General features: G+C 37.2%; 3 protein-coding genes and 2 long non-coding RNA genes across 25 annotated transcripts; 2 read left to right on the top strand and 3 right to left on the bottom strand.

Moving 5' to 3' along the window:
* Positions 1-6,649: 6,649 nt before the first annotated feature.
* Positions 6,650-79,783, bottom strand: LOC128862339 (chromosomal serine/threonine-protein kinase JIL-1). 7 transcript variants are annotated; one of them, XM_054100901.1, is made up of 11 exons: positions 79,092-79,783; positions 78,763-79,004; positions 73,186-74,727; positions 49,145-49,213; positions 47,179-47,312; positions 13,317-13,401; positions 12,964-13,236; positions 12,654-12,893; positions 12,247-12,548; positions 11,731-12,176; positions 6,650-11,626 (listed from the first exon to the last, which is right to left on the bottom strand). In XM_054100901.1, the coding sequence occupies exons 3-11, from the start codon at positions 74,162-74,164 to the stop codon at positions 9,487-9,489; spliced, it is 4,668 nt and encodes a 1,555-aa protein (XP_053956876.1). In that variant the 5' UTR covers positions 74,165-74,727; positions 78,763-79,004; positions 79,092-79,783; the 3' UTR covers positions 6,650-9,486. The 7 variants fall into 7 exon arrangements, with proteins under 7 accessions (XP_053956876.1, XP_053956877.1, XP_053956878.1 ...); XM_054100902.1 differs by having other exon boundaries at positions 78,763-78,982; XM_054100903.1 differs by having other exon boundaries at positions 79,153-79,783.
* Positions 79,784-80,658: 875 nt separating this feature from the next.
* Positions 80,659-83,219, top strand: LOC128862337 (uncharacterized). Of its 4 annotated transcripts, none has more exons than XR_008454470.1 (5): positions 80,659-81,144; positions 81,211-81,318; positions 81,515-82,136; positions 82,193-82,945; positions 83,132-83,219. It is a non-coding gene; the product is annotated as an uncharacterized LOC128862337 (long non-coding RNA). The 4 variants fall into 4 exon arrangements; XR_008454469.1 differs by having other exon boundaries at positions 83,078-83,165; XR_008454468.1 differs by lacking the exon at positions 83,132-83,219 and having other exon boundaries at positions 80,894-81,144; positions 81,481-82,136; positions 82,193-82,475.
* A 2,071-nt stretch (positions 83,220-85,290) lies between these two features.
* LOC128862333 (uncharacterized) lies at positions 85,291-86,914 on the bottom strand. Its single transcript, XM_054100897.1, has 3 exons — positions 86,702-86,914; positions 86,262-86,644; positions 85,291-86,173 (listed from the first exon to the last, which is right to left on the bottom strand). Exons 2-3 carry the CDS (start codon positions 86,622-86,624, stop codon positions 85,820-85,822), a joined length of 717 nt encoding a protein of 238 aa, XP_053956872.1. The 5' UTR covers positions 86,625-86,644; positions 86,702-86,914; the 3' UTR covers positions 85,291-85,819.
* A 1,849-nt stretch (positions 86,915-88,763) lies between these two features.
* On the top strand, positions 88,764-92,338 carry LOC128862336 (uncharacterized). Of its 11 annotated transcripts, XR_008454460.1 has the most exons (5): positions 88,764-88,919; positions 89,083-89,155; positions 89,337-89,518; positions 89,583-90,094; positions 91,397-92,338. It is a non-coding gene; the product is annotated as an uncharacterized LOC128862336 (long non-coding RNA). The 11 variants fall into 11 exon arrangements; XR_008454465.1 differs by lacking the exon at positions 89,083-89,155 and having other exon boundaries at positions 89,340-89,518; XR_008454461.1 differs by lacking the exon at positions 89,083-89,155.
* On the bottom strand, positions 90,640-94,849 carry LOC128862335 (CCAAT/enhancer-binding protein gamma). 2 transcript variants are annotated; one of them, XM_054100898.1, is made up of 3 exons: positions 94,212-94,301; positions 91,299-91,447; positions 90,640-91,232 (listed from the first exon to the last, which is right to left on the bottom strand). In XM_054100898.1, the coding sequence occupies exons 2-3, from the start codon at positions 91,413-91,415 to the stop codon at positions 90,993-90,995; spliced, it is 357 nt and encodes a 118-aa protein (XP_053956873.1). In that variant the 5' UTR covers positions 91,416-91,447; positions 94,212-94,301; the 3' UTR covers positions 90,640-90,992. The 2 variants fall into 2 exon arrangements, 1 of the variants encoding a protein (XP_053956873.1); XR_008454456.1 differs by lacking the exon at positions 90,640-91,232 and adding an exon at positions 94,574-94,849 and having other exon boundaries at positions 91,396-91,447; positions 94,212-94,507.
* Positions 94,850-123,737: the final 28,888 nt, after the last annotated feature.

Here is a 123,737-nt window from a genome sequence, read left to right as displayed (position 1 = left end):
TGCTACTCAAAACTTTAAACGCGTTTTTCTTGGAACCGTCAAGCAAATTTGACCGAAATTTTAATTTTTTTGGAAAAATGTCTGCAAAAATTCCAATTTTTACTTTTTTTCTTTCCTTCGTTCACGAGTTTATGGTCTTAACTAAAGCAATTATTTTTGTTTTTTCATTTTTGATGATCCTGTCGGGAGTTATGCTGACAACGCGGACGCACCTTTTTTTCGAGGGATCACCAGAAATGACGTCACAATGGAGGAGTTTTAATTTTTTTTTAGAAAATTTCAGAAATTTTTCTTTAAATATGTATCTATATGACAGAAAAAAGTTTGAATTAAATAAACTATTTTTTACATAAAAAAAAAAAATAGATTGAAAATAGGCCTTTTTTTACCCGACGAAACCCACGTAACCCCTTAAGGTTCAGCTAGAGTTATTTCGTTCGTTCAGTTTCATTCACTTATCTCAATATTTGTGAGCCCCGCAAAAATAAAATATACCAATAAATAACTATTGTATTCTTAGCCTAGATGCAAACCGACAAATAACTGTGAGCAACATAGAATGAAAATGTAAGCATGTATGTACGTATGTATGCATGTAAAGTATCACTTATTTATTTAATTCTTTTTTACACAAACTCTTGCAATACTACATGAATGCTTTATTATTGCATTTCTGATAATTGTATCCAAATAAACTTATCTACGAGTACTTGTGGGTTTTGCGGTTTACGATTTACCAAACCGATTTTTTGTTTGTCTCTTATATATAAGGCAACTTTTTAAAGGCATCATTATTTATTACATATTTTCTTTACCTTTCTTAACTTCAACATATGTATGTATGTACTTGTATATGTATGTATTTACAAACTTGTTAATTTTAATATATATTTTTAAGTTCGAAGTTGCTTTTGCCGTGATTTGAATTTTTACTTCGATATGCATTTGTATATTCTTTAAAAAAAGAAAGAAAAAAATGCTTAATATTAATTTTAATGTACACTGATACTTAATACTCCTTTTCTTATTTTCATATACACATACGAATGCACACAAAACTAGAAACCTTAAAGGGAATTCAAGTATCTGTTTTACAAATGAGTTTCCGTTAGCTTAATACTATCCTAAAACATTTGTACATATTTATGCATTAAATAATCAAATGTGCTTCAGTTTATAGATGTATGAAATTACTTTTTGCAAAAATATCTACACACATTTTTTACACTAATTTTGATTGCTGCCATTTATATAAATTTTGATATTTTCATTATTTTTATACCAATTGAACTTGATATCTTCAGTGATAAATAATATAGAAGTATATTTCTGTATGTACATATGCTTATTTGTGGTTTTTTTATCTTTTTATGTAGGCTTGCATATATAATTTTCCTAATGGCTTTACAAATTTTTAGCAGCAATCCAACGCACAGATGTTTTTATAAATTTTGATGAACGTCTTAAAAATCTTATCTATTTGCGATATACGAAACAAAATTAAATAACTTATATGCATTTAATTTTTGTATATAAGTATAAATTATCCTTTATGAATATATATTTTGCTAAGAGCGGATTACCCAATTGAAGCATAAAGGGTTTCGAATCTATTCAAATTTAAAAATATATTTCTGAAATACCTTGAAGTCCAAAGAAGCAAATAATATTCGCGTAAATTCATATAGCGTTAGTAGGTTTGAATTATGTGCGTTTTTTACAATACGTAAAATTGAAATACAATCAGTCTGTTCATGCAGCAAATAGTTTATAGCAGATATTAAAAATGATCACGTTTTTTTGTTCATCTACCCAAAAAACTTGCAAAGTAGGGGAAAATGAGAGAACAAAATGACATTTAATTTTGAGGGGAAGTTGCAAGTTAGAAAAACAGCTGATCGCAAAGTAAAAATAAACACGAAATAAACTTTGCGAATTGAAATTGCAATGGAATATTCTTCATCTAATTGCGATGATAAAAGGGAACAAATTATTGTAGAAAATGTAAAATCATGTGATGCTAAGATCGTTATTTTGCATTTTATTTGCTTTTTTGAAGAGAAACTTCTTAGGCGTCGATGGGCTAGCGAGAATGGAGAGTAAAATTTCAAGGTTATGCAACGTTTTGAGCATTTTCGTTCCGCGAGAGAGAAACAAGATATAACGTAGAGGAAAAGGAGAGAGAGAGAGCTATATCTTATATATATCTTAGATACGCTTTAGGCTATTTTTCCCTAGTTTTTCCTTGTGGTTGCTAATTTCTATTGAGAAATAACACTGCCTACTTTTTGGCGCTTATTTCCGTTTCCTGGCTAGTGCTTGTGCGTACTATAAAGTGCTATCGATTTCGGTGTCGGATTTATTGGTATTGCCTTGCGGTAATTTGTACCGTTGCTGCGGTCTTGGAATCGCTACTTTTGCGCGGGTGATAAACGCTCGGAGTAGTGCGCGTTGTTGCTACGGTTTGTGTCCGGCGTTTACCTACGACGGTCGATCCTTCTCCGTTGCTTGTTTTGTCGATTTGTGTTCTCTGCAAATGTTGTGAATTTATTTAGATATATATTCTTTCTCTCTCTCTCTCTCATTCTCTTTCGGGTCCCTCCCTCTTTATTTGTCAAGATTCACAATTTGTCCACCAAGACAATGCGCCGGCTCATTTCGCATTGTTCATCCAGAAGTTTTTAGTTAAATTATTCACCGGACTTGAGCGGTGCGATTTCTATTAGTTCCACGTGCCTCGAAAGCGCTGACACACACTGGCACTGCAACTGCTTCGAACACTGGCAGGTTCGTGTGGTGCGTAGTACGTGGAGATAGAGGGAAGGGGTGTAAATTGCAGTCATTATGCTTGTACCATTATCCTTGTTGGGGGAAAATAAACCTATTATTTTTGCGTAAAATTTTTGCGCAAATGGTTTAAAACTGTTTTATGCTCGATTTTAGGTCCTAGACGCTGCTACGATTACTAATACGCCAGTCTACTTCGATTATTTCTGTAATTTTATTGACATTTTCTTTAACATCACAAGTGCCTAAACGAAATCGATGAAAACAAAATTTCACTTAATTAGCTGTTACAGTATCAGTCTGGGTTGTACTTTCGCCTTCTCTTTGTTGTCTTACATTGTTAACAAACTGTAAATCACAACTGAATATACATATATACAAGGTGAAGTCCAAAATAAAAACGATTTTGATGGCGTCATATTTTTAATGCCTTTCCCTAGCTGACTTCCAGTGAAAGCTTGGTGACATTTGGTTCAGTGGAAGCGAAGTTATTGCGTCTAAAGTTTCAGTATGTTTGTGTCATCGGTACAAAAATGAGTTTCGAAGAAAGAGCTAAGATCAAATTTTGTTTTTAACTTGGTAAAACGCTTACCGAAACATTTGAATTGATGAAAAAAGTTTACGGCGATGATTGTCTATCTCGTGCCCAAGTTCATCAGTGGTCTACACGTTTCAGAGATGGTTGTGAGGATATAAATGACAATGAACATACGGGCCGCCCAAAATCAGTAATCACCGAAAGCTCCATCGAAATTGTTCGTAAATTTATCAAAAATGAACCGAAACCATTGTTCAAATTCATGGAATCGCAGCTGAATATCTCCATAACATCGATTTATCGCATTTTAACTGATCATTTGAACCTACCAAAGGTCTGTGCACGTTTAGTTCCGCAAGTTAACTGAGGACCAAAAATTGCTCAGAATTCCATATTCGAAAGGCCTCATTAAAGAGGCGAGAAAAGGCAAGAACTTCCTTTACAACATTGATGATACATGGTGTTTCCAACATGAACCTGAAAGTAAGTGTCAAAGTGCCGAATGGAAGACCCCAGATGGGCCACCACCCAAAAAATCGCGTTCGGAGAAATCAAAAATCAAGCCGATGCTGATTTCTTTTTACGATTCCAAGGGAATTGTCCACAAGGAGTTCGTGTCAACGTGCCAAACCGTCAATACAGTTTTCTATCTTGACGTTTTGAAGCGTTTGTTGTATCGCATTCGTCGGATTCGCCCTGAACACCGCGAAGGAGGAAGCGTGCGCTTATTGCATGGTAATGCACCATCTCATCGATCCACTCTTGTGACTGATTTTTTGACTAGAAATCGCAATTTAACCATCAATCACTCACTGTATTCGCCTGACATGGCTCCCTGCGACTTCGACCTATTCGAGAAATTGCATTTGGCCATGAAAGGAAAACGTTTTGCGTCCGTAGATGCCATCCAAAAGGCTTGTACCGAAATCCTGAAAGACATTCCGCATTCCCGTCAATGACCTGAAACACTCTTTCGAAAAGCTTGCAGATCTCGTAAAACTATGTATCGAGGCTACTACTTTGAATAAATAAACTCGAAGTTATCATAATAAAGCTCCTGCCGTTTCTACTTTAGTTCACTCCTGTTTATTTTGGACTTCACCTGGTATATATACACACATATATATATATAATATATATATATATATATATATATATATATATAATTGGCGCTTACACCCTTTTTTGGCAGATTTTTCATGGCAGAAATACACTCGGAGATTCCCCAGTTCCTGCCGAGAGACGACCGCTATTAGAAAAAACTTTTTCTTCATTTTGGCGTTTCACTGAGACTCGAAACTACGTATTCCGAATTCCGAAGGGACAGCCATCTACCGAGAACATAATGGATTTTGTTTTGCCCAAACTAATATATTATTTTTTGTTTTTGAAGTAACAGCACAATTCTCCAAAACACGGATCAGTCTCGTTGTCCAATGCGGCAAAATATCCATTTGATATTTGTTTACTATTTAGCTGTATATATGTATGTGTATATAGTGTTCTTTTTTTAACAAATCACAAATTACAAAATATAAAAAAGAAATAAACACAAAATTAAAATTTCTCAAAAACAAAATTTATTATTCAGTAATGCGATTCATTATTTCGCACTTTTAGTATATTAAAGTCAAGTAGACGTTGTTGATTTTTTTTGTTTGCTTTTTGCTTTTAACATTATTCCGTAGTTGGGTAAAATAATAATTGGCGTTAAAAGTATTATTTATTGTAATTAAATGTGTTACGCAGTGCCAACATACTTAAAAATACATTTGCAATCGTAAAAGAAAGACTACAACAATAAAATATTTATTTAAGCTAAAAGCGAAAAATAGAGCTAAATTTAACTTAAACACAAATCAAAATGTATTAACTGAATAATAGCAGCAATAAGTAAATTGTAACAGAAAAAAAGATACCCAAAGTAATTCAGAGGCCGGATATGCTTACTTATGTAGGTGCGTGTAGTGGTAAATTTTTAACATTTCACTAATATTTATACTTAGATACAATTTAAAAAAAAAAAAAAATTTAACTAGACTAAACCAATTTACGTGATTTGCGCTAGGAAATATTTTTTATATTTTTCGCCAAAAGACACTGGCTTTGTTAATAATAAGTATGTATGTATGTATGAGTGTTTGTATTTTTGCTTCCTTCAAATCGGGCAATTGACGAAATCCAATATTTCGAATTTACACACACTTACTTACTAGTACTTGTGTTGAAAAAACTGTTGCATATTTTTCCAATTATTGACTTAAGACAATATAGAAACCATGCCTGTACACATACATATTTTCATATAATAGTGCTACTATTTTTTTTTTTATTAAAAAAGTAACTTATTCATTAAATACGCTAAAATATATGTATATTTGGGGTTTGGCGTTCGTATTTCCTTTTTTTGTGTTTTTTGTAAAATGCACTCACGCACCTGACGATTCCACTGCTTGACAAAATTTTCAGAGATTACTCAACATGCGGCATATGCAATAGAAAACAATTAAAACTAAGCAAAATGTACTTAATTCTTACATAACATTTTTCGCTTTGGACTATGCTTGCAGTTATTACTTATTTTCTTCCCAATAGTGGTTGCAGTACCATAAAAAGTACGTTCATTCACACATCTTTTGACATAGATAAAGTGAGATGCCTCAAAGGGCCATGTTTTCAGTGCTAGTTCAATTATGCTTTCCAGTTAAACTAAGTTTAAGCGCACAATTAAACCAACACTGGAAGACTGGTCCAAAATGGTACCCTCTGCAATTTTTATTATTATTATTATTGCTAAATCGCATAATCTTTACAAAGCCACTTTTTTGGCAAAAGTTCAAATTACATTACAGTGTGCAATATATTTTAAATTCATGTGAGAATTTCTTTTTATGTGCATATATTAAACCTACATGATTGTGGAATTTTTATTGAAAAACTATTAAACTATTTGTCTATAGGATTTTTTAATTTTAAATAAATAGATCATTACGCGCATAAACCAACTTCATATTTCGATTCTACATGATCGCTGCCCAAACCGCAGTGGCATTTTTTGAAATTATTAATCCCTCAAGTCGATCTGTGTTGTGTGATCGAGTGTTCGCAAACGTGTGGCTATGAGCACCTCAACAAAATGGGAACATAAATTATATTATGCCGGAATAGTCTATATACAAGGAGTAACTGAATCTGAATCTGAAGAAACTTAATATTTTTTACATTCAACTTTTTTATATTCTTTATAAGAAAAAGTAACAACCAAATGTAAGTAAGTTTTAACTGCATAACGGAAACGAATTGAACGAAAAATATGAGTAATGAAAGCGAAGAAACGGAAACATTTCATAAAAGAAATTACGGAAGAATAAAAATATACTGTTATAAAGGCATGAATAACAGTTTTCCATGAGTTTCGCTTGAAAAAAAAAGTTCTACTTTAAAATTTCTAAATCGCTATCTAACTGCGTCGCCGTGCTCATTTACATAACAACGCAAGTAATCGGTAATTCTGTTTTTTACGGCATCACCAAGGCGAATCTATTAAAGGTGGTATAGCTAAATCAGCTGGTTATTTTTTCGCAGTGTCCATGTGGCTGCGAATTAATTCTTTGTTTTCTACTTTGCTTTGACAATCAAAAGTACAAAACATTGTTGTTGGTCAGTGCCACCCACCACCTTTAACGAATGCGCCTTGATCGCAATCTAATTGCGTCGCCATGCTTATTGACATTAAAACGCAAGCAATCGGTACTTTTGTTATGATAGCTTCTACGCTCATTTTAAAGTTAAGCAATAGCAAATTTTCAGAATCACATATAACGATGAGTTGAGAATTTAAATTCGGGTCGTGTTTGAAAATTTTGTAAATGCCTAATTTAAAGAAAAAAAAATCCGCCATTCCTTAAAATAATCAATTTGCTACGCGACTTCCTTTTTAGCGGTTACAAAAATTACTGTTTAATGTTAACTAAAGTTACCGTTTCTCATACCAATCAGCTTCATACCATTTCACTATAAGACATGTCTAAAATAAGACTGCCTGCTGTTATTAGTCAGTACATAGTTGTTGACCTAAAATACATTTTATTTCCAAATTATTCGTATATTAAAATTTAATATATTTAAGAATAATAACACAGGTCAACAACGTTTTGTTCTAGCAAAGTGTTGGGTCATTTTCGAAGTAATTTTTTGCGTAGAATCCGAATCCGGGGTTTAAATTGCTCTATCAAGTCACGATTTTGAGATATCCTAACCTAAAAGTGCAAAAACGCTGTTTATGCCCATTTTTGAGGTTATGTAGCTACGCAGATTTTGCTCTTCATAAAAAAGTAAACATAGTATTTTAAAGTATAAGTCTTCCTCTTTAAAATACCGTTGAGTTTGCTTAAATATCTTTATTTTTCACTGAGATATCGCATTTTGAAGTTTCCATGTTTGTGAATTTTTCGATATTCGAAAATCCATTGAGATAACATGAGACGTGACACTGTCGATTACATAGTCGCACAAAAAAAAAATAAAAAAAACTTCAAAATGCAACGGCATTTAAAAGAGGAAGACTTATAATTTAAAATACCACGTCCACTTTTTTATGAAGAGCGAAATCTTCGTAGCTACATAACCTCAAAAATGGGCAAAAACAGCGTTTTTTGCACTTTTAGGTTAGGATATCTCAAAGTCCTGACGTGATAGAGCAATTTAAACCCCGAATTCGGATTCTACGCAAAAAATTACTTCGGAAATGACACTACACTTTTATAGAACATTCCGAACCCATTTTTTTGCAGACCCGTGTAATATTTTTTAATTTTAAGTCTATTATTACGCGTACTCGTACATTTTATTTCCTATGCTGACTGTTGCTTAGTTTTGTTGTTTCAATAGACAATTAAAATTGTTTTGGTCTTCTTAAAACATTATGTTTTTTAATTTTATATTTATCTAATATATACTAATATTAGTTGCAAATTGTACAAATTCGCTATATTAATAATTAATGGAAATTATTGTATACACGCATTATTTTGTCTGGTTGCTGGCCATAATTCTGCCACTAATGTTTTTTGGCGATTTTCCCCCAAATTCAATTGTTTCTAGTGGTCTGTTTTTATTTTCCTATAACTTTATTCATTCACATGTTTTCAACTTGCTTTTTTTGGTTTCGTACAAATATTATTACTAAGAAAGAAAACACTGAGTTTTTCCTTATTTGCTTAACAGCAGTTATTATCATAACTTTTGCTTTCAAGTTTCTTCGGTATATTTAGATATTTATTTGCTTTTATGTATTATTGCTCACATCTTTGAATTCTGTTCAAATTGAATTTTATGTACAATAAGCTTTTCCCGTGCTGCATTCATCACATTAAATACTAATATCTGTTTTAGTACTTGTAATAACATACAATTAATTTATAAATAAAAAAAAAATATGTTGAATGTGCGCAGAAGAAGGGTAATTAAATGCGATTTAGTAAAACTGATTATAAAAGGAAGAGGAAGAGGAAGAGAAAAAAAAAGGAAAGTAGGAAGAAATCGCTAGTCGAGATTGGTGCAGCCTTTTGTGGTTTTATATTTATATACCTGAGTTACTTCATCAATCACTGCATCCGGCTGTTCTAAATGTATATTTATATTTTTGTTTGTTTTTTCATTAGATAGAAAAGCTTGGCTGTATTTTAACTTAGAGTCCATATTATAATATGAAATATAAAATCAAGTCAACGGTTGAAGCCCGTTTGTTAGAAATTATTTATTTTAGCAACCCGACTATTCTTAAAATTAACTTCTATATAAACTATTTCTTTATAATACACCACATCATCAAAACAAAAATCTTTCGAATTCTACTGGTTTTTAAGACATTTAAAGCAATGCTTGCAATCGTCATTTTAAATGTTATTTACATTATGGAAAAGTTCATAGAAACACTAAAACAGTTTTTTCGCATTTAATCCCCTTTGCGCTTTTGTTCAACGCAGGACCGTTATAACAGCCTGTTATTTCCGTTGGATTTAAATCAGCGCATAACTGAATATATAATAATAACTTATAAAAATGTCAAAATTTAATATGTGATATTTATCTGCAATCTGGCCACATCTATAGCCCACTATGAATTCTAGATCCACCATGATTAACAATGAATGCGCCAATCATTTGTATACGTGACGTTGACGTAACGAACGCAGCGTGCCTGCCGGTAGCAGGTGCAAGGTCGCTGGAGGCACAACATCGTTGCTGCTGCTGCTACTTGCATGTGTGGCTTGCTGACTGCGGCTTGCTCCGCGACTGTTTGCATGTGTTTGCCGTTTTTCGTGCGCTGCGTTGGTTGTCATCGCTTTGAAAGTTCCCTTTGATGTGGTTGAAAAAACTTCGTCAGCTATTTGCTTGTGAAGCGGTTTCTTTGTGTTTTTAATGTTATTTTCTTGCTTATCACATCCTTCGATTTTATGCTGTTGCAGTTCCGTTACTACTTCCTTATTAATTGCCATTGCCGTGTCCTGTTCTTGCGCATTGTCGTATTCGTAGTAACGACGCTCGATTTTAAAGTAACGTAATGCATTCTGCGTACTGAACAGCAGCAGCGTGAATACCCGGAAACGTGCTTTGAAACGTTGTGCATACTTCGCTCGTAGCTGCGTTGGTAGGCCTAACCAGTTATTTTCATCATCATGCGTAGGTACACGTATACTACGCCGCATACGACGCGACTGTATTGTTTTGGACTGCGCTGCCAATGATAGTTCGGTTTTGTTTTTATTTTCGTAGTTTTCCTCCAAAACATCTACGACTGCTCCGCCGACCTCTTTCTTTGGCTTCATGTCTTTTCCAATCGCAATTTTTTCTACTTCTTCGTGTATGTTTTCCTTTGACTCCTCCATTTTCGGTAGTGGTACGCCTCCTTTTCTTCTTGCGCCAGTCTTACATTTCCTAACACTCAATGGCCTATTCGCGCGCACTTGTGTTACATTTCGTTGCCGTTTTTTGTTCGATCGCAAATCTTCCGACTGCTCATTCGGTTCCATAGATCTCACCGATGTATTTACCTTATTGGCTTGGGCATTCGTATCATTAAAGGTTGTCTTAACCTTAGTACCATCGTTTTCATTAATTGCACTTATAGCTTCATTTGTCTCTTCAACGACTGGTTCAGTCTTTGTTAGCGCTGCTACATTGTCGATTTCATTATTATCAACTTCAATTGTGGCAGCTTTATTCTGTTCAATCTGTGTTAAAAGTATATCAATGTAATTAACTTTACGTTCCACAATTTCTTCCTCATCAAAGCCAGTAAATCCTTGTTCATCCACCTCCTCCTCTAGCATACTATCATTCAACTCGTCTGCGCTTACAGTCTTTTCACTAATAACATAGTCCAGTTTTGTGAGTTCTCCGGCCTCAATTTGTTCTCCACTTGCTTCCAGCCCTTTCAAACTATTTACGCTTAAAGTCTGTCGTTCGATCAACATGTGGTCAGAGGACTTACTGCGGCCCAGACCGCTAGTTGTGTCACCTTCTGATTCGAGTCCTTCGTGTGTCGACTGTGTATCCGATTCTTGTGTTGCGCACAAAGCTGATGCGGTGGCTTGCCATTCTGTATAATTGACAGATTCATCAACTGCGGCCATCACTGCTGGCTGTTGCTCTTGCGAAATTTCCTCTATCTCTTCAGCAATGAACGTTTCATTTAGTTCAGCAACCGCAGCCAAACCTTCCACCTCTCCATAGGCAACATCAGCATTCTCATGCTGCTCTTCACTCGTGCACGAAATATTTTCTTCTATTAGTGCGTCTTCATTTTTCACTTCCACTTTCTCAGATAATGCATCTGTTTCAGTTGCAATCACCTCTTCAACATCAGAATTCTCTGTATCATCCGATTGTTGACGGTTCAAACGCCGTAGTACCTTTTGCAGTTCATCGAATTTAGCACAAAGGAATTGATGACCTAGTAACCCTTCAATGGACGTTCGCTTAGCTGGTTCACTTTGCAAACAGAAGTCCACAATTAGCTGTTTCATTGCTGGTTTAGCATTCTTCCAACGTGAGGACTTATTTTGTATATCACCGTCTAAAATGCGCTGCTTCACTATACGATCATGGATTTGCTCGATTTGGTTGCGTCTGAACGGCGGATGACCCATATACATTGCATAGAGAGTTGCGCCGAGGCACCAAATGTCGTAGGCTTTCGAGTACGTTGAGCATTGTGCGTTTGCTAAACTTTCGGGTGGTGCATAGTCCAGCGTGTAACGGGGCACATCCTGCCAAGTTGCGGCGCTCGAATTGTAGCTGTATAAGAATAACGAATAGATGATTTTGAAAGTAAAAAGTTATATTTCATAATAACATAGCGAATGCTTTCACATACCACTATTCCATGCTTATACACTCACCTGGCTGAACCGAAATCCACCAATTTTATACGTTTCATTTGCGTGTCGGCAAACAGTATATTTTCCGGTTTCAAATCACCATGTATGAAATTCTTTGAGTGCAAATATTGCACAGCATCACAAATTTGTAGGAAAATATCACAGCTCTGAGATTCAGAGAGACCTCCAGATGCATGTATGAACTGTTGCAGTTCACCGCCAGCAACATACTCCATCACAATCCAAATGTTTGAGCCGTTGCGGTACGTATTCACATATTTACAGATATTTCTATGACTGCACGATCTCAGAGCGTCCACTTCAGCGGGCCGATACAGTTTTTCGGATATAACTTTCGCAACGTGATTCAAATGCCTTTCGCTGTCGTTGAGGATGTAGCAACTGCCGAAGCTGCCGTTACTCAAAAGGCTTTTTAATTGTAGAGTGGGTGGACAAGGCGAGGGAGTCTAAAATAAATATGCACACACATATCATACACCATGAATTGTTGTACAACAATGGGTGCCTGCTTCTTACCATAACTGGGTTTTTGCAATACTCAACGTCGTATACGTTTTGCGTCGCTCTAAGTGACTTTAAGTGTTGCGGTGCCACGTACGAGTAGCCACGAAACAGTCTATGTGTATTGACAGGAACCGGTGCTGGTGAATCGATCACTGGCTGTTTAGTGAATTCTTCGCTAAAGTTTTGGGTATCATCCTCGCTATCCAATTTCGGTTTGAATGGAGCTTTTCGCCTTTTACTCTTCAGCTCATCCCAGTCGATTCCTTTGAAGAAGGGATGCTTTTTGATTTCGGCAGCGTTTTTGCTGTTTCCACCTAAAATAAAATGTATTATTTGCATTATTTATTAAAACTGTGAAACTAATATGAACTATGAAGACATTTAGGTGGCATGCCAAAATATTCCAATACATTACTCACCTAAACGCTTTTTGGGATCCTTATGAAGCATTTTCAATATAAAGTCCTTAACTGTATCATTAAGAGTCGATGGTAGTACCGGATCGACTTTTTGTATGCGACGAGATATGTCTACTTGAGAGTTTTGTTGTTCGACAACGGTGAAAGGCGAGGCGCCAGTGAGCAATTCATAGGTGAGCACGCCCACAGACCACCAATCGGCAGCGAGATCATGTCCCGTCGGGCCAGCCCGTATAATTTCTACAATCAATGTTATTTTAGAGATGTGATTATCCTCTTCAAGAAAAAATATCATTTCATTACTATTTACCTGGCGCCATATATTCTAGTGTACCACAGAAACTATGCGCACGATGATCTGAATCAGGTTCGAATATTTTTGATAGCCCAAAATCGGCCAATACTATGTGACCCTGACCATCTAGTAAGATATTTTCAAGTTTTATATCGCGATATATGATACCCAGTTTATGCAGATGCTCCAAAGCCAGCACCACTTCGGCAATGTAAATGCGTACCGTTGCCACCGAGAAATATTCGGCTGTATAGAGATGTGTAAATAATTCACCACCACTGACATAATCTATAAAAATAACAAATAAAAAAAAAAATGGAAATCATAAATTAAAAAAAGTGTAAAAGGGAAGTAGTGAAACTTCTTACCCAAAATCAAATACAATTTCGAATCCGTTTGGAATGCATAATGCATGCCAACCAGGAATGGACTTTGTTGTATAGCCTCAAGAACCTGAAAAGTAGCAAGTGTTAAAATAATTCAAAAATTATAAATTATTTTTTTTTCATATTTATCAAGAGACCATCTAACCATGCCAATTGTTTTTAGAACTCCCATTATGTAGGGTTTATTTCGCTTTAAGGCGCCCTCTAAAAGAAAATACTGATGCATGCGAATTGTTTATGCAATTATTATTTCCAATTTCTTTCTCTAAACTGATTTGATTTCTGCATTTCGACGTCGTCATTAGAATTGTGAGTTTTACACAAGTGCGCCGTAGCTAAGGATACTAAAATAATATTCAGAGCTACGAGGGCGGTTTAATAAGCACCCGGGTTTGATGACAGAGGGCGTTTCTGAGGGAAGTTGGTGTTCGCATCGTGTGCTGCCATCTATCAAACGACGACACAAGAAATTTCAGATTGATATATAGATTAGTTTGGATTTGCCAGCTATTCGATTAAGACGTGTTTCGTGAGTAGAGTCGTTCGGTAATTCGCTTTTTGTTTTTGGGTGGAAAAATGCAAGGAGATAAAAGCAAGGTTGGACACTGTCTATAGGGACGCTTTGCCACTTATGACCACAGTTAGTTATTTGTTCAACGAATTTACACGTGGGCGAACATCCCTTTTTGATGAGGAGCGACCAGGACGCCCGGCAGACGTGGCTACCGAGGAATTCATTCAAAAAGCCCAGGACATGATTCTCGCTGATGGAGGGTTTTGCCAAGAAAAGTAAGTAGTTAAAAAATTTTACTTCATTTAAGAACAAATATTAGTATTGTTAAGCGTCCTAATATTTAAGTCGCTTACTGTTTATTGTATCAGCTTATTCTCCAATTCTCTTTCGATCTACGCTTTCAGTTATTTTCTTACCTTCCAAGAATGTTTCTCTTTACTATATAAGAAGTACTGCAGTACCTAACTACATTTGTACAGGGTGGGCCATATAGCGTTTGCTTTTTGAACGACCTATTTTTTTGAGAATGGTAACACAAATTACATGTCAAATGTGTTCATAATTTACTTAAAGGGTTGAAATTTACGAAATGGGACGCTATACGCTTGAACAATATTGGGAAATATTGAAAACCTATTTCCAAAGTGGTGAATCTTCTTCTTCTTTTCTGATGAAGCTCATTTTCACATCGGTGGCTACGTCAATAAGCAAAATTGTCGGATTTGGGGCTCAGAAAATCCACACGCTACTGTAGAGAAGCAAATGCATCCACAACGAGTCACTGTTTGGTGCGGTTTTTGGTCTGGCGGCATCATCGGGCCATTTTTTTTCGAAAATGAGCGAGGAGCCGCGGTTACGGTAAATGGCGAGCGTTACCGTGACATGCTCAACGAGTTTTTGTTTCCAAAAATTGAAGAGGATGACATGGACGACATTTGGTTTCAACAGGACGGTACAACTTGTCACACTGCCAAAGTTACACTCGAACTTTTGGCTACCGTTTTTGAAAACCGAATAATCAGCCGAAATTCCGATATCAATTTGCCGCCTCGGAGCTGTGATTTAAGCCCGTTGGACTATTTTTTGTGAGGAGCTGTTACGGACAAATGCAATGCGAACCATCCAAAGACGATTGATGCTTTAAAACATGAAATCGAAGTTGCCGAAAATGTGCATAAAAATTGGGTTGATCGAATGGCCTACTGTAAAGCCAGTCGTGGCAGTTATTTGAACGATATTATTTTTCATTCATAAATGACAATGTTCAATCTTCAAAATAAAAAAAAAAGTTTGAAAAAATGTTGATTAGTTTTTTTTTTATAGCCGATTCAAAAAGCAAATTTTACATTTCCGTTACTCATGAATATTGCTTATTCATGTTCAATAAACCCACTCTCTATTTTACTTCATCGAGATCGGTATTTTATTCTGCGCATTTCTACAAGTATTTATGTACAAAGCGCTGTAAAACAACTGAGTTATTGATCAGGGAAATGGAGAGAAATCCTGACCTGGCCAGGGGTGTAGCCGTGCTTGGATAGAATCGAAGAAATGTAGAGAAGAGGTGGGAGGAAATCATGAGGAAATTTAATTCTCATTATTCATCGGTATCGGAAATTTAGGCAAAATGTTGCTCATTTAAAATAAACTGTTGAAATAAACTAAAAACATTAGAAATCTAAGAAAAAGTCTTCAAAAATGCATCAAAAACTCATCCGGCAACATTATTCCAATCGGATTCTCCGTAATCGAGATTACTGCAACTTGATCAACATCAATGCTAGGCGAAGACGACCGATAGAGTTATAAGGTTGTAAACAGAGACGATAACGCCATATGACAGATGAATAGCTTATGCAGCCTATCATGCGAGATAGATGATTAGGCTGATAATCACCCTTTCACCGTTTGCTCATATAAAAGGATGATAGATCAACAGGTTTGACCAATCTGCTATGGAGTAAAAAAAAATTGTGTGAGTAAGTTCGGCCTCCACATCCCCGAGGACTAGGCAACAGAATTCTGCCCGCACATTTCATATGCATTCATACACTCGTCTAATTAACCAGACGGCAACGAAGCAACACGAGCAAATACATAATTTCTTGATTTTTTCGTATATCACCAGCACAAACAAACCGCTGTTATAGCCTCGGCGACGTTAACCAATCAGTTGATTCTTTGAAATTAGCTAGGAGACGGATAACGGTCTGACCTTTGGCTACACCCTCTCAAATTTTTTATACCATGGGTTTTGTAGAAAAGAGAAGGAACGTGCTAAATTTAAAATTTTAAATTAGCGGCGAACCAGTTCGAACTAGTAGTGGGTTTCCTTACAGGGCATACTTGTGCTTTTATCTCTCAGCTGTGAGAATAAATATCAAGAGAGCAGGCAGTATTTCAATTTGTATTTGTATTGGCTCAGCAAAATGCACTGCATCTACTGCTTGAAAGCTCGTATTTTCGTAGAAGTTATCACTCATTCTTCTGTTATGTATTTGGAAATGTTTTGAATGCATGCGTGAGCAGTGTACGTGCATTTAGCTGCGTATGATAAACTGTGGCTACGAAAAAAAAAAACAATATCATTATTTACATAGAAATACCAGCATAGCTACAGCAACGAGAAATAAAGAAAAAAAAATATTTTCAAAATATCTAATATAAAAAAAGTTAACGCATCGAAATTTAGAAAAAAATTAAATTTCGTCATACGTCACATTGTAGGGACGCTAAAATTATACACCGAGATCGATTTTAAGTTTGCAATGTCTCTCAAGCGCTTTACCGATTATTTTTGAATGAAAGAAGTCGCAGTCACTGGGGAAAAATGGTTTGCAAATAAATAATCAAAACTTTGCAATATGTCGCGTTGCTATTATTGCGAACCATGTTTGTTTTTATTTATTTTATTAAGCCAGTTCACATTGCAATCAACTAAAACCCAAAAACCATTAAACATTTTGCAAATAAACAAAAAAATAAAATAAAATAAAAAAATTGAAATTGAAATTACTTTGGTGTGTGTATTTTTATGTCCACAACTGTATGCGTGCTACTTATTTTCCATTTGCAGCCACAACACGTGGAATGATGTGAATTGTTAATTCGTTCTGCTTTCAATTTTTTATATAGCCTCTTTACTTTCACTTCCATGCCTACTTTTACATATTTTTCATGCATTCTATTTTCGTTTTGTGATTTTTGTTCACTTAATTTTATTTTATTTTTGTTATGAATTTTTCAAATTTTTTCTTTGTTTTAGTTTCTATTTTTGGTACTGAATTTCTTAAACGTGTTCATACTTTCGTCAGGTGTAGCGTACACAGTGGTAAATATTAGTTTAAACGCACTTGACTTATTTCACAATTTATTATATTAAAAATAAAATCTTTTGCGTTTGGTAGCTTTCATCACGGTGCCTATTTACAATTAGGGAGGGAAAAAAATTATTATTCCTTAAATTTTAACAACAAAAAAAAACACCTTTATCTTTTAAAAGTAGTAAAACACTTTTAACGATAGTCACATATTTGTTTTCGTACGCCCTACCTAATCTATGGATAATGATTTGCATTTTTCGAGTTTTAAAAATTATAAATAATAATTAAAATTTGAATCTGCTTTTTTGCTCAAAAGTAATTATTCAGATTCAATTTATTATTCGTTATTTTTTCACTTAATAGGAATGTTTGCCACTTGATTCTTTTTTCTTTCACAACAGAAAACTCAAAATCTTTTACATATTACCTAGACTCCATGAGCTATTGAATTGAAAATATGAGTAACGTCGCTTCATATGCATATAACAGGGATATTATGTTTTGTTTTTGTTTAACATTACGTCCGTTACGTGCACAAAACTTTATTACCCTTAGCAGAAGTGCTCTCTGCGCAATTGAAATGCAGGAGGAAAAGTAAATATGGTATGTAATAATAATTATGTATGTCATGTTCGATATAGTTTATTTATAGTTTTTATCGAATAATTAAGCTGGACCCAGGCGTCGATAGGCCTTTAGAGGTTGGTTTTGATTTGAAAAAGAAATTTGTTCTTTCAAACTACCGCGCAAAATAAGAAAAAATAAAGAACATTTCTAAACATGTTCGCACATTATTTCATTTCCATTTTCGTACTTCTCTCTAACTCTTTCAAATATATTATAGCAATATTGCGACAGATTATCAGCTGAGTAGCAAGCAAGCAACAGGGTTTTACTACGAGTATTACGTGCCCCGAACACGCCGCTGATTGCATCGACTCGTAATGTGACTAGTGTGAATTTGCAAGTGTTATTGCCACTGCTACTACTACTACTACTACTAAGGTGGCAGATATTTTGGCGTTATTGCTGCACACTTGAATTATTTTTAGCTTCAATGTAAATTCAATATTTACAAGGACTTGCGTATGTACATACATTTATGTACGTAGCGCAGCTTTGGCGCAAAAATGTGCATACACGCACACACATGCATAAGTACATACATGCGCGCTGTTTGCAAGAAGTATATAAATATAAAAACTATCCTACATACATACATACATATCTATAACTAAACGACACGAAATAGTAATTTTACTAGATATCGAGAATTTTTGTGTTTAATGGAAATGGATAAGCTTGGTTTAGGTAATTTATGACAGATTTAATCGTTTGTAGTTTTCGATGAAAAACTGCAAAAGAAAGCTGGAGATTTGGAGAGATCTTGAATAATAGACAAGTATTTGTAAATGCATCTAGGAGTTTTCGATCGGCTCATCAACATCATAGTGGAATCCTCAACAGCGTGAAATGAACAACTGGATGTTTAAAATAGCCAATGCGTCTGCTGCTAGTTGCCCTTATTGTGTAATATAATCATGTAATTACAATATTTCACGTAAATAAATACAACATCAGCACGAAATATAAGGCATCTTCTTTTCGTCAAGCGTTAGCAAGTGGCGAACAGATGAAGCAACGCAAGAAGAGAGCTACATTAAATTACACATGTTGGTAAGGCGGTGCGTCTAGTGAGCTATAGCCATACTCGCTAGCGGCGATTCTTACTCGAAAACTTTGTTGTTGCTTTCGCATGCAAATTTTGCGTAAAGTTAATCGATCATAGAGATAGCAAGCGGAGAAATGGTGAATAGAAGTGAACTATAGTTTCCATATTCGCTTCGTTCATAACTTTCCTCTAAACTTTATATTTGTTGCATCCGTTTGCTATCGAGTGACACAAGAACGGCGCAACGGCGTTTAGAATTGATTATGGCCTTTACGGATTATGGGAGCGTTCTCGAAATTGTTTATCGGCTATTTCGAATAGAATAAAATTTAAATAGGAATGCATTTAACTACAGCAATTAAATGTGTTGTTTACTGTCCATTATATTAATCAGCAAATGAGATAGGATTGCAAATTTATTTCCACTTTTCAAGAGCAAGAAGCAAAAGAATTCTTAGATGGCTTAATTATTTTAATAAATATATTATAAATAAGTTATTATTTTGTCCTTTTTATGGCAATTAGTAAAAAAACCCTGCACTTTAGATACCGTGTAATTTGAGAGAATGTCGCATTCTTTTTCCATGTAACTCGAAAACCGTGCAGTTCAAGTACCGTGTATCTCGAGGGATACCTGTATTTTACATAAATACATGTGTCATGTAAATTTTCTTTTTTTTTCCTTGTTCCCTCCTCTCTGGAGTATGGGACCTCGATAAGACATTTGTCTTGCGTTGGTTACGTTAAAGTATGTGTTAACGTATTTGATTTCTGACAGGGTAGGTGATTAGCCTGCTGCTATGTTACCATTATTGATTTATTTTTAACGACATGCTGAATTTGTGGAAAGGTAAAAATTTAGGGAAATCATGAGAGGATCGGCCCTATAAACTGTTTTACTATTAAGAGGCATAATCTTCCGCGCACTCAATTCTTTTGTTACGCAAAGTCAAAGTAATGCTCTTTTTCATTTCGGTCATTTTTCATGTTTCAATTGGGTGAATGCTACATTTCCTTGCCCTTAAAAACTGCTCGTTACTAAAGTTATTAAAAATTCACATACTTCACGTACTTACAGAAAAATTGTGCTTTTTCTGCTAAATTCTACAACTGGCGCCTTAAATGCAAACCGACGGATGACTTGCCAAGATTTCAATGATATTTGCTGTAGTAAGCTAATCTTACCGGGTCTGATAAATTTATTGCAATTTATTAACAAATGAATTCATATTTGCAAAAATGTATCTTTTTATGAGTCTAGGTCTATGCTATACTTTCTCCAAGTAATAAAAAAAAGCAACTATGTATACCCAACAATGAAAATCGAAAGTTCATGCAGAGATACAAATGAGACATAAAAAGTAGGAGAAACGAAGTACTTTACATACATACACATTAAAATTTCTAAAAATTTTGCTGAACTCATTTTGGACTGTTATCGACCATGAAGTAGGTCAAAACAAAAACAACAAATTTAAAAGAGAGCGGCATATTCATGTACCTACTATTTACGCAAGCATACGTACGTTTGAATATCGTCGCCGTTGTGGTAACAGGTGTTAAAATTTTAGTAAAATTTAGTAAAATTTTACAGTGGAGCGAAAAAACATCATTCAGTAATAACTACGCACTAAATTTTAAAACACCCTTTTTTGCATCTTCTCTATCGTCTATTTATTGGCCATGCAAAACATAAGCTTTTCGTTATAAATGAAAAGGGCTATTTCGATTGAAAAGTGGAGTTAGCAACTCTTACAGGCGCGGCGACGACATGAAAAGCTTGAGTTATTGTATAAAATCAGCACAGAAACAAAATTATCATCAACACTACATACATCTAGTTACAACTTCAAACAACAACAGCAACAAAAACACAAGTCATGCTTGCTTGGCCAGCAACAAAACTATGTACGAGTATAAGCATCTAACGATCAACCGCGTTGCCAACTCCAGCCATCGCACGAGTGCAAATTCACCGGCCAGTGAGTGAAGGTAGATATATAAATATGTATGTATATGTATGTAGGTATAAATATATGCATATACTTGTAATATGAGGACCGCGAAGGCAAAGCCGTCAACCAAGTGAAAGTGAAGTTTTGTATGAACAAGAGTATCTGGTCACAAAGCAATGCCTTCTTTGATTTTATTTCTATTCAGATTTTCGTTTCGTGCGTTCGCCATTTCACTTTTACTTATGTGGAAGTATGAGTGTATGCATTTCTCGTTTAAGATTTCCATGTATTCGTTTAACCGCAAGCACAATCGAAAACTTCGATAGGAATCTAGTAAATGAACATCGAACCAATAGCTCTTTTTGCATAGGTAGGTAGGTATGCACCTAAAGAATATGTAAATATTCTGCAATTAAAAAAATATTTTACTAAAAAAGTGTCAATTTAGAACGAAATTATTTATAGATCTTTAGATGAACGAACGTTGTAAATGACAGCGTAAATGTTGCAAATACCACCTTGATCAAAAAGTTCCCGGAACAAACACTAGGCGACGCTCTAACCCAACTGATTTGTGTTCTGTTTTTTTGTTTTTTTTTGGAGGTTGCCACTTCTGTGATTAACATTTCTACCATAATTTTATCGCCATTGCTTGATATTTGTAAAAGGTACGCCGTTTTGAATAAATCCACCTCCGCATTTGTATTCGATTTTTTATAGTTTCAAAAATGGATTGGATTTCCAACAACGTGTTTGTGTTAAATTTTCCGTTAAAAAGTGTTGCAATGGAACATTCGAAATATTGGGATAAAATATATTAATAAAAATATTTCGGAGTGATATTCTAAAAAACAGCCGTTTACGAGTGGCATGCACGCTTCAGCAGAAATCGTGAGCCCATTGTGGATGACGACAGAATGGTAGGCCATCGACATCGAAAACTGATAAAAACTTCAATAAAGTGAAGGAAAAGTTGATCCCTAACAGCAAACTATTAGAGAGCTGGCAACGGACTTAAACATTGCTTAAGGATCCTTTCTGGATATTTTAGTTAATGGTTTGGGTTTGCGCCGTGTTGCTGCAAAATTTCTCCCATGAATTTTATGCAAAAAATAGTCATTAAACGCATAACGCGACCGCCGTAGCCAAATGGGTTAATGCGTGACTACCATTCGGAATTCAGAGAGAACGTAAGTTCGAATCTCGGTGAAACACCAAAATGAAGAAAAAGTTTTTCCTAATAGCGGTCGCTCCTCTTCAGGCAATGGTAAACCTCCGAGTGTATTTCTGCCATGAAAGACATGGAAAATTGCCGAAATCATTGCGATCGCAAAGAGCAATAAAGACGACACGTTTGCATCGTCGTACCGACCAATAAGTCGGCTGCCGACAATATCAAAAATATTTGAGAAGCTACTCTTTGATCGCATAGAGCCCATTATAACAAAAATTAATTTAATTCCCCAACATCAGTTCGGATTTAGGCGAAAACATTCGACAATCCAACAAGTGCACAGAGTCACTTCACAAAATTAATAAAGACTTCAACAATAAACAAGTATGCGTGGCTGTATATCTCGACGTAGCTAAAGCCTTTGACAAAGTATGGCACCCTGGATTGCTGCACAAACTCCATTCTTGGTTTCCATATGACTACTTTCTAATGCTAAAAAGTTACATCCAAGATAGAAAATTTTATATTAAATATAACGACGCATGTTCATACATTGAACCTATGAACGCAGGAATTCCCCAATGCAGTGTATTAGGGCCCACTCTGTATTTTATCTACACCGCAGATTTACTGGAACCGTCTTCAGGAAATAGCATAATTGCGACGTTTGCAGAGGATACTGTACTAATGACATCACATAGAGACCCGAAAATAGCACAAACAAATTTACAAAACGACCTAAACAAAACACTGGACTGGTTCAAAAAATGGAATATAGAAATTAATGGCGACAAAAAAATTCAAGTCAATTACATTAATAGAATGGTAACCCTAGACTCATTAAAGATTGGAAACTCTGATGCGAAAACTGATACGAAAGCTAAATACTTAGGCATTACAATTGACTCAAAATTAAACTGGAAGAACCATATAATAAAAAAGAAATGAAATTAAAAATCGTTTTCGACAACTGTACTGGCTGATAGGACTTCAGTCAAAGCTCTCGCTGCAAAACAAGACTTTAATTTACAAAACGACAATTGCACGATACTTAGGACAATAACAAATGCACCATGGTATATACCAAATGCTGACATTCACCACGATTTAAACATCGACACAGTTGACGAAGCCATGAAAAAGGCACATGCAGAAGGCACATAAGCAAACTTCTGACGCACCCAAATCCGACGATGAGGAAGTATCCTGCTGAAGAAAAATTAAAAAAGAAGAGACTGAAATGAAAACACCAACTGATCTTTTGTAATATAATAATAAGAATTATATTTATGTTCTTATCTAAATTGTCATAGTAAATATTTTACAAATGAATTATATATTCCTAAATGATCCTGAAGAGCAACGTTCTTACAGTTTCACTTATAGATCCAAATATCTTTAAAACAAATTACTTATTGTTAATATAAACAGGTGTAATACTTTTTGGAAGCAATAAAAAACAAAAGAAAAAATAACGCACCCTCGCCCAGTGTCGCCTTATCCGTGAATTTTTGACCAAGAACGAAACGAATATCATCCAAAAGCCATCAAATTCACGTGATCTGGTTCACTACGATTTTTTTTTTCGAGTCACAAAATCAATAATAAGATCGTGTTTTAACAACCGAACGCAGGTAATGGAACAATCGAGGGCTGTCTCGAACTGCTGCCTAGGTGGTACTATTGAGATACAAATCTTTAGTTCTATTGACATTGATTTTAAGTCCAGTCGAACGATGCGGACGTTCGAAAGTCAGAAAGTTTGGCTGACAGTAAGCAGATGTCATGGGCATAGACCAAGTGTCTCAACATTGTGGTATCAAGCTTCCATTGAATGCCATGTCGATCACCAACAGGAAAAGTAGAGGTCATGATATCTTTGATAACCAAAAGAAAAATAATTGGGGAGAGCATTCACCATTGCCGCACACCACTCTCAGGCTCTGACAACGCACCTTTGTGGAGCACCCGGCAATTTGCGCCGCGATCACTTTCCTTAATAAGGGCTACCTCTTCTCCGCAGAGCTGTCCATATGCATTCGCACTCGACGCTGTCAAAGGCCTTTTCAAAATCAATAAACAAAAGGTGCCAATGTAAAAGGTGACTTAAATTCAACTGATTGTTCAATGATGATGCGCAATGTGCGGAAGTCTGCCTGACAAAAGCTGATAGTAGTTGCTTCAAGGTGATCTTTAAGACGATTCAGTATAATTCTGGCTAGAAAAGTTAGTTTCGAAAAGGCAGAACTTATAATAAATTGTGCCTGATCGAGTAAGTTTTGCGTCTCCCATAATCTTTTCTGGCATCAGGTTCAAGAAGTCACACGACAGTGAGTCCCCCTGTCTGAAGAAACCTCGTTTTGTATCAAATGGCTCGCAGAGATCGTTCGCAATTCTGCTGCTGGTATTGCTCAACGTCAGCTATCAATATATTAAATTCGGAACATATACTCTTCGAAGTCACTTCACATTTCCCCGCCGGCAATTTGGGAATAGCATACACACTTACGCCTCCTATGCATTTGTATAAACATATACATATACACTTTACACCTACATATGTATGTATGTTGTTATAATTAAAGCATAAATTCATGTCTGAGAAGCGGTTGAAAAGAAAGAAAGAACAAATACTTGCATTGCAAAAGTACATAGAATCGAATTCGAGATAAATGTCGGTGTTAGTTAAGTATGTATATGCACTCATTATTCACACATATCTGCATACAAGTATGTATGTATATACAAAACATATATGTGTGAATGTATATGCAGTTGTATTTATGCCAGAAGCTTCAAGTAAAAAATTGTAGTGTGGGAGGCTTTTCGAAAAGCCATCAGCCATATGCTGTTAAATGGTATGTACTCGTATATGTATGTATGTACGAAAAAAATCTCAGCAAATTGCCGGTGTGCAAGTCAACAGTAAATCTAGGTTAATGTGCAAGTGGAACACGAATGAATGTCGGGAGAAGTTCAAAACGAACGCAAGATATTTACATAAGTGTCTGTGCATATAAAATCCCAAAAATTGAAAGCGGAAAGTTGTATTAAATCATTAACTCATTTAGGAATGATTATAAAATTTACAAGGGTTCATGAAAATTATAAAATTTTGGTTTTATAAAGATATCAGGTTAGTCCATAAGTTCGTGCGTTTTTTAAAGGTGGTTTAAAAATTAATAAAAACGATGTTTAAAGTATTTATTAATCAATAATATGTTTTCCTGCGTTATTTACAATGCCTTCCCAACGTTTAGGCAAATTTTTAATTCCCTGCTCAAAAAATTGTTTGTCCTTGGAGCCAAAATACGCTTCGACATCCCTTTTTATAGCAACTTTTGAGGAGTAGTTCTTGTTACTCATACGGGATTGAAGTCCACGGAAAAGGTGATAATCACAAGGTGCAAAATCCGGAGAGTATGGAGGATGCGGCAATAGCTCCCATCCGAGCTCGTTCAGCTTGCCTAATGTTTGCCTTGCGGTATGAGGTCTTGCGTTGCCGTGGTGAAACAAAACTTTGCGTGTATTCACTAGGTTAGGTTAGGTTGAAGCGGTTGTCCCGTGGGACACACTCAGGCTCATAGCCCATTGCGATGCCGCGTGGGGAGCTTGTCCCTATCTCTCCTAAAACCAGTGTGTGCTTTTCAAAAATCTTAAAATATCTCTGATTTCTGTAGAACTGAGATCTTCTAACTCATTAAAAAATTGTCTACCCAGAATAGTAAACCTGCGTCTGGATAGAGCATGGCAGTGGCACAGTAGGTGCGAGATTGTCTCTTCCTCGTCCTCATCTAGACAACTTCTACAGAAGTTATGTGTTTGCACACCCATCGTTTGGGCGTGTCTACCTATTAGGCAGTGCCCCGTTATGACTGAGATCAATGTGCTAAGACTGTGTTTATTTTAGCTTAGCAGAGATTCTGTGCGTTTAGTATTTAGAGTCGGCCACAGTTGACGGGCGATTTTGCAGGTCTCTTCATTACGCCCTCTTTCGTTTGCTTTCTTTACAATTTTTTCAAGGATGAGTAGCTTACATGTTTATAAGGGTATCCCTATGTCATTATCTATGTACTCATCAGACAATTTAGTGCCGAGTCTCGCTAGTTCATCGGCTCTACAGTTACCCTCAATGTCGCGATGGCCAGGAACCCATGTTACCTTTATATGAAATGACTCAGCCATCTCGTTAAGAGATGTGCGGCATTTCATGGCTACCTTGGAGGTTGTCGACTGTTTTGTGAGGGATTTTATCGCCGCTTGGCTATCAGTGAAAATGTAGATATCATTTCCGGATATCGCATCACACTGTATCAGTGTCGCGGCTTTTATTATTGCCATCAGTTCAGCCTGAAAGGCACTACAGTAGTCGGGGAGCCGAAAACTGAACGAGATACCCAGATGTTCGGAATATACACCTCCGCCCACCCTGCCCTCTATTCACTAAAGACGGTCGATTTTTTTTATGTGCGTCATTTAGGTTTGATAGCTGATGGAAATATTAATCAGCAGTTATCGTTTGGTTTGGTTCCAGAAGTTTATAATAAACAATACCGGCCATATCCCACCAAATAGACAGGAGAATCTTCTTGGGGTGAAGACCATCTCTAGGGATCGGTTCTGGTGTTTCATCTTTATCTAACCATTGGCGTTTGCGAACAGGATTATTGTAAAGGGCCCATTTTTCATCACCAGTAACGATAAGGTTAAAAAAACTTTCATTTTCAAGCCGTTGCAGCAGCTGAGAACACACATTGACACTCTGCTGAAAGTTGGCGACGGAAAGTCTATGCGGAACTCATTTTCCGCAGCTTTGAAACCTTTCGTAACTGAACCAGGTGCCTGTGAACTGTTCCATGCGATGAATTTAACCTCTGAGCTATCATAGCGTCTGTCAAATTTGGTTCATCTTCCACGAGTTCGAGCAAGGCGTCGGAGTTAAAGACTTCAGGACGACCAGCGCGCGGGGCATCCTCCACGTCTCAGTTACCACTTCGGAATTTTGAAAACCACTTTTGCGCAGACCTTACACTCACGGTATCCTCTCCGTGAACAGTGTTTATTTCTGCAGCAGCAGTGGTTGCATTTTTACCACTTTTATAAAAAAAAAATACAAAATATGCCTCTTATACGCGTTCGAATATGTCATTTTATTTTTTAACAACACGTGCTTCTATCCGCGATTAAAATCACTTGTTGAATGCACAATATATCAAAGAAAATATAAATAGTTCCGTTATATTCCACGAATAATTTTTTGTATGCAAAAATCGTGCAAAAGTGAAATTATGGGTAAAATGCGCACGAACTTATGGACTGACCTGATAATTGTAGGAAAAGATATATGCACTTGTATTAGTATTGCCTTTGATTTAAATAAAATAGTATCAGATTGTTAGGTGCGCTAATATTGTATTGTATTACAATAGTCCAAGGGGCGCATGCTACAAGCGTACTATGAATAATTTAATGGAAAATGCATCAATTTCGATTTCGACCGGTTAACATTTTATTTGTAAATTACGGTAAACGATATCGCAAAAATGGTCACCATTTTCATTTGACACATATTTGGACATAATTTCTGTCATAAAATTTCTCGGTTTGTACCAACGATTTATTCGCGAATATTAGCCTTCAGAAAGTCGAGTGTTTGAGGTTGATTAGCGTACATCTTTAATAGTTTAGTGTGGGTTTAATAGTGTAGTTACTCTAGACATAAACCTTACTTAAATTGCGTAAAAACTTACAGCCGTTGAAAAATACTTCAGAACGATGCGTCGGCAACCATATACGCGCGCCTTTCATCGAGTACGAGGTCGTAACGGTACTTATTGCGTTTGAATATATTTTCTGTTATCACATGCAATGAAATGCGTTCATTTATCAATTTCTTTTTAAGGGTTCGCATTGATTTTTTCGTTTTAGTAGGTGTACTGTTACTTTTATGAGAAATGTACTTAAGAAAGATTCGATCTCCGTCCAAAATTTCGTGAATATTTTTCTGTCTCATATTGTAACTGATAAGTAAGTAAAAAATAAAGCATCAGGCATATTCCTACAACATCTTAATTTCGTTGAAACGATTTAAAGATGTCGAAAGGGGGAAAAAATTGCAACCCAGTTATTCGAAAAGCAATCATAGAGCTGCCAAGGACCGGATTATTCTCAGTGCTATTTTAACACTATTAAATATATATTTTTTTAGGTGTTAGGCCGAACTCCTCCTCCCATTTATAGCGTGCGTCTCTATGTTGTGCCACAAATGGACGGTATTACGGTTTCTGACTCTGAACGGCAAACATTTTTTATGAGGAACTTTTTCATGGCAGAAATAAACTAGAAGGTTAGCCATTGCCCGTCGAGGGGCGACCATTATTAGAAACAAAATTTTGTCATTTGTTTGTGTGTTTCACGGAGTTTAGAACTTACGTCTTCCGAATGGTAGTCACACACCAACTCATTCGGCTACGGCGGCCTATTAAATACACGAGCCAGAATGCTGTAAAGTCAATTGTTGAACTGCGTAAATTTTTTCACACTCCCATTGATTCATTCATGGCAGAAAGACTTAAGGTTACGACAAATTTCGTGAAGAGAAAACCGAACGAGCAGCTGACTGTTGTAACAAAATTCACTCTATAATTTTGTGCTTTTATTTGTGTTCTGTCGAGGTTGAGTAAAAATTCTAAAAAATACTCAATTAAGAACTTTAAATCTATACTAATATTATAAAGAGGAAAACTTTGTTTGTTTGTTTGTAACGAATAGGCTCTAAAACTACTGGACCGATTTTAAAAATTCTTTCACCATTCGAAAACTACATTATCCAAGAGTAACATGGATTACATTTTATTTTGGAAAAAAATAGGGTTCCGTAAGATATTTAGATTTTTCGGACACAAACTGAAAAAAATCTTATATATAATAGGACTATGAATAAGTTCGTGCGGTTTTTTTTCGAAATTTGAAACTTTATTGACGTAAAATGGTTACAAATTTAATATTCAAAATATTGTCCATCGCTTACTACTACTTTTTCCCATCTTTCTGGCAATTCACGGATTCCCTTTGTGAAAAATTCGGTCGGTTTTGCCGCAATCCACGAATCGATCCATTTTTTGACTTCATCGTAATTACGGAAGTGCTGGTCAGCCAGGCCATGTTGCATCGATCGGAAGAGATAGTAATCGGATGGCGCAAGGTCTGGACTATACGGCGGGTGGGGTAGGACATCCCATTTGAGCGTTTCTAAGTATGTTTTGACCACTTGTGCAACATGTGGCCGAGCATTGTCATGTTGCAAAATAACTTTGTCGTGTCTATCGGCGTATTGCGGCCGTTTTTCTCGCAGTGCTCGGCTCAAACGCATCAATTGTCGTCGGTAGACATCCCCCGTAATCGTTTCATTCGGTTTCAGTAGCTCATAATACACAACACCCAGCTGGTCCCACCAGATACACAGCATAACCGGCCGTGTCTGCACCGAATTAAACCAAACTTACACACAATGTTAAGAAGGTATTGAAGATGGTTTCCGTATAGTTTGGATACCTATTGGTGGATAGGGCTCGAGATATAGGTCAAAACGTGGACCCGGGTAACCTTCGGATGTGTATGTACAATATGGGTATCAAATGGAAGCTGTTGGTGAATGCTTTAGTTCAGAGTATTTTTCATGCCGCTCCGTGACTAGGGTCTCGAGATAGAGACCAAAACGTGGACCCTAGAATGTGTTTGTACAATATGGATATCAAATTGAAGCTGTTGGTGAATGCTTTAGTACAGAGTATTTTTCATGCCGCTCCGTGACTGGGGTCTCGAGATATAGGTCAAAACGTGGACCCGGGTAACCTTTGGTTGTGTATGTACAATATGGGTATCAAATGAAAGCTGTTGATAAGTGCTTTAATACGGGGTAATTTTCATACCTATTGATGACTAGGGTCTCGAAATATATGCCAAAACGTGGACCCGCCGTGTCTTTGCACCGAATTAAACCAAACTTACGCACATTGTTAAGTAAGTATTGAAAATGGGTTTCGTAAAGTTTGGTTGTAATTCGAAGCAGTGGCAACGGGTACAGCGTTCTTTTGAGCCAGCCATAATGTCGCTTACTTTTTTAACGCTTGGGGCGGAACTGAACTGTCAAATTGACAGTGTGAGTTACAATGTGTCAATATTTCTTTCTGATTTGAATGCCATAAGGAAAAAACGTAAGTGCAACATGTAAAAATTGTTTGTGAATTTTTTTGGAGTGGATTTTGGAACAGTGAAACGCTTGGAGTGTTCGAGAGAAAGATTCTGCGTAAGATTTTTGGACCTTTGCACGTTGGCAACGGCGAATATCGCAGACGATGGAACGATGAGCTGTATGAGCTTTACGACGACATAGACATAGCGCAGCGAATAAAGATCCAGCGGCTTCGTTGGCTGGGTCATGTCGTCCGAATGGATACAAACGCTCCGGCTTTGAAAGTATTCGATGCGGTACCAGCTGGTGGTAGTAGAGGAAGAGGAAGGCCTCCTCTGCGTTGGAAAGATCAGGTGGAGAAGGACTTGGCTTCACTTGGTGTGTCCAATTGGCGCCGGTTAGCACGAGAAAGAAACGACTGGAGCGCTTTGTTAAACTCGGCCAAAATCGCGTAGGCGGTTATCGCGCCAATTAAGAAGAAGAAGAATAACTTCTTACGAAATTTGAGAATTTAATGTGAAATCCGAATGAAATTATGTGTTCGTGGAAAAAAAAATTTTTTTCGTTTTTGTTTTTGAAAAATATAAATAGATAATGGTTAAAAAAGCTCCAATGCTTAATAAAACATATAAATTGAAACGAAAAATTTATGGATGATCAGGAAAAAAGACGATTGTTTATTCATATGCGTTGATTTGAAATTTAAAAACAATCTTCTTTTTTCCTGATCTTCAATTTATATTTTATATTTACTCAAAAACAAATAGAAAAACAAAAAATATTGTTTATGCCAAAGCGCTTGAATAAAGAAATAAATAATATGAAAACCATATATTTTCTGTTCTAAACCATATCTATTCTATTTTAGTGTGCCCAGCGAAGGGGGCCGGGTTTGCTAGTTAAATAATAAATGTAATTTGGTGCAGTTTATTAATGAAAAACCTTTTCCGGTTTAAAATTTAATGACCTCCCTCCGTGAAATACCAAAGCCATTTAAAATATGATCTATAGAACGATTGAATGAATTAAACTTATTAAATGAATGTATTTCTCTGCTTTTCATCTCAATCAGTTGTTCAGTTATTTCGCTGGTGCGCGTTGTTTGGAGTTGCAATTCGTCGAAGATTTCCACGGGTTTTGATAGACTCTCTTGGGTGAGGTAATTTACCCATCAAAATTGCTCCTCCTCTTACTTGCTGATGTTTGGAACCAGAGAGTACAGCTTTTGGCAGATGTATACTGCCAGGTTCTCGAAACAGTTACCTAAGTTCCAAGCAGTACAATAGAGACAGCTAAAACAAATTAGTTTTTGTTTACAAATGGTGGTCGCAAAATGTGCTGATATCTTATAATTCGTTCAAGAATTCTCTGCAGAAATTAAGGATTCCAAAAGTAATAAAATAATCATTTTTGATGCAGAAAATAATGATTACAAAGATATGCGCTTGCCTTTTGTAAATAAATCCTTATGCATGCATGCCAACACTGCACTCAAAGGAATGCCAAGAACGATAGAATACAAGATTTGGCCATCCGAAGCAAAATTGTGAGAGTAACTTTGGATGTTACCCGCTCTGTCACATTTATGTATTATTAGGTTCTGCCAAACATTTGTTTTTCAGATGGCAACGAAGTAGATTTTTTCTTATATCACCAACATAATTTCGAATTCTGCTGTGGAAAAACGACTGTCATCTCCGTTCCACGTCGGTAAATTCGACGATTTCTTCAAATACGTCAATTAGTGATTTCATGTTGGCCACATATTTTTGTCATTCTTCACATCACGAATGGAATGCGTAAAACCACTGCATCAAGAAAGGGAATGAGATAGTAGAAACAAAGATGAACGGAAAATGAGATTACAAACGAGCGAACGAAAGGAATATTCATTTAAACATTATTTCCCGCCTCACCCTGTCATGAATAAACGCATAATTAACTTTCCTAGGACATCGCAGTAAGAAAAAACATGCATCCTGGAGTGTAAAGTGCCATGAAAGTATTTCTGGCTGTGACGTAGAAGTTGAATGAAGAATAAAAAGTAATTCGCCCGTAAATAAGAGTAAAAATTAAAACGAATACCAATATTCAAGTATTACGTCAGCAAATCAGCTGATTCTGTCGTCTAGTTTACTAAGAGCAGGAAAGCAGTTTGCGGATGTCGCCGCCTTCTGCATTCTATCTCGCCACCAAGATGCATTCCAGTGCTTAAAATTGTATGTATTGTACATGACCATTTCCGACTGGGTAAAGCTTTGCCAATGCAAGTGTACTATTTACGTGGCCATGGCTATATGTATACTTATATACTATGTAGTTATTATGAAAAAGCAATATAATGACAAAAAATCCCACTCTGTGAGTAGAGTTTAGTCATACATATGTATGCGTGATGAATCAATTCGCTAGTCATCTCTCTTCTCATTTTCCTCTCATCTCACACTTTTTTTCGGTTTTCCATTCAATACATATGCATGTATGTATGTTAGTACCCCTGCTCAAAATTAATGCATTAAAATAACTACTAGTTGCTAGTTTTGAAAAAAAAAAAAAATTTACAAAATTTTATCCAAAAAAATTGGTTTAAACCAATTAATTAAAAACAAAAATATATATATACATTTATAAAGCTATATATAATAAATTTACAAAGAAACTAGCAAGAACTCGATCCGCTTTGTTGTGCCGCCAAAGCAGTTGTTTGTGTATTCTAACGATTTTTACTGCGTAAAAACTTTAAGCTGTTGCATAATATTCACTTGCAATAACGCATGAAAACAAAAACAAAAAACGAAAAATGTTGTAAGCAAATTCAATATTTTTTTAGGACCATCAGCGCATGAAAACCAAAAACAAAAATGTTGTAAAGACTTTTTGCTCCGGAAATTTAATATTTTTTGGGACCATCAATTGCTTTAATGGAATATTTTTTATGCTACTTAAGTATACGTTTTTTATGAAGTAGACACTTTTTTCTAAATGAAATATCAGTACAAATATTCACTTAAAGCCATTACGATTTTTAGAAATATGGCATCTCGACGCTACTGCGACATAACATTTTTCGCTTGGAAGTTAGTTTTGCTGCGAAATTCATTTCAAGACAGTCATTTTCGTGCCTTTTGTCTTCAAATGAGTAAACCAACGTTTTCAGCACAGTTTACTTTTAAGTTTGCTGCTACTGTCGGGTTTAAGCGGAAACACCAACCAAAACACTTGTCAAATTCCATACAAATATCATAACCCAAACCTATTTCAAACCCATATTTTCCAGCGCATTTGTGTTGCGTTTGCATGCATTTTAATATTAGGCATCTTCTATTCGCCACTTCTTTGCGGGCATCTCTGCTCGACTGACTTGACGGAAAATTGGCACGCTGCAGCAACAACAAAGTTATCGAGTTGTATAATTCACATTTATACAAACTAATGTAATCTTAGAGCTACCTCTATTCGAGTGTTGCCAAGATATGTTTATTTTTACCAATTGCTTCATCTATTCGCCACTTGCTAAAGCTGGCCACAAACAGGGCTACCTCTATTCGAGTGTTGCCAAGATATGTTTATTTTTACCAATTGCTTCATCTATTCGCCACTTGCTAAAGCTGGCCACAAACAGGACGCAATTCCCTGCGATTTGTGCCTAGTACGTAGCACACACACACCGCACATAAACCATCATTTCGTTGCGATCGTCGTACTGTTAACATGCGAAACAAAAAAGCGGATGAAGCGAATGATCTTGCAGTTATTTACATGAGAAAATTAAGACACAAAAAAAAAACGAAAAAAGACAAAAAATGTGTTTCGAATAATTCACTTTTTATTTGCCATAACGATGGCTCGTTTTGGAAACACTCTATAAATTCTTCTAGACACTTGCCGTTTTTCCGCTTACTCTTATCTCGACCACGGCCATTAAAAAATGAGAAAATCCACAAACTAGCAACTAATTCCAGGTAAATGAAAATTTTCAAATACTTTGGATTTGTGCAAGCACTTCGACATATACGATGGATTTTCCAACTGTAACAAATCGCTAGAAATTGTAATGAATGAAACGACAGAATTGCGGTTTAAACACAACTTCCATGCAACACGCAGTGCAAATAGTTGAAATTTCGCTCAAACGCAAAATCTGCGAATCCTGGGTTTGTCTTACCAGTGTGCGAATGTCTCGTGCAACAAATTCTCGCCGGTAGCTATAGACGGAGTTGACGTTGTCGGAGTCACACAAAGAAATGTGATATTTTCGGACGAATCGAATTAATTACTACTACGACTCCCGGGAATTTTTCTACTAAGCGAAACTTTGGAAATGGTTCTTTGATGGGTTGGGCTATACATAAATTTATTGGACGAAATCTTCACTAACTTTATGGAGGACTTGTCAGCCAGACGCTTAAGAGGACAGATACCTGTAAAATTTCGAATTTTTTTGTTTTTTTATAAAATATGAATATTATTTAAATTTAAGTATTTCTTATATTATAGATCGTCAACCGTGACTACTCTATTTTTGCGTAAGTGCGCTGGGAGAGGTATAGTTATGCATTCAAACTTTAGACGCGTTTTTCTCAAAACTATATTTTTCGAATTGGCGCACACGATAACTCGAAAAGTTAGTGACCGATCTGGCTGAAATTTTGCACACATCTTTTTTATGATATTAATTTCTATGTGAATTTACAATTTCGAACATTTTTCGAAAAAAGAATTTTTTCGAAGCAAAAATAGTAGGAAAATTCGCCCTAAAATTCAATTTTGTTTTGAAGCATGTTATTCTGCGATTTTTTTCCATTTATTGTTAATTCATATAGAAATTATGGCCTTAGTAAACGAACAAATTTTTGGTTTTTTGTACTCAGATCACTGATTCCGATGCTACAATGCCCGCCGAATGAGAAGCCCCGATGCGACCACCTTCCTGGAGTGTACATACGTCATTTTAAATGATTAAAATAAAAAAAACTTTATATTATTTTTAAAAAATATATTGACTTCTTCATTTTAAATAATTTTAATGAAAATCAGGGAAAATATGGCCTTTACAGGTAACTGTCCCCTTAACGCAATATTTTAGCAAGATAAGGCTGTCATACATTCATCATGCGCCAGCGGATGTTGGCTTCAGGAAACACAAATTCAGGTATTAGAATGGTTATTATGATCGCCTGACTTAGATCCGATCTAGAACTTGTTCCGCATGTTTTAGTCAGGTTTACGCTGTACGACATAAGTTTCAAACAGTAGAATTCCCCTTTCAGAGTTTTAAAATGCCGTTGTTTCGATTCCTAACTGGATTTATAAAGTCATAAATACATCTGGAGGTTTGACTCGCTCTATTAATTTTATATTACATACATTTTTCATTTGTTTTCCAATTAACTTTTTAATATTAGCAGCAGTGTTTTAAAGCAAACTTCGCAATTAAATTTGATTATATTTTTTTACAATATTAAAATAAAAAAGTTGTTATTGCGTTGAAATGAAAAACTTTTTATTTGTGCGACTCCTAATGTTATAAATATTGCTACATAATCTTAAAAAAAAGTATGTGCTTTTTTTGTTTTGTGTTTTTATTCAAATTTTTTTAAGGAATTACAAGGTGTTTTTAGTTTAATTTCTCGGAATGCGTAAACTATATATAATGGACGCTTACAACCTTTGTTGCTTGTTTGGCCGCGCTAATCCTCCTATTTGTGATGTGGGCGTCTTTATGTTGTTCTACAATCACTTTTTGGAGGAACCGACAGTTCTACGTCGCCTCTGAATGGCAGATGGTTTTTTAAGAGGAACTTTTGTATGGCAAAAGCACTCTTAGAGGTTTGTCATTACCTGTCGCGGGGTGGCCGCTATTGGAAAAAACGTTTTCCATCATTTAGTGTTTCATGCCTACAGTGGACTTCGAACCCGGGAGAACCGAACTGAATGCTAATTATGCACAAACCGAATGGGGTACAGCATTCCTCGTAATCATGCCAGTAAGCGAATCCAGTGATGAAGTAGGAATAATGTAAGATATAAAATATTTAGGCGGAAAATTGACTATGGCTATTTTGAAACGTTCTACGAATTCAACAAAAGATTTCGTGTTCTATAGGCAGCAAATTCCAAAGATCCACTAAAAGAAGATGTGCCGTCAATGAAATTGCAATTGCAAATTACTCACCACTAGATGGCAACGGTAGCTCAGTACCATGCAATTGGAGTTTGAAAAAAGAGCAATAGTGTTCGTCGAGTTGACGAAAAGTACCTATTAGGGTTAAATGGCTCATTTTTTCCGCCTTGGCTAAACCGCGGTTCTATTATCGCCACCACATCAACAAAGTTTAATACATCAACATTTCTCTACATTTCTCACATTATTTCATCATTTTGGTTTTAAATGTTGCGCTATTCGTCATTTACATACATATGAACATATATAGTCGTCCCTCCTTTTCTTTCTTTTGTGGACTTAGTTCGTAGCTTAAACGAGCTAACCGATTGTTAGCTTGTTAACGGATTTTCCTCAGCATAGAGACATGGTTTCATATGTATGCTTACATCCATACAAGCACAATTTTTTGTTGTTGATTACATGGATATCTCTTTTTCTCTCCGATTGTACTTTTACTTGATATGTGTGTGTGTGTGCGTGTGTATGAATGTATTTTATTATTATATTACTGACGTTGCTGCAACTGGTTGTTAGTGCCGGCATTCGCAACGTTGCGTGTGTTAGTTACAACTGTGAGTGTATATTTATGCATTCGTGCATGTATAAACGCCGCCAGTGGTAAAACTCAGAAAAATGTGGGTCAACGTGAAGTGATGTCTATCAAAGCGCTTAAATATAAATATCGCATGGAGTTATCGAAAAAAGCTGAATAACTGTGGAAATTTATTTCCAAAATTTTTGCAATTCGCTGAATACGTGCAATGGATAAATTTATAGGGCGGTGGTACAGTGCGACAGTAAAAGTTATCCAGGAAAGTTATGCGCGTGAATCTAACGACTTTACATATTAATTCTGTTTATTCAATTTTTAATTTTTTTTTTAAGTTTCAAAGGCTAGATTTTCCAAAAAATTGTTTTAAATACATACTTATTATATTAACATGTATACCAATCGAAAGAGTATTTATCTAGCTTAAATTTTTTTTTTCTATTTTCGATTATTCAACTTTTTTGTTTTTGCTGTCTTATAAAAACATTAAAAAATTGAACGTTCATTCTATGAAATAAATTATACGCATAGATATTAGAAAAAATTGTGGATATTATAAAAAATCTTTATTTATCCTGGTGAAAAGTAAACAAGAAATAAGGGATAACGTTGGTTATGCTACCAAATTGGTACTACTGGATGATGTAAGGCACGGACGAGATATTCATTTAGTTGAAATTATTTATAAGCGTGCCATGAAATTGCCAAATTATTAAAGCCAAGAAATTAGCGACTTCCTTGATCTTTTTGTTTTATTTTAACCTCGCTGATGCCTTCCACTCCGTCTGCATAATTAACAATGTGTTTCATTCACTGATTGCAGAGATAAAAACATTTCTAAACCAAAAAACTATAAATGCAGTCCGAGGTTGAGGATGCGAGAGTAAGTGACGTACCGTGCAAGAAACTTTAGATCAACACAAACACCTGGTCATTGATAATTGGCACTAATACTCGCTCTGAATATGAACTAAATCAGATGGTAAATATGTGTTTTTCTAAATGGCTCAACTGTAACGCCACCTATCGCATCAGCTTGAAGCCTATATCCAAGTCATATGTCTAAGGAATAAACTAAGCAAAATTTATTGAAATTCATTAAGGGATTAGAGGTAGTTAGAATTTTCAAAAAATTTGATTTTTTTGCATTTTCTTAAAGTATAATATCTAATATTGTGTGAAAATTTGAAGTGAATCCGAAAAATGTTTTTCGAGTTCTTCAACAATTAACAAAGGTCGCTCAGGCACTCCGGAGCTCGATAGAAAAACTTTAAATGCGTTTTTTCTCAAAACTATGTTTTTTTTACTGGTGATTACTGTAGCTTAAAAACCGCTTGGTAGATTTCGATAAAACTTTTACTGTTTTTGAAAAACATAAAAAACTCGTGCCTGATCGAAGGATGTTTTTTTCAAAAATTTCGATTTTTTTTCAACAATAATTGTTGGTTGTTGTTGGTCGAAAATCTAAAAAATATGTCCTGAGGCCGCCATATTGTTAATTTTGAAAAAAAGCTTCCACTAATTTCTCTTGCCCGATTGATTTTAGACGAATCTCCAAGGACTTGTGATGCTCACCGCAAGGGACTTCTGGAGAAATGGGCTTCACACAAACAGCGGTAATTTGACAATTCTTATTTCTTTTTTTGAAATTTTGCTAAAGTCAAGTTGAAACATGATGTATCAATGCTATGTTTTTTGGTTTTGTAAAATAAAGCAATTGACTAGCAAAAAAAAATTATTAAAAAATCATCATTTTTCGGGCCTCTGACTACCCCTAACCCTTTAAATAGTTTCGAGTTATTAATAAGGAAAATTGCTCACATTTTATTTACATAAAGTAAACAAAACACGGGTTAGAAATTGGTCACAGTATGTCGCTCGAGTAAAAATTATTTATCGCCAAAGAAGTGCTAACTAAAAAATTCCGACACTGATGTAAACTATAACAGAATGAAGAAGTCGCACTTGCCACTCTTAAACGAAAAGCAGCAAGTGAGTTGGTAACACTTTTATCAACCTGGCATTTGTATGTATTCACTCGGCTAAGCATTAACACATCTACACAACACACAGTTAAGTTATCTCCACTTTGACATATGTATATATGTATGTGTGTATGCGTGCATGTAGGAGCAGTGAGGCATACTTTTGTGTTCCATTATAATAAATACCGGTAAAAGGTAACGGGATCCAAAATAGCTCAACCGGAATCCAAACACAACAAAAACGCGTAATAAGTACAAAATCAAAGTAGTGAAAAGCAAAATATAGCAAAACCAAAGCGAAACCACATTAAACCAAGAAAAAATAAAAATAAAAAATAAGGTGGAGTAAGCAAAGTTGAAGAATAAGCAAGAGAAATGAAGCTCCTGTAACTGAAATGAAAGAGGAATACTTGTTTGGTATAACTGGAATTGCTAACAACAACAATGAACACGAGTACATAAAGCGTCAAAAGAAATGGTTAACAACAAAGCAACGAAGTCGACTTAAAACTGGGTATAAAATATAGTAAAAAAATATACGCTAAAAAGATGATGCATGTAAAAAATGTGAGAAAAAGTCAAAAAAGTAGAGAGTGTGTACAAGTGTATAGTGACTCAAACATTTATTCGTACGAATGATCATTGAAGCAAAGCAAGTAGTTACATAAATATTACATACATCAATAAAAAGATTTAATATTAAACGCAAAAAAGTATTTTTTTACTTTGGCAAAGTTTTATTTTATAGATTATCTGCTTTACGTAATAATAATGCAATGCCTGATCTCCCACAAAATCAAAACATAAACCTCTGGAAGAAGTATGGGTTTTGTGGAGAAAATACGTGGGCGGTTCAATAAGTATGCGAATTTGTTCACAGAGAGCATTTCTGGGAGAAGTTTTCACAAAAAATTGCGGGAGGCACGCCCACATTTGGCGAAAAAGAAGGTGCTGTTTTACCACGATAACGCACCAGCACATTCATGCGGAGTTGTCGCCGCCAAACTGCGTTATGAATTGCTGCTGCACCCCCCTATTGACACGACCTAGCTCCTTGGGACCTTTTCTTGTTCCCTAACATGAAGAAATGGCTCGCGGGAAACAAATTTAGTTCAAACGAGGAGGAGTTAAAAAATGGCCGGCACATTGGGAGAAGTGTATCTTTCTAAAAGAGGACCGTGTTGAAAACAAAAAAAAAAACATCAATCTGAAAAAAATGATGTCTTCATTTCTAACACGGGCACTTATTGAACCCCCTCGTATTTAGAAAAAAAGCAAACTAGCACCAAAAACAAGAAATGTCCAATGTCCAATGTGCATTAAATAATATAAGGGTATATAGTATTTCTGACATAACGGAAAATTTGACAATTTCATTTAGAGATATATGATATGATACAGGCTGTAAGCTGACCATGCCCACCATTATCTTTTAACGCACAGGCAATAGTTTGGCTTCAAAATATGAAGTAATTGCATTGACTTGTTTTTTGACATAGGTTTCTATTAATACTAGAACAAGCTCAAGATGTGAAGATTATTGTTTGATTTGGCATCAACTACATATAATTCCTTTCCAACAACATTCATCAAGCTACACATTTTTATATTACTTCGGCTACCAGTTGTACGGAAAATTGTTTGAGCCACTGTATATTACTCAATCGAAGTGAATTTCACAATCGCCTACTTCTTACTTCTTACGTGTAGACGTTCCATGCAGTGCCTACCAATGCAACTGTGGTTGATTTAAGAAAATTACGAAACATGTTACCGTCGTGTAAATTCGAAATTTCTCATGGGGTTCAATTAGAAGCTACACAAAAAAAAACACGTTTTCAAATATAGTGCAAGCATATACACAATTAGCCAAATAATCGGTTTAAAACTATAGGGATACGATCTTACAAGCAGTAGCCTAACGTTATTGCAAAAAAAGAGCTCAATTTATGAACGGTGATCGGATTGGAGGTACTTTTAGTTTTTTTGAAATACATATTGGAAAGACTTAAGCCTCAGGAACGTCTACTACTACAATTGTAAATAGTGATTTTTTAGCTATTATCTTTTTAAACAGTTGGTTTCGTGCTTTGTTTCATGTCAACCATCTTCAGTTTGGTCTATAATTTAACCATGAATCGTCTTACAAACGAACAACGCTTGCAAATCATTGAATTTTATTATAAAAATGCGTGTTCTGTTAAGAAAGTTTAAAGTCGAAAAATTGTGTTCAGCGACGAAGCTCATTTTTGGATCAATGGGTACGTAAATAAGCAGAATTGTCGATTTTGGAGTGAAGAATTGCAAGAGCTACCAATGTATCCAGAAAAGGTCACAGCTTGGTGCGGTTTATGGGCTGGAGGTGTCATTGGACCGTAGTTCTTCAAAGATGCTGCGAATCGTAACGTAACTGTGAATGGTGAGCGCTACCGTGAAATGATATTCAACTTTTTTTTGCCCAAAATGCAAGAGCTTGACTTGCATGACATGTGATTTCAGCAAGACGTTGCCACATGCCACATGCTGTCGATCGTGCGATATAACGCCTTTAGATTATTTTTTGTGGGGCTATGTTAAAGCTCATGTCTATTCAGACAAGCCTGCTTCAATTAACGCATTGAAAGACAACATTCTTCTTCTCTTCTTAATTGGCGCGATAACCGCTTACGCGATTTTGGCCGAGTTTAACAAAGCGCGCCAGTCGTTTCTTTCTCGTGCTAACCGGCGCCAATTGGACACACCAAGTGAAGCCAAGTCCTTCTCCACCTGATCTTTCCAACGCAGAGGAGGCCTTCCTCTCCCTCTGCTACCACCATCTGGTACCGCATCGAATACTTTCAAAGCCGGAGCGTTTGTATCCATTCGGATGACATGACCCCGCCAACGAAGCCGCTGGATCTTTATTCGCTGCGCTATGTCTATGTCGTCGTAAAGCTCATACAGCTCATCGTTCCATCGTCTGCGATATTCGCCGTTGCCAACGTGCAAAGGTCCAAAAATCTTACGCAGAATCTTTCTCTCGAACACTCCAAGCGTCGCTTCATCGGATGTTGTCATCGTCCAAGCTTCTGCGCCATACATTAGGACGGGCATGATGAGAGTCTTGTAGAGTGTTAGTTTTGTTCGTCGAGAGAGGACTTTACTGCTCAGTTGCCTACTTAGTCCAAAGTAGCACTTGTTGGCAAGAGAGATTCTACGTTGGATTTCAAGGCTGACATTGTTATCGGTGTTAATGCTGGTTCCTAAATAAACGAAGTCTTTTACAACCTCAAAATTATAACTGTCTACAGTGACGTGAGTGCCGATACGCGAGTGCGCCGACTGTTTGTTTGAAGACAGGAGGTACTTCGTTTTGTCCTCGTTCACCACCAAACCCATTCGCTTTGCCTCTTTATCCAGTTTGGAGAAGGCAGAACTAACAGCGCGGTTGTTAAGGCCGATGATGTCAATATCATCGGCATACGCCAACAATTGTATGCTCTTATAAAAAATTGTGCCTGAGCGATTAAGTTCTGCGGCTCGTACGATGCTCTCCAACATCAGGTTAAAGAAGTCACACGACAGCGAGTCACCCTGTCTGAAGCCTCGTTTGGTATCAAACGGCTCGGAGAGGTCCTGCCTAATTCTGACGGTGCTGCTGGTATTGAGCAACGTCATCTTACATAGCCGTATTAGTTTTGCGGGGATACCAAATTCAGACATAGCGACATAGAGGTAACTCCTTTCCGTACTGTCGAATGCAGCTTTGAAGTCGACGAAAAGATGGTGTGTGTCGATTCTCCTTTCATGGGTCTTTTCCAAGATTTGGCGTATTGAGAATATTTGGTCGATGGTAGACTTTCCAGGTCTGAAGCCACACTGATAAGGTCCAATCAGTTGGTTGACGGTGGGCTTCAGCCTTTCACACAGTACTCTCGCTAGAACCTTATAGGCGATATTTAGAAGACTAATCCCGCGGTAATTGGCACAAATTGCAGGATCGCCCTTCTTATGGATTGGGCAGAGCACACTTAAATTCCAATCGGCAGGCATGCTTTCATCCGACCATATTTTGCAAAGGAGCTGATGCATGCACCTTACCAGCTCCTCGCCGCCATGTTTGAATAGCTCAGCCGGCAGTCCGTCGACGCCCGCGGCTTTGTTGTTCTTCAGCCGTGATATTGCTATTCTCACCTCGTCATGGTCGGGTAACGGAACGAAAATTCCGTCGTCAACGATTGGGGTATCGGGATCTTCACATTCTCTATGACATGCGCAGCTGTCCCCGTTTAACAGGTTCGAGAAGTGTTCCCTCCATAAGTTAAGATTGCTTTGTACGTCAGTCACCAGATCGCCGTCTTTGTTCTTACAGGAAAACGCTCCGGTCTTAAAACCTTCTGTAAGCCGCCGTACTTTCTGGTAGAATTTTCGGGCGTTGTTCCTATTGGCCAGCATCTCAAGCTCCTCGCACTCACGTATTTCGGCCTCTCGTTTCTTCTGTCGGATAATACGTCTCTCTTCCTTTTTCAGCTCTCTGTAGCGATCCCACATGGCTCGCGTTGCGCCCGATCGCAGCGTGGCTCTATAGGCAGCATCCTTTCTTTCTGCGGCAGCATGACATTCCTCGTCGTACCAATTGTTTTTTCGGGCTCGCCGGAATCCGATTTCTTCTTCGGCGGCGATACGTAGGGAGCAAGAAATGTTGCTCCATTGCTCGCGCATGCCGGTTTGTTGGGCAGTGCTCTCCGAGAGCAGGAGTGAGAGTCGAGTGGCGAATCTTCTGGCTGTCTGTTGTGATTGCAGCTTTTCGATGTCGAACATTCTTTGCGCAGGTAGATGTACGTTTTTTGCTGCACAGAAGCGGGTGCGCAGTTCGGCTGCAACAAGGTAATGATCCGAGTCGATGTTGGGTCCTCGGATCGTACGTACATCTAATACACTAGAAGCGTGTCTTCCATCTATCACAACATGATCGATCTGGTTTCGCGTTTTTCGATCAGGAGACAGCCAGGTAGCTTGGTGGATTTTTTTATGCTGGAATCTGGTGCTGCAGACTACCATGTTTCGGGCCCCGGCGAAGTCGATCAGCCTCTGTCCGTTACCGGATGTTTCGTTGTGCAGGCTGAATTTTCCGACTGTGGGACCAAAAATTCCCGTTGGCGTTGAAGTCGCCAAGCACGATTTTTATGTCGTGGCGGGGGCAGCGCTCATAGGAACGTTCCAAGCGCTCATAGAAGGAATCTTTGGTCGCATCGTCCTTCTCTTCCGTCGGGGCGTGGGCGCAAATTAGCGATATGTTAAAAAAACGCGCTTTGATGCGGATTGTTGCGAGACGCTCGTCCACCGGAGTGAACGACAGTACTTGGCGACGAAGTCTCTCTCCCACAACAAATCCGACACCGAATTTGCGCTCCTTTACATGGCAGCTGTAGTAGACGTCGCAAGGTCCTATGTTTTTCTTACCTTGCCCCGTCCATCGCATCTCTTGGATGGCAGTGATGTCAGCCTTTACTCTCACGAGGACATCAACCAGCCGGGCAGAGGCACCTTCCCCATTAAGGGACCGGACATTCCAGGTGCATGCCCTCAAATCATATTCCTTACAACATTAAAGACTTTATATGTGAGATACCGGCCGAAACATTGGAAAGAGTATGCCAAAATTGGACTAAGCGGATGGACCATTTGAAGCGCAGTCGCAGTCAACATTTGCATGAAATAATCTTCAAACATTAAATTAAATGGACTGTACTATCGATTTAAATAAAAATTTCATGAATTTTTCTGAATTTTACGTGTGTTTTTTTTGAAAAATTTTCCTATAGCTCTTAAAAAAATCACACTTTATTACGAAAATCGATGCTCTGTGAAAAAAGTTCATCGCACGCTCAGGTCAACTTATGGTGTACAGGTATGGGACCCATTTTTGGCTTAATGGCTACGTAAATGAACAAAACGTGATATATGTGGGCTGAAGAACAGCAACCCAAAGCCACTCATTCATTGAAAATAACCGTTTAGTGCGGAAATTGAATCCCATGATCTCCACAACATTTGGCTCCTACAAGATGGCGCTACTTTCCATACAGCACGTGGAACAATGGATTTACTGTGTGACCGTTTCGGTGAGCAATTCATCTCACGTCTCGGACTAGTGGATTGGCCACCAAGATCGTGTGATAGACAGTCTGTGTCAGAAGAAAAGAACCGGGTTTTTTCTTGTAACTTCAAGATATATAATATTTCGTTCTGCTTTTTGCTGCGTAATAGTCCCACTCAAGGGCTACGACGCCAGTGCTAACTCAGGTTTGTGTCGTTCGAAACTTTCCCGTAAACGCAACCAAACAAAAATCAGTGAGAAGTACGCGAAGCATTCGAAAGGGCCCAAATTATTTTACGCCGCGGCTGCAAAAGTGTTTAAAAAAATCAAAAAAGTTTATTGTGATGTGGAATCAACGGTACAGAATTACAAAAATGTTTATGACTTTTCCGAGCGCGGCTAGAAGCGAGTTACGACAAAAAAGCAGGATAAAGTGATCGTTCAACTTTTTAAATGAGACTCTTCTTTGTGACTACGCCAAGCACGATCAGTTCTTGCTAAAAAGGGAATAGAAGTGAGTATCAACAGCATCGAACGTCGATTGAAGGAGGCGAACATATCCTACTGTCCCACATTGTCAAAACCACTACACTCAGAAAAACATATTGACAAACAACACAACAATAAAATGGCGTCACAGTATTGGACTGGCCTTCCCAGTCCCCAGACGCCAACCCCATTGAAAATGCGTGGGGAACTATGGAAACGCATCTTGCCGGAAGGCCAATCCATAATTTAAAGCAACTCGTGCGTCAAGTTCGCAAAATCTGGTCTTCTTTGTCGACGAGCTACGGAGAAAAGCTGGTTCAAAGCATTCCGACAAGATGCCAGGCTATACTCGACAACTATGTAGACTACTCGGCTTATTGAGTAATTGCGACTCGTAATTCTGTACCTACTTTTATCTAAAAAAATGTTTAAATATCATATATATATCTTTTATACTTCATGTTTAATCGCGGTTCTCTTTTTCTGAAAGAGACTGTAACACATTTGGACTTTTATTTGTGAAGTCTAACCGCTTTGTGGGATAAACCAGCTTCGATTGAGGCATTGGAAGCCAACATTACTTAAGGGGTAACACCACTGTAGAAATTTCAAAAAATTGATTTTTTTTATAAGCTTAAAAAATTCTTTGAACCTTTTAAAATACAGAACAAAAAGTTGTATACGTTACCGAAGTTTATTTCATAAATATTTTAAGCTTTTAACCAAGCGTTAGTGACTGCTACCTAACGACTTCTCCAAATTTCCATACTTTAAATGCGTTTTTCTCAAAACACGTTTTCTGAAATTGGCACGCAGCATAACTCAAACAATTTTTAATACTTTTAATCAGGTTTTTCACTACGTCTGTATAATAACCTTCTTAAGAGAAGAGCGTAGGGGTTTTTCGATACGATTAATTTAAACGATTGTTATATTATAATTATTTAAATGCCGTTTTTTTAGTCCAAAATAGAGTTTTTTCCTTCAAATGCTTGCTAATTCCACAAAAATAAATATTTTTTAAATCCCCTACGTGTTGCTCTAGCTATTTTTATCTGGATTAAGAAAAAAAATGTTTCTTTGTTCCAGATTAAAATTTGCACCCTCTGCGCTGCGTGCCGCGGAGCTCTTTCAAGAGAAACCACATTACAAAAATGTCTCCAATGCCGCCATTTTGTATTTTAGTATATAAGTAATAACTTCCCAAATCAGAGTGATCCCTTTCCCTTTCCTTCTGTACAAAAAAATTCTTTAAAAATCGTGTTTATTTTACGCGTGTACAGTGGTGTTACCCCTTAAGTTATTCACGAGATACCGATTGACCTCCTCCAGCGAGTCAAGAGTCATTCAAAATTTTTGTTTACCGGCGCAGTTGCAGCCAACATTTGAAAGGGATTATCCCTAAACAAAAAAATAAATGATATGAATGGTTCTACACGGAAATATTAAATATTTCCCAACCAATTTGAATTTTCGTTGTTTTATTTCAATTTAAAATCCGATACCTCTAAATTGATCACACTTTATTTTGCGTCATTTATACCGTATTTCTGTCTGAGTATATCGAATTTATCTCAAATGTATGCCGCGTAAATGCCACGCCTAGCAAAAATTTATCCTTATTTACCGATCTCACTTTTCCCCAATAATTTTGCCACAAAACTAGTTTGATGTTGCACTCAAAGATCTTATTCGTATATCGTTAATGCATGAGGAGCTTATGCCTAGGTACAATACACTCACTTGTCGTTCGGTTGTGGTGTGCTCCGCTGTCTTCTTCTTTTGCACCACAGTGTCCTTCTTTAACACCTTCATGGCGTACAACGTCATGTCATCATCGCCGCCAATCTTACGCACCAGAAAAACCTTACCATAGGCTGAAAGAGAAAATATAAAATGTCCATTAATGAGACACACGTATTTATTAACCCACATGCGTACATAGAATAACATACATACACATACAATATGCAATGCAGCAAATAAGTTGGTATTCTGTAATGTGGGTATGTACGTATGTATGTGTAAACACACAAAAAATGTGGGCATATTGATGGGTGGTTAAATTACAAGGGCCGATGTTGAATGTGAACCACACCTAAACGTTAAGGTTTTTCTGCATTTTATTTGACATTTTTCAATTTCAGACTAACTCAATTTGAACCAAGGAAAGATACACAATCGAGCAACGCGTTAAAGTTATTCAGGCTTATTATGAAAACGGGCATTCAAATCAAAATGCATATCGCGCATTTCGTGAAGAAAATCATCTTCAGTGTGGAGGCACATTTTCACCTCAGTGGATTCGCCAATAAGCAGAATTGCCGCATTTAGGCGAATGATAATCCAAGAGTGATTGCCGAGAAACCAATGCACCCTAAAAGAGGGACTGTTTGGTGCGGTTTATGGGCCGGCGGCATCATTGGGCCGTATTTTTCCAAAATGATGCCGGTCAGGCAGTTACTGTCAATAGTGTTCGCTATCGTGAGAAGATAACGAACTTTTTATGGCCCGAATTGGAAGATATGGATGTGGACGATATGTGGCTTCAACAGGACGGTGCCACTTGTCACACAGCTAACGAAACAATGGCTCTTTTGCGCGAAAAATTTAATGGCCGAATAATTCACGTCGCGGCGATGTCAATCGGCCGCCAAGATCATGTGATTTGACACCGTTGGACTTCTTTCTTTGGGGTTATTTGAAAGAAAAGGTGTACGTCGATAAGCCAGCAACAATTCAAGAGCTAAAGGATGAGATAATTCGGCACATTAACGGGATAGAACCTCAATTATGCCTCAGCGTCATCGAAAATTTGGACCATCGGATGGAGGTGTGTCGCCGAGGCCGCGGTGGCCATTTGGCCGATATTTTGTTCCATACGTAATTGAGCCATACCAATATTATCATAATAAAGAGAACTGACAATAATTTCCTAAAAAAATTGTATTTTATTCAAAATCAACACCGGCCCTTAAAACTTAACCACCCTTTATATGTATGTGACACTTTGCTCGGATTCTAAACTTTGTTTGGGCAAAAGTTCTTGCTTAATTCGCTTCAGTTTTCGATATAACGGTATTTGAAAATTTGCTTGAATTTGAAATTTTTTGTAAATAACTACCTCAGTCTAAAAGTTGTTTTACTAAAATTTTCCAAAAAACAAAATAGCATATTTTTCTGTATTAATTATTAACATTTTATAGATATACGAAACAAAGTCCAGGAACGCACAATTTAATATTCATCCATTACGATATGAAAATTTAAGCAAATTTTCAAGTAAAGCTACCTGAATTTTAGAAGGGCCGAATTAATTGAGATTAATTATCAAAACCCAAATCTGCAACTCGCAGAATGTAATTAAAAAAAAAAAAAAAAAAAAATTAAAAAAAAAATTTTATAATTAAAAAAATTAGGAAAAAAAATTAAGAAAAAAAAAATTTTTTCAATTTAATTTTTAGTTTTTTTTAAAGCATGGCATACGTTTATTTAAAAAAAAAAATTTTAAATTAAAAAAAATTAGAAAAATAAATTTAAAAAATATTTTTTTACGTTTATTTTTAAATCACAAGTCGGCTGAAAATGAAGTACCCACAACGCCCACTGTAAGCGAAAATATTTTATTTATTTTGTGTGTATTTTTAAGACACTTGCGTATATTTTTAACACACTTATGCACATACGGTATCGAGCTATAAATACTTACCCCCCGTTCCAAGTACACGTATCAGCTTGAAATGTGATAAATTCACTTTTTCCTCTTCCATTGCTGTACCTATGAGAACATAGAAAAAAAAAAAATTTGTATTATCATAGGAAATGCATTAAATTCATTACGCAACTACGCAATAAAAGCTAACTTTATAACTTAATTACAGCAAATCAATAATATAAAAATGAATCGCAAAATGTCTTGGTAAGCGCATAACTCAATACCGCACGGACCAATCTTAACAATTCTTTTTTTTTAAATATTCCTTGAAGTCCAAGCATGGTTTATATGGCGAGAAAAATTCGAATAATTTCCGGGAAAACCCTAAAACAGCCCTTTTCTTTTTCTCATACAAATATTGCGCGTTCGTTTGAGTGTGCGCGTTCGCGTTGGAGGATCTAATGCGTTCACACAAAAGTGATAATATTCTTTCTTTTGTTTTAGTTTCAGAACGAGTTAAGGAATGATTTCATTCACAAATAATAAATAAAATTAGTTAAGTAAATTCTAAGAATAATCAAGCAGGGCTGAACAAATCCAAACATATTTTAAGAATAACAAAAGACGAATGATTCACTTGATTTACAATAAAGCGATTACTGAAAATATTTATATATACATACATTTTATTTCATTATTCTTTATTACTATATATCGGTTATTAACCCCATGTTAATAATAATAACAAATAATAAATTATCTCTATGTTTTGTCATTGAAGCACCCACTTTATAAATATTTGTCATCTTTAGGTTCCCACTATCCCTTTAGATTATTTTGCAATCAGGTTTGATCTTTAAGTTCCCCTCTTAGTTTGAAGCCCTCTGGCAAACATCCCAGTCGGGCTTTTAGTGGGTCCCAAAAGGGTAGCCATGGAAGCAGAGATACCTACTTAGGCCACCCGAGCTGACCCTTTTCTTTAATTCTCCTGAACAGAACCGTCACCAAGATGATAGGGCGGTGTGTGAGGGTCAGCAGAGTAAAAACGTCTTAAGGTAAAAATATAAACTGCTACATTCAGAATCTATTTGACAGAACGAAGTCTGTCGGGCCCGCAATTAATTGAATAAAATGCTTTGAACAGCCTGAATACGTATATGAAGTTGGATCAATAGCTCGCTGAGAATTAGAGCAGATGGCGTTGCCACCTCAAAAGCCAATATTTAATATTTAGTTGGTCCTTCAAAAGAACGTACCGCATTTTACTCAAATAAAGATAACCATTTAGATGTTGTTGTTGTATCAACAAAAATATTTCCCATACATGTACGGGAAAGACAGTCGACAGTCCTTGACCGGCTATAAATCCGGGTGGTTCCGGTACCGTGCAACTGACTATCGGGGGAACGCGCGAGCTAAAGAGATCCTCAAATAGTTTTGTTATAAATATGCATCTAGCGCATAAAGTCTGCGTACACCTATATTTTTTCATTTATTAAAAACTCAATGCATATAAATTTGTAGTTAAAAACATATTTTTTTTATTTATTCTTTCATTATATTCTTAGGTTACAGAAGCGAAAGAAAATAATAAGATTCCTCACTTCATTGTATACACAACGGGAAGTAAATGCAGCATCATGCAAATGGAGCAACCAGAAGGTCTGTGTACACACAGTCCCAACAAACACATATCATGATCTTCGTGGGATGAAGATCCGGCTTGATTTTCGGCTTTGACGTATCTCCTGGAGCCACCCACTCATTTCTTTGCTTCATTCGAATTATTACAAAAATTACAAAAGCTATTTAGATATTTCTTTATATTTAATTTCAATTACTTTTTGTACAAATATATTTCATTCTGTAACAAAGTCCAATTTTCAAAGAGATTTATAAAAATTAGCTACTGCATCGGGTGTATAAAACTGAGTTGATCTTTTGTTGTTGTTGCTTTTTTATTAGCATCTATAAGTAGTCAAAACTCGATTGTGATTATTTTTGATGAATATTTGCAATATGTACCTGTCAAAAATTAAATACCAACAAATTACTACTCTCATATTTACTTAGAAACATCCGTTATTTAATGAGAGAGAAAAGCTCAACACAGTAAAAAGCTAAACTCATACCTTATATCGTCCCCTTAAAATAGCCTATAAATTTGTTGATGTTTTGAGAAAATGAATTTCAAACTTTTTGTCGAAAGTAGCTCTCACTCAAATCTCGTTATGTCTGTAAATATTTATTATTTTTTGACTGACGTTTTGACCCACTTTGTGGAACTAGAATTTGACAAAATTTTGACCACTTATAAAATCGACGATGGAGAATCCAAAAATTCAATAAAAAAATAATAGCCTATGAGCACATAGGCTATTGTTACACTAAGGGGACGATATTATCTTTTTATAACGATTTAAAATACAGTAAGAATCTGAACGCCGATACTGTTTGAACTCGGGACGAAAATAGCGTGTTTTATTTAATATTTTTCACAGTGCAAATCTACCAAGGCCTGGGGGCGAACACGGCAAATATGTATATAGATGAGCTGACAAGCTCATATGCACATACAGTATTTATTTATTTATTATCGTCTGCAGCCACACACAGCTCAAGGTCACAACAAGGCAACTCATTTCATCAAACGAGTGGGCCGTCAACAGGTACGAGTACAAAAGGAGTCAGCCACACGAATCATATTTCTCTCTAACAATTGTGTTGTTGTCATGCATTGGAGGTTTTCTGTTCGTCAATTGACATAAATAACAACAGTGCGTGACAATGACTCAAGGACACAGTCTGCAAGTGACATTCAACTTGTGAGTGTAAAGACTGCAAATTTTAATACGAACTAAAGGCAAAGAGATTTTATTGAAGCACACACAACCAACCCACGTTACTTGTCCCAGTGGACTAAAAGAAGCTGGTGGAAAAACTTTCAGCACGAAACCCTTGTTACCATTACTTTACTATTATACAATTTACGGTTAGGTTACTATGCCAGTGGTAGAAAGGAAAATGCGGTTGTGGAAGAGGCCAGCCAATGAGAAAGCCCATAATTTGTTTACGCTGCGAACACTAACCAGAATTACTATGAAACCAAAAAGGAATAAATTTAAATGAAATTTTTTATTGTAAATTGTACTTGCAGCTGTACAAGGTAATACTCATGGCCAGGAATTCGTTGAAGAAACAGCCTTGGCACAACCACACTGAAGGGGCACAAGTGGTAAAGTGTGGCAGGACAAGCTAAAGTCGTCGTCGCATGCATTCCAAAAGTTGGCTCGTACAAAGGTTATTAGCACGGAAACACAAAGAAGTCAATGTGCCATAGAAACGAACGTAGGCAAGTCGAGTGGTGGTGGTGGTTCAGTTACACGCTTTTATTAAAGCATTCTAGTGGAGATTTTTAATTTAAATAAGTATAAATACACATACAAATGGTGCTTACGCCCCTTGTTAGCTGTTTGGCCGAGCTCTTCCTATAATTTTGTGCGGAATGGGTGATGGTTTGTTTTGTTTCATGAGGAGCTTTTTCATGGCAGATATGCAGCCGCAGGTTCGCCATTGCCTGCCGAGGGTCGACAGCTATTAGAAAACACTTGTTCTATCATTTGGTGTTTCATGGCCGGATTCGATATTCCGGTCGCTACAGAATAGTAGGCACGCACCAGCGCGTTCGACTAAGGCGGCCGCGAAATAAGTAAAGAAGTGCTATTTTCGGCCCGGACCGAACTTTTTATAAGCGCGCCCAATTAAGTGTAAATTAATTTGGGCGTGGGTATAATAAATATTTAGAAATATGCTTCAATTTCTCGTTGCCTTGATCCTCTTCGGTTCTTGTATTAGATTCTGAAAATTAAGAATCAGTTCAAATACATTTTCGGTTCCGTCCGAACCTAGGCAATCACGAATTTTGCGATATGTTGTTTTTAAAGATCGACTATTTTCATAAGTTTCAATAATTTTAAAGCTTTAGTCCAATCGTGTAAAATTGTATTTCAGTCGACTTGACAAATGTGAAAGATGGCATAAAAAAGTTACATCTAGGAATTAATAAAGATACGTCTAGGAAGTATTCACTACTGACATTTAGGCGCCACTTTTGAAATACCCTTTATTTTACATAAATTGAGAGCAGTGAGAGAATTATGTTGCCGTACCGTTTTATTATCTATTTCGAATAAAATTCCTCCAAATATACAATACAAATAGATTTTTTTTTTCATATATAAAAAAGCAACGCATCAAAGAAAACTGTCGAATATGAAAATGAAGTACTATAAACAAGCAAGTAAAAGAAAACATTGTAAACATTGTATATACAATAAAAAACAGGGATTGAAATTTCTCCTCTACTTCCTAATTTTCATTTTTACTCTCGCTACTACTCTAAACTTGAACAGATAAGTAGTGGAGCAGGTTGCGCAAAACGCGCGATCAATTGTTCTACTCCGCTCGTTGTTGCTAGTAACTCAAGTAATAGTAAAAAAAAAAAAATTTTCAGTACTCTCTGTAGTTGGAGTAGTAGCAAAATATTTGGAAACTGGCGAAATTATTCATGTGTTCTCCAGCTAGCGCTACTACTCTCACTTTTGTTGCGCTCCTATTACTCTCATGGCTGCTACTTGAGTTATGTTCGTTTTTGTTTTGTTAGATGCATTTTGTATGCGATTTATTTTGCGATGTTATACTGAAAATATAATCGACAAATTAGGTATGTCCGTACAGTAGCGAGAGGAGAGCAATGGTTTCGGTAATATTACTGCTATTAAGTAGTTAATGCTAACCCTGTTAAAATACTAATATAGCTCGTGCAATCGGGTCGACGTGTTGGGTAACAACTTATAAGCTTCTACGAAAGTCTTGGCTAACAGAGCATTTAGAAAGTGTTACATCCGGTCCGGACAAAATTTGATATACCTGCGCACATTTTAGTCTTAACAAATAAAAAAGTGCACGTGGTTTCATCCGATCTCAATAATATTTAGGCAGGAGCTAAATAAGGTGGGGAGCAATACATGCGGTAAGCTTTGGCGAGTTTTATTTAGATACACTCGCATTTACCCAAAAGTGGGCGTAGGCATAGCCCTTTTTTTAATTTTACTTTATATTTTTATATTTACATTATATTTTTTATTTTCATTAATTGTAGCATATTTCAGTAATTTCGCTTAATTTATATCAAAAATACACCTTGTTTTCTCTTTTGAAAAGTACAGTTATATGCGAGTTGTGCTGTTAAGGTAATTATTTATTTTCCCATATAAAAACCCAAATCAGGCGTAATTATAAATAAAAGTTTTTAAAATTGGATTCTGCTGTTTTTGTGTTATGTTTCAAAATTCATTAATTTTTATGTTTCAAAATTCATTAATTTTTAAACACATTTAAATATTGACCCATTTTTAATCAATTTGCCCATTTACCAGGAATTTGGGTTTTGCCCCCATTTCTCATATCTAATGATTTGCAGATGATCAGAATTTTAGGGATCAATAAACTCGTAAATACATGCATACATACATACATACATATTAATGTACATTTGTTAATAATAGATGCCACACATTGTTTAAAAAAGAACATCGATACTTAAAAAGAGTCAAAATGTTTCTTTACATCAGCAAATTATTAATTATTTAATTTTTTTATTAATTTTATTATTTTAATAGTTTCTGAACTTAACTTAACCTCAAAAAATTTGCTGACGTAAAGAAACCGGATTTTAATGCACAAAAATTTAAAGAGCCTTTTAGGTATTAAACATTCAAAGAAAAAATCACCGTGCTATTAATACGCATACATTAATATATAATGAAGTTAAGTTTGACTAAGCTTTTTTCTAAAATTGCTAATTCAAAATAAATAGTGAATATATACACACATACATATATGCATAACCTAACATAATATGTATGTATGAAGCACGTGTCTACGCGCACAAATGTGTTGCATATGTACACGAAAGCATTTATTATTATACATTTGCAAAATTACTCTCCAGTTAGATAGAGAGAGCAAAGTAAAAAAGACTCCTTAAGCCATACAATCACTTTACTGTGACAACACGGGCGCACTCATCACTCACCTCGCCACTAACACGTAAGTCCAGCAACAAAATCAAATTATTACGGTGAATTAAAATGCGTATTTGTTGTGATAACTTGGGAAATAATGGTGGCTGACTACAACAATTGCCTGCGGTTATTGAACCACAGATATTTTCTAAATATTGTATTATATATGTAGTTATACGAACAACTAGATCGAACATAACAATTTCACATTATTACACCCTGCAGGAAAATAAGGAACTACTGACACGAGTTTCTCAATCCTAACTTATTGTATTTCGCTGAATTATGGATTTTATGAGAAATGTTTAGTCAGTAATTTTTCTTCAATTTCAAAATAAATAAATAAATAAAATTAAAATTTTACAAAACAAAAAACTTCAATCTCTACGCTATTTCCCCTCCTCCATTTGTTATTCTCCTTTATGGGTCCATGTATTTTTTTCAGTAATGTACTTTCGAAATATTTCAGGTCCTCTTCTTTATTTGGTGTCATCGTCTATAGCATAATGCAGGACTCACCATTGATAAATGCATCGCAGTTTTACATTTTTTCTTAATTGGTTTTGACTTCTACTGTAACTGTGATAAATTGGAAGGCGACTTTCAAATTTAAACAATTTCAGAGAGAACGTAGGATCGAAACTCTTGTTTATCCTTCATAATTTTATTTGTTATGCATCACTTCTCTTTCAAGATCCAAATTTAACACAGTCGTAAAGTCTTAATAGTTAAATCATCCATACACGCATTCGTGGCAGATCTATATATATATATATATATATACAATATATATATATTATTGGCGCGTACACCCGTTTTGGGTGTTTGGCCGAGCTCCTCCTCCTATTTGTGCGTCTTGATGTTGTTCCACAAATATTTTTATGAGGAGCTTTTTCATGGCAGAAATACACTTGGAGTTTTGCCATTGCCTGCCGAGGGGCGACCGCTATTAGAAAAATGTTTTTCTTAATTTTGGTTTCACCGAGATTCGAGCCATCGTTCTATCTGTGAATTCCGAATGGTAATCACGCACCAACCCATTCGGCTACGGCGGCCGCCGCAGATCTACATGCATAAAAAATTTAATTAGGTAATAACGGATTTTTCAATAAAGTCATAAAAGTTTTTATTTAGGTTTATTAAAGTTTACGCTTGTAATGAAAATCAATCAATTTCAATTCAAGATGAACCAAATCAATCGATTCCTCGCCGTTCACTGCAATTGAAAATCCATTTGTCAATATTGTGTCGAATTTTATTAGTAAATTTCTCTGCTGGGTATTTTTATAAAAACATTAATCAACATCAGTTGGCAAAGATGAATGTTGTTTATACTTATTTCGCTTCAAACAAACTTGTTTAATTTATTTTCTCCATAAAATTCGGCTTGCAAAAGTTCATATAAGCATAAATCAGATTTGGTTTTATTTAAAATTAAAAGCACGTGGTATTTATTTTATGATGAAATTTAAAATGTGACTTCAGTATTGTATTTAAAAAAAAAAAATCTATTTAAATTTAAGCCATAAGCACATTGCACACGAAACTGCGTTGCAAAACAAAATTCCACTTAATTTTATAAAAAACACTCGTTTTAGTCACAAACACTTTTCTTTTATTACTTCATTTGGCAAATACATCACACTTCTTTTTTTTTAATTTTAAGCGAAATTTAAAAATTAAATGCATGTTCGATGGCCCTGCCGAAGTTCATGCACCTAACGATTACACGTTTATCTCTCTCATATTACCTCTTTGACACTCATTCTCTCAACTCAGACGCTATGGATGTTTCATTGGTACAAAAACGATTACATTTTTTATAGTGTTTTGCATTCTAAATTCATATAAGGGGGATTCCAAGGTAAAAGTAGCTTTTTAAACAAGGCGTTTCTAGTGAGATTATCTATTGACGACAAGACAGATTTTCACTGCTGTGCTAGGCCGCCGAGTGGATTTGTGTGCCTACCATTCAGAGGGTTCGGGTTAAAACACACTGTGAAGTTTGTGCCACGAAACATCAAATCGTAGAAAAGTTTTCTTCTATCGCAGTCGCCTCTCAGCAGAAGTCAATGCTAAGCCGCTTAGTACGCCATAAAAAAAGCTCTCATAAAAACCTTCTGCCATTCGGAGTCGTGATAAAATTAACCAATAAGTCGCACACTACATATTGGTAGAGACGCTCGGCCGAACATCTAATAAAAGATGTACATACATCCCAATTAGGTGCATATGAATATATAAGAAATAAACATCATTCGTTTCTCGGTTTAGAATAATATAAAAATCACAAATGAAAGTCCTACTTGTATTCATGAATATGCGTCGAATTCACGTATTCGCGAGGAGAAAGCGAAAAGTAAAATTGTTGGCCGTGATGTTTAGCTTTTGATTCCAAGTTTGTTGTTGTGAAATTTTACAAAGTTCTGTGATTGAGTGCGATTATTAATGGCAAAATATATTATATTATAAGTAAGATTGGTTGGGAATTCACAAAAAGTGTTTACAAAATATAATTTTCATAATACAAAGTTGCTATACAATCGTGAAGGAACACAAAGGCTCGATTTTTCAGTTCAAAATCAGTTTTTGTGGAAGAAAATACTGTTGACGTGCGCGAAATGATTGAAACAAATCGTCATGTCAATTTAGTACAACAAGCAATAAAAAAAATTTTGCTAAAAAAAAGAGGTTGTCTGTAAAGTCGGTTTACTGACGATAGTTTAACGTGACAACGTCATAAGAAAATACTGATGGAATGGTTGCATTTTTCAAAAGAAAATTTTAATTTTATTTGTTTGATAGATATTTTGTATGGATATAGAGAAGGAGGTAAATGGAATCGCAATGGAATTGATCAAGTTACATTTACACAAACGTGAAAAATTTCGAACCATTTATCAAATTCATGAAAGATATGTTCAATTTCGATTGTGCATCAGACGTTAATAAGTCAACAACACTAAGAGGCACCATCATCGATTTGACTTTTTTAAGACACTTTACACTCGAAACACCCCCTTTGCGTTCCTACTTTTCCTATCATCATCCATGCCCACAGGAAGAAGGCATATGCAAATACAAATATGTGAATTTATATACATATGCGCATATACATACATATATAATATATACTCACTCAAGTAGGAGAGAGCCAGATGTCGAACGTTGCCGAACGCGGGGGCCGATTGTGCCTCTTTGTCGTTCGTTCCGCGCTCTCGCTTGCAGTTCAAGCAAGGTAACAACGCATGAGCAAGATAACGACGCATTTTTTGGTGCGCGCAGCCGGCTACATCGAATTATAAGACGATATCACGTCAAAAAGATATGTTCGATTAGGATCCCACACAATTTAACGCGATTGGACAAAGTGTTACGAAAATTGGTTGAAACGAATGCAAAAGTGTTATGATTATTAAGAATATTTTGTTCATTTTCCCATTGTAGGCCAGAATATAAATAACCAACCTCGTAAACTACCTGTTTATTCAGTCGGCACATTGTGTTTGAATACATACATGCATACATACATAAATACTGCATACATGTGTCTACTAAAATTACAACATACAACAACAGAATCCCTGCAAGACAGCTGAGTATTAAATATGCAAATTTTTGTGTTATTATTATGAATAATTACAAAAGAGCTTAGCAAACTACTCAATTTTGTTCTAGCTGGCTAGTACTTGATTACCTGAGTACTCTACCCTTGACGCTGGGTTTTCTAAGCGCACATTCTCCTGTGTTGATAATTTGCATGAAGAATTAGTAGCGGACAAAAACGACTTTTCCATCGGTTATAAGCAATTTCGAATGAGAGTTTTGTTTTCAAGTTTTAACTGAAGCTCTTTTCCTATCATAGTAGTTACATGTAAGTGAATTGCATTGCTCTAAAAAGGCAAAGCAACCAATAATTTTCACGTTTCATGGTGTAATTTCTCCTAATTAAAGAACGGCTCATTGTTGTAATCACAAAATCCGCAGTCTCTAAAATATCTTGTAGGGAAGAGTTGCATTGATAAGAGAGCCGTACATAAACCAATTTACATTCCCATATACAATGTATGTATAGATGTATGTGCATTACGCACGCTACAATGAAACGTGTAAAAACTTGAGAAAATTACAAAAATACCAAAGTGATTAAAAATAGATAGAAATAATAAGAAGAGAGATAAAAAAGCAAAGATAATGAAAATAGAATGTGTACGGGTTTGTAGATGCATACATATCGATCTTCTAGTGCGTATACAGACATACATACATATATAAGTATACCTATAGAGGCACATATACACACACATATATATACGATTTAAGTGCACACATTCACATCAAAAGTGTGAAAAGTGTGGGGAAAAAGCTGAGTGGGCTTGAAAAAAGATAATAAAAAGTACAATATAAAATGAGAAATTGTATGTAAAGCGGAGAAAGAGATAAAAATAAAGTATAAGAGATAATGCTAAAATGCAAATAGTATAAAGCACAGGAGGCCGCTCATGAAAACAGTGCATTTGAACATAAGAAACTAGCGTACACATATACGTATGTATATGTGCACTTGTGCTCGCACAATTAAGTCACTAGGAATGAAAATTGAAAAAAACAAAAAACATAATAATAATATATTGGGTTAGGGAATAAGTTCGTAGCGTTTTTTTACAACGATTTGTTTGCTGTTTGACAAAGGGTAAGTATTCATTAGATAGAACTCTTTCTGCTCTACAAAACTATGTATGCTAATTGTGTTTTTGAGTTATTTAATTTTTTTATTATTGACCTAGTTTTGAGGCTTAGAAATGAAATATCCAGGAAGCACAAATCTGCTCTCGTTTGCTTTTCATCGAGATCAAAAAGCTGCAGAAACAGCCCGGGGCATTTACGACGTGTATGGAGAAGGTGCCATAGACGAGTTTACAGCACGGAAATGCTTTGCAAAGCTCAGAAATGGCGACTTTGACGTCAATAACACGTCCCACACGGGAAGGGCTTCTGAATTCGTTGAAGAACGTCTGAAATCACTTTTGAAGGAGGACGTCGCCAAACCAATGGTGAATTAAAGGAAAAAAAAAATAAACTGCGATCATAAAACGATTCTCAATCACCTTCATGCAATGGGAATTACAGAAAAATTGTTAGCCTGGGTGCCTCACGAGCTCAACGAAAAAACAAAGAAAGCCGCCTTCAAATATTTGCTTCTCAGCATCTCGCCCGCCATCGAGCAATAGCGCATTTTGTACCGAATCGTCACGGGGAATGAGAAATGGTGCCTATACATCAATCTCAAGCAAAGAAAGGCGTGGATGGCTCCGGGAGAGAGTCGGCGGAGATGGCGCCAAAGCCGAGAGTCAAGCCGGATCTTCATCCAAAGATATCATGATATATTTTTGGTGGGAATGGAAGGGCATGGTGCACTGGGAAATGCTGAAAAAGCATGCCACGGTCAACTAGGAGCTCTACCTTGCTTTGCTACACCGCGTGAATGAGGCTGTTAGACTGAAAAGACCTGATCGACATGGTCACACTATACTCCTTCACGACAACGCCAAGCCCCATGTTGCACAAGTCGTCAAAGCCGCACTGCAAGAGCTCGAATGGAGGTCCTTCAGTATGCGCCGTATTCTCCGGACCTTGCACCGACCGATTACGATCTTTTCCGCTTCCTGTCAAACCATATGAAGGGCGTTACCATCGATGACGAAGAGGTCCTTAATAGAAGTGTATGTGTCAATTATTTATTTTTATTTTTTGCGTATAAGTTGAAAAAAAAAAAAAAAAAATTATAATATAATTCACCATAAACATGTTCCATACATTTTTTTAATCCTATCTACTTTACTAGCAAAAATCACACGGTATTTCCCCAGCGTTCTGCTGTTTGTCTTCTATTTCTTCCATTTTAGTGGAAACCAACTCAGGACTTTCTCACACAAAAGAAGAAAACATAAGAAGTCAAAAATAGTTTTGCAGCCTACTTCAAGTTTGACAATACGCATAAGAAGCACAAAGCGGGCCGCCAGTACGGGAGGCAAAATCCCCTCTCTCTTCTCTATCCGCCCTACTCCCACAAACAAAGGGACTAGGCTGAACATTTTAAATACATTTCTATTTCTTGATTCATTTACATTTCTCTATTTATTGTTTTGAAATTTTCCGAAATCCCACTTTACCAAAATATGTAGCTGCAAATCAAAATTTTCAAAAAGCAAAAAAGTTGACACAGGTTGAGAGCACGCCAGGTGCTAAGACGAAGTAAACAGAAACGGATAGTTCAGATAAGCTGAAACGAATGATTTTGTTTTTGTTGCTTGTTACGTGAACTTGTTTCTCTCAGCACACTTGTCCAAACAGTGCACGTACAAATATTTTCTCTAAAACACAATAAAAGAGAATAATGAAGTCAGACTATTGTGCATTTATAATTATGTAACGGGATGTAAGTAGTAGTAGTAGTAGTGAAGGTGTCTCCGTCTTCGTTTCTGAAGGGGTAATACCTAAACATGCATCTGACCACCAAACTAGGGTTGCAACGTTTGGTTTTTTTTTTGTTCACAAAGCGGCAGAGCCAGAAGAAACATAGAAAACAGCTTGACGTGTGTCACAATTTTAAACACCTTTAATGAACGGCACAACACACTGTATTTGCTTGTGTTATCAGCGCATGCCAATGATAAGCTGTGCGCTACTAAGCAAATATATTTATGTATGTATGTATGTATTTGTATATTTCCCATTTACCTTCATCGCGTGAATGAAATATAGCAAAAAAAGAACAGTGAACACGAGTTTTTTGAGAAACTGTGTATATACACTTTGGTACGTAAATGCATAAATTTACCCTTCAATAACATAATAGAAAGTTTGTATGTAATATTCACGAAAGAATTCGCTCGATCATACATTCATTCATACATGCACAGCGATGTGCATAAAAAAAGCTGCGTTATAATAGGTACTTTTTTTCTTTTATAATTAGTGTCAATTCAATATAACAACAGATAATAAAATGAATTAAAGCGAATAAAGGGTTTTCCAATAAGAGGTGTTATTCCCGTAAAAAATCAATGGTTTCGTTGCTTGTGTGGCATGCACCGCCGTCTTGTTAAAAAAAATGTTGTCCAGATCAATATCATCCAATTCCGGCCATAAATAATCGTTAATAATCTCTCGATAGCATTCCAATGACTCCGTCGGACCATAAACCGCATCAAACAGTTACACGTTGAGGATAGAGAGGCTTTTCAACCACAACTCTTGGATTTTCTAAGCGCCAGATCCGACAATTTTGCTTGTTGACGAAGCCATCGAGGTGGGAATGGGCCTCATCACTCAAGATGATTTTTCGATGGAATTCCGGATCATTTTCATGCATTTCAATGACTTAATCAGTAAAGACACGACGTTGTTGATGATCGGCCGGCTTGAGTTCTTGTGTTAACTGGACTTTATTAGCCTTAAGACCCAAATCTTTATGCAAAATACGGTGTAATGACGGTTGTGGAATGCTTAATTCCAAAGAACGACGAGGAATGGACAAACCTGCGTTTTCTGCAATCCTTTCTCTTACAACAGCAATAGTTTCACCTGTTCTTGAGTGACGTGCACGGGTTTTATTCTTCACATCACTAACTTGTCCCAACAGCTCGAATTTGTTCACCAATTTCTGTATTGCGGTCTGAGAAGGGGCTTCACGATGACCCAAAAATGTTCGAGTTTTACGAACCGTCTCTGCAAAATTTTCATCATTTTAATAATTTCAATGCGTTGTTTAAGCGTGTATCGTTCCATTTTTATTAATGGCGTAGTTTCTACTTGTCAAATATCAAAAAATGACATCTTCAAAAGTGACATCTACCGAAATAGCGGGCTATTCAAAATAACGCCTGCTATTGGAAAATCCTTTATAATAGATAATGTATTCCTTCTGTGCCAATACTGTTGTTCATCACTGTACATTAAATATTAAGAGAATGAAACAAGTGATCAAAACTAAAATGTTCTCCACAGATGACAAATCTGCTGCTAATTCTGCTGGTTCTGAGCGTAAAAGTCCATTTAATAAGGCTGCAATACCGGCACTTGTAAAGGCAGCATGAGAGAATATTTTAACCATGCCAAATGGCAAAACTTTCTTGTTCTAATACCGATGACAAAAACTGTGATTACTCCACTAACAATAAATATTATGGTAAAGTTAATGATAATTGTGCCAATTATTTTAGTTTTCACATACAAATGTTACCTTTCAGAACGCAGAACTTTGTCGAAATGAGTTCGTAACGTTTCTCTATAAAGGGTTTTCCAGTAACAGGTGTTATTGGTGAATAGATTGCGCTATCGAGAGGTGATTAACAATTTTTTATGGCCGGAATTGGATGATATTGGACGATGTTTCTGGACAATGTTTGTTTTCAAAAAGACGGCGCTACGTGCCACTCAAGCAACGACACCATTGATCTTTTACGGAAAAAATTTCCGGACCGTGTTATCTCTCGAAGAGGTGATCACAATTGGCCACCGACATTTTGTGATTTAACACCTAGTGACTTTTTTCTTTGGGGCCAAGTGAGAGAGAAGGTCTACGCCCGGGGTCGATTCAAGACCTCAAAGATAGAATTCGTGAGGCTATTGAGGAAATAGGGCAACCACTTTGCAATTCGGTTATGGAAAATTCCATGAAAATGATATTGTCCTGTAAGCGTGGTCGTGGTGGTCATTTGCCTGATGTTATTTTCCACTATTAACGGCATACCTTCCTCTTTATAATGAAATAAACATCCGATCATTTATATTAATGTATAAATAAACTGTATGCCATAAATTGTCTTATTGATTTTAAATAATTTTAATGAAAATCAGGGAAAATATGGCCGTTTACAGGTATCTGTCCCCTTAAAAAATAGCATTTTTCGTTGAATATCAAAATCACACCTCTGTTTGGAAAACCCTATATTTTATTTCAGCGCTAAATCGACACAATTTTAAGATTTTGAATTTTCGCTAAATAAAAGTTATTTAAACATATTAAGCCTGCTCATGTAAAAATGATCTATTAACTTAATTTTCGAGAATTCTATCTCAAAGAGAAAAATATCAAAAACAAGTACATGAACGTGAAACCAGAAAAATATGCAAGTTTTACTAATAGCTGATTAATTTGTAAGCAGGAAAAATCACAAAAATTTAAAAATGTTTCACTTGAGCTTCCTTGTAATAACTTAAAACAAAAATATAAAGCAAATAAAATGTAAAATAACGAACACCGAAACCACACGCTTTCATTTTATCCACAATAATTTGTTGCATTTCATCATCGCTGTCAGATGAAGAACATTCCATTACCAATTGCAATTCGCAAAGTTTATTTCGTGTTTATTTTTACTTTGCGATCAGCTGTTTTTCTCACTTGCAAATTCGTACAAGTAAAAATTTATTCAGTAACAACTTGTAACTTCCCCTCAAACTGAAATGCCATTTTGCTCTCTCACTTTCCCCTACTTTGCAACTTTTTTGGGTAGATGAACACCAAAACGTGATAATTTGTAACAAGGTAAATATTATATTATATTAAGCATTTCGATAGCGCTAAACGGAAAATAGGTCGTAACACAGATTGGATACCGCGACTTGTCCTAAATACGTAAAAACACCAAAAAAAAACATTTGACATGTCACGCCAGCACAACTGCGTGCACGTAAGCAAAAAAATACCATAATTATGCATACAAATGTAAGTATGTATACCGTTATATTAGAAAGTGGGTTAAGCACGTGGTGTTGACGTCACTTGGAATTCCCCGTTGCATAAATTAAAATGGAACAAAATTCATGGAATATGCACAAACAAAGTTAATAAGCAGCTTAGATGGTGTTAAGCTTCCGCATACCAACTATTTCAAGCCATGCGTATATCTATTTTAATATTATAGTAATGATATTTCATGATATTTTAGAAATGCCAATCGACACGTGCGCAAATATAAAGAAAAGTGGTATCAACGAATCGACGGTTACAAGAGCGACAGTCTCGAGGCGAGTTTGTTTTACAGATTTGTCCGATCGGTCAAAGAGTTTGCAATCTAGAAACAAATGGTGTAGCTATAAAATTAGAGAAAATTAGATTACAAATTTAGCACTACATGACAAGACAACATTTTCTCTATAGTTTTTCTTCCTATCAAACTAAATTATTACTGTATAATATAACCTTTTTCTTGGAAAGTTATTTACTAAGTAGGCAGCAAGTACCTTTCTAATCGATGTTTGATATATTCCTGCTTTCCTCATAAAACTGATTTACATGTAGTATTTACAGGGTCCGGCACTCGAAGTGACCGGGCGCGCAGCTGATGCACGGGCATCAGATGTCTGCTAGTTAGCTAAATGAAAGTCCAGAGTATTGTTTACAAGTGCGTGGAAGCATTTTGCCGCGAGTAAACGCGAAAAAAGAAAAGCAGTAATGGATTTTAAACGTAATAATGCGATTGCATTATATTTGGCTGGAAAATCACAAGCAACAATTGCTCGTGAACTTGAGCACGTTAAAGTAAATAAAGTTTTTGTTTATCGCATCATTACTTCTTACAATGATACTGGTAGTATCGCGAAACGTCATGGATGTGGTCATCAAAAGACTGCAATGTCACGTGAAATGGTTCAAAAAGTGAAGAAGCGACTTAAGTGAAATCACCGACGAAGTGCCCATCAAATGGCGAAAGAACGAAAATATGTGACCCTAGCATCCGCCGCATACTGAAAAATGATCTCAAAGTCAAGCCTTACAAGATCCAAAAGGCGCATAATCTCACACCAAAGCAGCAACAAGTCAGACTTGAGAGAGCGAAGGAGTTGCTTCGCTTGGCCGAAAGCGGTCAATATCCGAACATTGTGTTTTCTGACGAGAAAATGTTTAAAATTGAGCAATTCGTAAACTCCCAAACGATAGGGTTTATTTGATCGACCGTTCACACGAGAATTTGAGTCATCGATTGGCCAACAGGAGGCAGCACCCGTAACAGGCGCAGATAGGCGCTCTCCAATAGTTTTCATCGAGCATGGTGTCAAGATAAATGTGAAATATTATCGGGAAAGTATTCTATAAGTTGTTTCGAAGCAGTAGGCAGACAAATATTTCGGTGGCAGATCATGGACGTTTCAACAGGATTCGGCACCGTCTCACAAAGGCTCGAGTGAACGAATAATGGATAAAAACAACGTTCCGAACTTCATAACGTCCACACAGAGGCTCTCAAATTCACCAGAGGCGAATCCGATGGATTATTCTCTTTGGGCCATTTTGGAGAGCAAAAATCGAACTAAAAGATTCACCAGTCTCGAGACGACATTGTCCGCGGGTGGGCCCAAATACCTGCAAGTGACATTCGGGCACCTTGCGATTCGTTTCTGGACCGTCTCAAGGGCATAGTTAAGGCAAAAAGTGGTCATATCGAGCAAAAGTAAATTGATTCTCAATTTTGTATTACTTTCACACATTTTCTAAACTAAATTTATGTCCTTTTTAATTGGTTATACTTCGAGTGCCGGACCCTGTAGTGAACATATGAAGTGATCACAGTGCAAGCGAAAACGAAGATGGAGACGTTGCGCAAGCGGTCAGCTTGAAACTATACGGTACAAAGACAAATCGCTTGCTGTAGTGAATTGTTTACATTTCATTTAATTGTTTGCACTTTGAAATAAACGCGAATTACTTTTGAAAAATGTATTAATGTCAATATAATAAACTAAAATAAACTGTAATATCTTGGATATAAAAAACGTTGTGAATGGGTTTCCGTCTCATTTTCAAATGGGTCTCCAGGGTTCGCTAAGGGAAGGGCTACTTTCGTTAAAGTTTAGATTGTGCTTTTATGTGGTTTAAGGGGTTATACGCAGTTATGAAGCAAATAAAAGACGGGTTGTCAAGGATTTATCCTGAAGAAACTTCAGAATATTTTAAGTTGAAAATTTTTGGCGGTTATAAAAGCATCCTTCAAGAACGTAACAAAATTTTTTATTTATGAAAATGTTGATTATAGAGCGCGCTGCAGGCGATTTCTGGAACCTCCTTTAAAAAAAGACGATTTACGGTGTACATCGTAACTCAGGATTGGATTATCTGAAATCAAAAAACCAAACAAATTTTGTTAATATATTAGATTATCTAGTAATTAATCGTTCGGCTAATCAAAATAGTGAATTTTCACAAAATGGCAGCTTTTAAAAGAAATGATTTCGATTTTTACGTTAAAATTTGGCCGTAAATTGATTATAAAATGGAAAATAAGTATCAGATTTACAAAAGGAACGATTAATTACTAGAAAATGTATCTTTAAAGATTGAGCTAAAACGGTTGACCGATCAAACAGGCCGTTTTCGAGATATCGTGTACACCGACTTGAAAAATGCCGTTTTGAAAAAAACACGTTTAAAGTTTCAATACCTACCTTAAAACGTGCCGAGGCATCTCTACATATTTAGGCATAACTCCGAAAGTATTGCTTAGATCTACTTCAAATTTCGTGTGTATACTTTTGAATATATGTACATTACAAAAATGCAATAAAAAAAATCGATTTTTTTGAAAGTCATAACTGCGTATAACCCCTTAAGGTGTTACACCTTTTGTCTCCCTGCAACTACCACAAACCCAATGGTCAAATAAGTAGGTAAACATTTCCTATTTGAATGTCTACCTTAAAGTCATTAAAATCTTTCATTGGCCATTATTGGAGTTTTATTGAAATTTGTCCATAGTTTTTCAATAAATAGCTCAATTTTTGGCAAAATTGAATCAAACGTATTAATTGACATTCTTGAATAGTCGAACAAAAATTGCCGTAATTCTTCATACAAATGGTGAAGGAATTCTCTAGACAAATTTATTTCGAGAATGGAGTTTTATCTTTGAGTTTACCTTTAAAAAGAGGTTTCCATATAGAAATAATTGGCCATTTCAAGACGAATCCATTTTAAGTGGTATTACATTTTGTTCGTCTTCCACTATGAACACTCGCCATCGTATTCGCAATGCAAGCAACTCGTTTTCGGCTTCGTATTTATCTTCGTTGTTGTTATTGTTATAGCAGCATAAATCTTCTCCATCCATGTGCGGGGAATGCAGCTGAAGTTACAATACAAGGATATAAACGATCCGGTTTCGCTAACGGAGAACCAGCTGTTGTGGGAACATTTTTATCTTAATTGTTGTTGTTGTAGAAGTAACCCTGCCGGTGTTATGTAGATCACCGGCCATCTTCCTCTAGCTCATCGACCAGTAGGCCCAGGAAATTTGCTATTTCGACAGGTTGGGTCCAGAGAGAGAAAGAGGAATGTTAGATGAGTGGGTTCGATGGGGTATGTGAAAAGGCGGTTAGTGTCGCGCGGGGTGCCTTCACATGCTGCACATATGTTTAGTATGTCGGGGTCAATTCTGGATAGGTAGGAGTACAGTACAGCAATAGTATGCAGAACGTAATTGTGCCAAAATTACGCGGGTTTCACGAGGAAGCTGGAGCTCTTCATCTACTGTAGGTGGTAGTTGGACTCCGATTACGGCATTCGGTGGATGGGAGCTTAAAAAGGTGGTAAGTGTATCCCGATAAATGTCGTTAATAGTCTGTTTAAACACTGTCCGATCCAGTAGTTGTCGATTTGTTTTGTCCTGGATCTCGTCTCCGTAATTGAAGGGGTGTCTCCTGACGTGCCTGCGAGGCGTCTCTGGTTCAAGCAGGTGTCTGCATGGGTGAAAACTGCGGTAGCACCATAGCAGAAACTGTTTGCTGAGCATTTTGTTGGGCTCCTTTACAGGGAACATCTGTGTCTCGTTATGTAGGTGGTGTAGTGGGTTTATCAGAAGGCATCCAGTCGCTGTTCGAATGGCTGTATTTTGGCATGTCTTTGTTCACTGCGTATCACTAGTTCCAGGCGACCAGACAGGCGCAGCGTAATTTAGAACCGGCCGTCCAATTGTTTTAAATGTCGCCAACAACATTTTATTTGGCTTTCACCCAAATACTTCCGGCTAGCGATTTGAGAACCTTGTTGCGGTTTTGGACTTTAGTAGCAATTGCGGTTGTGTGCGCAGAGAAGGAGAGCAAACTGTCGAAGGTTACACCCAAAATTTTAAGATTGTTAACAATCGGTATTGGTGTGTCGTCGATTTTGACCTTGAGTTGCAGTTTGACCTCCTTTGTCTAGGTGGTAAAGAGCGTCGCTGTGAACTTAGTGGGGGAAAGTTGTAGATTCCTCGTAATGAGAAGCGAGAAAGGCAGGTAAGGTAGCCGTTTACTTACAATGCCATTGGCCAATGCCATTATCGTACAGTCGTCAGCTTAGGAGACCTAGGAAACTCCCTCTGGTGGCTGGGACAGCTGCGATAGATAGAAGTTGAAAAGCAAGGGTGAAAGGGCGAAACATCTTGGTTTATCTTCGTCCTCAGCTTCGCTTCCACTCTGTCTGCAATCTAAGTTTCACAAGACAGTCGTGCTGCACCGCCTGGAAAACTGACGAAACACAAATGCATGTTTGCGATAACCCAATTGTCATACCTTTCACTCTCTATTGCAGCGTAAGAGTTTAAAGCATTTTTCAATTTCCTCTCCACATAACAAAGTCAATTTTTTACTAATTGTCATCTCATAGGCCGAACTTGTGTTGCATAATTAGTTTGAGTGTAAATAAGCCAACATGCAATAGTATTCGAATGCGCCATTGGAAGGTGTTCGGCATTGGCACAATCGAGAAACTAACATCTAAACAGCAATGCAAAAATTTTATTAAACGTGTCAAGGTTGTAAGCATGTGCTCCACTTTTGCAATACCGCCTTCATCTCCGCCGCCCATCCAAAAGCCAAAAGCAGTCAGCATTAGCACAACTAACATACCACAGAATGCAGCTAGACAGCACAAAGTTATGCCCACGTATACATATATGTATATGTGTGTATGTATGTATATGCATACGATCGTACTCATGGATATGCATACTTATGTACAGTGGCTCAAACGCTTAATCGTAATAGGTAAATTAGCTTTGCAGATAAGTATTTGTTAAATTTATTAGTTGCTCTCAAAATTAAAAGACCAAACTGTTGATTTTTTGATAAATTATAAGTATCGCGAAACTATCGGAAATGGCAAGGGCACTAGATCTAAATTTCCCTAACTACCTCTAGTTACCGAAACTATGCGATAAAGGGCAATTGAAACATTTTTCGGCATTAGTGCGTGTAAAAGAAAATAAAGAAAAAATAGTATTGGTTCGGAAATACCAAACTAATCCAATACCAAAATTAAAGGATTCGTCTAAATTTTTTTTTCAGCTAGAAAGCATTGTGAGTTCATATATAACATTGGGGGAAAAGAAATCCGTTATTTTTTCTGTATCTTGTTAAGTGTCGATCGAACAATTTAAAGTTTATGCTCGTTGTCAAGTTGACATTTCACACTAAAAAAAAACTTTTCCTGTTCTTTTCTTTGTTCCATTCAGTTGTGAGTTACAGGGTGTTAACAATGCAAGTCAACAAAGAGAAAATTCGGTACATATTACATTTTTTTCTTTGATAAAAGTGAAAATGCAAGTCAGGCCGCTGAAATCGTGAATGGTGTTTATGGTGCCGATATTGAAACGGTTAATTAAGTACAATTTTGGTTTGGTTTGGTAAGTACAGTTTTGGTTCGTTTCCGCTCAGGCGTTTTTGATGTTAAAGAAAATATCGATAAAATCACAGAAATAATCTAAGTTGAACGACATTCTAGAAGCCCAAGAGCCAACAAACAGTTTTAACTTTTTGCGCCAAAAAATTTTCGCAAATACATATAATGGATTTCGTTTTCCCCCAAACTAATATTTTCGATTTATCGTAAGTTGTTCACGTAAACAATACGAAGTGTTTCCAAAAAGTCCGACACTCGATATCTTAATTTTATAACCGCGCCCACTTGATCTCAAGACTGTTCTAGATTTGTTCACAAAATGATTAATAGGCAACATTATAAAATAATCGAAGTATAGAATGGCGGCCACCGTAGCCGAATGCGTTGGCGCGTGACCACCATTCGGAAGTTAGTAGGTTCGAATCTCTGTGCATGAAACACCAAAATGATAGACAACTTTTTTTCTAATAGAGGTCTAATTCTTATTTGCCGTTCGGAATTGGCTTAAAATTGTAGGTCCCACCATTTGTGGAACAACATCAAGACGCACATCAAAAATAAGAAGAGGAGCTTTGCCCCACACCCAAACATAATTCTACGTTACCGGTACGACCCGGATTTACTATATATCCGGCCATGGACTGTACGCCAGCAGCATCCCGAGTACACATATGGGGAATGTTTTTGCTGTTACAACAACAGCCACAACAACACTTCATTTGCGTGATCAACGAGATCATATCAAATTCTAACCTTAAAATCTAATAGAGCTCTAAAGCGTACAGCTCTTTATGTTTTCTATGTTAAGTTTAGGCTAACTAGAACCGCATGTTGCTGGTAACTTTGAATAGTTATCTGAAATTATGTCTAACTTAAGTCTTGGCTAACAAAGCTTTAACGCTCTGCTAGTCACTTGCTGTACAGACGGCAAAGGGGTAGCTACGTACCGGAATGACTCGGGGTTTTCCCGACCTAGGGGTGCCGTCCCACTACCCCTGTCTAGTGCGCTGAACCTTAGCCCTCATTAATCGCCCCTGGAGCAGCTTCATGCAGCAAGATTGCACCGCATACTTCCCCTTAGGGCTGATATTGAACCTAACCCTGGACCCGAAGTTTAGATATCTAATCCACATTAAAATTTGGGCAGTTTATGTTCTGTTTTAAATGAATTGGTTTCAACTTGCAACCGAAAGAGAAATTGCATAGATTCCACCACCAATTAGGGTGCTGCCAGAGCTGTCCTAAGTCCCTAAAATTCTGTAAGTCCCATCTAATTCGGCAATGGCCCGACTATATCCAAATGTCCTTTGATCTAGGCTAAGAAATGCAGAGGGTATTGTGTGGAAATGTCGACTTATTTTGGGACAAGCAATGCAAAAGCGAGGCCATGTGCTCATTTATTGATGGCCATACGTATTGCCGGGCTATAATTATGGCGGTAGCTCTACCATTGGGGTGTGCTAAATTATGTAGCGCTTCATAGAACTTGCGACGTAGCTGCAAAGGAACTTACGATGTAGCTGCCATAATGACTCACAAGAACTTTTATTCGACAACAAAAACTTTTTCTTTCTTCTTTTTCTATTTAACTTCGGGAGGTTTTGAAATAATACCCTCGACGACGATGACTGCGTTCTTGCTCTGGATGGGTGATGACAGCGAATATTTCGTTGCAACAGATGTTATTTTCGAGACTTGGAACTGATCCTCCACTTGTTACGACTGGGAAGCGTTGAATGTTTTGAGAAAGTCACAATTTTTCTTTATAAAAAATTTGAATATTTTGTCATCACTCTCACGAGAAAAAGAATTTCATCAATCATTTTTTGCATATTCGTTTACCGTAAGTATATTTCGTCATCCATTTTTAAGGCTTTTTGTGCCTATGTAGAACATGTACGTACTTCAATCAATGTCTCCAATAGGAAAGAACAACAATGCTCAAACAAAATTTCTGTTTACCAAAAATTCAGTTTACGACCAATCCCAGCGGACTACAATGCACCTTCTCCTTCAATGTGGCGTAATAGCGCGGAGAAGGTTCAGACATCTCGGCCAACTGCAGCCAGGAGAAAGGCACATACGCTCAATCCAACCCAGTTCTATCCTGAGTTTAATAAGGGAACTAGTAGAGTTGTGATGTGTGGAGGGCACAAAAGACCATGAGGTCGAAGTGCAAACCTCGTAGAAAATCGATTATAATTTAATCTACAAAAATTAACCATCATCAATTAGATAATGTGACAAATATGTACTGAGTTCGCACAATTCGCTAAAAATTCATATAAGATATAAAAAAAGAGAAAAAAAATGGAATCTTATATTAGTATTTGTATTAGTGTACTTACATTTGGTGTGAACCTGAGTAACTTCCTCAATTTCACGTTGCATTCGTTCCAATTCGACATTGTTGCTGCTGTTGGAGGCATCACCTTTACGGCTAATTTCCCTATTTTTACTCGCGGCCTGACCGCTACTACTTGCACCATTTACGCTCAACTCTTGCTGTTGTTGCTCATACTTGAATTTGTTCTGAACCTGCTGTTGTTGTTGTTGTTGATGGTGCGGGGCATTCGACTGGCAGTTGCTGTTGCTGCTACTGCTGCCGCTAACAATAAGCGTTGGCATGCCACCGTCACCGCCGTTCGCTTGCCGCTCCTTGCTGCTTCCACTTATCACTGCTCTTCTATTCACCTTAGTGTCATCATCACTATCGCTGCTATCAGGTACTTCGATAGTCTCTGCCACGGGTAATACATTCATTTTTGCTGTTAGTTGCACATAGTAGCTGTTTTTGTTGCTATTTATATTATTGTTGTTATTGTTATTCGCTGTCGTCTTTTTGTTTGCCGAAGTGTGGCTAACTTGTTGATGCTGCGCTTGTTGTGGAGGTATTTGAGGAAGTACATAACGTTTGTTATTGTTATTGTTGTTGGCATAGTATTGATTACGCTGTTCTTGTTTATTATTAGTTGTTACGGTGATAGGCCCTTGCCTGTGCGATTTGCTTTGGCCATGCGCAGCTATATGAGCGCTAGCGGGCAACGCAGAGATATTGGGGGCACCTATATTCACTTTTTGCCGCTTGCTGCGGCCACCATTCATATACTGTTCGCCAGAAGGTTGTCGAGTGCGTTTGGCACTGCCAACACTACTGGTGGACGAGTTACCGCCCGTGAAATGTGTTTCATTGGTAGGCTGCTCATAGAAACCGCTCTCGTGCTCAGCCTGTCGTCGCGTGGCCATCTTTTTGGAAGTGGCACTAGCGGTCAAATTTAGCGCTTTGGTGCTGCTCCCACCGCTACTATTGTTATAATATCGACTCATTATGGCAAAGTGTTTGCAATGGAAATCGCTACTGTAGTGCTCTTATTGAATTTTTTTCCTCTGTGGAAACGCTTTGTATTTAAATTTTGTATATTTTGTATGGAATTTTTGGTTTAAGAAATAGTTTTTGTAGATTTTAATTCTTTCAATTGTGACATTTCCACGTGCTAAACTTGTTTGACAACCGACGGCTACTTTCCCAGTGGCAAGCGGGTCGCACTATTGTCATTCGCAAGAATGGTGCCTTGATAGCTTTTTGTTTTCCCCGACTTATTTTTCAAATACATACAGATGTACGTATTGTAGGAATAACGTAAAGTTATTTTTCCTGCTAAATGTGGAAAAGACGATTAACTCGCGAAAGTATTAGTAATAAGGCATAAAATACGGTGGGAGAGGGTTAATACGCTTAAGCGCGAAAATGCTGTTCATCGAAATCGCGGTCAACTTGTCGCGTACTTTTGAGTAGCAGTAAGCCCTGTAGTTGCCACTGATGGTATAATTGTTGTTGTTAAAGTAAACACATTCGCAGTTGTGCCCATTTTCTCAAAACTTTGTGATATCTGTAAAGAAAAATACATACAACTGAAAAAAATTATTTCCTAACAATAATAATATAAAAAATATATAGGTTTTTAATGTAAAATGTAATGTAAAAAATATATCGATTTTTTATGTAAAAAATATATATGTAGATTTTTAATGTAAAAAAATATATATAGATTTTTAATGTAAAAAATATATACATAGATTTTTAACATAATTCAATAACAGGAATGAAATAGGCTTAAGAGTGTGATAAGCAGTTGTTCATTGGACAACATAACAGTCACGCATACATACAGTTTGTCAAGAATATCTTTGCATAGTGAAGAAAAATTTAAAATTTTAGCTTTGATCGAGAATTCCAACAACAAATAAAAAGCAAACAAAAAATTTATACACACATTTACACACATACACTTGTCTACGACTATTAGGCGCCAACAGTTATTAAATAATCGCACACATTACAAAAACAACAACAACAAAAAATATGTTTACTCTATTTAAAGTGTCAAAAAAATCTTTGCATAACTGATGAAAACAACAAAAAATGCAGTTATTTTCCGCGAATTTCGTTCATTTGGGTTTTTTGCAAATGGTATGGAATGTGAATGGGGTAAGAAATTATTTAGTTATAAAGTGATTGTCTTCAGTGCTTCAAGTGATTTCAGATTTGAATAAAAAATGCCAGGAAAACGAGTTTCAAAAAATATTATTCAATTAGTGTATTTCAATAACTACAATGACAAATCAGCCAGAGAAATCGCCGATATGTTCTCCCTCAAAATTAGAACTGTGTATAATATAATAAACTGTGTTGAAAATGAAGAAAGACTCGAGTTGAAAGGATCTACAGGCATGCCAAAAAAAGTGACGCAGCGAATTGAACGTAAAATTATTAAAACTATTTATAATAGCCCGGAAAGCAGTACAAGAGGATTAGCTCTTCAAGCGGAAAAAGACTACGGGTTAAGAGTTTCTCATGAAAGTGTTGCAAAAAAACCCAAATATTCTTCAAGAGGGGCTAGGAAAAAATCCCTGTTATCAGCACAAAACGCTGATAAAAGATTGCGATTTGCCAACGAGCACATATCGCTACCCACAGAGTACTGGGACGACGTTATTTTCTCAGATGAGACGAAAATGATGCTCTACTACCATGATGGACCCCAAAACCAAAAAAAAAACCGTGAAAATAGGTGAAATTTTCGAGCTCTAGACCACCTTAAATTCAACACTTTAGCACGGAGAAATAAAAATAAACAAAACCAGAATAATTCATGTCCAAAAGAATAATCATACAACATTGTATGTTCTTGAAATATTATACAAAACTCCCTTATCAGTACGTAGTGGCTAATCCTTTGACCTTGGTATGGATTCTACCAATTTTAACATATGTACGAGTATGTTTGTTGAAATATTGTCCCACTCGGTTTTAAGAGCTTTTCCAGTCTGTTTGTCTTCCGGAAAACTTAATTTTTTTTTAGTTTTCTGGACAATCCCCCAAACAACAAAGGAATAGTTTAGGGCATTTTGTAGATGAGCCACATCTTGGCAACGATCGAAGTATGTTAGCTTTAAGGATGCTCAGATATTGAAATCTACCCATGTTGCCTTCAATAAAATGAATATTTCCGCCATCTGCGTTTGGCGACACCAACACAAAACCACCTTTATTCTTCACAAGAGCTTTTGTACTCTTCGACTCAAATTCAGTAATGGACTTTCTTTTCCAGGCAAAACACTTTCATTCAATAAACAATAAGCCATTCATTAAAACAATAGAATAAATACAAAACACTAAATCATTTATCATCGATTTAGTAATATTTTACCGTTTTCCAGAAGTCTCTATCCTTGATTATGTATTCAGTGGCGAATTTTATGCGAGCGCTCTCGTTCTTCACACTAATAACGGGCCTCTTTCGCGCTATTCGTCCATGGAAGTTACGTTTTTTCATCACACGACGAACTGTTTCATCACAAACCATTTTACTAGTACATATTTTCTCTAAACATTTTATTTCAGCTTTACTGCGGAAAATCATGCGTACTTGGCGATCATTAAGTTTCTTCTCTTGGCATAGGCGGCTGGACTTAAAAATGAAGCGTTTTTTATAAAATCTTATAAGCATATTGACCGCGCGCCTGAAATCATATATAATGGGATTTTGGAATATGGATGCTTCAAATGTAAAGCTACCTTATGCGGAAGAGGATTTATTGGTGACTTGGAGATTTCAACAAGACTATGATTCGACCGAAGCAAACTTCTCATGTTGTAAAAAAGTTTTCGACGACAATTCGATAACTGCTCTGAATTGACCATCTTCGAGCTCCAAGATAAATCCAATAGAGCATCTTTGGATCGCCGTAAAAAATTCATTCAGTACGCAGAATAGCACAAATTTGAATCATTATTTGAAAATGTCAAGGCAGCATGGGAAACCATTCCTGTTTAACGTTGCAGAGGTTTAATAATGTCAACTGCGCTGTGCAGCAGTAGTAAAGGAAAGAGGGTTTTCAACAAAATATTAATGTTACTTTTCCCTTTCGCCTGCATTTTTTTATAACGCTTCATTCTCAAGTATTTTTCTCGAAGAATTTTCGAATTGTATTAACATTGTTTTTCTTAGATAAAAAGACTGTTATACATAGATTGAAGGCATTTTAAATTTAAAGAAATGGGTATCGTTCTTAAGTATTTTTAAACGGCTGTAATTTTTTTAAATCTGTGTTGAAGTTGAACGTAAATGTGTGCGTACAATTAAGCTTTTGAGCAACTGTATATCTTAGCTATTTTAAACAAAACCTCATATTTGCATACACTCGCTATTTCCGTTAGTTTGAAAAACCAAAAAGTTGATTGCAAAATGTGTCGAAAACTTTTTCTAATAAAAAAATTATTCTTTAACACAAAATAAAAAATGTATGGGGAAACGAAAAAAACAGCGTTGAAAAAAATCTACATACAGTACAAGAATAACTTTCTTTAGTGTAAACATTTTACTTAATCGCTCAATTCTTACTAATTTTGCCTGCCAAACTTTCATATGTCCAATAATATTTAATTCTGGGCTTTCCGGTAGTGCGCTTATGTGGCTTAATGCATAAAAAATCCAAATTATCCACTGAAGGTTTTAAATTTATCCACCGATGGTTTAGATTTTTTAAAGTTGGTTCTAAATCATGGCGAAGGGCTCTGACGAAAACCGACGAGTTTTTGAAAAAAAAAGAAAAAAAAACAACATTTTATGGAGTGATGAATAGAAGTTCGCCTTTCGGACCTGATGCAAAAAGTATGTTTGGCGCCCATCTATAAAACACAGCGGTGGCAATGTTTTGGTATGGACTTTCTTCAAGGAATTTATAACTAAAAATTAAGTTTTTCCACATGACACTCTTAAAAATTCGAAATTCGTGTCCAACTCTTACTGGTAGCTTATTAATGAGTTTTTTGAGGAAAGGGAAAGGAAATATATCAGACATCATATAAGTGCTCATCTTCATTGGATAATTGCATTGTTTAGTTAAAAAATTTAATAACCTTCACTACAAATAACTCGAAAACTATAAGCTTCCGACTGCTAAAAGTGAGTTTGACAGGGCAAGATTCCAGCTTTCCAACTGTACCACTCATACCCCCCAAAACGTATTGGCTCATTTCAAAGCCATAGTTTATTATACTCTTTCTCTCAGAATTATTTATAGAAATAAAAAATACTATACGATTTGGCAAAAGTGTTCGTCCAAACAGCTCGATTCACCCACATATACACAAAAGTGCACATGCATATACATATACGGACAGTTTTAAGGCACAAAATATTAGTATTTAAATAAAAATGCATTATAATAGGGCAATACGTGTCACTTTCTTAGTATTACAAATTCGCTTATCTACTTGGCTCGTGTAACACTCATTCAGCATTCAAACACATTCTTACAAATCCATCCAATAGTATTTACATATGCGTATAGGCGCAACTGCTTCAACTCCACCCACAGTATAGCTTTCATATACTTCAGCTGCTGTTATTTAAACTCACCTTTAATTGCATTAGCACTTGACCACTTTTGATTTTATTAATCCAGGCACTAAATGAATATACACGCACTTATTTGTCGTAGAAAAGTAATAACCACTTTTGGGGCGATTTTTTATATTTTCAATTAGTCATTTCTTGAAATATTGATCTTACATATAACTGCAGGAGCATTTGTTAATTTTTTGGACGTATTAAATATTTCCTTTGTATTTCGAAGTATCTATACACAACACATGGAAATCCTATAAATTTATTTTGCTTTTAAGATTTATACAATAATAGCTTTTAACAAATTATATGTTTGATAAACTTTCATCGCATAAACTTACACGCGCCTATTTTATGCTTCGTAGCATTCGTCAGATGGCAGCCGTTTACATGCGAACTCACCACTTTAGCACACACGCATACACTCCAAAAGAAATAAACACCACGCCATTCCAACACATATGCAATTAATAGAAGAGCGTGGAATGGTTGTCAAAATGGTGATGACAGCGCAAATGTGGAAGAAAATACCAAAGGATGGGCAACGAAAAATGAAAAAGTGAGAAATTTCACTTAAAAAATTTTTTTTTGGCAAATTTTCACTTCAGCACTGCACTTAATTTAAATCACTTATTAACCCCAGAACCTTTCTTTTTCAAATTTTAAGTCTTTTTCTCTCTTATTATCAGCCCTCAGAGGAATTTTCGAACTTGAATTTAACACAAGCCTATTTTACTTTACACTCAATATTATCTTTGCATCAAGTACGATTTCACCGACATCGCGTTTCGACCTTTGTTCGGCAAAGATTTTCATAGAGGTAGTGCTCACGCTTTCCGAACTAACCTGTTTAAGCTAAACAACTTCCATTTGTCTTATTTAACAAATTTCCATGGTTTTTACAAGATTCACACAACGACGACGTACGCGTTAAATGTACTGACATCCACTTCGATACACTGCGTAGTTATTTTTAAAATGCCATTTTCACTTCACACATTTGTTCGCAGCGCTTCGTGTGTCAGCCGATGCAATGTCATTATGCATTCGCTTTGTACATATTTGCTGTCAACCGCAAGTATGCTTTGTTTCCGTTGCGAAGCGAAGTCAGCTGATATTGACAGCGGTTCTACAAATGTTACAGTATGTGTTGATCATACTGATACATTTCAGTGTGAATAATTTACTTTTCATTTAATAGCGTATCATTTTCTCGGTAGTCTCTTAAAGTATTATTAGTTAGTTTAAGTGTTGTCGGCAAGAAACTATTGTATTCGCTGATGATAAATAAATAAATCGACTACTCCCATGATTCTGAGTATTTACATGAAATTATTATATGTATATGTCTATTTCTAACGAGATGCTTTTATTTTTTTTTTTATTTCATCATACACCGAATTACTACTGCCTTTATCACTATTTCAGTCAAAATCTACCTGTTGGAGGCGAATTTATTTTTAATTTTCTATTGTCACTTATTTCATGCCGCAAAATTTGTGATACGGTAATAGTTTTCATATTTGTCCTAGCTTGGCATTGTATTTTAGAGAATTTAGTCAAGAACGTAAAACCATATTTACGCAAATACTATTCAGCTGGCCAGCTCTATCTTACCAGAATTCCATATAAATTAAAAAATTAACACCTCAGAATTATTCTATCGCTATAGCGCGCAACATAGAAATCTGAAAAATTTAAATGTTTCCGTGCCAGCTGAGTTCTTCTTTCAATAGATGTTACCTATTGCAGGTGGTAAAACAGTTTTAGTTCCTATTAAATATATGTTTGAGATATAAGATATTTAATATCGAATTAAGTAGTTTATATTTCGGTTATTTATTTTATTAAATTTATTATTTTTAAATCATACCGCGATATATTAAATCCCGTAAAATTATAGTTGGCAAAGTAAAAGTACGTTCACATATGCATTATTTACCAATTGATCCACAAAATTAACCTACCCGTTCACATATGGCAGATTACCTGCAAAATTGACAATCAGCTGTCAGTACTGTTGTGAAAAGTTGTTCTACATAGAAAATAGATCTAAAATAAAATAAATAGAAAATTAATTATCTATTACACAGAAAACACAGAGTTGTATATCAAAAAGTATGGTTATTATCTAGAAATATTTTATAATTTCAGATTTTGGGAGATAAATTTTGTATGGGAAATCTAGCTTTTTAAATACGGATTGGGAGTTAAGCACTAAAAAGTAGATCATCTACTTATATGAGAACGCATCATAAGCTTATCAAAGACTTGGATGAGTGGCATCACAGAAGTAATCAACACTGAAGTAAACAAACAGTAGAAAATAAATGTACATACAAAAGTATATAAACAATAGAAGTACTTGCGATTTATGGGACGAAATTTAGATAAGTATGTAGAAATTACAAGCTCTTCTTTTATGATGTGTGAAAAATTCATGACAATATCTATTAACAGTTTGTCATTAGATGGAAATTAAAGTGTTTTCTTCGGCTATCCAGCTCAGTATGCCGAACAATTTCCATGGGAACGAACCGAAGGATGGGAAAACGAATGGATGCACTGGTATACAATTTATGTTTTGGTAGTAATAATAAATATAATCACAAACATATATGCAAGGCGAATCAATAGATAAAATATTTGAGATGATTGGATCTTTAAGAACTATATTACGCCAGTTTTCAGTTGAAATATCGTTTTCTTCAAAATGTGTATTATTTACAGGTCTTTCATCAAATATTAATGTTTCATCTTCCAGGCTGACATGTTCCACACAGCAAATGTGTAATTTAATAATATTTATTATTACTACTCAAAGGATCATACCCGTGTAAATTGATTGGAATACTGAGTTGGACAACCGAAGAAAACATGCTAATTATTGACTTCGTGTTTGTGTACACGTACATATGTAACTTAATTTGCTTGTCAGTGCTACCAGTTGCAGAAGGACTTGGTGACAAACGTACAACGAAAATAAAAACGAACAGAACGGATCATAAATTGAACCATTAACCGAGTCCATGGACTAGCGTTGTAATATTATATGAAACAATAAAGGGCGCAGAGGTACGGTGCACAACACAGCTAGTTCACTGGGGGCGACAGCCCTTTGGTCGAGAAAAACCCGAATCATTCCGGTAACGTAGAACTGGCTGACATGGGACGCTCATATTTTTCACTTTATAACTTTCCTAATACAATAGCGAAATAGAACAAATCATAGCACGACTTATTTATTTATTACTTCTTCCCAAATATTAAACTGTGTTACTGACCAGATGATAATTGAACTTTGTAGATGAGTTTGATTTGAAAAAGAAACCACTCATCGTCCAGAAGTAATAGGTACTAGTAGCATAAACTACATATGGCATACCGTAAGTATTTTATGGCTTGTTTAACTCAAATTTTAATTTTCCCTTTTTTCAAGAAGTTCAATATAAAATCATGATTTCCTCCAATTTTTTACGCTTCAAATCGGGTACAACACAATCTTCAGCAGCATAACCTACAGGCAATAATAAAAGCAATTTTTCATTTTCTGGTCTGTCTAGAAGAATTCGTAATGCGTGCCCGCAATTCAAAGGTGTAGTTACCAAAGAATTCAGACCAGCAGACTGCAAAGCACACAATAGAATTCCGGTGGCAATTGCTAGGGATATCTCATTGTAGTAATGTTGCTTGCGACCGCCATCTGGCAAATGGCCATACACTTGTTTGAACACTAGAATTAAATATGGTGCATCAGTGAGATACGATTTAACATGATTTGTGCGCAGTGGACGCAAATCGGCTGTCCATTGACGGTGCATACGTTGAGCATAATTCAACTCTTCCTCTGCTTCGATGACATCGCGAATACGTTGCTTCAAGTCAGCATCTCTGACGACACAGAATGTCCATGGTTCGGTATGTGCACCACTAGGAGCTGTACCAGCTGCACGTATGCAATTCTCAATAACATCTAGCGGTGGAATAGGTGTGGTACGGTAAGAGCGTACGCTGCGACGATCATTTGCTATGGCATAGAACTGCTTGACACCACCAGGAAGCGTAACAGTTGCGCCACAAAATGGAACATGATTATCAACTTTCAATGCTGGAACATAGGAGTTGTAGGAGGTGTCGTCATGTGCCTCTTCATTATTTTCGAATGTATCACTGCTGGTGAAGTCAGCTGCGTAAGGTGAAAAATATATTAAATTACTGCAATATAAATTGAAAAAAAAAATGTTACACCCTATTTACCACTTATATAGTCTTTGTCGTCCAACCAAGTTTTCTTATTTTTATCATAATTAACTGCTTTCTTATTTAGAGCCCTTCTTTTGGCAAAACGAATGGCAATATTTCCAATTATTATTATCAACAGAGCAATCAACGCGCCTTGCCAGTTTTTCACCAACAAGGAATTTTTATATAGTGAAGTGATATCCATTTTTCCACTCCTTTCACTGGCTTCAAAATTTTGTTTTCTGAATATTAATTGTATGCAAAAACATATACAGATGAAATTATTACTAACTTCATTGGCAGTTATTTAACAAAACACCGTCTGACTGAATAACTCATGCCTTCGTACCATGCATAATAATAAGAAACCATGAACGGCCTTAATCCATTTATGTTTTTTGTACAAGTATACAATTGTTTACATACCAATCTGCTTACATATGTATGTTTTTAGCTTCATGTGGATCAGTGCATTTCAGTTGTAAATAAGTACGTTTGTTCAAGTAAATTCGTGTGTTTAATTTGATAACAAAAACCTAGGCAAGTGTTAGTAAACGCGAAAGCAAAATATATGTATGTATGTATATTAATTTCATTATCAGCAACAAACTACATTAGGTTTGTTCGGTTAATTTAACAGTATATGTATGTACCTACATACATGTGTATGTATATTAGTTGCGTTCATCAAAAACTATAATCTTTTGCCTGGACATAGTGTTTCCGTAGTCGTTGTTGTTGTAGCAGCATAAACATGCCCCATACATGTACGGGGAATGCTGCTGAAGTGACAGACCGTCCTTGGCCGGATATAAATCCGGGTCGTTCCGGTTACGTAGAACCGACTGTCGTGGAAACGTCACGGTGTTCTCTTGACGGATTCTGTAGAGCCCAAAGTACATTTACTTATTTCTCCCGTATCTAAATCATTTGTATTTAGTTTTTCCATATCAAATTTTGTGATTTGCATAAGTTGTAACCAGCTGTCGTCATTTCCTTTACCAGCAGATTCTTGCAAGGAAAGAGGGAAATCAGCATGGATGGGGCCGCTATTGAAATAGTCAGTGAAATTAAATACCTTGAACTTATCCTGGACGGGGATGTAATCTTCTCTAAAGCAACTTGGGGTCCCCTATGGTGTGCAAATGGTTAGCAAGAAAATCCTGTGATTATAGCCCGAAAATCTTGAGATCGTAATAATAGTATATGAAACACTTGCGAAGGTATCAAGAATCGCCCTTTTGACATAAAGGGGCAGCCCTGTGTAAGCTTCAGCGTCTAGTATGCTTGTGCATCACATAGGCGATGCGCACCTGTCCTACAGCCGCGTTGGTGGTTTGCCAGCTACCACTGGTTTATATAGACAACCAGGTAACTAATTACATGGAATCGTTGAGCCTTCAACTCGAGCATGTCCAACTCCCCAGAGATGATATCACTACGGTCATAGTTTTTGAGATAAGGTTCAAGTTGAACTCGGGCATTAAAGCTCTGGTAAGCAGATGACTCGAAAACACCCGAAGGCAAAGGCGCTGAGATCTACATGGAGAGATCCAGAATTAGGGAAGGACCATTTAAGCGGCGTTGCAGCTAACTAGTTCGGTCATAATTGCAGAACTTATTTCGCGCCTAACGTGTTGTTTGAAAATTTGAAATCAATAACCTGGGTCAACAATCTTGATCAATAACTTATTTTCATTTGAACGTAATTTTACGCTAAACAATATTAAACTTCAAAGTAGTATTTATTAAATAAAAACTTAGTGCTTCTCTTGCATTTGCAAAATCTTGCAAATTCTACAACTTTTATATTGAGTTTGTTTAGCCAGTGATGAGCATCAGATTTCCATAGATATACTGACAGAACACTTAACGTTGGCATTAGTTGCGTTCGATAACATAAAAATTTGTAATAGTATTCTTAATTTTTGCACATAGTCATTTTAGAGTATATGCCCACATAGTTTTAGTGGCTTTTTCTATCACCGTTTCGAGGTAAGAGTTCCAACATAGACGTTTATCTAAGATAACACCTATACATTTTACTTCGTTTGAGTAGCTTATGGTAGTTCCTTCTATAATTATTGTACCAATGCCCAACTTTAATTTGTTTGTAAAAAGAACAATGATTGCCTTGCTAGGATTAATAGATAATCTTTCAGCACGGCATCAATCTTATCCAGTTAGGATCAGCGCTTGGTTCATGATGTTGGAAATTGTACCTCCTAAATATACATACAACTAATAACTGCTTAACAATTGAATTGGAATAGAAATATACTTGTAAAAAAGTAACTTTTATTCAACTCTAAAATTGCACAACAATTTTTGCTAACGGAATGTAATCGTTCCTTGATGAAATAATGAAGATTAGTCAATAAATATGCCGAAGGCATTATTGCAATTTTTTTGTCATGTGTTTATATCTTTGATTCTATTCAAATTACACAGACGAATGGTAAATTATATATATAGTTTTAAAGACATTTATAAAAGAATTTATATTACACAAGAAGAATAGTATACATCATTTTTAACTATACATTAATGCCTTAAATTCTATTTATTTTAAATTATGTGTAAACTTATTGTAATATCGCAATGCAATTTTCGAAAAAGCTGGTTATACGCAATCTCTATAAGTCGGATTTATAAACTATCAAGAATCATCGTTCTAGCAACATTCTCACAAACTTTCGGTGAGTTTTCTGTAGTATGCAAAGTTAGAAATAATAGTTGGACCCGGATAAAATATTTACTCATTTTCTTGTTTCACTATGAACACTATTTTAGTGTTTCTCTGTGTTCTTGCTGAAATCACAGTATCTTAGTACTTTTTCGGCGCTGTAGGACTAGGGCTAACCACAATGCCTTGATCTGTCATACTACTGCTGAGACTTCCACTCCCACTTTCTCCATTCCCAAGAGCCCATGTGCTTGCACTTGACTGAAGTTTATTATTCAATTGCGATCTGTGTACTTCTCGTAAAATATCCATTATCTTCCATTTGGCGTCAAAAAACAACATCTCCGGAACATCTTGCAAATCACTTTTTATCATTTCGCATAAACTCTCCACTTGCTTCGCATTCCTGTGTGCTGCCCCCGGTGCATTCGTACGATTGTCAGACAATTTCATGTTGGTGTTGATACTACTACGGCAGGACATTTCGCTTTGAGTCTGTTACAAGAAATTGACATACATATGTATATATCAAAATGTTAGAATATTTTAAAATAAAATCAAAAAGAACTTGCAGAATATTTACTTCGCAATGTTGCGGTTCATTATGGATGTAAGTCGAAGCGATTGGGTCACAGGCTTTAACATCGTTGGCAAAATCATAATCATTAGAAGAGTTTTCAAGCAATGCAAGATGGTTATTTCTATTGTACGTTTCCTTCGAAACGGATGAATAGCACTTATGGCGGTTGAGGTTGGAAGTTCGTTTACCATCGAATTTGTATAAGCGTACACACTTTCGACAGCATAAATAACCTTGTAAAATAGATCCATCGGCTTTTCTAATCTCTGCGAAAATGTTCCAAACTCCGCTTTTACCCTTTCGCTTCTTTGATAATTCATAAACACCATCATTAATTTTTCGCAAAATGTCGTCTTGATTATCCATGAATATTTGTATGTGCTTCTCTGAAAGCAATACGTAATAAATGCAAAATTTCTACCAGTTGCTTTGAAATCACTTACTTATTGCCGGTTTCTTATTAATATATCCACTCAGTATTATTTTATTTGGCTACAACTTCCTACTCATAAGGACTTTTAAATAGATAATTCGTCAAATACTACTCGCGTACTACTTTATGTTAAACGCATACGTATGCATACTCAGTACTCCACGAGTCATTTACGCTATATACGAGTATGTGTGTATGTACATGACAATATTGAATCACATATTGGGCCTTATAATACGTTCACATATAAGTAGATGATCTATTTTTTCGTGCTTAACTTCCAACCCGTAATTAAAAAGCGAGATTTCCTATACAAAATTTCTCTCCCAAAATCTGAGACTATAAAATAATTCTAGATAATATCCATACTTTCTATAGTTTTGTGGATTTATTCTAATTATTGCATATGTGAACGGGTACATTAATTTTGTGTATTTATTGGTAAGTAGTGCATATGTAAACGTACTTAACAAGAAATTCAATAGGACGTACGTTCAATGCGTTAGTAACGAAGGAGTATGTTTAGTGAAATCGAACTAAACAAACAAGGAACCTTCAAAAAATCGTGCCCCTCATGAAGTGGGCTCTGCATGCGATTAACGTGAACACGGCGCCAATCAGCTGTTAACGAAGTTGTATATTTTTAAAAACTGAAATTTTGGAAATTTAATAATTTAGAGACGAAATAAATACAAAACATCACATCAACTGAGCTACTGCTACGACAAACCTAGTGTAATTCCAATATAAATTTTGATTACAGTTATTTCTTTACAATTTGAAAACGTTGTGAAAAGCAAAAGCTGTGCAAACAAAATAATAAAAATGAATATGGCTGTGAATTTTATAGGCAAGCGTTTATGCGTGTATTTCCACTTTAATCACAGAATTAATAATACCAATGAATGCAAAATATACAAAAAGATGGTAATGCAAGGTGGAAACTATTGCGCGGGGTATATCTCAGGTTTGAAACGATAGAAAAGGCATTTTAAAACGAGTTTAATGTTCGCCAACAGAAAAGTATAAAATAAGCCAATAAAAAGTTAGTTAGGATGTGAACGAACATAAAAATGGAAATGGAAATGAAAAAATAGAAAATCTGTAAAATATCTTGGAAAGACATAAAGGTTTTGATATACCTAACCTACATATTCCGGCGATCTTACTAGTGCAAGAATTTTTCTGGTTTGCATAAATACCGTTATACTAACCAAATGTGTTCAAAAAGATTATGTAAATTAGGTATATCTGGGTTTAGTAATTTATATTTCTCAGCTTTTTCACGTTTTTTGCTATTAATTAGCAAATTATAAATTATGGCAATTTTATATAATTTAAATATTAACTATTATGCGGTTAAAATAAATGAACATGTTGTTGTTGTTGTAGCAGCATACTTAACCCTGTCAGTGTGGTGTAGATTACTGGTCTTCGTCTAGCTCATCTAACGGTAGACCCAGGACACTTGGTGTTTCGACAGGTTGGGTCCAGAGGGCGAGGGATGTTAGATGAGTGGGCTTGATGAGGCATGTGAAAAAGTGGCTAGTTTCTTGCGAGGTGCCTTGACATGCTGGACATATGTTTGGTATGTCGGTGTCGATTCTGGATAGGTAGGAGTTTACCTGTTACAATATCCAACGTTCGATTGTGAATTACATTATTAAATTATATTTTATTTAATTATTTTAGTTAAGATCACAAAAAGTATGAATAAACAACATTCTTATGTGATATCCACATATTGTACAAAGGCTTTTGAAAAACTTACAAATAAAGAACAAAGCATAGGGGACTATAGCCCCTCTTATTTTCTGAACGTCATTGTACACATGGGGACAAGAAGCGAAATTGTTGTAGTGGTTATTGATGTTGCCTGCGCTACAGTTTGTGCCTTTTGTAAGCTGTGGAACTAATACTTATGTGCTTGCACACTTGTTTAAATTTTGTTATATGTATGCATGTGTATGCATATGTTTTGGCATGGGGAAGTTGTTAGTTATCCATTGTGTGTGTTTTTGTCGTTTTTCGATGTTCTTTCGTTTTTACTGTGCAGTGCAAATAGAATACACGAAAACAGTTCATTTCTACCCTTCGCCAGGGGTTCGAACGGAAGATTAAATAATAAATATTATTTAAAAAACAAGTATATCATTCAAGTTTTATTTTAGTGTAATTCAATGTCGCGTCCGTAGCTAAATTTTCCGAGTCCCACGAATTATACACGGGTGTGTTAAAATATGCAATAGAGTGCATACACGCATAAGCTGGCTGATGTGCATTGTTTATTTTGTTGCTGTTTTGCAATTATTCCTAAATGTCTTTAATGTAAAGCAAAACGCTTCGACCGGAAGTTCATTATAAATGCATTGGTTTATATTTTTTATATAGTGATGGTCTTTTAGACTCATTAAGACTGGGATTTTCTTGTTCACCTTATAAAAATCGAATTAATACACAAAAAGTAAATATAAATTTCTTCGATGTTTTTATTAATTTGAAAATTTCATAATAGTCATCGGCCCGCTATTTCAACTATTGTAGCGAATTTGTATATATATAAGTATGTATATATAAATATAAAGTCGTCACAGCAACAAGAAATAGTAATTATATTAACACATCTAGTGCCTATATATTTCTAGTAGCAGAAACGCTCCAATTAGCGGAAGCACTTGGTTTAATTCTCAACAGCAATAAAACATCGTGCTAAAAATGCACAACAAATGTGATTACAAACCATTAACACTGACTATTGGTGCAAATCAATGAGCCCATATGTCACATGCGTATCACCACATACATTTATACAGTTATATCCGCCTACGTAAATAAATACATACAATTATTACAAAAACAAAAATTATTAATTTATTTTATTATCTCCGTAGTGTGAGCCTAACTGGAGCACATTGGTAGCAATTTATGACACTCGGGCTTTGACTTATTCCATATTCGTCGTTGATTACATGCAATTTTAAACATTGGAGGTGGAGGTACCTACTCGGGGGAATAGAATATAATCGCAAAATAGAAATTGCAAGAAATCAATTGGAAGCAGTACGGCGGCTGCAATCATCACTCTTTTGAGCTAAACGTCATAACAAATATCACATATAAGTAGATATGTAAAGAAGCAATAACAAAGCATGTTAAGCGAATAGAAATAGTTTGATAGCGTTTACTAATTCAGTATTATTATGAACTCGCTGTGCTGAGCATGTGTTTGTTTCTAATTCCTTATCAGGATTGTATTGCTAATTGTTAGAGCGTCACGATAAGACGTTTGAGCCAATAACTACTCAAAAAATACACTACGTTATCTCGCTGCCGAAATAGCAGTACTGAAAAAATATGGACGAAGTATTTTCACTACATTTGGGAAAACTAGACATTTTTGATGGTAAGCATTCAAAATATATTTGAATATTATAAAATATATAGTGAACCAAACAAAAAAAAAAAACAAATAAATAAAACCTGGTACATGCATCTCTAAAACTAGTTAGTTGCAAGCAAAAGTAGCTAAAACGCTATTTTATTTTCTTTTAATAAGTTGAAACTATTTATTTTGAATTCATTTCATAACACTTCGAAACAAAAATAAAATAAATAAAGCTCCTTTCTTATTATATTAAATAAAAGTAATTAAAGTCTCATTTATTTTTTTCAATAAGTACAAACTATTTAGTACGAAATCATTTTATTATCCCACTTCCAAACAGAGCAAACAAAGAAGTCAATTTTTTATATTAAATAAATACAAAAAGTATAACATTAAAACCCAAGACGAATCTATTAAGTTCATTCTTTGTTTTTTACTTTGCTGTGATAATCAAATGTACAAAATGTTGGCCTAGTGCTACCACCTTTATGAATGCGCCTTATCAAAAATAGAATAACTACAACTTAAAACAAACTCATGAAAATAAAGACACATCTCTCGAATTTTAAATTTCTTGTTTGATGAACTTTATTATTATTAGTAATTATAATATTTCACATTACAATGTATCACTTCTCTTACTTCTAATGGATTTTTTGTTTAAATCCTTATATCTAGTTTTGTTTTTATTCCAACAGTAATATGTTTAACACGAAAACCTATATATAACATTAATTTTTGTTCTTTAGTGTATTGTTTACACCTAACTCTAAAATCACACTAATTCTTAGTTCACACTGTTTTTTACTTCTGCATATTTCAATCCTATCCGTTAATTATAATGGTGCACTTTAACATTTGTTTCCAATAGCATATCATAACTTGCTATTATTTTACAATAAGAAATTCCGTTTACTTATGTGCCATCAAAATTGTCGCCCTCATCGTCCGAAGGTTCATTTAGTATCCGTTGCAGCACAGCTTCCTGCTCGCCCTTTTGCACGTTGTTCAACAACAAATTTTTTAATGTTTCCACATGTTCCTTCATCTCTTTAATGGAAGCTTCCAACTTGATATTCTCATGTTGAAGTCGCTCCACATTACGTTTACGCTCGGTTGCAGTTTCTTTAGATTTTTGTCTTGTTTTCTTCACGGCCTAAAATATTGTTTTATGTAGTGTATGGTATTTATAGTTAAGAAATTAATCATATTTGAAATTCACATTATTGTTTCTCTGTCTCTTTTGTCGGTATGCATCATCATCGTATTTGGACGCGTCTGATGTGTTACCACTCCCACCGCCATTGCTATCCCCACCAGTCTTCTTTCTTGCTGGCATTCTCTCTTTGGTTATACTTTTCTCAATTTAAACTGGATTCAACAACAAATAAACATGAACTGGATTTCAATGGTTAAAATTTGCTACAAATTTATTAACAACAATGGAAAATACGCAGCGGAAGAAAACAATTGTGAAATACAAAGCAAACGTCAATGAGAGACAGAACCGAAAAGATAGAAAACGTCAACAATATGAGAAAAAAAAAAACATCTGCATAAACAGGGTTGCATGGCTGTCGGCATATGAAACAAGTTTCTAAAGAATTTATTTGCTATGCGCAATGCATTAGAATAACTTGATTTCTTTAAGAAAAAGACATTAAAAAACAATTTTTTTATGTAGTTATGTTTTGTCAATATTTTACTAAAAATGTTTTGTAGATTGAAATATTTATTTAAATTTGGAAATTAACATTGTAAGAATTTGTGATAATCTTATGCCAGATTTTGGCTAAAATTAATTTTGTATTAATTTTATATGATTACAGAAAACATTTTAAATTAATTTTGCTATATTCGCTATAACTGAAATTCAGTCTATGGCAGCTTATTTGATAGTCATTTTGTTATAAAAAGACTGAATTGTAGAGCATCAAAACCACACATTTAAGAATTGTTAAAAGAAATTAGTTAGCTAGAGCCGAATAATAAAATTTGTATGTCATAATTTAACGAAGAAAAATTGACTTTTAAATCGTGCATGTTTTGTGGATACTATAGCCATTTGAAATCTGAGATATATTTCCTTCTACCGAAGATTTACAAAAAAAGGTATTGGCGTGTGAACAGGCTATTTTTCTTATGCGTTAATTTATTCTAAAAGTAGCCCAAGTATCTTTATATTTTTTACAATTAGCAAATAGTTTGAAAGTTTCGTAGTATTAATTTTACGGAAATAAAGCAGAAAGTACTACTAATGAATATATTTTGGGATTGTCAATTCATTTAAATAATTTGTACCATCATTTTAATTAAAAATAATCAAGTAAGCAATACTTTAACTGTGTACAACAGCAAAATCTTAGAATTTGTCGCGATTTCTATCCGCTAGGTGCGGATAGTCACAACGTATGGCTGGTGCTTTTCAGTGAAGGAGAATCTAATACAATATTATTCTTGGAAAATATTGTCACACGCCCTCCGCAATTCAATTCACTTCGCCTTGCGCCCTGCATATGTTGCATATTTCATATGAGAAAAGAACAAAAATCAACACTTCCACAAATAATTTATTCGAGGTTTTCACACCGAGTTCATTAAGCAGTTATTGGTTATCGTTGGTGTCGATTTTGTTTTGTAAAATTTCAAATTTGCCAAATAAAGTTTTAGAGAGTTAAATTAGTTATCTAGATTACAGGGTAGTGTGAGAACTTTAAACAAATTTTTAGTGATTGATAAGTCTTACGAATTGTGGTAGATTTACATATAAGTAATAAAATGCGAAATGTTTGAGTTTATGATACCTTTTTTTAGTTTATTAAAAGTACAGTACTTTAAAAATTGTTACTAAAGCAAAAGAAAAAACTCACATTTCATTGCTACATGGGTATGCTAAAAAACACTGACACTTATTTTATAAAACATGTAATAAACATAAATACATATGTATGTACTTGTGCAAATTTTGATATGTAAACGGATTTATTGAAAGCTTCCACAAGATATTCCCAATAATATTTACTAATATCCTATTCTAGTTGGAAATAATAATGCCGTAGCTGCGCTTATTGACTCATCATTTCTTATGATTTGGGCATACAAGGGACTGGATTTAATTAAGCGTATATTAAAGGAAAATACATTTTTTTGTACTATAAGTTGCACAGTTTTATAGAAAGAATTAAAAAAAATGTTAAAAATACCCTTTTCAGTCAGGTACTACTTACTGAAAATATTAGAAATTGTAAAATGTGGTAGGTTACCGTAAAAGTAGTAGTACCCAAGGATGATAGGTAGATAACTATTGTAGTACCAGAGAATATTAATGAATGAAAAAGTAATATCTTATCTGCAAAATATTTAAGTATATATACATATATATAATTGGCGCGTACCCCCTTTTTGGGTGTTTGGCCGAGCTCCGCCTCCTATTTGTGGTGTGCGTCTTGATGTTGTTCCACAAATGGAGGGACCTACAGTTTCAAGCCGACTCCGAACGGCAGATATTTTTATGAGGAGCTTTTTCATGGCAGAAATACACTCCAAGGTTTGCCATTGCCTGCCGAGGGAAGACCGCTATTAGAAACAACTTTTTCTTATTTTTGGTGTTTTACCGAGATTCGAACCTACGTTCCCTCTGTGAATTCCGAATGGTAGTCACGCAGCAACCCATTCTGCTACTTCGGCTATTTGAGTATGTTTACGAAATATGAAGACGCATACCACGAATAGGTGGAGGAGCTCGACCAAACACCTAACAGAAATGTTTATGTACTATATTTAGGAAAATTAGACCTTTATGACAGTATTGTATGTGTCAAAAAATAGCATGCTAAAATTTTTATAACTTGTATATATAGAGGCGGCTGCTGTAGCCGAATGGGTTAGTGCGTGACTACCATTGGGAGTACGTTGTGGTACAGCATTAAGATGTACGCCACATATAGGAAGAGCTCGGCCAAACAGCCAAAAAAGCGTTACGCACCAATTATGTATGTACACATGTACACACACAGGTACATGTCTTCATTAACGATTATACATGAACTATATTTGTAAACATTACATACATACATATATGCCCGAGTATGGGTACAAAGGTAGCAACATAAAAATTTGAATAGTTAGAACTTACTACAACAAACTCATGAAGGTAAGTACAAATCGAGTCGAATTTTGAGTTTCGTTTACTTATGTGTCATCAAACTTGTCGCCCTCATCGTCCGTGGTTTCATTTAGTATCCGTTGCAGAACAGCTTCCTGCTCGTCCTTTTGCACGTTGTTCAACAACAATATTTTTAATGTTTCCACATGTTCCTTCATCTCTTTAATGGAAGCTTCCAACTTGATATTCTCATGTTGAAGTCGCTCCACATTACGTTTACGCTCGGTTGCAGTTTCTTTAGATTTTTGTCTTGTTTTTTTCACGGCCTAAAATATTGTTTTATGTAGTGTATGGTATTTATAGTTAAGAAATTAATCATATTTGAAATTCACATTATTGTTCCTCTGTCTCTTTTGTCGGTATGCATCATCATCGTATTTGGACGCGTCTGATGTGTTACCACTCCCACCGTCACTGCTATCCCCACCAGTCTTCTTTCTTGCTGGCATTCTCTCTTTGGTTATACTTTTTTCAATTTAAACTGGATTCAACAACAAATTAACATTACAATGATTAAAATTTATTGATAACACTCTAAAATAAGGAGCAAAACAAAATATTTGCGAAATACAAAGTTAACGTCAGTGAAAGGCAAATTCAAAAAACAAGAAAACGTCATACATATGGTACTGAAAAGAAAGATAAGTTGAAAGGCAGGGTTGCATGTGTACCGGAATATAAAACGGCTTTTCATGAAATGTTATGCTACACGTTTTAAACCAGGACCAAAGCGTATTACACAAAGTAAAATAAGTATATGAGACTTAAGCTAATATTACTCGAGCTGTACCGTGACCATAACTGTAAACATAGCAATCAGCTGCACTGATCAAACAAATGGACCTCACTGTAAACGATTATAGGTGCCGCACCATAACGCCATAACCATAACCATAGCCGTATGTATCTATTGAATTTTGGTTTTTCGCCGTAACCGTTAGCAGCTGTGAAATACTTTGTATTTGTTATGATATTTGCGATAGCAATTTTTATATTACATATAAAAGAAAGACTAAAAAGTAATTGACTTAGCGGAAAATTATCCTTGTTTTAATGACAAAATGCAAATGTTGTAATTATTTCTACTTCATATCAGTTTTTTATGGTTACGGCATGACTAATCGAAAATGCTGTAATGTTGCGGATATGATTATTGTTTCGGCTATGGCGTTAAGATTACGGTACGACTAGTTACAGGGTTTTTCCCGACCAAGGGCTGCCGCCCCAGTATATTAGCCCTGTCTAGTACACAGTATTTTACCAATCTTACGTCACAGGAGCAACTCATTGCAGCCAGTTTGCTCCAAATACTTCTCTTCCGGGCTGGCGTCGAACCCAACTCCGGACCAGAGGTATTCTACTGCTGCATTTGCCACAAACGGCTCCACCCGAACTCCACCTCGGTTAGGTGTAACCAGTGCAACGGGTGGTGCCATCTTAAGACCTGCTCTGGCCTTAAGACACTCAGGGAGTGGTCCACAAGGTATGTGGCCACGTGTTGCTCCCGCTCACAAGCGGCCCCTGCCTCTACGGCTACACTGCCCTCAGTGCCGGCACATCACACTGCCGCCACAAACAACACCTCAACGGTAAGGAGCCCCCACGAGCAACACAACTCCCTTTCAAACCCACAACCCTCCTGCTCCTACCCCAGTGCGGGGACAAACCACCAGCTCTTGGTCCCCCGTACAGTCTGCTCCGTGTGTCAGACCGTAGTTCCTCGGAACTTGACAACTGTCCAATGCAGTTCTTGCAGGGGCTGGTGCCACTTTCGGAGGTGCTCCGGCCTGCACACCACCCGTGAGTGGACACGCGACTACGTTGCCCCCTGCTGCAGAGCTCTGCACCCGTAACCGCCCCCAGTGGCGCGGCCACCAGCCAACATCAGGCCACACCCTTTGTTGCGGAACGCACAGCAGGATCAACGCAGACAACATTACGCATCCCTCACCCCCCGAGTTACGACAACCCTCCCGCGAAGCTTGAAGCTTCTGCAACTAAACTGCAACGGACTTACGAGCAAGATTGACGAGATAGTCGACTTCATGAGCCGGTTCGGAATTAAGATAGCTGCGATCCAGGAGACAAAACTGCACGCTAGCTCGCCCCTGATCACCAGGGACGGCTACAATGTGCACAGAAAGGACCGCGAGCGAGATAACGGTGGTGGCCTAGCGTTCATAGTCCACCATTCAGTGCAGTATCGTCTTATCGATAAATTCATCCTCGCAGGGACAGCACCTTAGAACGTCAAGGTATAGCTGTCCGGTCAGGCGATGCCGAGCTCGAAATATATAATATTTACATACCCCCTATCACCTGCTGCCCGGCAGGATATCTCCCTGATATTGGTGCGCTTATCAGGGGAGAAAACCGATTGGTAGTAGGTGACTTTAACGCGCATCACGATCTTTGGCATTCAAGCCTGCCAAATGATCGTAGGGGACAGCTATTGGCAGAGCAGATAGACGACTCGACGTTCAGCACTGTAAACGACGACGCCCCCACTAGGGTAGGTAACAATTGCTAGCGCTGGTCTGATAAATAGCATAACCTGGCGACCTATGCTATCGCTTGCATCAGACCACTTGCCCATTATCATCTCGATCGAGAAACCTGCCGACTTTGTTTCCGCGGATCACCGGTCATACATCAACTTTAACAAAACTGATTGGACCAGATTCGCGGAATTTACTGAGGACATCTGCGATCACAGCCGCCGCGGCTCGCTTCATACCTGCTGGACGGATCCGGGAATTACGTCCCAATTTCCCAGCTGAAGCAGCCGCTCTGGCGAACGAGCGTGACCGCCTACGCCAGGCCGATCCCGGGGACCCTCGTATAAACGGCCTCAATTTGGAGATCCGGCAACTGGTCACCCAACACAAGCGGACCAAATGGGTAGAGCATCTGAAGTCCTGTAACTTCACTTCTGGTGTGAGCAAGCTCTGGTCCACCGTAAGGTCCCTGTCGAACTCGACGAAGCACAACGACAATGTGGATATCACCTTCAACGGTCGTACTTTGTCGGATCCGAAGAGATGCGCGAGCTATTTTAGCCGGCAATTTATACTGCATCCTCCGGTCCACAGATCCAATCGTTGTGCCACCCGACGGTTGCACAAACTGCCAAACAACAGTGCACCGCTTACTTTCACCAGCGACGAGGTTCAGGGGGCCATCAAACACATGAAACCATCTAAAGCCATTGGCCCTGACGGATTAAACATGCTGATGCTGAATAAGCTGGGTCCTTTGGGAGTAGAATTCCTCACCAAGGTCTTCAACCTGTCCATGGCCACTCTCATCATTCCTGATAAGTGGAAATTAGGGAGAGTGGTCCCACTACTGAAGCCTGGGAAACCGGCCAACCAAGGGGAGTCTTATCGTCCGATAACTCTCCTTTCCCCAGTAGTGAAGACGCTTGAAGCCCTTCTACTCCCACTCCTCACAGAACACCTGACTCTAGCCCCACACCAGCATGGTTTTCGAAGAGTGCACAGCACCACCACGGCACTCACCGTCATAAACACTCAGGTAAACCGTGGACTAAACCAAAACCGCCCCTGCGAGAGGACTGTCCTAGTAGCCTTGGATCTACAAAAGGCTTTCGATACAGTCAGCCACGCCACGCTACTAGATAACATTTTACAGTAGACACTCCCGCCAGGGCTGAAGAGGTGGACCGCGAACTACCTGAGTGGTCGTCACTCGTCGGTGATATTTCGATACCAAACTTCAAAACAGAGAAAAATAAAGCAAGGAGGACCGCAGGGTGGTGTCCTTTCACCCTTGCTTTTTAAATTCTATATTTCGAAACTACCCCAGCCACAAGAAAGAGTCTCACTGGTCTCATACGCCGACGACTGCACGATAATGGCGTCGGTCAATGACATTGATGGCCTATGCGCCAAAGTAAACGACTACCTCGCCCGCCTTTCTCGCTTCTTCACTGCGAGAAACTTAAAACTTTCTCCCACTAAATCTACGGCGACCCTTTTTACCACCTGGGCAAAGGATGTCAAGCTGCAACTTCAGGTGCACGTCGATGATACCCCAATACCGACGGTAAATAACCAAAGAATATTGGGACTTACCTTTGACAGCTTGCTCTCCTTCTCAGCGTACACAACCGCTATTGCAACGAGAGTACAGAATCGCAACAAGGTCCTCGTCGCTTGCCGGCAGCACTTGGGGCAAAGACAAAGAAATGTTGCTGTCGACTTTCAAAGCAATAGGCCGACCGGTTCTAAACTATGCTGCGCCTGTCTGGTCGCCTGGAACCAGTGATACGCAGTGGACGAAGCTCCAGACCTGTCAAAATACTGCTATTAGGACCGCGACAGGATGTCTCCTGATGTCCCCAATTCAACACCTGCACGACGAGGCTCACATGCTCCCTGTAAAGGAGCACAACAAAATGCTCGGCAAGCAGTCTCTGCTAGGGTGTTACCGCAGGCCTCACCCATGCAGACACCTGTTTGTGCCTGAGCCACCTCCCAGGCACATCAGGAGTCATCTCCTTAATTACGGAAAAAACTGACAGACCACTCCAGGATCAGACAGTGTACAGACAGGCCATAAACGACATTCATCGGGAGACCCTTGCCACCTTCTTAAGCTCCCGACCCCCGAATGCCGTTATCGGAGTCCAACCACCACCTATCGCAGACGAAGAGCTCCAGCTTCCCCGAGAGTCCCGCGTAACTTTGGCACAATTACGTTCTGGATACTGTAGCAGGTTAAACTCCTACCTATCCAGAACCGACCCCGACATACGTCCGGCATGTGAAGGCACCCCGCACGACACTTACCACCTTTTCACATGCCTTATAAACCCACTCATCTAGCACCTCTCTCCCTCTGGACCCAACCCGTTGAAACAGCTAGTTTCCTGGGCCTACCGTTAGATGATCTAGACGAAGACGACCGGTAACTGCACTGCACTGACAGGGCGAAAATACTGCTACAACAACAACAACAACAACAACTACTACTTACAGCTTTTTGTACACTATTTGGCATGTATGTTGTCATTGAATTATCCCTATTTTAGAAATAATGCCGGCCTTTTGTTGAAATAATTATAAAGTTTATTATGAGATTTTCAACCTTTCTCTCTTTCATTTCATTTCAACTAGGAGCAAGCACATACTGTTTTGCTAATCTGTTCACTTCATCACTTTCTTCCAAACAACATTCTGTTAAACTTTTCACGTTTTCTTTTCCGCTCTTGTATGTACATACATATATAAAAGGTGATCAATTTAGGGGTATCGGATTTTAAATTGAAATAAATCAACGGAAATTCAAAAAGATGGGGCAATCTTTATTATATTTGGGTAGAACCATTCAATAAATTTATTTTTTAAAGATACTCTCTTTTAAATGTAGGCTGCAACTGCGCCGTAGTTCGGCTATCCGTAAACACCAATTTTGAATGACTCGCTGGAGGACTTCGGTCGGCATCTCGCGAATAACTTTAGTAATGTTACAATAGCTTCCAATACCTCAATTGAAGCTGGTTTATGCACAAAGCATTTCGACTTTACATACCCCCGCATCTCCATAAATAAAAGTCCAAAGGTGGGATATCACACGATCTTGGTGGCCAATCCACTGGTGCGAAATGAGAGTTAAATTGCTCACCGAAACGACCACACAGTAAATACATTGTTTCAACGTCTTCGAGCCATGCCTTTCTGGAGCGTCCTCTTCTTCGGCCTCCAACAGGGCGCAATTCAACTGCCTTTCGAGTTGTTCTCTCTTTGGGAAAATTAAACACATGGCTAAGCCATCTTATCTTCTTGGATTTTATAAACCTTATCACAGTTTCGTTTTTTGCTAAAAGTTCCAGCTCATGATTAGTATATCTTATTCGATAAGTACAGTCCTGCAGTTTTATTGGTTCATAAATTTTTTGCAATTTTTTTTCTTTCGAAGACCATTAGCTGATTAATGCCAGTAATAATTTTGACTTAAGCAGTTTCAAATTTGAGTAATAAGACTTATTTGCTGCTAAAACTCGGTCACTAATTGTTAATGCCATATCCTTATTGGCTGATATTTTGATACTCAAATAGGTAAATTCTTGGATACTCTCGAATGTATAGTCTCGAATCAGCAGGTTATCATGCCTTAAATACTATGTACTACTAATCCATTACATATTCACATAGATATTTGGTTACTCATTCTAAAAAAAACTCCATAAAATTTAAACCTATTGGTATATAAAGGGTTTTCCAATAACAGGTGTTATTAATGAATGGATTGCGCTATCGAGAGATGATTAACGGTTTTTTATGGCCTGAATTGGATGGTATTGATCTGGACAACGTGTATTTTCAACAAGACGGCGCTATGTGACACACAAATAACGAAACCATTAATCTTTTACGGGAAAAGTTTCGGGGCCGTGTTATCTCTCCAAGAGATGATCACAATTGGCCACCGGGATCTTGTGATTTAACACCTTGCGATTTTTTTCTTTGAGGCCATGTGAAAGAGAAGGTCTACACGACCTCAAAGATGGAATTCGTGAGGCTATCGAGGCCACTTGGTTATGGAAAATTTCATGAAAAGGATATTGTCCTGTAAGCGTGGTCGTGGGGGTCATTTGCCTGATGTTATTTTCCACTATTAACTGCACACCTTTCTCTTTATAATGAAATAAACATCCGATCGTTTATATAAAAAAATAGCATTTTTCTTTGAATATCAAAATAATACCTCTTATTGGAAAACCCCTTATATATATATATATATATATATCTATATAATTGGCACCCTCTCTGAGTGTTTGGCCGAGCTGTTCCTCCTATTTGTGGTGTGCGTCTTGATATTGTTCCACAAATGGAGGGATCTGCAGTTTCAAGCCGATTCCGAACGGCAGATATTTTTTATCAGGAGTTTTTTCATTACAGAAATTCACTCGGAGGCTTGCCATTGCCTTTCTTTTTCTTCATTGTGGTCTTTCACTGAGATTCGAACGTACGTTCTCTCTGAACTCCGAATGGTAGTCACACACCAACCCATTCAGCTAAGGCGGCCGTATGGAAAATAAGTTTGAAGGAGTTTGTGGGTTTTTGCCCATGGATTATTACTATTACTTATACATCCAACAATGACTTGTCCTAACAATATTATTAACGATAACTTTGTGGAAAACTGTTACCCATTTATCATTGCCTAAAGTAGCAGAGCTTAGAGTTTATTAAGTCTACATTGCTAACATTTGCGCGCACTTAACGCATGTAATTAAATCACAAATATGTATGTACATGGGTTTGTATGTGTACGCGTATCTACAAGTATGTTTATAGGTAACTATGCACCTGCGATGTGTCAGGAAGAGGGTTGGTGAAACTATAGTAATCAATGAGCTTGAAAAGCAAAACAGGTGAACATTTCTAAGTGCATTCTTACTTGTGGAAAGAGGAGTTGGGACACATTTGTGGCCGGATGTAGTAGTAGACATTAATTATTTCCAGCTGCCAACCCAACAATGGCCATGGGCCATTCTTCGCCTGCTTTTACCTCTCTCCATCCATTCGCCTATTTTCCTAAATGTGTATGTGAGTATGCGCGTACCTAAACTCGCTCTTGCCTAGCTGATTTTTTAATAATTATTTGTCAATCCGGTCATGATAGTGACGCTGATTCCATTCACTGCAGCTTGCTGCGCTTGCTGATGATCTCGGGCGGCTTTGAAAAAAAAATCCACAAGAGTTGGAGTAGGCATCAAGTGGCGGCTTAGCACATCTGTGTGAGAAACGGCGCAAGTTGCTATTGTGATTGCAGTTTTATAGGGCACATACTTACATAGGTACATATATGTGACTTATATGTGGTGTGTCCCCTCCCCATTAAAGCACAAATTATGGCCTGATAATTCCGCCAGGTGCGAGGAGTTATTTGTCTTCGATTTGCCTTGAAAATCTGGTTGTAAGCAACTTGGAGCTCCTGGTGTTGCGCTGCCAAAGTTGAGCAAAAGTGGCACCCGGATTTATTTTGTAATCATAGACTTAATTTTCATGCTTCCCTTCGGTGATAAAATGCGAATGTGAATGATCGTGCTTAGTGGCTTAGCTGGCCAACGAATGCGTCAATTTGCATTACTTGTTAATTGAAGGTAGCCTGCAGGAAAAGTTTCAATTAATAAGTTGATATTTAAGCATAAGACTACTATTGTTGTTGTAATGATTTGGTTTGATTGCAATAAATAAAGACGCTGATGTTATTATGTATAGAAGAAATATTTATGTGCTGTGGCCTCGTAATTAGTAGGGGACGAGTTCTTTACTGCTCTATGTCAACACACTATCAAGGAGAAGTTTAGAGGTGAAGAGCTAACGCTAAGAGATGATAGCACCAAATTATGGGGCTATGCTAGGTGAAGTCCTTATCCAGGCAGGGTATACTCAAAAGAGGTTTAGAGTTACGGTTCCCGGAGAATGTGCGGCCATCAAGATGTTTGCTCTTTCTACCTCATCGCATGAGTATGTGCCATCTATCTTTTTGATACATAGTTTGACGTCCATTCCCTTCTTAGCCATATAGCTGCAACGGGGGTTGATGTGATTTCCTCGCAGAACTTCCTGAAACTACCCCTTTTTGCTTTCCTAATTTCTTCACTATATGCTGTTACTAGTGTAGCGAATTCGTACCAGCATTGCGTTTGGCTTTAGTAAATTGCCTTCGTACCGCCTTCCGAAGGGCTAATAGTTCCTTCGACCACCACGCCTCGTTGTGTGCAATGGCGTCACATCCCAACAGGAGTGGTAGCTTTCTTTTGTTGTAATAGAATACTAGACTCCCTACCTTATCTGAGGCAACGGTGCTATTATCCCCCGCAAGGTATGCTGATGACATTACGATGTCTTTGCGCGTCCCGTGTATAAGCAATTGTGCCTGGATCGTAACCAGATTCCGATTCAAAAACTCTGTAATGCAAAAATAGTTAATGTTTCTATTTAACACTATGCATGCTCTAGGTCTCTCTTTCGAGAGATAACAAATTACCTTATTATTGCTGTTATTAAGGCCTCTAACCTGACCTCTGTAGGCCCACGGCTCTTGAGCCAGTATTATGCCCAAATCTCCCGAGGCAGACCATCGTGCAATGTCGGCTGATGCGGCTACCGCACGATGGAGATTGATCTGGGCTAATGTCAAGATTTATGACGTCATTCTTGTTGGGTTTCCTCTGGCTCGCCTGTATCTGAGAGCCTCAACTCGCCAGCTCGTCCAGCTCGAGCTTACCTAAGCTCATGGGCATTCTCAGAGGCCATTGCAGATTGCGCAGTTATCTGCACTGGATTGGGATACGGTCCACTGATTCGTGCCGTGTCTGCGAGACTTCAATACATATTCTCCTTGGGTGTAGTATGCGGAGAAGGTTGAGACATTTCCGCCAATTGCAGTCAGAAGAAAGGCATATACGCTCAGGATTTGGATGAGGTACTGTGATGAGTAGAGGGCACAACGGACCATAAGGTCAAAGTGCAAACACCAAATTTATTCTATTCTAATAAGAGTATATGTACTCTCTGACTTCAATTATTTCTTAGAAAGAAAGAAATCGTTGTGTCTGTAGCCTGAAAACTCAATCTAAAAATATGTAAAGCAATCTTCTTCCTTTTTCGCTCAAATATTTATTTATTTATGTACGTATATGACCTTAACAACCGCGCTGTTAGTTCTGCCTTCTCCAAACTGGATAAAGAGGCAAAGCGAATGGTTCTGGTGGTGAACGAGGACAAAATGAAAAACCTCCTGTCTTCAAACAAACAGTCGGCGCACTCGCGTATCGGCACCCACGTCACTGTAGACAGTTATAATTTCGAAGTTGTAAAACACTTCGTTTATTTAGGAACCAGGATTAATTCCGATAACAATGTCAGCCTTGAAATCCAACGTAGAATCCCTCTTGCCAACAGGTGCTACTTTGGACTAAGTAGGCAACTGAGCAGTACAGTCCTCTCGACGAACAAAACTAATACTCTACAAGGCTCTCATCATGCCCGTCCTAACGTATGGCGCAGAAGCTTGGACGATGACAACATCTGATGAAGCGACGCTTGAAGTGTTTGAGAGAAAGATTCTGCGTACAATTTTTGGACCTTTGCACGTTGGCAACAGCGAATATCGCAGACGATGGAACGATGAGCTTTACGACGACATAGACATAGCGCAGCGAATAAACAACCAGCGGCTACGTTGACTTGGTCATATCGTCCGAATGGATACAAATGCTCCGGCTTTGGAAGTATTCGATGCGGTACCAGCTGGTGGTAGCAGAGGAAGAGGAAGACCTCCTCTGCGTTGGAAAGATCAGGTGGAGAAGGACTTGGCTTCACTTGGTGTGTCCAAGTGGCGCCGGTTAGCACGAGAAAGAATCGACTTTGTCAAACTGGGTTAAAAGCGCGTAAGCGGTTATCACACCAATTAAGAAGAAGGTACGTATATGAAATAAATGATAATACGAGGTGTGTTCAAAAAATAAGGTGAATTTTAATTTTTCTCAAAAAATATTTATTTATTCATCAATTTCTATTTTATCTCCTTCAAAGTAGTCCCCCTCAGATAATAATACACTTGTGCCAGCGTTTTTTCCAATCCTCGAAGCAGTTCTTATATGCACTTTTTAGTAGGTATATCCTTGAGCTCACTCAGCGATTCGGTTTTCATCCCCTCAATCGTCGCAAAACGCCGTCCTTGAATGGGCCGCTTCTATCTTGGGAACAGGAAAAAGGGCAGGGGGTGAATACGGTGGCTGAGGCATGATAACGGTTTTGTTTTTGGCCAAATAAACTCTCACAAGCAAAGATGAGTGAGCAGGTACATTATTATGATGCAAAAGCTATGCATTTTTTCCACAATTCCAGGCGTTGTTTTCGTATTGCTTCACGCAAACGGCGCATAACTTCGAGGTAATACTCCTTATTTACCGTACGACTTTATGGTAAAAACTCCTGATGTCCTACGCCACGGTAATCGAAGAAAACAGTAAGCAAAATCTTTACATTTGATCGAACTTGGCGCGCTTTTTTGGTCTTTGTTGCTCTCCTGTACTCTTCCATTGGGACGATTGGGCTTTGTTTTCGATGGCATAACCATATACCCATGATGCATCAGCAGTTGTGACCATTTTGACGTCAGCCACCAATTCCTGAGCAATGCTCGTGCAGGGTTGTTTTTGGTAAAAATTCAGCAATTTTGGAACGATCTTCGCTGCCACACGCTTCAAGCCCAAAATTTCCGAAACGATTGCATGGCATGAGCCAACTGATATGCCGACATCCTTAGCAACTTCTCTAATTGAGATTCGACGATTCTCCATAATAATTTTCTTCACTTTCTCAACATGTTCGTCGATTGTTGATTTGCTGGGGCATCCAGAGCGAGCGTCGTCATTCACATCTTCTCGACCTTCTATGAAAAGCTTTTACCATTTATAAACATTTTTTTGACTCAAAGTACTCTCACCGCTGCCACTGTCAACACTTCAAGTGTTTTTGAGCACTAAATTCCATTTTTTTAAACAAAATTTGATTTAACTTCTTTGATCCATTTTTTTTCCATAGCAGAAAATGCCTCTCACAAACAAATGAAACCAGATATATTGCTAAAACCATGAACATGGCATCGAGACGAGTGTACACACATTAAAAAAAAATAATCGAAAGTCGAATGTATGTACTTGGCCTGCGAAATTTGAAAATTCCCTTTTTTTTTGAACACAACTCGTATTACATAATTACGGCAACTAGCAACAGAAGCTATCAGCCTAAATTCAAGCAGGTTAGGTTAAAATGGTTGCCCTAAGAGTGGGCACACTTGGACGAAGAACTCAAATTTATACTTTGTGATACCAGGGCAAAGGAAGTAAGCTGGAGGAAGCCGATAGCACGGAAGGAGGGGGTTGAGTATTTGTAGATTACGATGACTGAGACATGATTGTGTTAATCGCTTTATCGTGTTAATGAGAATGAAGCTCATCCGATTTTTAATGCTAAACCCTACTATATCAGCTCTCGTAGTAAATAAATGAGAGCCAAGATGCCAAATCTTAGCGCCGCAATAGCAGGGCAGGTAAGGAGAAGGTTTTGAGATGATTCCACATCATCTTTCATACAGCTGACGCAAGAAACACTCGAAGTAATTCCAAGTCTCACAGCAAGCTTGGTATAATTTATTGACTAACAAGAAACTTGCGCCATTTCTTTTGCTTAGCAGGGAACCGTCGGTCCCCTAGGCTTTGAAATTTTACTATTTTTTTGTAAAAAAAAAATCAAAAATTAACAAAAGGATACCAGTAGCGGTGCAATCGATTTCCAACAGGGCTATCTTCAGTCTCAACTAGTTATTCACAAGTGCATGTTTGACTAGGATTGCACTAACATAGGCCCATAAATATATTTACTTGCTCCCCAACCAGTACTTAAATTGTTGTTGGTCTTGTTAGTCCCTACACTAAATATTGCATATACATACAGACGTCAGTGCTGGGCGCATCAAGTTATTATCGTCAACATTTCCCGCTTCGGCTTCATCTATTAATTAACTCTTTGCTTTGCTGAGCTGTTAATAAGCAAGTTTGGCGGTTATTTACAATTCCTCAGAAAGTAAAGGCAGATTGGTGTTTGTTGTAAATGGAGAGCTTGTGATAGGAAACTGATTTTATGTAAATAAGTTTATTTTACGGTTTAGTACACCTGCTCATCGCATTGTATTTCAAGGCCAACTGCCCCTGAATGCTTCCGCTACTAAATATTGCAATGTCATTTGCGCCACAAAAACAAAAAAAAATTCAAAGATTCGTCAAATGATCAGCATAGTAATGCATAATCCCATTTTTAACATTTATATATGTAATAGTTTTCTGAGTTCACCATGTACAAAACAAATACTTAAATGACCATATTTTTCTTTTGGCCGAGTTTAACAAAGCACGCCAGTCGTTTCTTTCAAGTGAAGCGAAATCTTTCCAACGCAGACGACGCCTTCTTCTTCCTTTGCTACCACCAGCTGGTACCGCATCGAACACTTTCATAGCTGGAGTGTTTGTATCCATTCCGACGACATGACCCAGCCGACGAAGCCGCTGGATCTTTATTCACTGCTAATTTTTAAGTTGCTATCTGAGCGGTATCCACTGTTTTTGGCAACTAAAGACGACCTGATACCCACAGTTGCATTTGGAAGGAAAGACGTTCGGTTGATGGTCAGTATTATTACAGGACACAACCCATGGGGTCAGCATATGAACATCACTGGAATCATTAAGGACTCAATGTGTCTGTCGTGCTTGGAGAAGGCGGTTAGCACTGAGCATTTTCTCTGTGAGTGTCCTGCCTTTGCTAGAGCATGGTTCCGTTGTCGTGAGAATGGGTAACATTCCTTCTCAAAAACTGGAGGATATCTACAGATTTGCCAAAGAATCTGGAAAATTCTCACAGGACTAACTATCTCTATCTCTGTCTCTATTATTTCCTATCTCTTTCTCTGATACTTTTCTCCTTCCCTCCTTGACTATCTACCCTCTTTCCAGAGCTCTAAATACAATGAGCTTTTCAGCCTGAGTGTTTTAGGAGCCACCAAATCTCCTGGTGCTCCTTGGCTCGACCTTTTCAAATTTCAATTTCAATGTCTATGTCGTCGAAAAGCTCACACAGCTCATAGTTCCATCACCTGCGATATTTGCCGTCATCAATGTGCAAAGGTCTAAAAATCTTCATAACAATCTTTCTCTCATACATCCAAGGGACGACTTATCGCATATTTTCATCATTCAAGCTTCTGTGCCATACGAGTTAGTTTTGTTTGTCTAGAAAGAAATTTAGTACTCAATTGCATACTTAGTCCGAAGTAGCACTTGTGGGCAAGAGAAATTCCTCTTTGTTATCGTAGGTAAGGCCATTCATATGATTTGACAGGGTCCGGAGAATACGGCGAATGCTGAAGGCCCTCCCATTCGAGCTCTTGGAGTTTGATAGCGCTAAAACCCTTAGACGTGCGGTTCATGACGAATGGTCAAATTTATCAAAATATTATAAAAAATTGAATCAAATCGATGCCTTGACGACTTTAACAAGTTATAATTCAAGGGAGATCCAACACAAATTACTAAGGTCGAAATTATAAACTAAATAAAAATTCTATTTGTTTATTTTAAATTACAAGTAGTCTTATACTTTTCTCGTTCGGTAGATTTAACTTTTCTTAATAATTAATAAAATTAAGGTGCGCTTGTTTCTGGATATTTGCAAAACAGTTTTCATAAAAAATTGAATCTGATAATAAAAATGAAAGAAATTTGTTTTTTCTTTTGTGTGTCGGGACGGACTCAGCACTCAAACAACATTAAGTCCTTTGTACTACACTCGGGTTCCCTTTTTAATTTTCATTAAATCTACCCGACCTCTGAGGAAATCTGAGTAGATCCTGTGGTGTCAAGGAGCCAAGGTGGTCGCTTCTTAACACATCACTGCCTGATCAAAGACCTCAAGCCTGATTCGAGCGAAAGTCGGGCAGACGCACAGAAAGTGGTCTGCCGTCTCATCCTCCTTCTTGAATAGCAAAACCTGCGCTTGAAACACAGATGCGTGTATTCCAAGAGCAAAGTGTAGTTTTGTTCCGCTGGATTCCAGGTAACCACCAGAGCCAGAAACCTGCCCGGTCCTGGAGCCATCTGTGAACATGCGAAAACAGTCTTGGTTGGGGTCATTTCCAGTTGCTTAGGTAAAAATAGGTGTTATCATAGCCGTTTAGATCCATAGGATCTTGCTAGGAGTTAGACCCCACATTTTTCCAAAGATCCCTTTGCACTGCCAGAAGGCTGTCAATGCTTTCAATGCTTTCAATGCCTTTGTTTCAACGTGTGACCTCCAAAGGAGTTTACTATCGAGGATTACTCCAAGAGATTTCGTTGGATAGCTGGATTGTGCCTCCTTTTAGCTTAGGCAGAACGAGTCCATCAAGCTACCTCCTTCTGGTAAGTCTTGGTAGCGCTGGTCGATTCGCACAGCACTTAGTATCAAACATATCCAGAGTTTTATGCACTTTTCTACAGATGTTTCTAAGCGAAGTGCCTGTTACTAAACAAGCAACATCGTCCACATGTGCTTGTGCGTAGGTGGTGAGTAGAGGATCGAAGACCATGCATCAGAGCAATGGAGACAGCACACCACCTTGGGGCCAGCCTCTGTACACTTCCTCTGCATTAGAGAGAGAGGCATTATCAAATGCCCCCTATATGCATAAAAAGATGCCCAAAAATACCCTCCTGTCGATGGCTAGCTCTACCCTAGCGACAAGGCTTTGCTCTGCCGACTCGCAGGATTTAGTTGGTATTTTTCGTGTAGTGTATTGCTCCGAAACCTTACCAAAAAAAGTGTAATGACTTAACAATACAAGATTGGATCGTTTCCGTTAATTTAGTATTTGGAATAGTTTTTTATACTTTAACTTCAATTTTTTTCGTTTCGGGAGTTTCACAAAAAATTTCGTAAAATTTAATCGCAAACAAAATTTAATAGCTGCGTGCTACTGTTGAAGATGATGCCATTATTGAATTATTGATATTAGCAACACGATACGACAATCGGTCGGGGCCAAAGGTTTAAATGGCTCAGCTAAAACGGTAGCTGGGGCACAATTCATACATACGTATGTATGTCCACGCATAGCAACAAGTGAATGTGTGTTTTTTGTTTGTGTTTTTCTTATTTTGATTTTGCCTGTGTAACATAAAACTTTTGCCAAAATTAGTCATGCAGCATCGAGCTGCGAATTCGAGTAATAACCCAAATCTAAAATGCACCTGCCACAAGTGGCACGAAATATGCCACAGACGCACATGATTCAAATGCATGTGTGTGTTGCCAAATTGTGAAAATTTATCTTCACGAATTTTTGCAATTTAATATTTTAAAATATTATTTGATGTCTCAATTTTGGACAGTTGAGTCCAAGCGGAAAAAAATTAAGAAAGCACTCCCAAGTGTTGTATTTAGTTTAAGGTTACACAGCAGCACGTACCCGCTGCCTAGCAGATACATAACATACTCGTATATACGTATATACTTAAGTATGCCTGTGTGCACCAGTATTTACGGACCAATTAAATGCATAGTGGCAATTAAGGATTGAAATTTTATTGGCTGCACGAATGAGCACAGATTAAATACTCATTAGAAGAGAAGCCAAGTGATTGACAAAATAAAATAAAAATACATGAAAATTACCGATGAAGAATATACTAACAGAAAATGAAGATAAAAAACATAAAAATGCTTTGAGGCCAAATTGTAGGTTTCACATAACGGCTGAGGTACATGAAAAATCGCTAAAGGACCTCAGCAGCGATTAATTTGCGTAATATGGAATGCTGAGAAGACTGAATTACCCAGTGGATACTGCACCAGCACATCACCAAAGCAGGCATTTAAATTCGTTTATTTCCATTTTATTCCCATTAATTTTGCACCATAGCAGTGGAAAAGGGTCTCCCCAACATTGAATTTGCAAACGTCCCGAAAGGGCTCAATTTAAATTAACGATCCGTATAAATGCTTAACGTTTAACACGAACGGATGTCGGCGAAGATGAGCAGTTTTGTGTTATAAGAATATTATGGTAAGCAGATTACGGAATAAGAAGCCATAGTATGTAAACTTAGCGATTAGCTAATTTAGTGAAGAGGCAGCGACACAAAATCACACGAATTAATGTTACAAATTAGCACCAATTGGATTAATTTTAGATTTGCTGTTAAGATAAGTGGCGAGTTGACTTAGGAAGTAAGTGGTAAGGGAGTGAGTAATGAGCTCAACTCTACTGATACATATGTACATACACATTTCATCATATTTTTTGTTGGGGAATAAGTTCATAGCGTCTTTATATTTTCTTTTATTTTACAACGATTTGTTTGCTGTTTGGCAAAGGATAAGTATTCAATCGATAGAACTCTTTCTATCTAAGAATGTCTGAAATCACTTTTTAAGAAGAACGGTCGCCAAACTAGTCGTGAATTGGCGGTAAAATTGAACATCTTCATTTAATGGGATTTACCGAAATTGGGAGCCTGTGTACCTCACGAACTCAATGAAAAAAATAAAGAAAGTCACCTTCAAATAGCTTCTAGGCATCTCTCCCGCAAGCGAGCAAGACGTGGTCAAAAACAGCGCTTTTTGTACCAAATCGTTACGGGAGATGAGAAATGGTGCCTATAGGTACATCAATATGAAGAACAGAAGGAGTGGGTGGCTTCAAGAGTTGCGTAAGCAGTTAGCGCGCCAAATAAGAATACGAAGAACTTATTGATATACAATAACTATTGTTTTTTTGAGTAAAAAAAGTTTTAGGTAAAACGAACTTATTCCCCAACTTAATATAAACGTTTTGAAAACAAGCATGCACCCTTTCTAGCTGCTTCGTGGCATCGAATGATAGAAATGGCGGAACTCAGCTGCGAAAGTGCATAAGTAGTGCATACCTATATGAATCACCCTAGCATTAATTGGCAATGGCCGCTTTAGAATCATTTTGAATCAGAAATTGATCGCAATTGCGAAGTGTTAATTTTTTATTTATTTATTTACAAGAGTAATAATGATAAATCAGCCGCCTTAGCCGAATGGGCATGAATGGGGTGCGAAACCCCGGACATGAAACACGAGATGACAGATAAGGTATTTCTAATAGCGGTCGCCCCTCGGCACTCAATGGTAAACCTTCGAGTGTACTTCTGCCATGTAAAAGCTCCTCGGAGTCTGCTTGAAACTGTTGGTCCTTAGGTCCACGTCACGTTTTCTCGGGCGGTCCCTTCTTCTGTCGTCTTGTGGATTTGTTTCGAAGATCTTGTTTAGAGTTCTATCGTTGCTCATTCGTAAAATGTGAACGTACCATCGAATCCTTTGCGCTTTGACGTACTTGATTACATTTGTGTAGCGGATGTGTCTTTAAATTTTTCATTAAAAAATAAATAATGCGATTAATTGCTGCAAGTGTTTTTTTCCTTGTTTACTTTTCTCGGAAGCATAGGGCCTCGACAAAACTTGCCTTGCGTTGGTTTCGTTAATCTATTTAATTTCTGACAGGGTAGGTATTAGCCTGCCGCTACCAGTCCTAAGTCGTGGGAATGCCCACCTGTCGTTTCGTGGGAACAACGCCTTCTTACTACTTGGAGCGCTATCTATGTTTCACATTTGTCTGGCAGAAGGATCGCACAGATGGTTCAGGACTTCGCTAAATTTGGTGTGTCTGCGCTCTTACAGCGATTGCTCGCTTCTTCTTGCTGGCGCCACTGATGCAATGTGTAACTGCTTGTTTTTTGCTTGTTTTAGCAGACACAATGCGAATAATGCGCTGACTATTTTGTGCGGTAGTAAGGATGGAAAGGATACGTTTTTGGGTTTGAGGAATGAGATTTTGTTTTTTTTTAGAAACAGGGAAAGTAGGTAAATTTGGAAAAGTGCGAGGACCGTGCTTTACGTGGGATTCGAATCCACAACCTCTGGGGTGGCAGGCTAATGCACTTACGCTAGACTACCGAGGCCGCCGCAAGTAACTTCATCCAAATAGCTGCCGCGGTTATCCCATCAGTAGCCTACCCTGTTCATTCAATTTTGCCCTCGGGCTGTCGACTTAAATTTGATCTTTAATTCTTTACTGCATATTGTATTGCAGTTTTGATTCAATTTCATTTCCAAATTAGTTATTATATAAATAATATAATTAAAATTATTTTAAACCATCAAATCCATTCATTTTCGAAAAACAGACCGAGTAAAACGGAAGCCATGCAAAAGCTCGTCATAAAAATATCTGCCGTTCGAGTCGGCTTGAAACTGTAGGTCCCTAAATTTGTGGAACAACATCAAGACGCACACCACAAATAGGAGGAGGAGCTCAGCCAAACACCCAAAAAGAGTGTACGCGCCAATTACATATTATATATATATACTTTTTGACAAAAAAAAAATACAAGTCATGGAGTCGATATATTCATCTTTCTCGACGGATAATTATTTTTCCGCTTTTCACCTAGAGGGTTTTCCAAACAGAGGTGTTATTTTGACATTCAAAGAAAAATGCTATTTTTTAATATAAATGATCGGATGTTTATTTCATTATAAAGAGGAAGGTATGCCGTCAATAGTGGAAAATAACATCAGGCAAATGACAATATCCTTTTCATGAAATGTTCCATAACCGAATTGCAAAGTGGCTGCCCTATGTCCTCGATAGCCCCACGAATTCCACCTTTGAGGTCTTGAATCGACCCTGGGCTGTTGGCGTAGACCTTTTTCTTTCACGTGGCCCCAAAGAAAAAAGTCACAAGGTGTTAAATCACAAAATGTCAGTGGCCAATTGGGATCACCTCTTCGAGAGATAACACGGTCCGGAAACTTTTCCCGTAAAACATCAATGATTTCGTTGCTTGTGCGGCACGTAACGCCGTCTTGTTGAAAATAAACGAAAAAGTGAAAGTGATATTGCTGAATGTCAATAATAATTTCGTATCGAGAATAATGGTTTCGCTACTAGCAGAAGTCCTAAGTATTTGTTTTGTCATAAAGGGTATTTTCGTCCCTTCAGGTTTCTCATTTGATTTTATCTTTCTATATACATATGTCGAATTCCTTAAGTTTTATTTGCCAAAGTAAAATATATAAAAATAAAGAATTCACAATTTGGAAAAACGTCTAGGCTATGCTTAAGTTTTGACCAATACTGTAAATGTGAACACAAAATAATCAAAATACAATAAGCATTGCTTAGCAAGCAGAATCATCAGTTAAATTGCATGAGCATGGATAGAAGGGCGACGTACACAATTTAGAATACTTGTACGTATGCGTGTATGTAGTTGAGGTAACCAGTTAGTTGAGCGTAAAAATAGTTGCGATCATCTCGCGCATATCCGACAGCAATAACGATCACTACAGCTTGGAAAAGTACAGAGAAGGTTGTGTGCTAAGTTAATCCTTTTATCCGTTGCGAAGGTTTCTTGATTTTTTACAATGAGTTGTTATACCCACCAACCTGTGTCCAAGGGTATTATAATTTTGTTCTTATAACGATTGAATATGTGCTACGCATGCAAGGTATACCAAAAAAATCTCTTTGCTAGTAAGTCTAACCCTCACTGAAACCTATTCGAAAGTGCTTATACAAGGCAAAACATCTGATTTATTCAAAGTTAAATCAGGAGTTAAGCAGGGAGATGCGCTGTCTACGCTTGGGTTCAATCTGATCCTAGACCATATAATTAAAGAGGTTGAACTATCAGGCACTATATTTAACAAAGCTTCGCAAATATGGGGCTTTGCTGATGGCCGGCTCATATTCAGAGAAGTATTTCAAGCACCCCGACCAAAAAAAAAAAATTTTTCGAACGAAAATGAAACGAAGTATATCGCAGGGCTTAGCACGTTGAGAAAAGCGCCAGATCTTAGAATTGGCGATCACGAATTTGAAAGCTTGAAAGCGGACTCGGACTGCTTCTCAGTAGAACAGATGATACAACGATTGTTATCCAAGACCATGTACAGGCTGCAAACAGAACATATTTTGCCCACGTTAAACTATTAAAAAACAAGCTCTTGAGTAGGAAAACGAAAATCAAAATATATAAAACACTGATTCGACTAGTGGCAACGTACGGATGTGAAACGTGGACACTGAAAGCGAATACAATTAAACAATCTGGAAAGAAGAGTACTGAGGAGAATACTGGGTCCAGTACGAGAAGAACATGGGGTATATCGCATCAGATATAACAGCGAGATAGAGGAATTCCTACAAGGCGAAAACGTTGTGTGGTTTGCCAAATCGCAGCGCATCCGATGGCTAGGGCACGTTTGCAGAATGCAAGATGAAAGAATACCTCGCAAAAACGGATCAGACTACACAGTCCCCGACCTTAACTTCAAGAAAGGCTTTACGGCACGTTTTCCACCGAGAGCCGAATGGAGCAAAGGAGAGGTGATTGGAAGACACGATATCGAAATTTATACCGATATTTCTAAGATGAACTGTGGTGTGGGAGCTGGCTTCCATTCGAAGCCACTCAACCTATCCCAGTCAGTTCGACTTCCTGATTATGCCACCGTGTTCCAGGCAGAACTTTTAGCGATCAGAGAAGCTTGCAAATCCCTAGAACTCTACAAGGAAGTTGGTGCGAGAGTAGCTATCTTCTCAGACAGTCAAGCAGCTATTAAGGCCTTAGACTCCAACTACATTTCATCCACACTGGTCTTACAGTGTAGAGAGGAGCTGGAACTGCTCAGCCATTGGCTTGAAATTACTCTGATATGGGTTCCCGGTCATAAGAGCATACGGGACAATGAGATAGCGGATGAGCTAGCAAAAAAAGGTTCGACACTAGATATAGCAGAGGCGGTGGCAGTCTCAACCCCACTGAACACATTAAAAGCATCCATTGCTTCACACTATCATGCTTTAGCCGAAAGAAGATGGAAGCAAATAACTACATGTATTACAACAAAAAACACATGGCCGTCATACAAAATCCAAAGGACGAATGACCTGCTAGGATGTTCACGGCCAAACATTTCATTGGAAAGTAGGGGATCATGCAGCTAGACTCAATCTACCCTTCAATCCTATCTGCAGAAGCTGTCAAGCGGAAGGGGCGAAAGAAAGTCTTTTCCACTATTTATGTGAATGTCCGGGGTTAGCCAAGGCATGACTCCGCTCCTTCGGTAAGCCTTTCCTACAGCAAATTAAGGAGATCTCAGACATCGGGATAAAGGATTTGCTGTTGTACTTGGACCTCACTAAATGGATCTGACTTGGAAACAAAAAAAAAAAACAAATACATCATCTTGTGTGATAGTGGTAGTAAAACGGTGCTGGTCACTAATTAGGAGTATTTCAGAGAAATGTTCAACCACCTCAACAACAACAACAACAACCTCGCAAAGTTCTAGATGCGCGCATGCTTGGTGAAAAGCGAAGAGGACGGCCCACAGTTCGGCCGATTCCCAAAAAGCTGGCCAAAAGTCGAAAAAAAAAAAGTTTCTAGATAGAGTTTTTTTGTCTTTGGGTTGGCTACAGTAATACCTTGAGTAGTGAAAACCGTTCATAGCAACGTCCTGTATCCTAAGTATCCTCTGTATTTTCAGTCGCAACGTGGCCTTCGTTTGAGCATCGTATTACTGTCGATGAATAGTGAAAGTTGTACACATTTGAAAGATTTTGTAATGGAGTAAATTGAACAAAACCAAATGGAATCATCTTCGGAAGGTTAGTAAAATACGAGAAATCTTTAGTACATATCAATACCTCGACACAAAATTTTTAGCTGCAGCAATACGTAGATACATTTTTTGCAATTTTTTTATAAAATTTGAGTTTTCAAACTGTATAGTAATACAACGCCGTCATATGCTGCTTTGAAACCTATTAAAGGTTACTCAAAAAAGTAATGGTTACTGAATAAAACAAGATTCAGCTGCTACCACTTGCTACCTTGCGACCTCGAAAACATATAAATTTACATGCATCTTGATTATGTTCTTGAATATACGCTATTTCACGTGAGGGGGTGGCCAATAGGGGTGGAAGGGGGTGGATTTTCAAAATTTTAAGATCAAATTCGTAATCAGCGACCCCGACAACCCCCGAGTAAGAAATTTTGAATTACTTAATTTTTTGAGTTTTGGCCAGCTTTTCGGGAATCGGCCGCACTGTGCGGCCGCAGAAACGGTGGTTAGACAACGTTGGAGACGAACTCAGAAGCATAGGAGTAACCAACTATCATAGTCTGGCTATGGGACCGAGATGTATGGAGAAGAATTTTGGTAGAAGCTAAGGCTCACAACGAGCTGTAATGCTATGAATGATGATGATGATATTTTAATGAAATTTGGCGCACATATTTATGACGCTTTTTCCAAGGTAATTTGGTTTGAAAACGAGCTCAATAATCGAGCCCACCGGCCATAAACCGGTAATTTAAAAAAACAGAAACAATCTGGTACAACACAATTACAATTTTTGAATACCCGTATTGCTCCTAATCTCATTTAGGTTCGACATAAGTATTAATGAGATCGGATAAAATTCACGCCTGCTTTTTACCTCAGACCAAATTTCCGCCCATCCGTCTGCTGTTACAAGCTATAACTGCTATTGCCTATAAGTTTGCTTGATTCCAAAAATTAATAGTTTGCCAAAAAAAAACTTTACTAAAACGTGCGCGGGTGCATAAAGTTTAGTCGGCACCGAATTTAGCCTTCCTTACTTGTTTTTCTTTCGTTATTGTGTGAGTGTGTTCCTTTGTTGGCTCAGACAAGTGCGTGGGCCTTGATTACGTGGCAAAATCGCAAACACATACACACATCCATATATGCACCTATACATATAAATATACTAGGGTACTTAGTTAAGGTTACTGGCAGACAATCACTCCAGCACCACCAGCTGCAACTGCATGTTGGCTTCATGAACAACAACAACAGCAACAACAAACGTGATATATGTACGTACAACAATTACTGTAACAAGGCTTTGCGATTTCCTATCATAGAAATGACTGTGCTTTACCTGTTCTCCTTGTTGTTTACTTGCGATTCTTTAAATGTGTAATGTGCAATGTGCAATGTGCAACTTTTCGCTTACAACATTTCGCAAAAATTAACGAACCACAAAATGCGGCGACATCTGCGCCAACCATGCAATCAGCGATGAATGCGTCGCCCATTTGCTGCCGGCTGTAGCAGCTTCTGGGGAGCCGCCTTCTTTGAATTCTACTATACAATGTTGTTGTTGTATTGGTGTTGGAGATGTTGCAGCTGCAAGCAAATAATGTACATTCAACAATGCAAGCACAACATGCATTGTCTATAAATGTAAAATTTTTCAATGTTGTCAGTTGGTGTATTGTACTGTATGCACGTATTATTGTTGTTGTTGTCGTGTACATTGCCTATCGCAGAGTTTAGAACCTTATGGCGCTGAGTTTGGCCTGAAATCGTTGTCATTTCCGGAGGCGCAGAAGGTGGCCGGGCTAGGCTGACATAGTCCTGTGGCTGCATCTGCGTCATTGTCCGTCCATCTGCCTCCTCTATTGGTGAGTATACATTCTAACTGCTGCTTTTGGCACTGCTCTTGCTTGTGTGTAGGCAGTTGTTAGCTTTTACTGTTGTTAGTGCTTTGTCTACCACTGCAATTGCCGGTTGTGAAAAATAATCACGCATTGCCATTTGCAGAGGCTGTAATAATGCGCGTTAGTGTTGCCGCCACAGACTAGACAAATGCTCAATGCGAGCATCATCAGCGCCAGCCATTTTTGTGTGGGCCGCCATGGCAGTTTGCGCAGGTGTTCTACAGACTTCAAGGCGCCACACATGAATACTTAGGTTGACCGTAGTGTATGCATTTAACGTCGTATTGTAATCTATGCTTGTTATGTGCTGAACAACAATTTCCCCAACAAAAACAAAAGCAAATTACACAAAAAGCGTTTAATGCAATTAACGTGTGTGCGAAAATATTTCTGGATAAATAAGGCTGCATATATTTTTTGCAAAGATTTGAAGAAATTTAAGTCGTCTTCATTGAGTGGGCGTTTCATGCATTCTATTTTGTATCCAGACAGGTATGCCGCGATGGTTACAAGCTCAAGATGGAAGCTTAGTATGAACTATCAACCTTTGGGATGACTAAGCTCAGCAGTGTTAAAACTCTTAGAGGTTTGTGGACGCCGCCGTTGGCCAAAATAACTAGGCTCTTCTGCCGCCATTCATTTTGCCGTGAAAGTTCCCTGTTTTAGCCAAGAACTTGGATATGTCAAGGGGGACCCAACAGTTATCCTTACGAAAACATCAACTATAGGCTGCTACACAGCGGCTGCTATTCAACCAATCAAACCAACAGCAACATAGGCGTCAGGCAGACAGTCTTGCCTTTACTTTACTTTCCTTGTTAGTCATCGACATAAGTCTTTTAATGGCAAACTCCGCGGCAGCCAATGGTTGGTTGGTTCAAGTGGTGATTCATCCAGAATTGAACTAGCGCTTCCGCCCCATTTTGTTGCCACACCTTCGCTTATCCAATGGATTTCCTCGGAAAAATATGGAACTCTACCAGTTTATCTGTGAAGATAAAGGTGAACAAATTCAAATCCAATGCGCTCACAGTTCTTTTATATGGATGCGGAACATGGCTAACTAACGCCACACTTACAATAAGCTACCAGCCTTTATAACAATAGAGGACTGTGACGCATTCTCAAAATTTGGTGGCCCAACACTGCAATTACTCATCGTTGTCCTACGCTGTAGCAACGAACCAGTCGCCACAATCACGGAATGATAAAAATGTTGGGTTGGAACGATTCCGCTTTATGGAAATCTCCCGGGGAAATCCGTCGCTATGCACTTGACTGGAATCCCCAAAGCAGCCGAAAAAGAGGAAGACCTAATACATCATGGCGCTACACCGCTTTGAAGAAGGCTGGAGAAAAAGGATTTAGCAAAAAATCGAACTCGGTTCAGATGATTCTCCTCGGCCTGCTCCCCCAGGAGTTAGAAGCAATGACGATAGTGATGAATTGAATGGGCATCGGACTAGTATTTCTAAAAATTTACATTCGGTCAAAAAAGTATCGCGGATTGTTCAATAAAACGCAAAATAATTGTTTAATCATCAAAATTTGTTTTGTCGCCCTCAAAAAAGGCTCCACTCAAAGCAATACTCCTACGATAAGTCCAGTCATCAAAGCACCCTTTAAATGGGTTTGAAGAGATCTTCTTCAGCTCCTTCAGCGAATTTTCGTTAATGGCCTCTATCGAATCAAAGCGGCGTCCGTGGATTGGCAATTTAAGTTTTGGGAAGAGGAAAACGCTGGCGGCTGAATCCGGTAAATGCGGTGGTTGTTTGATGATATCTGTCGAGTTTTTGGTCAAAAAAGTGTTCACGATATAAACCTTGTGAGACGGTGCGTTATCATGGTGCAAAATCCATGAGTTTTCTCTTCACAAATTGGGCCGTTTCCTGCGCACATTCCCTCTCAAACGTCGCATAACTTCCAAATAATGTTCTTTATTTACCGTAAAACCATTTGGAACGAATTCTGAGTGGACAGCACCATGATAATCAAAGAAAACGCGTAGCATGACTTTCAGTTTTGACCGACTTTGACGTGGTTTTTTGGGTTTCGACTCATGTGGATAGCGCCATTCAGCCGCCTGTTGACTGGCTTGCATGGCAAAGTCATATACCCACGACTCATCACCTGTCGTGATGCGATGGATAAACGTGGAGTCCGAATTCACTTGCTCAAGAATGTCTTCAGCCACCTTCTTCTGATGAATTTTTTGAAAGAAATTCAACTCTCTTGGAACGAGTTGAGCAGCCACGCGTTTCATGCAAAATTGATGGTGTAAAATGCTGCGAATTGATTCGTGAACCACGCTAAGGTCACGAGCTATCTCCCGCAAACTTAAATGATGGTTTTCCAGTACCATTTCCTTGACTTTGTCGACGTTTTCAGCCGTTGAAGTTGTTTGATGGGCGACCAGATCGGGCCAAATTTTCCACGACTTCTCGGTCCTCTGCAAAAGCTTTATACCACTCGTAGACCCGTGCTTTTCATAAAGCACACTCGCCATAGGCTTTCTGCATCCATATTGCATGAGAAAATAATTTATAAGTATTAATATATACATATTTACGATCTTTAATGAATGATTAGGTGTTGCTGATTTCATGAAATACTGTGATGCGTTGCTGATTTTTTCGGAGAAGCAGGAGAAAAAAGTGCAATAACGACTCTGCGCACAAAATATTTAAACAGCAAAGGTATCCACATATATCCTTTTGTTCTTTGTCAATAAAAGCATCTTCGTCAAGCAAGGGCCAATAATAAGAGTAGACTGGCCGATGATAATAATAGCAATACCACTTAAAGCTTTTTAATGGAAGGGGTTTACATTTGATGCCTCGGGGTATTCTATTATAAGTTGCTATTTTTGCAATATAATTCAGGTGGCAACGCTATCAAAAATGTGCTCTTTGGAATAGATTTTTAAATTTCATTGTAACATTTTAATCTACCTACATATTTACTTCTCTCAATTTTTATATTGGTGCCATCTCTATTTAGAAGCTTTTTTAAACTTCATCTATTAGACTCTTTCCAGGTAATCCGGCACTCCACTTTGCTCTATATCTCCGCAACGAGTTGAGTATAGCAAAGTATACCTCCCTTTGTTACTTAAAAAAAAAAATTATACAAATTTTCATCAGCAACTGCAATATCTTTATTGCTTGATCCGTCAATGCTTACATACATATTTTCAGCTTGCGCTCATCACACAGACTGAGCAAACGCATGTGCACTTAACTAAAATCACGTTTTTGACACTTTATGACCGAGTCCTGTGCATAAACATTTATTTCACAGCTGCTTAATAATTTCGACTCATTCTCCCGGTATATCGCAAACCAAAGGAGCATCAATTTAAAAACGTTTAACGGTGATTACCAAAAGTGGCTAGCAACATATCAGCGGAGCAATTAAAAGTATATAGACTGTGGAGCAGCGGAGGGGAGGGAGGGGGGTGGATTAACAGAGAGCTCAGCTAAAAGCGCAATGCCGGTAAATAAAAGCGTTAACAGATGCTGCCGCGGTCGCTGAGGGTCAGAGGTTAAAACGTGAGCGCATAGCTGTTAATTTAAATACGTGGCCTGATTGGCGACTCAACTATACGAACTAAGTGGCCAGTCGAAAATCCCAAATGCATGTAGTAAAATGTGGATACCTGCTTTAATTGGAATTTTATAATTTTGCAGTAAAAAAAATCAAAATTAATGGCCAAGAGTATACATCTTAAAAGCCGTCAACGCATTGTGTCTATAAATATGCAACCGAACACCTTTGTGCCGATAATGATGCCAGCATTCAAAATTTGAAAAAAGAAGAAACAAAGGCACAATTTTAATGATATTGAGTTGAAGCAAAAAAATAAAAAAACGAAATCATTAAGAAAATTCAATCAGAATAAATGAAAACGAGCGCTGCAATAACTACCTCAAAGGATGTCCCACGTGAATGCTGATTCCAGCTCTTATGCTAATGGGTTTGTGTCGATGAGGCCATTTCTTTTTGTCAAAAATAACATTTTTAGGTATTTTTTATGATTATTTTATCTGCGGAAATATTTTTTAGCATCAACGAATTGCCGAAACAGCACCTGCACGCAGACAAATGTAGAAATAAGTGGCAAGAAAATGGTAGACGGTGTTGTAGTGCCTCAACAGACATGCATTTGCACTCTCATCATAAAAATCGGCAAAAACCCTTTTTGGCGCATTTTTAATTTCATACATTTTTTTCCAATATATGTTTCTTAGCTTTTTCGTTTTTGGTTACCATGCTGCCAAAAAATATTCTCGTCCCTGGCATCAATGCTGCCGGCAGCTGACGCTCAAGGCGGCTATGTCGCTTTGAGACTTGTTTACCATTTAAAGCGCCTTAATTAAGCAGAGGCTGTGGTATTGGCTGCGGTGAGGATGTGCCAATCCGCCACAGATATTGCCAATTTATGCCGACAGCCCACGCAGCTACTACACCTTCTCGCTGTAGCTCTTACCGTGTTTCGACTAACTTATGTATGCATGCGGTTTTTCAACTTAGTTGTGGAGAATGCTGTTTTCTTCAGTTAAGTAATAATCCTTTTTTTTAGAGATTTTTAAGGCCTTAAGCATCTTTCGTCTGCATTAAATGTCGAATGATGAAAATTAATAAAATTGTTATTTGTTTGCTTGCAGCCATGCAACTGCACCGCGCCGCATGGTATGTGTTGCATGCAATAACAATATGTATTTTGCAGTGCTTTGGAGCATCTCATTCGTATGCTTTCGACATGCCAACTTAATTTGATGATACACAGCGGGAGTTATACGCAAAATACTCGTAAATGCAAATATGTATAAATGCGTGTATGGGCGCTCATTCTCATATTCGAAGATGGATAAATACCAGCCACTTGCGCACATTTTAAAAACGATAATGAATTAGCGCGAATGGCTATTGGATTGAAAGGTAGTTGTTGGCCCTCTATCAAAGGTGCAGATTTTATGACTTTTGTATAATAATGCGCAGTTTGGGGTATTCCATTTTATTTTGCTTGTATATTATTACTAAATTGAAGATGAAGAAAGGGACTATGCAATTTTTGTTTCCAAAATCTTTTTTCCTGTCTACACCGAAAACATCATTGGCACAATACATTTGTATTAAAAATCTGATGAATTTCATCAGCAGCATAAGCCGCCTAACCCAACAGCAATGCAGTCATCGTTCATAATCCATATCTACTAAACGACTATTTTATACTAATAAAAAGTACTAAATAAAAAAATTAAATAAATTAAACTAAGATAAAATAAAATAAAATAAAATAAAATAAAATAAAATAAACTCTAAGCAGCGAGCCCCATCTATTTAAAGCT

The sequence above is a fragment of the Anastrepha ludens genome, chromosome 4 (genome assembly GCF_028408465.1).
Source record: "Anastrepha ludens isolate Willacy chromosome 4, idAnaLude1.1, whole genome shotgun sequence".
Lineage (NCBI taxonomy): Eukaryota > Metazoa > Arthropoda > Insecta > Diptera > Tephritidae > Anastrepha > Anastrepha ludens.
The sequence above is the reverse complement of the archived record's forward strand: the minus strand, read 5'-3'. Positions and strand labels throughout refer to the sequence as shown.

What these genes read in the sequence shown, in the direction of transcription:
- LOC128862339 (XM_054100901.1), bottom strand. Translation starts at nt 74,164, where the DNA reads ATGAGTCGATATTATAACAATAGTAGCGGTGGGAGCAGCACCAAAGCG. An exon ending in ATTGCAAAAACCCAGTTATG is followed by an intron (nt 12,177 to 12,246) that starts GTAAGAAGCAGG and finishes TATTTATTTTAG; the next exon opens with ACTCCCTCGCCTTGTCCACC. An exon ending in GTGGATTTCGGTTCAGCCAG is followed by an intron (nt 11,627 to 11,730) that starts GTGAGTGTATAA and finishes ATTCTTATACAG; the next exon opens with CTACAATTCGAGCGCCGCAA.
- LOC128862333 (XM_054100897.1), bottom strand. Translation starts at nt 86,624, where the DNA reads ATGGATAATCAAGACGACATTTTGCGAAAAATTAATGATGGTGTTTAT. An exon ending in ATGAACCGCAACATTGCGAA is followed by an intron (nt 86,174 to 86,261) that starts GTAAATATTCTG and finishes TTCTTGTAACAG; the next exon opens with ACTCAAAGCGAAATGTCCTG.
- LOC128862335 (XM_054100898.1), bottom strand. Translation starts at nt 91,415, where the DNA reads ATGCCAGCAAGAAAGAAGACTGGTGGGGATAGCAATGGCGGTGGGAGT. An exon ending in AGAGACAGAGAAACAATAAT is followed by an intron (nt 91,233 to 91,298) that starts GTGAATTTCAAA and finishes ACAATATTTTAG; the next exon opens with GCCGTGAAGAAAACAAGACA.